The 144179-nt window shown below is 42.0% G+C and overlaps 1 protein-coding gene and 1 pseudogene across 1 annotated transcript; one reads left to right on the top strand and one right to left on the bottom strand.

Moving 5' to 3' along the window:
- The first annotated feature begins 20964 nt into the window (after positions 1-20964).
- INO80D (INO80 complex subunit D) lies at positions 20965-84013 on the top strand. The gene is made up of 11 exons (XM_028112220.2): positions 20965-21066; positions 37901-37993; positions 38099-38345; positions 43063-43820; positions 50255-50363; positions 59207-59431; positions 64996-65105; positions 66675-66808; positions 71294-71511; positions 72208-72365; positions 74463-84013. The coding sequence occupies exons 3-11, from the start codon at positions 38128-38130 to the stop codon at positions 75626-75628; spliced, it is 3096 nt and encodes a 1031-aa protein (XP_027968021.1). The 5' UTR covers positions 20965-21066; positions 37901-37993; positions 38099-38127; the 3' UTR covers positions 75629-84013.
- Positions 84014-105577: 21564 nt separating this feature from the next.
- LOC114215940 (trafficking protein particle complex subunit 2-like) lies at positions 105578-106002 on the bottom strand (annotated as a pseudogene).
- Positions 106003-144179: the final 38177 nt, after the last annotated feature.

Raw genomic sequence — 144179 nt, forward strand, 5'->3', positions numbered from 1 at the left:
GCACATGGATGCAGTTAGTGACCAAAAAGATACCAGAGCTCAATTTCGTATAGGGCCCATAATTCTTTTCCTGATCGCACTCACAAAGCTAATGCATCACACTCCATGGGCTCCAAAGCCTTTCACCTTCCTTCCCCAAAACCCCCAAATGCTTTTTCTACCAGAGTTCAAAGAATTTGCTCTTTGTTCTTCAATATATATGCACCAAGTTTAGCCGAGTTAAGTTTAGCCAAATTTTTTCTTGGGCATTGGAGGGAGGGAGACAAACTGGGTTGGCAGAGATTGCTTTCTGGTTAAATACGGTAAGTACCTAGAGCGCTCTATTTAAAATAGTTGCCTAGTGTTCCACTTACCTCTACCAACATTTATCCCAATTCCCTATCAATAATGGTAACTAGGGGCGCCTGGGTGGCTCAGTTGTTAAGCGTCTGCCTTCGGCTCAGGTCATGATCCCAGGGCCCTGGGATCGGGCCCTGCATCGGGCTCCCTGCTCCGCGGGAAGCCTGCTTCTCCCTCTCCCACTCCCCCTGCTTGTGTTCCCTCTCTCACTGTGTCTCTCTCTGTCAAATAAATAAATAAAATCTTTAAAAAAAATAATGATAACTAAACTGTACTGAGCATATACTATGGATTAGGCACAGTTCTAAATATCATAGCCCAATGAAATAAATTCTATTATTAGCTCCACTTTACAGGTGGGTAAACCAAAAGCACAGGAAAGTAGTTTGTTCATGGTCACACAGCTAGTAAATTGTCGAGATGGGATTTGAATCCAGGCAATTCTTGTTTGTTTTTTTTGTTAAAGATTTTATTTTTTTGAGAGAGAGCGAGCATGAGCAGGGACAGGGGCAGAGGCAGAGGGAGAAGCAGACTCCCTGAGGAGCAGGGAGCTGGCCGTGGGACTCCATCCCAGGACCCTGGGATCACAATCTGAGCCCAAGGCAGACGCTTAACCAACTGAGCCACCCAAGCACCCCGAATCCAGGCAATTCTTAACCACAATGCTGTACTGCTTCCCTATTGATGGGCTATAAAGGCCTTTCTCTAGATTCCTCTAGATTTTTTTTTTATTACAGATAATGCAGTAATGAATACCCTTGTACATAAATATCTGCATACTTTTCTAAGTATATCAATAAGGACAAATTCTTTGATAAGACATTATGGGGTCAAAGAGCAGCACATTTTTATTCGAACAGAAAAAAGTTTCTTCTCCAAATTTATCATTTGTTTTGGGGAGGCAGCATTTTATCAGAGGCAACAAGCCGTCCTCTTGCTATATTTAGAATTTTAGTAGCAAAAGTACTAGAAAGTCATCTTAGTCCTTTTCCTGAGGGAGTAATTAACTCAGTGGTCCTTTCCTCACATCCTTTCTGATATTTGATTAAGAGTGCAGACAGGTAAACTGCAAGGCAAAGAGCCCTAGACTAGGGCCTGGATCATGGTAGTTCAATGATTGAATTAAATGACTAGGTCTTAGTTTTTTTTTTTTTTTTTTAATCTGTAAAAGGAGGCTATTACTACCTACTTTATCTACCACCTGTAGGTTTAGAGACACAACTATGAATGTATACATTGTTCGTATGTATCATTAGGAACACTTGTAGGGGCACCTGGGTGGCTCAGTCAGTTAATCGTCTGCCTTTGACTCAGGTCATGATCCCAGGCTCCTCGCTCCTCACTGGGCTCCCTCCTCAGCGGGGAGCCTGCTTCTCCCTCTCCTCCCTTTCTCTCTCTCAAATAAATAAATAAAATCTAAAAAAAAAAACCAAAACAACAAAAAAAACCACAAACCACTTGTAATAGAGGGATACCCATTTAGGAACCAGGGAAAGAACTAGGGGGCCCAATAGGGAATTGAGATCTGGTATCTTTTGGTCACTAAATACGTACATGTGCTTTACTCATACATGTGCATCAGAAACTCTGGTTGAGACAATAATTTGTCAAGCACTTATTGTGTGTGACCATCTGTATAAGTCTTAGTATACTTTCAACAGGTAGCCTCAATATAAATATTTTATGAATAAATTGATGAACAAAGTTTTCAAGGCTGCTCATCAGTTTTCCAAAGCTAAGATTAATATCCTCTCTCTCAAAAAAAAAGATAATTTTTGGCACTTTGTCTTTCCCCTAAATAATGAATATCTATGTCTTCTTTAGAATTACGTACATAATATGGCTTAAGGTCTTAAAATTTGATTTTGGGTAAACTAAAAGCAAATCAGCCAGAGCAGAGTGTGAAGTTATCTAGTTTGTCAAATGCTGAGTAACTGCCTCTCTATTAATTTGGAAAATACAGAAATGTAGAAAAATAATCCATTTATTGATTAGTAACCCTTATGCTGTGTAATTTATTGGTCCTTCCAGATATTATCTTCTATTTCTTTAAAGTTATTGATAGACACTGTTATTTGTTTTTTTTTAAGATTTTATTTATTTATTCATGAGTGACGGGGGGGGGGGAGAGAGAGAGAGAGAGAGAAGCAGGTTCCCAAGGAGCAGGGAGCCCAAAGCAGGACTTGATCCCAGGACCCTGGGATCATGACCTGAGCCAAAGGCAGACGCTTAACCATCTGAGTCACCCAGGTGCCCGACACTGTTATTTGTGAATCACTTCCAAGTGATTAGCAATTTAGTAGAAATTAGTCATATGTAGTCATATATATGCTGACAAAAACTTTCAAATTATATTTTAGATGATGTAGTATTTTATTGGACTATATGTCACATTTCATAAATTTTATCTATTTATTCCAAAACTTTCAATTATCTTGAATAATGCCCCTTCTTGTTGAATATACCCATATTTCTTTTTTTTTAAAGATTTTATTTATTTATTCATGACAGACAGAGAGAGAGAGAGAGAGAAGCAGAGGGAGAAGCAGGCTCCCAAGGAGCAGGGAGCCCAATGCGGGACTCGAGCCCAGGACCCTGGGATCATGACCTGAGCCGAAGGCAGACGCTTAACCATCTGAGCCACCCAGGCACCCGAGTATACCCATATTTCAAAGACTTACACAAATGTGGCTATAAATTGAATCCATTTTCCCCCTTTCCAACACATATACATATTTATGTGTGTGTTAGAAAAAATATATATATAACATATATATGTTAGAAAAAATATATATATATATTTTAAGTAATCTCTATGCCCAAATGGGGCTCGAACTCATGACCCTGAGATCAAGAGCCACATGCTCTACTGACTGAGCCAGTCAGATGCCCCTAGATTCATATATTTTTTAAACTTGGTTGGGAAATATCTACAAACTTCAACATGAAAATATTTTAGTCTTGGGTATCCTGGAATAGAAAAACATTCTATGAATGACACATGTACATACTCAAATGTAGAAATAAACATGAAAAACATTCCTTCTGATTAGATGTGAATAGAATATATATATATATTTTTTTAGATTTTATTTATTTATTTATTTATTTGAGAGAGAGAGAGAGAGAGAATGAGATAGAAAGCACGAGAGGGAAGAGGGTCAGAGGGAGAAGCAGACTCCCTGCTGAGCAGGGAGCCCGATGTGGGACTCGATCCTGGGACTCCAGGATCATGACCTGAGCCGAAGGCAGTCGCTTAACCAACTGAGCCACCCAGGCGCCCCGAATAGAATATATTTTTAAGAATCTATCACTAGGCAGCCAAAATTTATCTACTGACGAGTTTCCCTTCAGGATTTTTCCAAGAACTGGGAAAATCCTGCTGTTTTAGTCCGTTTGGGTTGCTATAACAAAACACCACAAACCAGGCAGCTTATATGCGCCTTTATTTTTGACAGCTCCAGAGCCTGGAACTCCACCATCAGGGTGCCGTCGTGGTCAAGGAACTCCACCATCAGGGTGCCGCCGTGGTCAAGGAACTCCACCATCAGGGTGCCGTCGTGGTCAAGGAACTCCACCATCAGGGTGCCGTCGTGGTCAAGGAACTCCACCATCAGGGTGCCGTCGTGGTCAGCTTCTGGCGGAGGCCCTTTCCAGGTTGTACGCTGCCATCTCTTACTGTGCCTCACAAGATAGAAGGGAGTAGGCAGCTCCTGCGGTCCCTTTCATAAAAGCGCTAATCCCATTCATGAAAGCCCCATCCTCATGACCTAAGCACCTCCCAAAGCTCCTACCTCCTAAAATCATCACACTGGGCATGAGGATGTCAACATATGAATTTTGAAGGGACACAGACATTCAAATCATAACAAATACCTCAATCGACAGCAGTCCTCCTCAGTTATGGGAAAGTAATTGCCGATGGCAAAACAGATACTAGTGTATAGTTCTGCCTTATTCTGAGTCATGCTATCAAAGAGACAATGAACTCAATGATGAACCTAAGTTGGCCAGGTCCCAGGTTCTAGTTGATGAATGTGCACCTTTACTAAGTCTTTGCAGTACTGAGGCTGTTCCTAAAATTTCTGTTCATTGTGCACATCACAATCCATTGAGATAATTTTTTTAAAAGATTTTATTTATTTATTTGACAGAGAGAGACAGCGAGAGCAGGAACACAAGCAGGGGGAGTGGGAGAGGGAGAAGCAGGCTTCCCGCGGAGCAGGGAGCCCGATGTGGGACTCGATCCCAGGACCCGGGGATCATGACCTGAGCCGAAGGCAGACACTTGACGACTGAGCCACCCAGGCGCCCGAGATTGTAATTTTTTAACTTTATTCCAAATTTGGGAAAAATGATCAAGTTATGAGAAGGATTTGGGGCAATCATTATATCCAACACTACTTACTGAGTGGCAACACCATGTGATAATGTACACACTGACTTGTGTGTTAAGGGAGAAAGTTCTGGAATCAATTCTCCAGATTTAAATCCTGGCTCTATCACTTACCAGCTATGTCATCTCATTACTATTACCAGTTGAAATGGGGATAATGATAATAACACCTGCCTCTTAGAGTTCACTAAATATGTGTAAAGCCCTAAGCATGAATAAGTGCTTTGTTATTTTCTCCTTTAAAAAGAAAGATTGAAAATGTCCATACGTATTAGGCTAAATATATTCATGTGGTAGATTGAATAATAGCCCCCAAATATGTCCATGTCTTAATTCCCTGAACATGTGAATATGGTACCCTACATGGCAAAACAGATTTTGTAGATATGATTAAGTTAAGGGTCTTGAGTTGGGGAGAGTATTCTGGATTATCTGGGTGGGGACAATGTAATCAGAAGGACTGCAATAAGGGTGAGGCAGGAGGGCAAGGATCAGAGATTAGAAGACACTGTGCTGCTGGTCTTAAAGATGTAGGAGGGGATCATGAGTCAAGGAATACAGGTAGTAGCTTCTAGAAGCTGGAAAAGGCAAGGGAACAACCTATCCCCTGGAGCCTCCAGAGGAATGCAACCCTGCGGATAGCTTAATTTCAGCCCAGTAGAACCCATTTCAGACTTCTGACTTGTGGAACTCTAAGATAATAAACTGTGTTAAGTCACTAAATTTGTGGCACTTTGTTAGGACAGCAAGTTCCTATTAATACCTGCACCTAACCTATGGAGACACTAATTTGAAGTCAATACAAACAGAACTTTACTTCTAGTTCTCTTGGATTACAACTGGAGTTATCCTTGGAAAAGTGATTTATTCTAGGTTTGGAGTAGGAAAAAAGATAAGATGAATCCAGGGCATCTTTTGATATCAGAAAGTGAAGAGGTGCTCAAAATGGATTGGGGGTATATCAAAAGGGTATAGACGCTAACCTGAAAAGGCTACCAATGGCTAAAGTTGGAACAAGTTGAACAACAAAATAATGATGGATTATAACTCCCCAAATAAAATATGTATTCTCGAGTCCACAATGAAATAAATAAATACATAAATACATACATACTTGGAGAATGGACAATTCCACTGAAGAATGTTAAAATTAATATGGGAAAGGGGTGCCTGGGTGGCTCAGTTGGTAAAGCGTCTGCCTTTAGCTCAGGTCATGACCTCGGGGTCCTGGGATGGAGCCCCAGTCTGGGTCCCTGCTCAGCAGGGAGTCTGCTTCTCTTTCTCCCTCTGCCTCTCCCCACGATTCATGTTCTCTCTCTCTTTCTCAAATAAATAAAATCATTAAAAAAATTAATATGGGAAATTTTGAGGAGAAGCAGACTATTTGCATAGTTCAAAGTATGTCTCCCACGATACTTTGTAATTACAAGTGGAAATACAGTAACTCTGCAGTGGAGAAACCCAGAAGACACCAGCTTAACCAAGTAATCAAGATTAATAATCACTAGCGTGGCAAGCAGAATTCTAAGATGCCTGCTTACTCCCTTTGTCCTCTTTACCTTTGTTTTTTGTTTTTTTTCAAAAAATATTTTATTTATTTATGTGACAGAGAGAGAAGGAGAGCACAAGCAGGGGCAGTGGCAGAGGGAGAAGCAGGCTCCCCACTGAGCAAGGAGCCCGAGGCAGGGCTCGATCCCAGCACTCTGGGATCATGACCTGAGCCGAAGGCAGACACTTAACCGACTGAGCCACCCAGGCGTCCCATAAGAACCTTCTACACCTGGGCCTAGAAGTCACAGACTCGAGGTGTGAGAGGGATTGTCTGGGAGGTTTTCCTGCTGCCCTTATAGATGGATGTGCCATCAATTAGAACTGGAGAGGGGCCTCTTGGAAGTGAGAGTGATCCCTGGCTGCCAAACGGCCAGAAAACAGTTCAGTCCTATAACTGAGAAACTGAATTCTGCCAACAGGCTGAGTGAGCTGGCAAGAGGACTACAAGTTCCAAATGCAAATGCAGCCCAGCAACACCTTGATTTCACCCTTGTGAGACCCTGAGCAGAGAGCCAGCCATACTTTGCCTGGACTTCTCACCTCTAGAAACCAAGAGATAATAAATGGGTGGTGTTATGGTGCTGGCTCTGCGGTGATTTACTCCAGCAGCAGAAGAAAACTATACAACTAGCCCTAACACATCTCAACATCATGCCCCCTGATAGGATGCCCTGAAAAGGATACATCCCGTCTGAGATTTTCTTGCCAAAACTACATTACCTCATCTAATCATGAGAAAACATAAGAGAAACCCAAATTGGGAGACATTCTACAAAATGACTAACCAGTACTCTTCATAAAGGTTGAGGTCATGAAAGAGAAGGAGAGACTTGAGTGTCGGCAGTGGGAAAAGGACATTAGCGGTAAGCAGATGAAATCTGAATAAAGTCTGAAGTTTAGTTAACGACAACGAAAAATACAACAAAACACTTGGAGCTATTTCCCTCTAGAATTGGGCTAGTCTATGGAACTGTAAGCAATTTACTTGCCTAGAACTTGGTTTTTCTAATTATTAGGTAACACGAAAAGCACATTCTATTTTCCTTTAAGATAGCTCAATTTTGGAAGAGTTGGTATGTTTTGGAAGACTTAGTATGCTTTGGTATTATAATGATTTTGATGCAGTGTTACAGATTAATGAAAGAATTTTTTTTTTTAGGAGAGAGGGTGCATGCACAGGAGTGGTGGGGGAAGGGCAGAGGGAGAGGGAGAGAATCTTAGGCAGGTTCCATGCTCAGCACAGAACCCGACATGGGGCTGTTATCTCACACCTTGAGATCATGACCTGAGCCGAAATCAAGAGTTGGACGCTTAACCAACTGAGCCACCCAGGTGCCCCTAAACCAAATACTATTAATGGATATCATCCAAAAATGAAAATCTGGACAACTTGGTACATTGTGGAGGCTTTTTGTAGTTGCTGCTTTGCTGTTTGCTTTTTTCTTTTACTTCAAATTAAGGAGCTGGCCTAAACAACAAATACACAAAATCCCCTTTTGTAGTTTAAAAGAATGAACATTTCAGAAATTTTCTGGACTCAAGTCAGGATAAAGAGAGGGAAGCAAAAGAGAATTCAGTAACACACCGTTCAAACAGTTTGATTTAGAAAAGATAGAACCCCTCTTCCAATAGAAGAAAAAAAAACGGACAAAAGGCCCGCATGGAGTATTTACATGAGCTTTCTAAGAATGGTACCATGAGTTTCTTTCCCTATAATTTTTTTGTTAGCTTTATTTCAGAGAGATGGACATATATGGTAGGGAATGAATGATAATTTATCACATCATCAGTGATTACTGTATAACATTCTCTAACTTTGCTGCTCATACATTTTAGGTAAATAATTCTTTCCTCCTTCCTCCACAGACAGAAACATAATGCTTACCATTTCGAGCTCAAGACTGGCTTAACGGCCTCTGAGGTTAATGTTAACATCATTCTGGACAGAGTAACAGGAAGCATCTGGGTATCTTACCACAAACTGAGATGATCCATTCTTTCGCCATATGAAGTATAAATTCTGTTGGTATTAAATTACTTAATTGCTTCTGCTTTATACATTAATATCTTAAAACATTCAGATATGTAGAACATCATAAAACCTCTGGGAAAACGAAAATGATTTATGACTATGTAAATATTTACTTTGTTCTTCCCAGTTGGTCAATATTTATTCTTTTTTCCCCATTTACTTATTTTTATTTTTATTTTATTTATTTATTTATTTTTTTAAAGATTTTATTTATTTATTTGAGAGAGAGAGAATGAGAGATAGAGAGCACGAGAGGGAGGAGGGTCAGAGGGAGAAGCAGACTCCCTGCCGAGCAGGAAGCCCGACGTGGGACTCGATCCCGGGACTCCAGGATCATGACCTGAGCTGAAGGCAGTCGCCCAACCGACTGAGCCACCCAGGCGCCCCTCCATTTATTTATTTTTAAAGTTTTTATTTTAATTCCAGTTAGTTAACATACAGTGTAATATTAGTCTCAGGTGTGCAATGTAGTGATCCGTCACTTCCGTACGACACCCAGTGCTCATCACAAGTGCCCTCCCTAATACCCATCACCTGTTTCACCCATTCCCCTCATCACCCTCCCCATGAAAGCTATTCTTGCGAATCTTTTGTTTTTATGTTCTAGAACCATCTATGGCTACAGCAAAACTCAGGGAATAATGTCAATTAACAGCTGCCAAGTTACCTAGAGGAGCAGATGGTATAATTGATTATGTCCTACAAAATGGGGGAAAGGAATACTTAAAGGTATTTCCTCAAATATGCCACAGAGTTTCCACACAAAAGGCTGTAACAAAAACCATATTTTTCTCCTCTTGTATGTTTGTTTTTACTTCAGGTGATTCTCTTATATTGTATTTTTTACTTTTTAACCTGTAGAGTTTTCTTTTTTAAGAGAGAAAATATTTATTTGAGAGAGCGAGAGAGAGTGAGGGAGAGAGGGCAAGCATGAGTGGGGAGCGGGGTGCAGAGGGAGAGGGAGAAGAAGACTCCCTGCTGAGCAAGGAGCCCAACATGGGGCTCGATCCCAGGACTCTGGGATCACGACCTGAGCCTAAAGCAGATGCTTAACCAACTGTGCCATGCAGGTGCCCCCGTAGTCATTTAAAAATAGAGTGTGCATACACTTTAAGTGATTTTAGCAATAAAGAATGTACAACAGAAATAAGCTAAGAGAAAAAAGTAGCATACTTAGCACCACTCCCAGATTTTTTAGCTAGACTATAATATGGACAATTGGAATATAATCCTCAAGAGACTGGCATAGTTAGAATTGTACAGATATTATTTTATTAATCACCTTGGACTCTTAGTGAGATTGACAGAAAGTCCACATTTGCTTCCTCAGAACCCTTCTCATTTAACCCATAGAATAGCCATATCTTTTTTTTTTAAAGATTTTATTTATTTATTTGAGAGAGAGTGAAAGAGAGAGATCACAGAGAGGGAGAAGCAGACTCGCCGCAGAGTGGAGAGCCCCATGTGGGGCTTGATCCCAGGACCCCGAGATCATGACCTGAGCTGGAGGCAGACGGTTAACCCACTGAGCCACCCAAGTGCCCCAAATAGCTGTATCTTAATTATACAATTGTCTCAAAGACATTGAACTGGTTAAGAATTCAAAATCTCAAATATTCATTAAAATAATAAATATGGTGCATTTATTATGGCAGGCACTGTTCTAGATGCTTAGTGAACAAAATAGGTTTTAAAAAAAGAAAAGGAGGGGCGCCTGGTTGGCTCAGTTGGTAAACCATCTGACTCTTGATATCAAGGTCATGAGTTTAAGCCCCATGTTGGGTGTGGAATCTAGTTCAAAAAAAAATTAAAATTAAAAATATTTTTTTGAAATTTTTTAAAAAGGAAAAAATCCTAGCTTTCACGGAATATATATATATATATATATTATTTAAGTAGGCTCCATGCCCAGTGTGGAGCCCAGTATAGGGCTTGAGCCACCCAGGCGCTACAGAACTTACATTTTTTAAAGTGGGATCTGTATAAAATAAAACATCTCTAAAACAATAATTCTTGGGCGCCTGGGTGGCTCAGTTGGTTAAGCAACTGCCTTCAGCTCAGGTCATGATCCTGGAGTCCCGGAATCGAGTCCCGCATCGGGCTCCCTGCTCTGCGGGGAGTCTGCTTCTCCCTCTGACCCTCTTCCCTCTCGTGCTCTCTATCTCTCATTCTCTCTCTCTCTCAAATAAATAATAAAATAAAATCTTTAAAAAAAAATAAAAAAAAATAAAACAATAATTCTTTTCTCTCTTGCCAGATGGAAGCCACTTGAGGGCAGGGGTTACTGTTTCCCCAATATCCTAACTGCAATGCCTGGCACACTGTAAGTGATTCATAGGTATTCCTTGAATAATTAAATAGCGGAAGACCCTTTTTGCTTAAGTACAAATAATGGTTTTTTTATTGCCTGTTTTATCTGTTCGAACTTTTCAGCTTGGTTTTCAAAGTTCTCTTAATTGGGCCCTACCCTACTTCTTTATTTTCCACTATTTTTCAGCATACACCTTGTCATACTACAGAGAAGACATACTCCTGCTTTACCTCATGCCACTTCCTTTGCCCCAGATAAGTAAAAACCTTCTCCATATAGAGTCAACAAACACTGATCTAGGATCTTCTATGTGCCAGGACTGTGCTAGAGGTTTCCATGTATCTTCTTGACTCTACACGAGCACTTCTCACAGGTTCTTGGAAGGAGCTAAAGAGGCTCTGAGTTCCGAGAGCAGCCCAGGGTCACTCAGCAATCCAGGTGGGCCTGGACAACAACCCAAAGCAGCTTAACTCCTTGCTCTGCCCCTTCAGTTCCCTACTATGAGCCCTTGCTTGTCCTCCAGGGTTTCCCTGACCTTACTTACAGCTAGACTGTAAGCTCCCTGTGCTCAACTGGGTACTATATTTTACTTCCCCACAGAGCCTGAGTGCCATGCCCAGCAAGCACTCAATAAATACTTCTTTATTTTTTTTTAAAGATTTTATTTATTTATTTGAAAGAGCGAGAATGAGTGAGTGAGTGAGTGACAGAGAGAGAGAGAGAGAGAGAGAAAGCGCACATGAGAGGGGGGGAGGGTCAGAGGGAGAAGCAGACTCCCTGCTGAGCAGGGAGCCCGATGCGGGACTCGAGCCCGGGACTCCAGGATCATGACCTGAGCCGAAGGCAGTTGCTTAACCAACTGAGCCACCCAGGCGCCCTCAATAAATACTTCTAATTGAAGGAAGGCAACCAATTTGGGCTGAGGCTCCTATTTTCAACTGTTACGAGTTAATCTTTGCAATAAATTCCATCTTTTTTTTCTTTTAAAGATTTTATTTCTAAGTAATCTGTACATCCAAGGTAGAACTTGAACTCCCAACCCTGAGATCATGAGTCACATGCTCTACTGACCGAGCCGGCCAGGTGCCCCACAAATTCCATCTTCTGAATTAAGTTTTATACTGTCAGAACTTGCTGTTGTGAAAAAATACTTTTAGTCTTAAAACACCTCACCTGAGATTTTAGTATCTTTGACATACTGGTAAACAATTTAATGTTCAGCTGATCTACTTCCTTCATTGCCTTTAATCACAACCCTGTTCAGTCTATTTTCCAAGCACAGGAGTCCTAGCGTTTCCAGGTTTTCTTTCATTCTTTGACCACACAATGGCCTCTTCACATCTTTGAGGTATGACAAGGTAAACTTGCGTTTTCATGAGATAACCTATCCAGCATCATGTGTTCTCATGAGCCAACAGATTTGCCCTCAACACGTTTAGCTTGGCCAGCAGTTGAGAAAAAAGTAAGAAACTTAGTATTTTTAAGCCCAGCGGTCTCAAGTTCCTCTCGGGCTCCACCTCTCCCTACTGCCTTCAACCAGGCCAGTTCAGACCTTTATCCTATGCCTCAACTGTAAAGCCAAAGAGAGGACAGGGCCTGTCTGGTTTACTCCTTTACCACCGCAGGACCCTACAAATTTCAGCCTGATAATATGTAGTAGGAGCTCTTCAACTTCTTGTCCCGATCCACCATAAAGATACATACATGTGTTTGTAAACGAAGAGAACTGTTTCATGAAATAAACTTTGACCACAATGACTCTGGTTATTTTCTCTTTTATAGTGTTCTATTCTTTTTCGTAGGTCATTAGCTGCTGAGTTGATGTCTTTTTTTTTTAAAGATTTTATTCATTTATTCATGAGAGACAGAGAGAGAGAGAGAGAGAGAGAGGCAGAGGCAGAAGGGAGAAGCAGGCTCCCCGCGGAGCTGGGAGCCCAATGTGGGACTCGATCCCAGGACCCTGGGATCATGACCTGAGCCGAAGGCAGACACTTAACCGACTGAACCACCCAGGTGTCCCTGCTGAGTTGATGTCTTAAGTTCCCTGTTTCAAACACAAAATGCCACAGAACTGAGGTCAGTTCTCTGGGCAGGGTATCACCTAGTACCCTGTACAAGAAGACCCCTGTGATCATTAGAGCCAAGTGCTAGGGAAATGCCTAGCTAGCAGTCTGGCACATAGCAGAGTGAATACATTGAATACACGCTCGTGGTTTTGTGTTGGCTGAGGCTGTTCTTACAGTGAAAATATATAGTTTGATCACATGTTTTAAAATTAATTTTCATTTAATCAGAAGTACTAATAACTTCAATCAGAGAAATCTCACACAAATCTTCCAAGGAAATTGTAAATAGGTAAATAGGGTTTTAATTAATATGGTATTTGTTCAATACTTTGGAAATCGATTCTAGAGCAAGGCCCCTCTTCAGTTTTCTAATTAAAGTCCGACTTTGATTCCAGTCACTTTCTATGAATTCAAAGAAAAGAAATAGAAATGTTCAGTTATGGAGTGGCTGTTAAGTTTCAGATAGTATACCATATATGGTCCTATAAATCATCTTATTCAAGCAGTGGTCTTAAGAATGAGGGCATTGAGGCTTGAAGAGTCTAGGGAACTTGCCCATTTGTATAGCTAGTAAATATTAGCTATAGGATTCACACATGGTTTTCTAAACCCCACTTTAACCTAACACTGTATTTGCATTTTAAAACAATTAACTAATACCTGTCTGATAAAACAGTTGGAAATGTTATACATGTCAAACATTTCTTTTGTGGGATGGCTCTTTTTGAAGATATTTCATAATCTGGGGCATCTGGGTGGTGCAGTTGATTGGGCTTCCGACTCTTGGTTTCAGCTCAGGTTGTGATCTCATGGGTTGTGAGACTGAGCCCTGCATTGGACTCCAGGCTCAGCGTGGAGTCGGCCGAAGAGTCTCTCTCCCGCTCCCTGTCCCTGCCCGCCAAGGGCTCTCTCTCAAATAAAATAAATAAATCTTAAAAAAAAAATCATAATCATTCTTATGCTTCCTTGTCAGAAAAATCTTTCTTCAATACCTCATACTGAAACTTAAATGCATTTCTCATTCTTTAGAATGGCTAATGAAAGAGGGCTTAACTGGTCACAATATTCTCCTGCTGTGCATTCTGTGTGTACTCTTCCTGTACCCCATTTTATGTTTAACACCTTAATTGAGTCTGAAGGACACCAAAATCTCAGCTAAACTTAATATTCTTTATTGCAGACTGTCAACTATCTGGATATTCAAAACTACCTGAAGGGGCGCCCATCTGGCTCAGTCGGTAAAGCATGCAACTCTTGATCTTGGGGTTGTAAATTCAAGCTCCATGATGGGTGTAGAGATTCCTTAAAAATAAAATCTTAAAAAAAAAAAAAACTATCTGGAAAAAATTAATGGACTGTTTCTGTTTTAATGTAGATATTTGGTATGCCATAATCTTAATCTCCTTTCATCTTTTTCTGTGTTGAGGTCAATTTGTGACTAGTGCTGCTAAGCCCACTGTCTTGGTAGTGTTTCAAAACAAAACAAAAACAAAACAGTCCTCCCTGACCTTGAGCCATACTGCCTGTAAGGTGTTTATTGGCAAGCAACCAAAAAGGGCAGCTTTACATAGCACTTACTATGTGCTGGAGACCCTGACTTGGGCCTTTCCTGCACTATGCCACTTAATCCTTACAACAATACAGTAAGCTAGGTACTATTATTACTCTCATTTTGACAAATGAGGAAACAGAGGTTAAAGAGCTTGCCAGGATCACACTACCAAGGAAAGTAGTAAAGCCAAGTTCCTAAACCAGATGGCCTTGACTGGAGATCAAGCTCCTAATCACTTCACGTTCTTTTGCACAAGAGGAACACATGCGGAAACAAACAAACAAACAAAACCCCCCAAAAACCTAGAAAACAACTCAGGGCATTAAAGTAAGAATAAGGTCACCGTAGACTCAGGCTGGCACCGCAAAGCTTCAGGGACAAGATTTTGAGCAAGGCATCAAAGCAGAGTGGGAATGAGGGCATCAAGACAAAAAAATGGTAGGGCGCCTGGGTGGCTCAGTTGTTAAGCGTCTGCCTTCGGCTCAGGTCATGATCCCAGGGTCCTGGGATCGAGCCCTACATCGGGCTCCCTGCTCGGCGGGAAGCCTGCTTCTCCCTCTCCCACTCTCCCTGCTTATGTTCCTTCTCTCGCTGTGTCCCTCTCTGTCAAATAAATAAATAAAATCTTAAAAAAAAAAAAAAGACAAAAATGGCCATGACTTGCTGTGTGGGGCGAAAAACAGCATCAGCCTAATAGAAGAATGAAGTTGGATCATTTTTAGTAGAATCTTATTGACTTCTATCCCCTCATTTCTTTCTCTTTCTGGTTTTCCTTAATAAAACAAAATGCAAATACCTACTTGTAAGCTCACATAAGCACCCAGACATGTGTAAAACAGAAACACCAATGCATAGAGTTAAGGTAAAAAGTATAATTTTTGGTTACTGAGGTCTTCCCTCCTGGTGTACAACTGGCCTTGCCCTTTTATAATTTGATAATCTTCCTCACCTGAATTTGAATCAAACTATTTGAATTTTTTTTTAAGATTTTATTTATTTGACGGAGACAGTGACAAAGGGAACACAAGCAGGGGGAGTGGGAGAGGGAGAAGCAGGCTTCCCACTCTGAGCAGGGAGTCTGATGCGGGGCTCATGACTGAGCCACCCAGGCACCCCTATTTGATTTACGTTAATGGTAACTCCTTACTGGGGCGCCTTGGGTGGCGCAGTCGAAGTGACTGACTCTTGGTTTCTGCTCAGGTTGTGATCTCATGGGTGGTGAGATGGAGCCCTGCGTGGGGCCCTGCACTCAGCAGGGAGTCTGCTTCAGATTCTCTCCCCTGCTGTCCCCCCCCCAACTTGCTCTCGCTCTAAAATAAATAAATGTTTTTAAGACAACAGTAACTCCTTACTTTAACTGAATGAATTTCCTCCTTTTTCCCACACTCACTACTGAATTCTGGCTGCCTATAACAAATATATGGCAAAGACGTTACAGTACAAGAAGTCCAAGCTTATTAATGAACATGTTCTGGAACATCACTGTTGATTAGCTGTTTGGAACCTGGAATTTATTTTCCCATGGAAATAGTGGTTAAGTTCCCAGTGGGTCTACAAAAAGCTCGTTGCACCAGGAATGTAGCAGAAATGAACACTGTGATCTTTGTGTTGGCCTTTGCCTGTTATTCTGAGGGCTCTATGGATTTCTCTTCCTACTACAATGTTTTAGCTAAACCACCACTTTTGGGACAGTTTTTCATTACAAATTATAGAAAAGGCTGACAATCACTTATAATTCTACTTAAATCCAATCATTAATACTGCTTTTGGGTGTTTCTTTTTATTAATCATTACTTAAACTACAACTTCGGTTAGACAGTTGTTTTCCTTACTGTAGGTTTGTAGCCCACAGAACATCCAGAAGGCCGACAGCCGAAGCTAGGTTACATTCTTCTGCCGAAAGCATGATAAGGCAGTTAAATGGCACTAGGGACACGTCTCATCCCTGCTGCTGCCAGTGACCAACGGGTTCCTGGAGGATATCTTTTGGCCCTTATGGGGATTTAAAAAAAAAGAAAAGAAAAGAAGAAGACTTTCTTGGTTTCTGGCATGGCATCAGGTAGGAATTCCCAGGTCTCAGTGTCCCTGGGTTAGGTATTAGAATGCGTAGACGCCCTGATCATGTGTGTTTTGACTACAGCTGAATCTATATTACAGAAATTTCATACTCAAATAATCTAAAACCATGACCTGGATGTCTGCCAAATACGCTTGTCTCAGAAACATTTTCTTGCAGGGCATGGTAACCACGATAAAAACCGAATCCTTGTTTTAGATAGAAACATTACCAACAAATGTTTCCAAAATAGAAATGCATAAAGTGAAAAAAAATTGTGTCTATGGCCATCATAATAGTGTGGTTTTTAAAACTTTCAGGCTCTGTACACACAGCCTACTTCTACCTTTTCACCTCCTTGGGAGTTTTTACACTGGCTAGGGACTCCTAATATGACTTTAGAGTCTGTCTTTGGAAATGTATAATTAGGGAAGGTTTATACCCATACCTTTATCCCCCCTAGAAAACCCCATGTATAATCTGTATAACCATGTCTGCCGTCAGTGTCTTTTTTAAACACTCAATTCTGTCAGCAAACATTTGCCAACAAAGGCATGGGTTTATTGCTTAAAGACATCAAATATATTAAACACACATAAATCTTTCATTTTAAATCCACACAATCAATGAGTGAGACCTTTTAATGATATAGGTGGTATTTTCTTAATAACGTCACGTTAAGTGTTCATAATGAGATAGTTAATTTTTACAAAGTTAAAATAACACCAAAATACAGATCGATTAAAGATTCTAATATAGCAAAAATATTAAATCAAACACTTCCTATTTCAACTAAAGGCCAAACTGCTTGTGAAATTAAGGCACAGTAACAGAATAAGACACCACTGCTTCCCAAGTATCATTTTGGTAAAACTCTGGCATTCATGGCTGCAGGTCACTGTCATCCATTAACTAGATCTTTATAAAATAGCGTAACTTTTCAACCATAGGTAGCATTTCTAATTATGCTAGTACTTTACAACATACACTGTTCATTTTTTTCTCTCTCAATCACAGTGCTATTTCATTGACAACTTTCATTCCTCAAAATAACAGATAGACTTAGTTACTAGATCTCACAAAGGTGAAATAGGCCACTCACTGGTTGTCACCAATGAAGAGGGCTCCAATTGCTGGCCACTCAAAATTTGGTTTTGGCAGAGCATATGGCAGGGATCTAGCATTTCCAGATACAGAACATAGATAGAGCTGTGGTGGGCACCTCAGAAATTCTAGAGCACAAGGAGAATTTGAAATCTTTTTAGAAAGTTTTAAGGCCAAGAAGGTCTACACCCCTTGAAAGCATAGACAGTTATCCTAACTGTATTTAAATAAAGGAGAAAGAGAAGGAAGAGAGAAAGGAAGGAAAAAAAACCCTGTTTGGAGCTTTTGGGGGTATTACATGACAGCACATATATAGTGTCCAGCAAGGTTACCAAAATGCAGTAGAGGCTCAATATTAGCCAAATTTGAGTTTTGGGAATTTTGGGGGGCAAAAAGAGGGTTATTTAAGATTAATTATGTCAGTTTGTTGTTTTTTAAAAAAAAAGATTTTAGGGGCACCCGGGTGGCTCAGTCGTTAAGCGTCTGCCTTCGGCCCGGGTCATGATCCCAGGGTCCTGGGATTGAGCCCCGCATTGGGCTCCCGCTCAGCAGGAAACCTGCTTTTCCCTCTCCCACTCCCTCTGCTTGCGTTCCCTCTCTCACTGTGTCTCTTTCTGTCAAATAAATAAAATCTTTAAAAAAAAAAAAAAGGGAAGTCTGAAGCGGGCTGGATCCCAGGACCTTGAGATCATGACCTGAGCCAAAGGCAGACACTTAACTGACTGAGCCACCCAGGCGCCCCAATTATGTCAGTAGTTTTGTTACCACCTGCAGCTTCTAGGAATTATGGAGACACAGCACCTAATATGAGTTCAATTATCAACCTAAATAGTGACCAATCAAATTCACCAATATTGCAAACGTAGTGAGAGTTCTTTCTTGGTTAGGCTGTAATTCCCCGTCTGGGTTATTTAGCTCAGCTGGTGGTTAAACATCTTGGATTATAGCCACGTACAAGTAAGTCAAGCTTTATAAAGAGAAAGACATTGAAATACTAAGACTATGCATCATATCCCATATCCCTAGCATGCAAATAAGTTTGCAGGACACAAGAGGGATTGCATAAAAGGGTGCAGTCAGCTTAAAGTGAACACATCTTAATTTCTTGAAAAATGCAAAGCATACCTATAAGGTCATATCATATATAAGAACAAGTTCAAAACACGTTTTTCAAGTCCACTTGGGTTCCATGTTAAGGGAAGTAATTTCCTTGTTATGACCAATGTGTTTGATCTCCCAAAGTTTTTTAAAAACTTGTAAATAGAACACAATTTCACAGTTGAGGTTTCCAAGATGATCAGAATCAGTTAATTTTACTTTAATTACTTTATTTTTTTTTAAGATTTTATTTATTTGAGAGTTAGAGGGCAAGTGAGAGAATATAAGCAGGGGGGAGCAGCAGAGGGAGAGGGTACTGTATTCAAATTTAGATAATAAAGATGGGGGTCAACATGAAAATATTAAGTATCTGATATATGCATTATCGGAACTCACGTTAACAGTATGGGAATTTCTAAATTTGGAAGCTCAAAGAAAGAGACATTTTTAAGTGGAGTCCTCAGTTATTTCTAAGTGCTCTGCAATACATTTTAAATTAAAGAAATTAAATATTGGGACACCTGGGTGGCTCAGTTGGTTAAGCGACTGCCTTCGGCTCAGGTCATGATCCTGGAGTCCCAGGATCGAGTCCCGCATTGGGCTCTCTGCTCAGCAGGGAGTCTGCTTCTCCCTCTGCCCCTCCCCCCTCTCATCTCGCTCTCTCAAATAAATAAATAAAATCTTAAAAAAAAAGAAATTAAATATTCTGCTGATTCAAGGCACTAATATTACAAATCCATTCCCACTAGGTTGGCCAACATATGCCAGAAAAATAACTTTTTAGTTCAAGATTCAATTCATCATTCCCTGTAGAACATACAAAAAGATCCCCTGGTCATTTTCTGGTATTCTCCTCTTCGCAAAAATAGAAAAACATCTCTGTAATTTACTCTCCTCCAATAAGCGTTCTGTGGGAATTGCTGCAAGGGGGGTGGCACGCTTCTCTCACCTCTGTGCTTCCTCAGCTTTGTGTAACTTTGATCCCACTCATCTAGTAAGCTTTGCTCATTAAAAAAAGTAGACCCGTGACATCCACTGCAACATATTAAAAGTAATTTACAGAGGCGGGCAGCACATTGGAAGTTATGAACTAACAACACAGCAACTCTAACAAAAACACACATTTTTCCATTCTGTGACACAGAAAGTGGGCAGCAACACGTGAAAGGCACCAAAGAGCTAAAGCATCTAATTAGAAAAGCCAGTTATCTGGGTATAATAAGCAAAGTTTCTTAATAAGCAGTTTTAAAGAAAATCTAAAGCTGTCTTTCAAATCTCTTTCCAGTTTTACAGTAACCTTTCTTCCTGGGGAGACCCTAACAGATTTCCAGGAATCTGGTCAGTTATACCTAAGTTGTATTTAACCTCCCAGGGATCTCTGCCTTTATTTGCACTGTGAAAAATAAACAGCTGTATCATGCCTTTCTGGACAGTCAATAGGTTTTATTTACATTGCTTTGAGAAAAAGAGACAAAAGACATCCCTTTACAATTGTCTTTCAGCAATCTCACTTTTGAGGGCAATATATAATCCCCATTTTTACATAGAGGGCACCCTGTAAATACACCTGTAAAAACATATAAATAGACAAATGGACATAAAGTGGCTATGAAGTCTCTTGAAGTACAAATTTATAAACTGACCACCAGACACAGAACTTGGACCTGCAATGGTGAAAAACCATGATTAAACTGAAGGAAAAAAAAAGAAAAAAGAAAAGAAAATACCACTGCCCCCGACATGGGAAAAAAAAAATTAAATAGAAAATAGAAAACAATAATCACCGGAAAACCTGTGTCTTGTAAAGATTTCTTTCCATCAGAAGATGCAGAAACATTTTTCCCCGTGGAGCAACTGAAAACGTTTCTCAAGCGCCCCCAGTTTCTTCCCTGCTTTTTTCCCCCAGGCGCCGGTGTAGACGGCCGGTGTGGACTTTTTTCCAGAGATGAGAAGTAGAAGTGTGTACTTTATCGGGAGCGGGTGCACTTTTCCCCCCGGCCCCCCTTTCCTCTGCCTCCAAGATGGTAGGAAAGTTGTCGTTTCGGAGGGCAGAGGAGCGGCTCTCTGGTGTTATGTCCTCGCAGTGCCTGTAGTGGTGCTATAGGAGGCTGCTGCCTCTTCTTGTGCAGCCCCGGCAGCCCTGCCTTCTTGGCTGGAGAGTATATTCAGGGATTTCCCCTTAATAATCACCGACCCTGGGAGCACTTTTTAGTTTCCAAAATAAAAATATGATCCTCACCCCTCTTGCTTGACAGGGAAAGGCTCTCGCCGGAGCCCAGGGGGGAGCAGTAACAGCGGCAGCCGAGCTTCCGAGTCCATTGCCAGCGCCTCTCACTCTGATCTGTCAGCCCGGCCGAGGGAAAAGGGGGGAAGGAGGAAAAAAAAAAAAAAAAAAAAAAAGCAGCTGAAAGGTAAGCAGAGGCGGCCCCAGGCCCGGCCCACATCCCCGGGCTCCCGTAGGGCGGCGGGCAGGGCCGCGCAGGCAGGGCGGGCGGCGAGCGCGCTTACGTGAGGCCGGGGATTCGCCGGCCCGCGTCAGGCCCCGGGCAGAGAATGAAAGGGTGAGAGGGGCCGGCGCCGGGGTGGCGGGGGCTGGGGGCCGCGGGGCCTGGGGGCGCCCACGGGCGGCGGCGGCGTGCGGGCGGGCAGGCGGGCGGGCAGGCGGGGGTCCAGCCGGGGCTCGAGCCGGGCGAGCGGCGCGGCCTGCGCGGGCCGGGGTGGGGGTGTGGGCCGGGGCGGGGGGTGGGGGGGAGCCGGCTAGGCCTCGGGCCGGCGGGCCCCGCGGTGGCCGCGCCCTGCCCCGGCACCCCGGGCCTCCCCGCGCCCCTCCGCCTACCCCGGGGCCTCCGGGCGGGACGGCGGCGCTGCGGGGCCGAATCGTGCGCCGGCCGGGAGGCCCCCCCGCGGGGCGGCAGGCCCGGGTTGCCGGGACAGGGGCGTCAGGGCCTAGGAGTGGGGAATGGGCACCCGCCCGCCCCTTCCCCCTGGTCTCTCGCAGACGCCCCCCACCTCCCTCGATTCCGGTAATCGTTGAATTTATTTATCCCCCTCTGCGCTCCGGGCGGCCAGGCCGGGGCGGGGCGGGCGGCCTGGCGGGCGTGGGGTGGGGTGGAGGGGCGGTGAGGAGTCAGGTGCAGCCGCGGCCCGGAAAGTTTCCTTTTAGGCCCGAATTGGGGGTTGCCCTCCTTTCGGGGAGCCCTGGTCCTAGCGCCCGCGACCCCCGAGGGCGTGGGGGAGAGCACTCGGCTATTTTGCAACTCTTTGCCAGTTCCTGTCCATTGAAGGTACTCCGCCCCTGTACCCCTCGCCCGCGCCCCACCCCACTCCCCGGCGAGCCCTTCCTGGGCTGCAAACTCCAGCCGGTTCCCCCCGGAGCCCCCACAGGCTGGGAGAGGGCCTTCTCTGCCCGTTTGGAAAAGTTTTCCAGGGATTTTTCTTAGCTTATTAGTTAGTGACTGGGCTCTTGCTGTGAGAAAGGAGGAGGTAAATTCAGGTGGTATTTCTACCGGGTAGACTTTCCTAATCGCCTTTTTAGCCCTTACTCCAGAAACCGGGGGTGTTCATTTCAGATTAAGCACTCCCCTCCTTTCCTCCCGGACTCCTTTGGGTCTCAAGCCCCCCTTTTCTGGACGGTCCCCGCAGAGGGAAAGACGTAGGGAGACTGTCATTAGAGGGGGCTGGATTTCTGGAGCAGCCCCCAGACGTAGGAGTTTCCTGCCCTATTTGGTCAGTGTCTGGTAAATCAGACACATGAACAGAACCCAAGGGGGAGACCCTACTTGTCAGAACGCTTGGAAGCATTAAAAATTAGTAGGAGGAGGGAGTGGAGGTAGGCAGGGCAGCTCCTGAAACAAGGTATGCAGTTTAAGGACGAGTAGTTTATTTATTTCCGACGGTAACTATTTGGATTTATGTGATATTCTTACGTTCGACCCTGGAGATAGAAAAATGGGGATTTTAAGGAAACTTGTTATTGCCACAACTCGGAAGGGTCGGTGGAAGAGCCCTCAGGGAACTGAACATAGCTGACACAGTGTGGTTTTGGTAATTTTTTTTTTCTATGTTTAAACGGATTTAATTTTAGCTTTATTTTGGTGCCATGAGCTTTGAAAGTTGCAAAAGAAAAAAAAAAGTCAGAAACTTAAATTTCCAAATCTAGATTTCCTGGTTTTCAGGGATGGGATGTTTCCTGTGGTTACACTTAACCTCCTTCTGGTTGTTCTTTGGTATGGAAGTGGAAATGTTAATGTCCCCTGCCCCCCACGACCAGCCCCTGGTGTGGGCAAGGTTGGAGGTTATTTTTCCTCTTTCGATTGTTCCTCCCCCTCCCCTTCTTTTTTTAGTGGACCTCGGGCATTATGTGCTGTGTATGTGCGCGTGTCCTGCCTGGTATCAGGCTGTAGTTCACTGGCAGAGGTGTTCCACATTCTGACCACACACCCCTCCCCAGAGCACTGTTACCTAGTGAAAGGCTACCACTTGCAGAGCAGTAGATAACCCATGACTTACTTGGTCTGACTTCTGTCAGGCGTGGAAGTGAGACTCCTTCTGTGATTCTTACTAAGTGTGGCTTCTTTTCCTTTTGTCTGCCTAAAATAAAACTCCTTCTGTTTCTCCACAATGATAGATACCCAGCCAGCTAGCATTTTACTTAAGGAAAGCTTGATATTTGAGGTTGTATGGATTTCATACAAAAATGCAAATTGCATTTAATGGTTGTTTAACTTTATTGATGAATTGAAATTGCGTATTGACTCAGATATTTTCATAGACTTGTGTAGCCAGAATTGTTACTTCTATTATAGCTTGCCCTTATTTTTAGAGCATGTTGGATGGAAGAAATCATTCAGTGAGTCTCTTTTCCTAGAACATATTAGGATTTAAAAAGATCTCTTTGCCCCGTAATTTGATATCTTTAAGGTATATTGTCGACTTTACATATTTCTAAGCTTTCAAAAGCCTTATATGTACAAATCCTTAAAGTTTTCTACTTTTCCCCTTCTTGTCCCAAACCTACATAAATTTCCTAATCTAATCACCTCGTGGGCTACTTTATTATTCCCGAGGGAATGGAGGCTTTGATATTTTTCAAAGTTATATTTTATTTGAAACTAATAAGACTTTCAGGGCAAATAATTGAATTAACTTTAAATTGCGAAGGTAATGTATTTTTCACTATTAAATATTTACTTTCAAAAGTAGATGTTTATTTTAATTTGTTAAGTCTGCAGTAATCACATTTCCTCTGAAACATTATATAAGGAAATTTGTATACTCCCACCCCAGCTATTTTCCTCAGCAAATCATTTTAGAGAAACAAAATACTATTTTAGAGAAATGAAATTTTAGTTTATATGGATTTTAAAATTTCAAAGTCAGAGCACTGAAAATTAAACATGACATTTCAAAAATGCTGATCCATTCATTCTTACCTGAGATATTCCCCAAGGGTTCACAGCTCTCACTATCCAGGTTTGGAACAGTAGTTATGAATAATGAGAGGTCATTTATATCTGAATACAGTTAGCAATATTGTCAGACACGTAACACCCCATTTCTCCCCCCACACACCTGGTGACTTGTAAACAATAGATGAATAGGTGATACTGGGTTGGAGGCAGCCAATTGTGCCCAAAGCAGATACTCTGCTGCTTATACAATGGAGTCACATTTAAGTCCTTGTATCTTATGCTAATGCCATCCTGCTTTGCAAAACAAACAGCAGTGGAGTCTCCTTCCCACTCCCTTCAGGTATGGGTCTGTCCCAGAGTCCTCACAGTCCTGGCTGATTTTAGAGATAATGCTTCTGGCTCTTTTTGAGACACTTGCAGAGATAACTATTGACTAAAGCTTAAAGTTAAAAACCGTAGGCCTCTATCTTTTCCCACCTTCACTTACTATGCCAGGCTTCTTAGTTCTGATTCTTTCCCAGAATGTGGTTTGTTTTTGAACAGCTTCTCGGTTAAATTTTACTTGTCGCGTGGTATCCTGCAGTCAGACACATTTGGACTGGGCTTTGGGTTCCGATCCCAGCTCTTCCACGGGGTGGGTTCCTTAATCATTGGTTTCTTTATCTGTAAAATGGAAATACAACATTTTGTGATGTAAGGATTAGATGAGATAGCCCCTGTGCTTGGCTCTTAGTCGGTCCCCATCTATTCCCCTAACCCACCTTAACCTTTTTTTTATTAAAACCATTTAAATACCACCTCTCTTATTGGCTTGTTTGCTTTTTTTCTGACTAAAAGTTATACGTGCTCGTTTTCATCCCACTCAGACCTATTTTTCACACTCAGGAGGTAACTAACCGCTGTTAACATTTTTTGTTGTGTTTTCTCTCCTTGTGTGATTGCGTGTACATGGAACTTAATCTTAGGATCTTCCATTTAACAGCGTTGTGTAGTTTTGTGTTGGCTAAGCACTTGCGCTCTGACGTCAAACTGGCCTCGAATCTCATGTGACTGGGACGCATTGTGTAATTTCATTAAGTCTCAGTTTCTTCATCTGTGGAAAGGGTGATAATAATACCTTTTCCATAGGGTTGCCGTGGCCATTAAATGAGGAATCGCATATAGTTTCTAGAATGGTGCCTGGTGCATGACTTTTATATAATATTTTCCTCTAAAGATTTTTACTATTCTGGATGTGAGATTTTTTTCAATGTGAATAAGTTCTTGGCTCTGCAGATATTACTAGTACTAGTAAGTATTTGAGTACAGATAGAATAGTATAATTACCTTCATGGGGCAAATAACTGTTTTTGTGCCAGTAAAAAGTTGGCAGTGTGTTCTAGAAGTCTCAGCAGCTCGATGGTGGTCTAGCTGTTGAATTCTGTGAGTTGGCAGATGTAAAGGATTGGTAAGTGCACCAGCGGGCGAAGAAAGTGGGTTTACTTCTAGTTGCTCCTTTGAGGCTCTTGCAGTTCTCGGCCTGCTTGGGTGGGTGCTGCAGAGCTTTGAGGAAGGCCTAGTCTGATTTTGGTGGGCTTACCTTGGGAGGGTGGGATGTTTACCTGAGGCATGATGGGAGTTGCCAGAACCAGTGTCGTTTCATTCACTTTACCGGATTAGCTTCCTCTTGGTCACTGTGGCCTCGTTATACAAAGAAACATTCTCTGCCCTTGAGGAGTTTTTAGTCTAGTGGGGGGAAAAAAAAAAGGCTGACATTCACCACATTGAATGATAAGAGAGAGATTAGCCTGGAGGAAGAAAACCTATTTATTCTGGCCTTGGGGTAAGCCTTAAAGAGAAGAAGGACTTTCCAGGATTTCTAGACTTTAAGGGTTTCTGCCCTAAGCGAATGGGAGGAGTTAGAAAGGCATTCCAAGAGGTGGGACCTGCTTCTATGAATAAATGCCTGAGGACAAAAGAGTATTCTGTGTTGCAAATTGTAGGAGTAGTAGGAATAGGAATAAATAGTGGGAGGGGGAGCGGTCTTCCTGGCCCGGTCCTAAGGAGTTTACGTGGTGGGCTTGGGAGTTTGGATTCCTTTTCCGTTCCTACGCAGACCCTGAAGGCCTTTGGCCAAGTAAATTATTTACGTTTTAGAGGATCCGAGTTGTACAGAGTGGAGTGAAGGAGGGCAAGACTGGAACAGGCCAGTGAGGCAGCTGCAAAGAAGAGATGGAAGGTTGGAACTGAGGCCTTGGCATTGACAGTGGAGATGGAGAGAAGTCAGTGGAGAGACTGCTCACCGAGGTAAAGTGGTCCGCATAGGCGGGCCCGACGTAGATTGGGGGGGTCATCCGCACGGGGATGACAGCTGAGGCTGTAGAAGCAGAAACATTTGGCTTAGTCTGGTTCTTAATCTTCTGGGGGAATCTGATGAACTCTGTGGATTCTTCTCCCAGAAGAATGCATTTATGCATGTTTACAGTTCGTGCATGTGGCTTGAAACTTGGGATCATAACCTGTAGTCTGGGAGGAGATGTAGAGAGGAAGGTCAAATGAAAGGCTGTAGAAATGTTTTGTTTGATTCATTTTTTGTGTGTTTGTGACTTTTTCACTGCCATTTCATAGATGAGGAAATAGATTTACTTGCTCAAGTTGAGTCAGGCATCTTTATTTTACATTTTAATGGGCTACTAACATTTTGTGGGAAAACCTGGATTTCTACCTTTTGAAAAGTCGCTAAGATTTAGAAACCTTGGGTCTGCATTTTTTTTCCCTTTTTTCATTTTTTTCATTTTTTTTTTTTTTTTAATCACGACAACTTGCTGGAGCTGGTTTGAGTGAGCCCCTTTTAGATGAGCAAAGTTTGCCCGTTTGTCCCTGGCCCGCCCGTGTGGCGCATTTAGGCATTTCATCTTGCATCCCTACAAACTAAGAAGAAAATCTTGGGGAATATTGACATTTAAGTGTGGGACCAAGAAAAAGGAAGCCACTGAGCTGCCAGAAAGGAGAGATTTTCAAGAAGAAGTGGTCAACGGTGTCAAATGCTGCAGAGAGGTTAGATAAGGATGGAAAAGTGTATGTGAAATTTAGCAACAAAGAGACCCTTCGTTTCAGATTCGTAGAACAAAAGAACTTTGAGGACTATAGCTGGAACTTTGAGGACTAGAGTTATAACTGAGTTTTTCTAATGGTCCTACAATATAGGGTTTCTGTAACGATCGAGAGTGAGCGTGGCATGGATAGGAACGCAGCATTTGTTGTAAAGGATTGCTACATGGAACTCATAAGTGCTGTAACCAGATCAAGCACTGCTCCTTAGTATTTTCCATCACAAGAATATCAGTATATAGATGCTGTATAGAAGGTAAAACATATTTTTAACATTGGATTCTTAATATAGATTATAGGAAACAATTCTTAGTGGATTCTGTTACCCTAGCCCCAAGAAGGTGGGAGGGCCTGACTTAATGAAGAATTACCCTGTACCATTCAGAAAAGCACTAGCAGCTGCAGAGTGCATTTTAGCCCTGCAGATTCTAGATTAAAATGATAATACCAATAAACTACTACTTACTGCTTCTAATAGTAGTTAAGATTAAGTGATTACTATGTGCTGGGTACCGTGCTAAGTACGGTTCATGAAATACCTAATTTAATTCTCCTAAACGACTCAGTGAGGTACATGGCTGTTATAGCCCTCTCTTTACATATGAGAAAACTGGAACCTAAATAATTTGCCCAAGGTCACACACCTAGTAATTAGCAGAACCAGATTGGAGCACCATCTCTGATACCCGCTAGAGCCAGAGTGCTCTCAACTGCTACATAAACTATCCTTAAATGAATCAGCTAAGGAACTCAACTAGTGTAAAGGCCATTTTTAATTTAAATTCATTATGCAGACTTATTTGTGCAGTGCTGTTTAAGCATAGATATTCAGTAACCACTTATTTGGTTTAAAATATTTTCTTTTGAACTTTAATTATGCTGAGTATTATTTATGTTTTGAGATGATAGACAATTTTTCCCCCTGATCTTTTTCTTCAGATCACATCAGTGGGCAGATTTTCATCACTTCCGAGTCTAATTTTACCACTTTTCACATTGATATGTGGGATGTTAGTTTTTTGTTTTTGTTTTTTAGTGAGTACACGCAACTGTTTAGTATCTCATTACCTTTTTTGGCTCCATGAAGTTGAATTAAAACTTCAACAAAAGCTTAAAATGGGGAGAAAAGATTTTTAAAACCTGAAAGTATATGACTCTGGGATAAGGAAATGTTTTTTTCATTGTATTAAATATATTAGAAAGCTAACATTCTGGGAATTTAGGTGCTGATTTAAAAAAATTGTAAGGTATGTTGTTGGTCTAGCTCTTAAAAGGGGGTAGAATATAAAATTACAGATAGCAATTAGGGGAAAATGCTGTGGCAGTGAAATGAACATGCTTCTGAAACACGAGACTCGAAAGAACAGTAATGACATACAGAGTTTCCACATGGATGTGGTACATGGCAGTCCCAAAGAGAATAATGTTCATATTTTGGTCAGATTGGTTTATGTGTTGCTGTGGGGAGACTGAAAGGGCCATAGGTTGCTTTTGTCAAAAGCTTGTCTTTTCTCCCTGCTAATGTCTTATTCCTCTATATTTGTAAAGAAGAAACTATGGAAAGAAAACATTTTATTTTCTAATTAAGCTCAGCATAGAGTATGAAGGAAGGTTGTTTTTTTTTTTAAGATTTTATTCACTCATTTGAGAGAGAGAGCATAAGCAGGAGGAGAGGGAGAAGCAGGCTTCCCGCTGGGCAGGCGCCCTTAAGAAGGTGTTTTTAAGATTTTACACCTAACCATTATTTCCTGCTCTTGAATTCCAGTATATGGATATGTTTGCCATGAAAATATTCATTCTGTGAGACTGTTCTCAGTAATGATTACTTTTGCCTTTTGGTAATAAATAAGGGTGTATATTCTGCTGCTCTAAGAAGTGCTTAATTACTTGCATTCTCTTCTTTAAGGGAGCATAGATCCACTTGTATTCCAAAAAAGTTATTTCCACAGCTGAAGATAATATCTACAGTTGATGTTAATAAATTGAGTATGGTTGGGATTTTTTTCTTATTTTTTGAAGCGATACTGATCATGTGTTAAAAAAGTAGAGCTTAGGGTATAGCTTTTCTTCATGGATTAGACCATGCAATAGTGTATTAATATTAGGGTCTGTAAGAATTTGATTAAGATCATGTGAACTTTATATATCTTTTTATTTTATTTATTAAAAGATTTTATTTATTTGAGAGGGAGAGAGAGCAAGCGAAAGCAAAGAGCAGGGGGAGGGAGAAGCGGAATCCCTGCTGAGCAGGGATCCAGATTTGGCGATTCGGGGCTCCATCCCAGGATGCTGGGATCATGACCTGAGCCTTTTTTTTTTTTTTAAAGATTTTATTTATTTATTTGACAGAGAGAGAGAGACAGCGAGAGCAGGAACACAAGCAGGGGGAGTGGGAGAGGGAGAAGCAGGCTTCCTGCAGAGCAGGGAGCCCGATGTGGGACTCGATCCCAGGACCCTGGGATCATGACCTGAGCCGAAGGCAGACGCTTAACGACTGAGCCACCCAGGCGCCCATGACCTGAGCCTAAAGGAGCCGCTTAACTGACTGAGCCACCCAGGCACCCCAATATATCTTTTTTTTTTTTAAGATTTTATTTATCTGAGAAAAGAGAATGAGCAGGGGGAGGGGCAGAGGGAGAGGGAGAAGCAGACTCCCCACTGAGTGGGTAGCCCAACATGGGACTCGATCCCAGGACCCTGAGATCATGACCTGAGAGGAAAGTGGACACTTAACCAACTGAGCCACCCAGGTGCCCCTCCTCTTTATATCTTACAACAAATGTTAAGGAGTGAGGGCTATGTGAACTTCACCTTTGGAGTTGGGGTAAAGAACTTCAGTTGTAGGCGGCTGCATGTAAAAAATGAAAAAAAGAAGGCTTTTTTTCCTGAGATCTGCCGTATGCTTTTGTTAATGATTTCTTTAGTTAAAAAGAAAAACCTACAAATGTAGAGAAGACCAGATGAATAGTTGTTTCCAGTTCATAGACGAAGTGATTTTGATATTAAATAATACTCATTTAGTAGGAAGTTCAATTTTGAAGCATGAGGGCCGTTTTCCTTCAGCATTTGTTTTTTAATGGCATACAAAGTGAGTCTGAATACATTAGAGGATTGGAAATACTAAGTATGAAGATTAAATTGAGCCTTTTTTTTTTTTTTTAGAGAGAGAGAGAGTTTTTTTTTTTTGAGAGAGAGAGAGAGAACACGAGGGGGGCAGAGGGAAAAGGAGAGAGAGAATCTTAAGCAGGCTCCACGCCTAGCACAGAGCCCTATGCGGGGCTTGATCTCAACAACTCTGAGATCATGACCGAGCTGAAATCAAGAGTCAGCCACTAAACTGACTGAGCCACCAGGCACCCCTAAATTGAGCATTTAAAAGAGGGATTTGAAAATGAAGTGTTGATTGTTCAAAAGGAAGATGGAAAGCATGATACACAGTTGGCTTTTAGTAGGATTTTAAAATACCAAAAATCAAAGAAATGGGAAGAAAAAATTAATCACAGGTAGATAGAAAAAAATTAAGGTTCAGTAGAAGTTGTTTATAAGATGTTGAAATTAAACCTCTTTTTATAATGTCATAGAGGTGATTAGTGAGAATTTTGGCGCCTTGTGGCAAATACTGAAGGAGGGCAGTTGGGTAGATTAATGAATTCTTCGAGTTAGAAAGAAGTTGAATAGGCAGATTTTAATGCATTCTTTTATTTAAGATTTTATTTATTTATTTATTAGCAAAGAGAGAGAGGGAGAGAGAGCGCGGGAGCATGGTGGGGCGGGGCGGAGGGATAAGCGCACTTGCTGAGCAGGAAGCTGGCTGGATGCCCCAGGATCAGGACCTGACCTAAAGGCAATTGCTTAACCAACTGAGCCACCCAGGCGCCCCTGCATTCTTGAGTATTTTTTAAACATTATTTGCCGAATAGACATTGGGTGCAACATTATATGACATCTATTTGATGTTCATGAGATGTTCTGGAATATTCAAAAACCTTCATGTTTCTAAATCACACTTTCTCTTGCTGAATGACTGTGGCTATTAGAAATTATTGTATAGACTATCTGAAGTCCCGATTTAGTGATTTTTAAAAAAATTATTTAATGATCCCTGGGTGAATCTTTGTTTTAGGTAGACCACCAGGAATTAAGAGTTACTGTCACAGAAGCTGTTGATGTAAGTGGCTGTATTTGTTGAGCACCTGTTAACTTCTGGGCACTGTGCTAGGCCCTGGGATGTAGTGATGAACAGAAAATTGTTCGTCCCTTTGGGAACTTTATTTTTTAGGTGGGAAGACAACAGAAGAATAAGCAGTTATAGAATGTGATGATTGCCAAAACAGGGAAATGCATGGAGCACGTAACTAACTCAGCCTTTGGGAATCTGCATGTGGCCATGACTAAGCTGGGTCCTGAAGCATTGGCCTCCAGCTGGCCAGAGGTGGGGGGGCACACAGAGAGGGAAGATGTCTACTGCTCTGGGCAGAGGGAGCAGCCTTTAGATCTGATGAGACTAGAGGAGCCTGGGTGCTCAGAGCTGTGGGTGAGGTCCTCCAGCTGTGCACTTCCTTTTGAACGCATCTCATCTTAGAGACTGTATCTTCTAAGGTGAAAATTGTCTTTTTTTTTAATTTAAGTTTTTATTTTAATTCCAATTAACACAAAGTGTTATATTAGTTAAAAATTGTGTCTTTTGCCGTTATATTTTCCACAGCTTCTGAGAAAATGATGGGCTTTTCACAAGTGTTTAATAAATACTTGCCATTAAAGCTAGAGTCATGTGGATTTCACATAGTGAAATGAATTGAGTCAAGTTTATTAGCTTTTTTAATAGCATATTGATTCTTTAAAAATAGATTACAAAAGTAATGTGTTTATTATGAAAAATCATATTTTGGTTTTATTTTGGTATATTTTATTATACAGAATTTTAAAATATATTTTGGGTTAATGACAGTGGAGTACTGACATCTTCTCTCTAAACCAACTAGAAATAATAAGGAGCATGAGAAACAGAAAAGCAGCTCATTCTTTGATAACTAACAAAATCTTGTAACCAGAATTTGTGAATTAGTGCCGGTAAGTGCAGTGAAAATTGAACCAAAGCAGAAGGATGACAGGAGAGCATGAACTCAGGCAAAGTGAGGGCGCAGCCTTCTGCCAAGTGGCTGACCACCATGGGAACAAAACCAATAAGCTGCATATGTGGAATGACAAAGTTGGTATGTACATTGGGCTCCCTGAGTGGCAAGAGGTGAGGCTGAATTACGGACTGTGCAGTCATACTATTTTTTTCAAGAAGTTTAGAGTGGAGGAGAAACCGGCGGCAAGCAGCCTTACAGCTGCCGATCTTGGTCAACTGAAGAGGAATAAAGCCTACATTATCATCCCCTGAAAATCTATGGCATGTGGGCCTCTGTGAGTTGGGGAGGCGAGTTCAGCATTGAGTTGAGCTTCAAGGGAAGAGTGTTAGTGATAATCATTTTCAGAAACAGCACAGCAGGTGAAAATTATGAACAGAGTTCCCTATGGCGGGAGGTGGCATGTGAAGTTGAGGGTGAGATATAGCTCCTCTGAGGCAGGAGTCTAAAGATGAGACACAAAAGCTCAAGAAATCAATGAGACGACAACAGGAAGAGATAAGAGTGACCTGATGGAACCAGGTTACAAAATAAAAGATTCTAGTCGTTATGGAAATGAAGGTCACTTTCAAAGCAGCAGATATACACTCTAGCTGGGAATCCTGGAGGTAAGCTTGAGAGATATGAACAATCCAAAATGGAAAAGAGTAAAAATTTAGAAAGACTAGAGAGTAGTAGATATGAAACATAGTGAATTTAGCATACCAGTAATTGATATCCCTGCCATATAGAATCATTGAAGCAGAAAGAATTTGTCAAGACGTTAAGAGTTTCCCACAATAAAAGACCTGACATTTTAGAATGGTTTCTAGTCTTTAAATGTAAAGACTATTATTGGGTCAAAATGGAAAAAAAAAGAAAAATCAAGCCCCCTATAAAATAAGAGGCTGGCCTTACAGGCTTTTCCATTCTGTCACACATGGAAAAACACAGTCACTAGATAAAAAAATATGACCCACGAATTTTACGTCCAGGAAAGCTATAGTTTAATATCAATTGACACATGTTTCCAAACAGAAAAACTAGGGGGCTTAGTTCTCATTAAGTCAGCCGTGCAGGTCAGGGGAGGGTGGGGGACAGGGCTGGAGAAGGGAGGATATTATAAACTTTTGAATCAAGAGATGAGTTGAAACCTGAGTTAAAAGGATTAGTGATTAGCATTAAATAAATTTAAATGTAGAACTAATATTAATATTGTGGCAATGTAGAAATACAAGGGAAAAATTCAGAGTTGGGGATTGGGTAGATGGTTACAAAAATGAAAATTTTTCTCATCATTCATAACATGAGATCAATCATAATAATGCCAAGTGCAGCTGACCCTTGAACAACGTGGTTTGAACTGTGCAGGTCCAAGCTGGATTTTTTTTCTATAAATACAGTACTGTAAATGTATTTTCCTTATGATTTTCTTAAGCTTACTTTATTATAAGAATATAGTATGTAAGACGTATACATGAGAAATATGTATTAATCAACTCTTTATATTATCAGTAAAGCTTCTCGTCAACAGTAGGCTCTTAGTAGGTAAGTAAGATCAAAAGTTATACTTGGTTTTTTGACCAAGTAGGGTGTTGGTGCACCGAATTCCTGCATTGTTCAAGGGTCAACTATATACTAATTTTCTTAATGTGGAGTAAAGAGATGTTATCTAAAGGACATAGACTATAAATCTTCCAAGAAAACAGACTATATAGTGAAATATGTAATAAAAAGTAAAAGGATTAAAAAGATAAAATTATGACAAACTGTCATATAAACAAATACAAAATTATAAATTGGGTAAACTAATTTATTAGAAGAAAGTGACAGATTGGAGCAAAAAAGTTAAATCCATTAAGAGAGGCATCTGAAAAGGGACCAGCAAGTAATATTTTAGTTAAGTTTATTGTATATTTACTTACTTAGTGAATTTTTTAGGTGTGGTGACCATCCAGTCTCTTTTGCAAGTACTCCGCTCTACTGACAACTGTGTGAAAGCAGCCATAGATAACATGTAAATGAATGAACAGGACAGTCTTCCAATAAAACTATTTACAAAAACAGGTAGTGGACCACATTTGTCCTGAAAGCCAGTTTGCTGACCCATGATCAGAAGACTTTTAAAGTAAAAGGTTGGGGCGCCTGGGCGGTTCAGTCGTTCAGCGTCTGCCTTGGCTCAGGTCATGATCCCAGGGTCCTGGGATCGAGCCCCGCATCGGACTCTCTGCTTGGCGGGAAGTCTTGCTTCTCCTTCTCCCACTCCCCCTGCTTGTGTTCCCTCTCTCGCTGTGTCTCTCTCTGTCAAATGAATAAAATCTTTAAAAAAAAAAATGAAAAAGTAAAAAAAGTAAAAGGTTAATAGCATGATACATGGAATAACAACATACCCTGGAAACATTGTTTTTCAAGCATACCTATTAGACCCCAAAGAAAGTATCAGTCAAATCCAAAAAGCAGAGATAGATGCAGATTATGCTCTATTCTTAACTAGAACTAAAGCGAAAGAAAGTATAAAACTTTGCCGTCTGAGAAAATTAACCCTTGGGCCAAAGGAAAAATTGAAAACTCAAGTCCAGATTAACTAGAAAGTACTGATAATCAAAATTCTGTGTTAGTACCTCTGGGATATGACTAAAGCAGTACTCCGAGGAAGATTTATAGATAAAAGTAAACTACTAAGCAAGAAAAGAATGAGATAGTAAAATAGTCCAGCCCAAGAAGTTACTAAAAAAAAAAAAAAACCCACAAAAAATGGAAAGAAAGTAGAAAGAAGATACTAGCAAATATAAAAGCAGAAATTGATGAATTTAGAAAACATACATGGAGGTACTAATAAATCCAAGAGATTTGGCTTTTTTACTTACTTGTATTTTTGAAGATGTTGGTAATAATATTAAGCAGACAAACTGTTGAGCCTAATCATGAACAAAAGGAGAACTTAGAAATGTCACCTGTGTATGAACGCACACAGAATATGAGAATGAATCACAGGTATTTAGGAAATTAAATGTAAGTGGACATATTGCTAAATTGTGTGCAGGTAAATTTCAAAACCGGGTGTACAAAAAAGCACTGTGAGGCCCAGGCAACCTTCTAAGGAACATTATAACTGCAGTGCTTTTTAACTTGTTCCAGAATATAGAAAAAGGGAAAGGTTTTCTAAGTTATTTTTTGAAATATTATTTTGATACCAGATTCTGAAAAAATATTAAAAACCCTAAGCTCTAGACCATTTTCAAATTACAAAAATCCCAAAAAATTAGCAAATGTAATTTAGCAAAGAGAATAATACACAATGACCAAGTTCTCATTATGAAGTATCAGGAAATACTAAATACATCAGTATTGGGAAATACTAAATGCCTTGTTTTTAACAGTACAAAAGAGAAACATGATTTTCTCTCAAGCCGAAAAAGAATTTGGTAAAATTAACCATCAACTCTGAGTTGTTCTTGTTTTTTTAAGAAACAACTCTTAATAAAACAGGAATTACTTGATATTTAACATAACAGGAAATAAATTTTATGGTAAAAGCTTGCGTTATTCCTACCATTGACTGTAAGCAATTCTCATTTAACAGGAATAACAGTGGTCCCCATTATTATTAACATTATTCCAGCAGTTCTGGCCAATTCAAATAGGGGGAAAAATGATGTATAAAAATTGGAAAGCAGTCATCAGTCTAGATACATCACATGTGATTGTAGATCCAGAATATGTCTTAAAAGTGAAGGTTGTCCTTCATGTCCCTCCCGTTCCTGCCCCCAGTCTTTCTATGACTTATAAAATATTCTCATACACATAGATATATTGGCTACTTTTTTCACTTACATCCAGTGTATTTTTTTCATACAGAAGTTCATACAGGTTTACTTGAACTAGTTTACGAAATATTTAATATTGACCAGGTGGATGAGCAAGCCAAAGAGAGTATAAAAATGAAACAGCATGGGGCGTCAGGGTGGCTCAGTCGGTTAAGTGTCCGACTCTTGATTTTGGCTCAGGTCATGATCTCTCAGGGTTGTGAGATCCGAGTCCCATGTCAGGCTCTGTGCTGGGCATGGAGCTCCCCCCCCTTAAGATTCTCCCCCTTCCCCTCTCTCTCCGTCTCTAAAAAAAAGAACAAAGAAAAAAAAAGGAAGCGTGGGTTTGCTTTGAAATACTTCCTGTCCTTGAACATCTAGACCTTTAGGGCAGTTGAATTTTTAATACAACTTTTTCTCCTTGTATCCTAATAAAGTAAAAAGGGAAAGCTCTTATTTTTGTGTTTTGTAAGATTTTATTTATTTGTCAGAGAGAGCACAAGCAGGGGGAGCGGCAGGCAGATGGAGAAGCAGGCTCCCTGTTGAGCAAGGGGCCCAAATGCAGGACTCCATTCCAGGACCCTAGGATCATGACCTGAGCCGAAGGCAGACGCTTAACCGACTGAACCACTCAGCCGTCCTGAAAGCTCTTATTTTTGATTTACATTGATTATCTAATTAGGTTTACTCAGTAATGAATGTGATTTTTATTAACTAAGCTAATACTTCAGTTTTTTCTGCTACAGTGAAGTACTCAAGGACAATAGAAATTCTGTATCACCAACAGGTAGAATGTAAGTAATAAGAAGCATTGACGTTTTTTAATAACCTCATTTGTTCGGTGCTTAACATGCACTAGGCAAGGTAGTTGGTGTGTTGCATGCTTTGTATCACTGGATCCTTAGAGCAACCTGATGATAACATAGCTACTGTCATTAGCCCCACTTTACAGATGATAAAACTGAGGCTGTATTATTTATTCAAGGTAACACTAAGTGACAGATGGCAAACGTGTCTTCTGACTCCTTTAAGCAGATACGTGTCTTGACGTTGATGGGTGTGAGGAATTTCATACCCAGTTTGGTAAAGAAGAGCGTATTCTGGAGTTTGTCTGTAATTAGTATCCAAGCTATTCTGTCAGCCCATCTGGATGAGTTGTAGATTCTGGAGAAAGTGGGTTAAACCACAGGGTCCCACTACACCCTGACTTGACACATCTAGCTTTCACTGTAGACTGTCTGATGTTATACTATGGAAATGTTACTGCTGGCCATTCTGTGTGCAGAGAAGTAGTGGGTGTTACGTGGTTTCTTCCTTCCATTTGTTACTAAAACTCCAAACATTTCTTAAGTCCTGATTCTTACCCTCTTTAGGGTAATTGGCTGCAGCATGTGGTATATAGCCGTGCCCTGGATGCTGGAAGTGTAGTTAGGTGACTAGTCTTTGGGCTCAAGAAGTTTACATTGGGTGGGATAAATGTGGGGAAATAATTACAGGGAAAATGACTTCTAGAACAGGAATTTGCCCCCCCTTTTGTATTTCATAGAAACATTTGTTGCAAATGGCCAAATATTTTGTCAACATATCAAAATGTCAAATTTCTGAGGGACGTTTTAAGTCTGTAAGTTCATTCCATTGGTATTGTGAAGAGATTTGCGTTCTGAAAATAGATGTAGCATTCAACCACCAGTAATGACATACAAAGACCTGCCGCCTTACATTTGTTTGAAAGAGCCCCGCTGCTTTGAGGCACTTAAAAGAACTTTCCCAGAGTAAAAGTTACTTCGTTCAATTTGGAGGGGGGAGGTAACTTGGTGTTTTATAATGTCTCTTACTATTTTAATTTCATATTGGGATGATGGATTACAAAGGAGAATCCATCCTGTTAGGAAGGGTGATATCCTAGTGTTTGACTTCCCAGGTAAGCAAGCTTTTCTCGTTTCTATTTGTTAACTAGGCCTTTTGATATTTTTGTAGACAATCTGCTTCATCTTGATTCTGCAGCATTCCAAACTGTGGTATCCTTGGGGTTCTCTTAACATTGCAATGGTGCAGAAGATTTAAAATCAGGTATGGCTGTGGGGCCAGAAGTCCCTCAGTGAAATTCTCAACTTAAATCTGCCTTATACTCTCTGATTTATCATTTGGGTTTCTTTTTTTGTGGTGGTCTTTTAGCTGATGTTCACAAGGAATAGAGTCACGTGATGTATGAAGGGAAACATATACACTTCTCTGAGGTTGACAATAAGCCCTTGTGCTCATATAGCCCCAAACTGTGCAAGCAGCGGCGACTCAACGGGTACGCTTTCTGTATCAGACACGTTCTGGAGGACAAGACTGCCCCCTTCAAGCAATGTGAATATGTGGCCAAGTATAACAGCCAACGCTGCACCAACCCCATCCCCAAATCAGAGGATCGTAGGTAAGAGCTAATTATGGGAATCCATCTTTGATTTCATTCGTAGACCTGGAATTTTCTTTTTCTTCTTCTTTTTTTCTTTTTTTAAGTGCGGTGAGTTTAAGCATTGAGTTCTGGGATAATCTAAGTAAACCTTGGAATCTATTCTAAAGACAAGAGATGGCAGTTTTTAGAAAATTCCCCAGAAGTGGGGAATTATTTGAAAAGTGTGTTTGGTTTTTTTTTTTTTTTATTGGTTTAATAGACTTTAAAAGAAATTTTTCCTCAAAATCGTCGCTTGTGTTTGGTTTGCAGTGTTTTATAAAGTAGTTCCTGATTATGATAGAAATCTGCTTAAACAAGAGAAATTATAGGAACTATTTAGGTGTTGTAATTAATGGTAATGATTTTGGAAATTTTTAATCTGTGCTTGAAAGGTAGCAAAGGGTATGTACTTAATGAAAATGAAGTATTCAAAAGAATGATTACTTGAATTATTGAGAAGATGTACTTTGTCTCAGACTTCTAAGCAGTGTTTGGCATTGTTCTGTAATCTTGCCTTTTGGTTAAAAGAGTTCCATATAAAGTATGGTTAACATAATTGAGAAATGGTATGTTTACAGTAAGAGTAGGCTTTATCACTAGGATTATGAATTTTTACTTGGCTGAATTAAAAAACATGGAGGTGTTTTTAGAGAAAGAGTCTTATGATAGTTACTCATCTTTCATAGTCTCAGGAAAATTCAGACTATTTCATATATAATCTCTTTTTCATTTTTTTCTTCGGTTCTCCAGAAACCATGTGGGCATTGTTGGATATTACAGAGAGATGCATAATTATTCCCCAAAAGTTTCAAATACTGTTATCTTTAGGTAGAAAATGTGAACTTTTTACTTTAATCTTTAAAATATGTATATACAGCCTTCATCCTTGTACCTGTGCATAAACAGATGTCACCTGCATAAATTGGTTGAAAAGATGTCATGTTTTGTGTATGTCATGGTGAGCAATTTTACACTTTTATGGTGAAATAAATAATTTGTGTTGATAGAGCTCCCACCAAAATGAGTATAGCATCATGTGGTGATTTGGGAATACTTCCTTGGAATTTCTAATGCGCACTTAAAGCTTCACATTACAATACCTGAAAGAAGCAGCTGCTCAGTGAGGCAAGGAATAAAATTTTAATCTCAGTTGAGAAAGGGACCACTCACTGTACCTGACTAAAAATATCTGTCCAGCTTCTAGCAGACTTACCATGCCCGTTTCTTAACCCCTGGCCTTCTTTAACTTGAAGAATTGATGAACTTGGGTTCATTTTTTTACTCCAAGCTCCACTATAAACACATCTATAATTTGTCCTTTTTTTTTGAAGTTCATTTATTTTATTTTTAAAGATTTTATTTATTCATTCGAGACACAGAGATAGCATGAGCAGGGGGAGAGGCAGAGGGAGAGGGAGAAGCAGGCTCCCTGCTGAGCCAGGAGCCAGACGTGGGGCTCGATCCCAGGCTGGGATCACGACCTGAGCTAAAGGCAGACGGTTAACCATCTGAGCCACCCAGGCGCCCTAAAGTTTGTTTATTTAAGTAATCTCTACACCCAACATGGGGCTCAAATTCATGATCCTGAGATCAACAGTCGCATGCTCCTCCGTCTGAGCCAGCCAGGCACCCCTGTAATTTTGTCTTAAATTCAGTTTACCACATTTGCAATTGTCCACCTTGGATTTTTTTTTTTTCCATTTCAGCGGAAGCAAGTACTATGTTAATAGCTAGCAGCGAGAAGTAAAACAAGAATTGCTCTGCATTTCTCCAGAATATTAATTCTCTGAATCATAGGTCTTCACCTTGATATTCAAAGTAGTTTCCTCTTTTTAGAACAAGAAAAGAAGGGGAAGGACTTGTGTGGCTGTATCAAAAGAAACTACGCTTAAGTACTAAGTTACATAAATCTTTCCAAATTGGTTCAAACCAATGCAAATGGTAATATTTTTATTATTTGTAGGGTTGCTTGGAGATAGATTAAGTAGACATCAGTAGGAGGTAATATTCTTATGTTGCCTCAAGAAATCCAGGTTGAATTGATATAAGGTCTAAGGGGTATATAAATATTGATAGTTAATAACTACACTATATGACATAATATAGAAAAGATTGATATTCTTTTGAAAATAAGCTTTCATTATTGTTAATGCAGTTATTCTTTGGACACTTAGGAATTTGAGATGGTTTTATGTATTATAGAAAACAAACTCCCAATGACTTTTAATTGATAAAATTATCTGATTGGTGGTCAGCTGAAGGAAGCTTCTTAGTATCTGGTGTCTAACTTCTGGTATGTATTAAAAATGCTAACTTAAGGGATTCTTACCTCTTTGAAATAGAATAGTGTTATGTTCAGTAGGAATACTGGTATAATTAAAAAGTAAAGTTCATTTTCTAATGTACTTGTACAGTGGGAGGCTAAGGCTTATTACTGTAGCCTTGGTTTCTCAGAGATAAGTGGTTTTATTAAATTGGTTATTTTATATAATTTAAATTTGTTCTAATTTTATATATTTTTTAGTAGTGATTTGTCAAGAAGTTTTTTGTTTCCTGTATGTTTACCATTTTCCTAGACAGCTTAATTAAGATATAATTCACATCTGATACAGTTCTCTCATTTGAAGTGTATAATTCTGTATTTTTTAGTACAACTTTCATCACAGTTTAATTTACAACATTTTCGTCCCTTCAAAAGAACCCATTAGCGGTCACTCCCCTATATAGTTATTCAATTCATATTTGCATACTTCTTTTAAACACTGATCATAATGAAGTAAGCTGTTGTAATTCTAGCTATGAAAATTCTTCCCTTCTAGAAGAGGAAGTGTTTTACAAGTTCAGACTCTGTGTGGTAATGCTGACAGAGTAGCTGGAGCAGGAGTTGAGGGTGAGGTTGAAGGAGGGCTGGACGTGCAGATTAGCCTCTGCCCTGTTACGTGAGGTGGCACGGGGCAGGCTCAGTTACCTGTTCAGGCTGCTCATGTGTAATGAGCAGAAAAATTTCATTTCCAAATTTAAAAACTATCTCACCTCATTTCTACCCTGCTAATCCTTTTGATAATTTAAAAATGACTTGAAAACAACAACAAAAATCATGCAGTTATCCCTGAAACTTTTTCCATTTTGGCCACAGCTTTATAAATCTATTCTGTTTAAGGTCTGTGTGAGACCTAACCTAAACCTGTTAGGTGTGTATGTGCAAGTGTGTGTGTGTGCGCGCGCTCACACACACACACACACACACACACACACACAGTGTAGATTCTCTTTACTGTCCAGAAAGCTTTTTCTTAATAGTCCTATTAAAATGGAGGCGTGTCTTTGAGAGATTTATTTCTCAGACAAACCAACAAAACCATGTCTCTTGATGATTTGGTGAATCTGTATTTTTAACAATTACTTAAAAATTTGTCTGATACGGCCCAGTGAGTTTCAAGATTGACATTAATTACTTTATTGCCATTTTTACCTAAACTGTGTTCTCCACAAGTTCGCTACAATAAAAATAGATGCCCTTTTCAAGTAAGTTTGGGAAACCCTGCCAGATGGGTACATTGCCACCTTGAAGCGCAATGTACGTTATCATACAAAATGCTTTGAGAAGTTGTTCAGCAGAAACAAACAACAAAATCATTGTCTAATTCTGTTGAAGCCAGCATTTTTCAAATTTATTTAAGCATGGAGTACTCTTTTTTTTTTTTTATGGCATACTTGCTAACCTTCTGAACTGCATGAGGAATCCCAGTCTGGGAAACACTACTTTACTACTGGTTAAAAGCCTCTGTAGGTTTTCAGTGTGGTTTCTGGGAACAACATGTATTCTTCTTTCTTACTGAGTAGAAGGATGCTGTCCTTTTTAGTATTTTTTAAAATACCATTTACATTACAAAAGTAACCTCATTGCTGAAGACTATGGAGAGTCTCCTGAGCTTAGATTCTTCGTTGGAGTCTCAGCTCTATCAGTTTCCAGAGTGGGGGGGGGGGGTTGGGGCAAGTTATTTAATTTTTATCAAGTTTAGCTTCCTCATCTGTATAAAGGGCATTATTTTAGTACCTACTGCAGGTATAAATGTACTTCTCTGGCTGTTGAGGAACTCATTTCATCTGTAATCCCTCTAACTGTTAGTTTTATTATTTTACTTTCTCCTTCCCTTCTGTATTCTTTATTTCTCTCTCTCTCGATCTGTGTGTGTATGTGTGTGTAGAATACACTGTAGACACTTGGTATTTTTAGGGATTATGTCATAAGATCTTTGTGAATCTACGAATACTTGAATGACATTGGAATATATATAGATAAATAGATACGATTTTTTTTTCCTCTCCATAACAGTTTTTAGAGATCCTTTAGACTTGATGAGTTCTTTTTGTGCTGTGAATACAAAATAACAAAGCAGAGTGAGAAGCCATAGCTGGATGGTCATCCAGGGCCACTCAGTGTTGGAATGACTCACTTCTCTCTGGCAGCCTCTGCACACACACAACTCACCTATTTGCTTCAGGAAAATTGCAGACTTTGAGGCGTGCTTGAGAGTAGTAGAGGTTGTTTATGTTAAATCCATGAATGCCAAGAGTTCCTATAGTCATGCATTTTTAATATATTAGGTAGGATTCACATTTTATACTATGTAGTTTTATATTCAACTTCTCTTAGTGTATATCATAATCATTTCCCCGTGTGTGTTTTTTAAAGGTACTGCAACAGCCACTTGCAGGTACTTGGCTTTATCCCGAAAAAAGAGAGGAAGAAAAAGAATGATCCTATAGATGAGGTGAAGGTCAGGCACCAGATGGATACCATGGCCTTTAGCCTGACGGTGCCCCCGTTGGCCTTGAAGATGCCCAACGGGCTGGATGGAATGTCCCTCTCTCCACCTGGGGCTAGGGTCCCTCTCCACTACCTGGAAACCGAGTTGGAAGACCCATTCGCTTTCAACGAGGAAGATGATGACCTAAAGAAAGGGGCAACTGTGAGAAAGAAGTTGCAGAGCAAGTTGGCCCAGAATCGGCAGCGCCAGAGAGAGACGGAGATTTTAAAAGTCCGACAAGAGCACTTTAGTCCCCCTCCTGCGCCTTCACAGCAGCAGGCCCCGCCACAGCTCTCCCACCTGTCACCTTTAGCCTCGTCCTTGAAACCTCCAGCTCCACCGCCACCGCCACCGCAGGGTGTAGTCTGCAAGTCCCCTCCACCTCCGAGCACCAGCCTACCAATGCAGGGAGTGGCCCCCACCACACACACTATAGCACAAGCGAGGCAGTTGCCCCACAAGAGGCCGCTGCCCCTCCTGCCATCCAGTAGGGCTCCAGCCACGGACCCGCCCAGGACTGACCGGGTCCTGATGAAAGCCACAGCCTTCTCTCCACACTTCTCCTGTATAAGTCGCCTGCACAGACTGGTGAAACTGTGCACCCAGAAACATCAGTTGGACACTGATCTGTTTCCCCATTTAGGTGAGTTCTCTCATTTCCCGGACTGTAACACAGCGTGCCCTTGCAGGGGAGGCTCAGTGTTCAGACCTGCTGCATCTGTGATGCTGGTGGCAGGGCCCTGGGACGCGGGGGGTTCAGTGCAAGACTGTGTGTTTAGGGGGGCCTTCGTCAAGGAAATAGGCTAGTGGAGGGGATGATCCTTGGTAGACAGGATATGGAAGTAGGAGTCGGCAAATTTGGAATGGCAGTCACAGTTTCTCGTTTGTGGTAGCAACAGTGGTATCGAAAGGCAGTTGTGTTGGGTTCTCTGCCCCTGTGAGCTCAGCACCTGTGTCTGATGAAGTTTTCGACATGTCTTATCGTAGGACTTTGGAATAATGATAGCATTGTTAATATCTGCTGACAGTTAAAAAAAAAAAGCAAAAAACCTTGTAAAAAAAAATTCCCATAGTGATGCCTGTTCATGATTTAAAAGTGAAAAACTACAGGTGAAACTTGAATGTAGTGAAATGTCTTTCCTTCATTGCTTCTGAATTTTCTTGCTCAAGAAAATCTCTCTGATCCCAAGTTCATACAGGTGTTTTATATATTCTTATTGATAATTCGATTGTTCTGTGTTTGATTATTTAAAACCTTTAATTCATTTGGAATATATTCTTAAATATGGTGTGAGCTGTGATTCTAACTTGAGGAAAAATCATTTGCATGATGTGATAGTAATAGAAGGATAGGAAAAGGATGGGACCCAGAGGAAGAAGAAATACAAGTGGTTAGTAAACCAGTGAAAACCTCAGTCCCCATAGCAGGTGTGGAAATGCAAATCAAAGTAACAGTTTCTGTCAGATTGGCAAAAACTATATCCACTGTTGATGAGGCTTCTACATTGCTGGTGAATAATGTGACCGTGTTTACAAATTAAAAGAGTGTATATATAGCCAGCAAACTCACTTTTGGGACTCTATTCCTATGGGTGAAAAAAATATCAGAATGTTAGGATATGTGTTCAAGGATGTTTATTGCAGTGTTGCTTGCAGTATTAAAAATCCTCAAACAGGGGCGCCTGGGTGGCGCAGTCGGTTAAGGGACTGCCTTCGGCTCAGGTCATGACCCTGGAGTCCCGGGATCGAGTCCCGCATCGGGCTCCCTGCTCAGCGGGGAGTCTGCTTCTCCCTCTGACCCTCTCCCCTCTCATGTGCTCGCTCGCTCTCTCTCTCTCTCATTCTCACTCTCTCAGATAAATAAATCTTTAAAAAAAAAAAATCCTCAAACAACCTTTATAACTAGATGTGCCTATTTTATATTAGCAAGTAGAAAAAAATCTGGGGGTATTGTATTACCCCATTTGTAAAAATAAAGTAAATAAACAAGGGGCATCAGTGTATCTGTTGATTAAGCATATGGACAGATAGATGTTTGCCTATTGAGGTATAAGCATGGGTCTTTAATGTGTGAATGGTTATATACTACCAGGCTGTTAACACTGTCAAGGGGAGGACAGAATTGGATAGGATGTGTTTTTACGGAGATGGGAATGGCATCTCTTCTTATATTAGAGTTTTATATTGTTTCACCTGTTACTAAGCCATGTATGACTTTTGGTAATTAAAACAACTAATAATACTTAAAGAAAAGATATATAAAAAAAATAAATTAAAACACCCAAACCTTATTAATACCCATTTGTTAATGCCTTGGTATATTTCAGATCTGTAAAATTGGGTTCCTGCTGTACATACAGTTTTATAACCTGTTTTAAAATTTTTCACAAGGTACTATGAAGGTAGTAATTTTTCATATACCATATAATTTGTCACAGCTGAATTCTTTCTCTAATTTAGGTTGTTTCCAGTTTATATTATTATAAAGTGTAGCTGTATATCCTCATAGTAAAATAATTACTGTCACATCTCTAATTTTTCCTTCAGATTCCTAGAAGCAGAATTGCTGATTCCAAGCTTTTGCATTTTTTTTAAAAAGCTTTTTGATACATGTCATTTTCCTTCAGAACTATTTTGTTACATTGCCCTTCTTTCAGCAGGGTATGAGATGACAGTTTCTCTCCATCTTTACAGTACTGGATATTGGTTATTATTGTGCCTTTGCAAATTTGATAGAAAATTTGCTTTAATTTGCGTAACTTAGATCAGTGTTTCTCAAATTTTAGGCCTTAAGAATCCCTTTACACCTAAAAATGATTGAGGACACTGTAGAGCCTTTATGTATGTGAGTCACATTTGTTGATATTTACTGAATTAGAAGTTAAAACTGAGAAATTTTTAAAATGTTAATGCATTTTTAAAGATAACACCACATGTTAACATGTTCTTTTTATGAAATAGCTATGTTTTCCCAAAAGAAAAGAAATATAATGAGAAGAGCAGCATTATTTTACATTGTTTTGTAAATCTTAATGTGTAGTTTGCTGGAAGACAGATTCTCCTGTCTGCTTCTGCATTCAGTCATGATATGTGGTTTTGATTAATATGTGAAAATATGGCTTACACATTTGGAGTTGGAAAAGGGAAGAATATTTTACTAGCTTTTTAAAAATAATTGCGGATATTCTTATTTGATCCTATACCAAAAATTGACAAATGGTAGTTTCTTAAAGATTAGTTGCAGTGTGAAACCTGAAACCATATCAAGGAATTTTGCAAACCATTACATTAAAATCCATTGATCTGCTTTGCACTTTGAAGGGATCTTTTTACCCATGCGTGATTTTGTAACATCTATATTGGTCGTTTGGAAAATATTGGTTTACCTAGTTAAACATATATCCCAAATGTGGACATATTTCATTATACCAAATTTAAAAATAATACTCTCGTGGGATGCCGGAGTGGCTCAATCAGTTAAACATCCAACTCTTGATCTCATCTTAAGTCTTGATCCCAGGGTCGTGAGCTCAAGCCCCGTGTTGGGCTCCACACTAGGTGTCCAGCCTACTTCAAAACAAAACAAAAATCACATTCTTTAATATTACCACCAATCTGGTCAGAAAAGTCTGTTAGAAAGTTGTCATAGACTCAGTGATGACTTCAAGTTTAAAAAAAAAAAATCAAGCTTTCAAGGGAAAACCTGAATTTCATTGTTGGCAACAAGCCCTGTCCATTGTTTTCCTTGAGGTGACAGTTTTCACTGTGTTGATTTTAGAAAAAAATGACTGTCAGATATCCAAGTCTTAGTAACCACAGTTTGTTGGTCACTCCTTCAAATAAAAATGGTGTCGAGTGAAAAAAAAAAAGCAGCTCGTTGAGGTCACAGTTAACACCAGGTGCTGCAAGGGCTTTTCCTCAAGACAGCCACCATACGTTTACGGTGTGCAGCGCAGGGGCTTTCTGACTCTACGTGGAGTCGCAGACACTGGTGTAAAGACGCATAGTCAAGAACTAAGATTTAATAAACAGTCTTTACTATACCTATACCGGGCTTTGTCACAGATATTCTTTTTTTTTTTTTTTAAGATTTTATTTTGATAAAATCTTCATTTGTCGGAGAGAGGGAAGGAATGTGCACGCACAAGCGGGGGGAAGCGGCAGGCATAGGGAGAAGCAGGCTCCCCACTGAAGCACGGGACTTGATCCCAGCATACTGGGATCGGGCCTCGAGCCGAAGGCAGACGCTTAACTATTAAGCCACCCAGGCGCCCCAGGGATATTCTCAAAACTGTTATTTATTTATTTATTTAACTGCACATTGTGGTGTGAAACACAGGATGACTGCTCGTATAGTTTGGTCCCACCACTCTGATTGATGCTGAGGCGCCAGCAGATTGACCCACCATGGTTTGTTTTTTGTTTTTTATCATCAGTGCAAATGCCAACACGGTGAAAAAAGCAAATAATGTCTTCTTATTTTGAAGATAGTGTTGACCTAAGGAACTCCCTAAGGAGGGTTTCAGGGACCCCTGGGGATCTATGGACCATTCTCTAAGTGAGAACTGCTGTTTTGAGATAGTAATTGTAGCTTTGAGTATTTGTTCATATGCTTTTTGGATGTTTGTATTTCTTATTTACGTTTTGAATTTTTTCACTCATTTTTGTTGAAGGGCTTCTTTTTTTTATTGATTTGGTATGATCTTTTTATACATATTTCATGTTTGTTGCAAAGCCTCTCCCATTTGTTATTTGCTTTTAAATATCTATGATATAATTATTTTGGAATTTAGGAGTTAAAATTGTTGATGTGTTCTATTTTTTTAGAATTTTTTTCCTTTTGAATCAGGCTTTTTGTTTTGCTTTATTTTGTTTCTTACTTGTTTGGGCTCTAAGAGTATGTAATATATTCACCCATATTTTCTTTTGGTCCTTTTATTGTTTGATTTATTTACATTGTAGTCCTCTGTTTGGAATTCATTAGGTATTAGTTTCAAGGCAAAATCTAACTTTATTTCTTCCCAAATGTTTGCCTCTTATTCCACAATGTACCTGTGCCATCTACTAAATATTTATTTATACTTTTTTGTATTTATGGATGCTGGTAATTTTTTTAGCTTTTGAAACAAACTATGTTGTGTTAGAGGCTGGTTTTTTGTCATTTTGCACAGAATGAGACTTTACAGAAAAAGTATTGTCCTTTTTTTTTAACGATTTTTATTTATTCATTTGAGAGAGAGGGAGAGAGCGAGTAAGAGCACAAGCAGGGCAGAAGGTTAGAGGGAGAGGAAGAAGCAGGCTCCCCGCTGAGCAGGGTGCCCCACGCAGGGCTCCATCCCAGGACCCCATCCCAGGGCCCTGGGATCATGACCTGAGTCGAAGGCAGACACTTAACCAACTAAATGACCCATGCACCCCCTCCCTTTTATTTTTTTTATTTTTTTTAAATCAAGCATATTAGGGTCCTAGGTTTTCAAAACAAAGGTTACTTTGGAGAAGCCAGAAATTGTAATGCACTGTTATGACCAAGTATAGTCTGCATTCATATCAGCAAAGAATAAGAAAAATGCAATCTTGTAATCAGCTTTTACAGTCTCGTCTGGCCTGGTTATCTCAGTTAGTTATATTAAAACTAGTGATAATGAAGCCAAGATCAAAGGTTTGCTTTATTGGACAGTTAATTTCACAAGAGAAACACCTCCATCTTAGTTTTTACAACTTAGATCTTGACTTTTTCAGAGAAGATATAGGTGACTTAGTAGAAATTATTATGAATTATACAAAAACAATAAAAGATAATTCATGTCCTCACTTTGAAGATACCTTAAGTGTCACTTTGTGTTTGAAAGACTTCGCCTTTCAGTATCCTATCCTGAAGCTAATGCTATTGTGATTACTTGTTTTTTACTTTTTTTAATCACTAATTATTTTAACTTTTTTTTTTTTAAGTAACTTACTTTTTAAGGTGACCTAACATTTGGATAGTCATCTTGGAACTAAATTTGAGGTTTCTTTATGCCAGTGGTGATGTGTTACTTAATTTTAAGCATTTATAATTTGCATTTCGATTAACCTTTTCTTAATTTCCCTATTTGGCACATGTAAACTTACTTAAATTATAGAAGCAACCTCTGAGGTCCTTTCTAACATAACTGTCTAATGAAGATGGTCTTCTGAGTTTTGAGGGTCTCAAGAAGGAAGACCTAATACTAGTTATCAAGGTACCCAATTCAAGTCTCATAGCGGTATGAGTATATTTAAAGTTATGCATGTTAGACTGTGCAACGTCAGTATTTATCGAGACCTTTCCAAGATACAAAACTTCTAAAAAGGTAAAACCTTTATGTTGGAAGCTAATAATTATCCAGTCATTAAAATTAGTGGTGTTTAACAAAATAAGTAAGCATTGTTCATCCTGTATTTCTCTATTGTCCCCTCTAAACTTGTTTTTCAGAATGCCACAGAATGTGGCAGCTATTGTTTAAAAGAATTAAAAGAAAGCCCAAGCTGCATTAGAAATAGAATATTGCCCTCTTACCCTTTCCTCTTCCTGCAGAGGGTTAAGAGCCAGGGCCAGGGCTCTGCCTGGTGGATGGAGTCCTTTTCCTCCGGAGGGGTTGGGAAAGGGGATGAAGTGTCTGCCTTTGACAGTTTGTCCTAGGGCCCTTCTTTGTGGAAGTGTAGAGTGAATCCACCAGTGCATTTTGACTTCTTTCTTACCTGAACATACATTAGCCTTGTTTTATGTTTTTCTGACGTGATGTATGATGTTTAATGTATGACGTTTTGGTGGGGGGAAGGACTGGAACTCTCTGCTTATGTTTCTGGTCCATTTGTGAAGTGTGACGAAGAAGTTCATCCTTGGAATATAGTTTTTTTTTGTTACAGTGTCATTATTTTAAACCTGAGTGTATGTCATACGTCATTATTAATACTTTTGTCGGAATAGAGAGGCATTTATTCATACAGTGATAGTATGTGCTATAGGTTTTGGGTTATGCATTTTTGGTAGCTTTTTTTCTAAATTTTAAATAAAACATTTTTTTTTAACGTGCTGTATCTTCTCACATGTCCCAGGTTTGGACTGGTCCGAAGAGAGCGGGGAGGAGCTAGAGGACTCAGAGCAGGCCTCGCCATACCAGGTGGCATGGTCCATCCGAGAAACGCTCAGATATGAAAGACACACGTAAGTCTTCCTTTTTGTTTTGATTCTTCAGTTACCCCTGTAATGGCCTGATGTTTCACTCTGTATGCTAATGTTCTTTTATCTCATTGGATCTAGTTTTATTGTAATGGAGGTAAAAGAGATTCCACTTGGGAGGAAATGTACTATATAAAGCTTTTCAGTTTTCTTGGTAAATTTGTTTCTGTACCCTTCCCATTTATCACTGAAGGAACCACTTGGAATAGAATTCAGAATGAAAACGAACCTTCGAGATTACCTAGTCCCATCCCCTCTTTTTACAGAAGAGGAGACCAAGGCCCAGGCAGGCTAAGGAACTGGCCTGAGGTCCCAGGGCTTCTCAGAGTCCTGCTGCCTGACTTCTGGATCCTCTTTGGCCTGATCCCTACAGAAGCTGGGAACAGCTTATTTCAGCTCTGTCTTCTACAAGATTGATCCATTTTTAATCTTCCTTAAGCACTGAGTATTTCTAATGTGCTAAAATGGTTTTCAAGGTAATCTCATTAGGGGTTCTTGGTATCTGCCTTATCAGAAAGCTGTAGATTGATGAATGCACAGGACAGTGAGAAAGCTCTTTCTGTTTCAGGGGACTGCTTTAGGGATTCACTTAGTACAGTGGGGCCATTCCGAGATAGATCCCTGTCTGTGGAGCCAAAAGATGGCTCTCAGACTCAGCTAATTTTTTTCTTTTTTTTTAAGTATTGTGGTTTGAATAGATATTTGACAAAATAGAGGGGAGACCAGCTATCTGCCCCAGGCCAACTCCTAGACTCTCACAGTAGCATTGTATGGACATATATTCTCTAGAACCTGGTTTTTTGGTTTATAGGCTTAAAATATGATTTGTTAGTGTACCCAGAGGTGATTAGGCTCAGGGAACTGATTCTCTAGAGAGTAATGTATAAACCAAAATGCCAGTTTATTTTTTATTTTTTTTTAAAGATTTTATTTATTTGAGTGAGAGAGAATGAGAGAGAGAGCACGAGAGGGAAGAGGGTCAGAGGGAGAAGCAGACTCCCTGCCATGCAGGGAGCCCGATGCAGGACTCGATCCCGGGACCCTGGGATCATGACCTGAGCCAAAGGCAGTCGCTTAACCAACTGAACCACCCAGGCGCCCACCAAAATGCCAGTTTAAAGTGAGAAATAATCATTGGGTGCCTGGGTGGCTCAGTTGGTTAAGCGACTGCCTTCAGCTCAGGTCATGATCCTGGAGTCCCGGGATCGAGTCCCGCATCGGGCTCCCTGCATGGCAGGGAGTCTGCTTCTCCCTCTGACCCTACCCCCCCTTGGGCTCTCTTTCTCTCACTCTCTCTCTTCTCTCAAATAAATAAAATAAAATCTTTAAAAAAAAAATAAAGTGAGAAATAATCATTAAATAGTACAAATGTTCACTAAGCAAAACTACATGGGGAGCTTATTTGGGCCTGGAAGGAGAGTTAGTTGGATTTATTAATGGCCAGTTGTCCTGGCCTCCCCAATCTCCTAGATAGGATTGGAGAATGCTATAGTTTTCTTCTCTCTCCAAGGTTCCATTTTATGTATCATTCAAGACTGCTTCCTTACCATTAGCATATTCTTTTCTTCAGATAAAGTACAGTTGAACTTAACACTCTGACAGGAATGGATAGTATCAGTCATGCTTTCTCAGGTGGATGTTCATGTCAGCTTAACTTGATTTGGGATATTTTGAGGTAATTTTACAAATTGCTGTAAATGAGGTAGCATAAGTAAATGCTTAAGCACAATACCTGGTACCTGGGCAATGAATGATAAATGATAGTGAAGATTCCTGTTAGAATTCTCAGATTCTTTTGGAAGAAAAACTGGTAGTAGTCTGATCATCATTCTGTGCTGCCCATCCACCTGCTTTCCCACAAACCTGCGTTTCATGAGTTTTCTTGCTAAACCAGGATTATGCTTGAAGAAATTTTAGGGAGAAAGTTTGGCCTTTTTTTTTTTTTTTTTTTTTTTTTAAGTAAGCTTTATGCCCTGCAAGGGACTTGAATTCACGACTCAGAGATCAAGAGTCACATATTCTACTGACTGAGCCACCCAGGTACCCCTGGCCTTGTTTTGGGAAAGATTTCTTTGTTACTTAGTTTAGCTGTACATGCATGTGCTGAAGGAGATCTCGCAGGCTCTTACTTATATCTCAAGAGCAGAAATAAGTTGGTATCTTAAATGTATTTTTTTCTTAAGATTTTATTTATTCATGAGAGACAGAGAGGCAGAGGGAAAAGCATGCTCCCCGTGGAGCAGGGAGCCAGATGCAGGGCTTGATCCCAGGACCCCAGGACCACGACCCAAGCCAAAGGCAGATGCCCAACCTACTGAGTCACCCAGGCGCCCCTTAAATGTATTATTAACAGTAATTACTCCTAGTAACTCCTTTTCATATTCTTTCTTTTTTTTTTTTTTTAAGATTTTATTTATTTATTTGACAGAGAGAGACAGAGAGAGACACAAGCAGGGGGAGCGGGAGAGGGAGAAGCAGGCTTCCCAAGGAGCAGGGAGCCCCATGTGGGGCCCGATCCCACTGGGATCATGACCTGAGCTGAAGGCAGACACTTAACTGACTGAGCCACCCAGGCGCCCCCCCAGTTCTTAATTTTAATAAGTACAATTTATTGCTCTTTTTCTTTATGGGTAATGTATTTGTGACCCATTTAAGAAATCATTACCCCACAGCTTCACAGTCATGAAGTTATCCTCTAATACTATTTTCTAGGAGCTTTATTGTTTTCCTGACAATCTTTGTGGAAATTTATTTTTGTATAATTTGTATATAATGTGAGGTGCAGTGTTAAGGATCATTTTTTTGTGTGGATCTTCTGTTTAACCAACACTATTGAAAACACTGTTGATCTTGCATTGGAACCCTTGGCATGTATGTGTATGTCTCTTTGTTCATTTTCAGTTCTTTTTCATTGGTCTTTTTCAAGAACAAGCTTTTAGTTTCATTGATTCTCTTTTAGCTTTATTTCATTGCTTTCTGTTCTTATCTCTATTATTTCCTTCTATTATGTTCTTCTATTCTTTCCCTCTTTGTTTTGGATACCATTTGTTTGTCTTTTTCAGGTTTTTAAGGTGATAGCTTAAACCTTGTTTTCTGACAGACACTTGATGCTATACATTTCCCTCTATGTATGTTATAATCCCTGTAATACATTGCTATTGTTTAAGCAGTTATCTTTTAAGGCGATTTAAAAGAAAAATAATCTTTTGTATTTACCCACATGATTTCTAGGGTTTTTTTCTTTGAATAGTTCCATATTTCCATCTGATGTTATTTTCTTTCTGTATGAATGGTTCACTTTAACATTTCTTATAGTGCCGCTCTTCTGATGATGAATTCTTTTAGCTTTTATGTCTGAAGAATTTTATCGAGGTATAACTGACTATGCCTTTTTGGCTTGCGAGGGGGAGGAGTGCAGAGGAAGAGGGAGCCTGGTGTGGAGACTCGATCTCACAACCCTGAGATTATGACCTGAGCTGAAATCAACGGTTGGATGCTTAACTGACTGAGCCACCCAGGCACCCCATGCCTTTTTTTTTTTTAATTGAAGTATAATCAACACACAATGTTGCATTAGTTTCAGGTATATAACACAGTGATTTGGCAAGTCTGTATGTTATGCTCTGTTCACCAGAAGTGTAGCTCCCATCTGTCACCATACAACCCTAATACCATTGACTATATTCGCTATGCTGTACCTTTTATTCCCATGACTTACTGCTTAACTGGAAGTCTGTACCCTCTGTCTCTACCCCATTTTGCCCATCTCTCTACCCCCAACCCCTCTGGCAACCGCCAGTTTGTCCTCTGTGTTTATGGGTCTGTTTCTGCTTTGTTTTGTTTTTTTTTTGATTCCACATATAAGTGAAATCATATGGTATTTATCTTCTCTGACTTACTTCCCTTAGTATAATACCCTCTAGGTCCATCCGTGTTTCAAGGATGTATGCCTTCATTTTTGAAAGATATTTTTGCTGGCATAAAATCCTAGGTTGGCAGTTTTTCTTTGCGTACTTAAGGATGTTGCTCACATGTCTTGCATTATTTCCAATGAGAAGTCAGCCGTCCTTCACATAATTGGTCCAAGGAACATGATGTATCTTTTTTTTTCTCTGTTAAGATTTTCCTCTTTATCAGTAGTTTTAAACCGTTTGTGTAGTTCATTTTCTTTATGTTTCTTGTGCTTGGGGTTCGTTGACTTTTTGGATCTGTAAGTTTATAATTTTCCTGAAATTTAGAAAAAATTTGCCCTAGTTTTCTTCAATTATTTTTCTTCCCCCTTCTATTTGAGAGACTTAGTTTACACATATTTTAGGCTGCTTGAAATTATCCCACAGCTTATTGATGTTCCATTCACTTTTTTTCCTCTCTGTGTTTCAGTTTGGAAAGTTCCTATTGCTGTCTTCAGGTTACTTAATCTTTTGTGGCATGTAACCAGCCATCAATCCCATTCAGTCTGTTTTTCATGTTAGATATTGTATTTTTCATCTCTCGAAGTTTGTTTTGGGTCTTCTAAATTATTGTCCATGTCTCTCCTTGACGTGATCATGATTACCTTCTCAAAAATGTGAAATATGGTTGTAATAACTGTTCTTTGATTCTTGGTTTACTAATTATGTCATCTGTATCATTTCTAGATCTGTTTCTATTGATTTTTTTCTCCTTATGGGTCCTAGTTTCCTGTTTCTTTGAATGTCTGATAATTTTTTATTAGATGCCAGGCTTGGTTAATTTTACTTACCTTGATTCTCGTATTTTGTCTTCCTTTAAGAGCTTTGTCTGGGGACAGTGTTACTTAGAAACAGCTTTTGAGGCTTGCTTTTTAAACTTCGTGAAATGGGGCCATGGCAGCCTTTAATTGAGGGCTCACTTTACCCCCATTAGTGAGGCAGTCTGCTCCTGAGTGGTCGGTCTACCCAGTGCCCCGCAGATTGCACGTTTTTCCCCTTGGGTGGTAGGAACACAAACTACGCCTGCCCTGTGTGAGCTGCTGGAACTTGTTTGGCCTTCTCTTTTCAGATTCTTTTTGGGTATTCTTGCACACCCTTGCACTGATCAGTACTCAAGTGAAAAACTGAGAGGAACCCTCTGTAGATCTTCAGAGTGCTTCTGTCTGTGCACCTCTCTGCTCCCCAGTACTCTGTCCTAATTCCAGCATTTCTGGGTTAGTTATATGTGGATGAGCACGCCAAATAAATATCTTGTCTCTGCAATATAATTGTGAGGTATGGGCTAGAGAACAGACTTGTATCTTCATTATTTAAGTGATGTTGAAGTTATGAAAATGAAGGAGAATTTTCATACATGATGTGAGGATTGGGAAGAGAAAGAAGAAAGAAGAAAATGAGGAAAATAACAGGAGGAAGCAAGGGAATAGAAAGTTTGAAGATGAAAGGAAAAGACGAATAAAGTGGTTTTTTGCAGAAGAGAGGTCTAGTAAGATCAGATTGAAAAATAATTGTTGCATTCCTACATTAATTAACCCAGATTGGATATTTCTTTTTTATATGCTGCTAGATTCAACTTACTAATATTTTTTGCCTCTGAGATCATTAATAAGATTTTCCTATAATTTTCCTTTTGTCATATTGTCCTTGTTAATAAGTTTTTGGTATCAAATTTAGGTTAGCTTTATTAAAAGAATATTCCCTTAGGGCACCTGGGTGGCTCAGTCGGTTAATTGTCAGACTTTTGATTACGGCTCAAGTCATGATCTTGGGGTCGTGGGATTGAGCCCTGCCTTGGGCTCCATGCTCAGTGTGGAGTCAGCTGGAGATTCTCCCTTTGCCCCTCCCCCTGCTTGTGTGCTTGATCTCTCTCTAAAATAAATAAATAAAATCTTAAAAAAAAAAAGAGAATATTCTCCTCTTTCCTGATATCTGGAATATTTTGTGTGTGATTGGAATTATTATTATTATTATTATTATTTATTATTGCTAGAGCTCATGGTAAAACTGTTTAGGCCAGGAGTTTTTTGCATGTGTGTATTTAATAAGTGATTTAATTTTAGTTAATGGATATAGGTTACTAGATGGATATAGGTTATTATCTAATAATAATACCTGTACTTATATTGTGATTTCAGATAGGTCATTTCTTTTCATTCCCTTCACAACTTTGGTTGCTGGGTGAGCCAGCTCTTTGATTTCACAGGTGAGGAAAGCCACATACTGAGAATGCAGAAGGTGGCAGGCCTGTCTCTGCTGGTAAATGATGGCCGCTGGCCTTTCTGTTCCCGGAATGACACTCTTCCTCCCTCCACAGCCAGGTGTGAAACAAGGGTTAGAACATCTTGGAAGTGGGAGGCATGTTGGAGATTTTCTGGTTAAGGACCATGCTGGGGATGGCCTGTGGACCTGTGCAGGTCTTGCAAACTACTTGTTAACTGGCCCACAACAAGATTAGCATGAAACTTCTGATAAGCTTTGAAAATTTTTAACGTAATGATGGAGCATGCCTCAACATCCAGGTGCATCTGTCCATTCATTGTCAACTTGAGAACTGCTGAGCTGCTCTGTCCTCCCGCCATAATAGTCTTTTCAGATAACAGCTTTGGCAAGTGATTATCTACCTGAGCTTCACTCTCCCTTTAAGACTTGCAGTTTCTCCTCTCTTTCTTTTTTCTATTAATAGCCCTTGCATACTCCTCGTTATGCAAGTTCAAAGTCATTGAGTCATTATTGACTTTCTTATCCTTCATATCCAGTCACCAAATTGAGTTAATTCTTTTGTGATAATGGCCCTTACAGGTCTCGTTCTATTATCTCCGTGGCCTTTTACTTACAGGCCCTCCCCTGTCCTTCAGTTGCTAGTTGTTGGCTATGAAATCTGTATTCCTTCTCTCGCTGTGCTCCTGCTTATCGTTTCCAACAGTTTTTCCCACTGCTGCCTTTGATACCTCATCTGTACTTTACATTCTTTACGTCTGAAATGGAATTTATTTCCTGCCCCAGATCTGCTTGTGTTCCTCTTCCCTGGTCTTCGCTGTTGGAAGGGGGCCGCGTGACTGTTGTCGCTCGCATCCTCCCATCCCAGTTGACAGAGGTCTGCCTTTTATGCGTGCAGGATGCCTTTCCTTTCCTGCAGTCCCGCTGCCGCCGTCCTGGTGTGGGTTCTTGTTACCTGTTACCTGGAGTGTTTTAATAATTTCCTCCCTGCCCTCTGCCCTGCCTCTTCCCATTTCTGCCTACCGACGGTGTAACCTTTCTCATGCACAGCTCTATTATTGTTGCCTATTTTCTTCAAACTCTACAAGGTTCTTCACTGCCAGTAGAATCTAGTCTTTAGGTTTAGAAAGTTGGCCTTACCCACCGTACTCCCCTGTGTATGCCACGTCTTCGCCAAAGTGAGCTACTTAGTACTTGCTGTTCTCTTTCCTGTTCCTCTCTGAAGCCTGACTTGTATTCCTTTATCCTTGTGAGGAACCCTTTTTTTTTTTCTCTTCAAATTCTACCCTTTCTTCACGGTTCAGTTCTGTTGGCATCTCTTCTGTGAAGCCTCTCATCCAGCAATCTTGCTAGTGAACTTTAATAGCACTTTAGCCATATCTAGACCTCTCTATGTTCTCTGCCTCACATTGAAGATATTTATAGTACCTACCAGCTCGACTAGAACTCCCGAATGAAAACCTGCTATGGGACTTCAGAGAACAAATCAAAATAAAGATTCCTGGGCCCCATTCCATGGAAATTCTGGTTCAGTAGAGCTAGGGTAGGTCTTGGGATCTCAAATTGTGAAAAACTCCTAGATTCTTCTAATTGAAGGCCAGATACTTGAATCATTGATCAGCCTGCCCCAAGGTTTTAGTTACTGATTTGATTGTCTTTTGAGTTGTTTAACTTTGGGGATGTGTTTATCTTGTCTAAACTGCATTGCAAACTGCTTAAATTATTTTCTCCTTTGTAGGACTCAACGTAATAGACATAGCAAATGTTGAATGTTAAATAAATGAAGAAATTGAAGTAAGATCCTTCAGTTGGTGATAATGGCCTACTATAGTAGCTAGTATTTGTAGTAGCTACTATACTGAAGAGAACATGTTTCTTAGGAATTATTTCTTAGACCAGAAATTTGCAAAGTAGAGATTCCTGGCTGGCTAAGTCTGTTAAAGTGTCTGCCTTTGGCTCAGGTCATGATCCTGGAGTCCTGGGATCAAGCTCAGTGGGGAGTATGCTTCTCCCTCTCCCTCTGCCCTTCCCCCCCTACTCGTGTTCTCTCTCGCTTGCTCTGCTTTCTCTCTCGAATTTTTTTAAAAACCTTTTTAAAAAAAGGATATCTCCTGTGTTAAAAGAAAATAGTAAAAAATACTGTAGAATGATTGTGACCCCTACAATTAACATTCTGTAAGTGCTTAGCGAGGGGAGTGAAAACCAGTACATCTAAAAGGGCAGGTCTTTGATAAGGCACTGTTGGAATTCACTGCTCTATTTCTGGTATGACCTATCTTTTATGAAATTATGCTTAGTGTTTCCTCATAACTGCCATGTCATTTACTCAGTCGTTTTAGTTAAGCAAAGGTAAAGAAACCGTTTTCTTCCCGAGAACCTCTAGTCACTTAAAATTTAGAAGACCCAGATGCATTGTGTCTAACTCTGACATGCTGAGAAGGTGAAGCATCTGAAAGCACTGGGTGGCGTCTGCTGCCTTATTTATTGTCGAAATATTGTACTTACTTTCAGCTCTACTGGAATTCTCTAATTTTGTGAAGTATATGCTCACCTGCCCCAAATGTGGACCCTTGTGCATCCGAGTAGCTCCTTGACCCACTTTGCCCACTCTCTAAACCGAGCCTAACGTTTAATCAGCTTCTCCCTTTGTGCACTTTCCAGGTCAGACGACGATGATACGGAGAGTAGGAGCTCCAGGGTGACCCAACTTTGCACTTACTTTCAGCAGAAATATAAGCACCTCTGCCGCCTGGAGCGGGCAGAATCTCGTCAAAAGAAATGCCGGCACACGTTTAGGAAAGCTTTGCTGCAGGCGGCCAGTCGAGAACCGGAGTGTGCTGGTCAGTTGATGCAGGAACTGCAGAGAGCTGCCTGCAGCCGAAGCAGGTGAGAGCCCCGGGCAGCCACCTGGTCCTCAGCCACCTGTCTCTCTTTTGTCTGTGTTTTGACAGGATAGTTGTGGCACAGTGGGCAGTGGGCATTTAAGCCTGAAATATTTAAGCGTTGCATTGTGCTTTTGTTGCTCAGATAAAGTTTTGCATCGCCACGAGCTGTCTAAAAGCATTGCTGTTGGTTTGCCAGAGCTTGACTAGAATTTACACCGTGAAGTATTTGAGAATGCTACCTGCCTTAAAAAAAAAAAAAACAAAAACCAGTGCTTAGAAATTTCATGTATTTAAAAGTGATATTTACCATTTTTTTTACTACAGAAATAGTATTTTACATTTTTTACTTAATATTTTTGTAAAAATTTTCTTTCCAAAGTATTTTCTGTTGATATTTCCATTATCCCGCATATTAGGTCTTCAGAATACTTTATTACATTGCATTTCTTTGGGGGGAAAAAATCTTTTCTTTTTATATTATAGTCCAGGTATTTGCTTATTGTAAATTTGAAAAACATAGGAAAGGGCGGGGGGGATTTCCATAATATCACCATGCACAGAACAGAGAATGAGCACTATGAACATTCTCATTGTCCTTGTAGTCTATTTGCTTTGTGTGGTGTGCGTGTGCACACGTGTGTGCGTATGAAATCTCCCCTGAGCCATGTATTTGTATTAAAGCAAAATTGAGATCATCCCATATGTATATTTTATTTCCTACTTTTTTTCTGTGGAACATTGGATTATGACCATTTTCTCATGACACTAATTCTTTAAAACATGGCTTTTAATGACTTTGTAAATGGATGTCAGTCCTTGGACTTTTTCTGGTTTTTGTATGTATTTAAGTAAAACTGGGTCTATATTTAAGAGCTATGTGTCCAATTTTTTTCCCTTAAAAATACATCGTTGCCATTCCCCTATGTTCTTAAAAATTGTTTTGAAATTATGGTTTATAATGTGTACGTACTGTTTTATTGACGGAAAGTCCATAAATTGGACATGTAGAAGTTACCTGATATTTCAGTGAAGAAATTGTGGTGTTATTATCATTTCCGAAATTAGTTTAGATGGTGAAAACTTACCATAATTACTTATTTAGGTTATATACCTTTTAAAAATACTAGCTTAAGTGGCGCCTGGGTGGCTCAGTTGGTTAAGCGTCTGCCTTTGGCTCAGATCATAATCCCAGGATCCTGGGATCGAGCCCCACGTTGGGCTCTCTGCTCAGCAGGGCATCTGCTTCTCCCTCTGCCCCTCCTCTGCTTGTGCACTCTCTCTCTCTCTCTCAAATAAATAAGATCTTTTCTAGCTTAATTGAATTAAAATTTTCCAAAATAATCTTCATATTTAATAAAGGAAATAAGTTTCAAATTTAGAAGGCATAGTTTTTTTTTGCTTGTTTTTAAGATTTTATTTATTTGAGAGAGAGAGAGAGAGTGAGAGGACAAACGGAGACGAGGGGCAGAGGGAGAGGGAGAAGCAGGCTCTCTGCTGAGCAGGGAGTCCAATGCAGGGCTGGATCCCAGGACCCCGAGATCATGACCTGAGCCAAAGGCCGGTGCTTAACTGGCAGAAACACCCAGGTGCCCCGGAAGGCATAGTTTTTTATGGAGTTTATTATTTCACAATTTTTAGTTACTATTTTTTTCAGATAACAACATTGAAATACACACACATTTTTATAAGTTTATATAACAAAATATTAGCAGTGGCTATCTCTAGAGGATGGGATTATTGATAAATTAAGGTTTAAAAAAATTCGTATTATGTATATTCTATTTTTTCTATAGTGATCATGAGTCACTGAGGAAAAAAGGAGTTTAAAATAAAACTAAAAAAAAAAAAAACAAAAACTTTTTGGGCGCCTGGGTGGCTCAGTTGGTTAAGCGACTGCCTTCGGCTCAGGTCATGATCCTGGAGTTCCGGGTTCGAGTCCCACATGGGGCTCCCTGCTCAGCAGGGAGTCTGCTTCTCCCTCTGACCCTCTTCCCTCTCGTGCTCTCTCATTCTCTCTCTCTCAAATAAATAAATAAAATCTTTAAAAAAAAATAACCTTTTGCTTTATAGCCTGATCATATTTTTTTGCATACCCATGTATTTTTTGAAATTTCATTTTACTTAATATATTTTGGTTTTTGTTATATTTGTTATTAAAAAAATAACCAATTTTTCAATTGCATATAACAGAAAGATAGTGTGCCCATGAGAATTTTCTGCTGCTTGGGATATTTAGAGTTGTTTGAAACTTTGTATGTGTGTCTAATACACCCACATTAATGACTGCTGCCTGCAGCATATTACCTCACTCTTAGAGCCCCGACTCCTGTGTAGGGGGGAAGGTAGGGTCTGTTCTAGAACATCCTTTAAGTCTTACTTACTCAGAGACTTAACTTTTCTCAGAGAAACATTCCCAGGTTCCACTGTTAGGTCCCCCGATTATGTATGTGTATTGTGCTCCATACTCTGCTTCATTGTGGAATTGTATACTAATATTTCTGTCAGGCTAGAAAGTCTCTCTCTCTTTTTTTTTTTTAAGATTTTATTTATTTATTTATTTATTTATTTATTTATTTTTTTAAAAGATTTTATTTATTTATTCATGAGAGACAGACAGAGAGAGGGGGGGGGGGGCAGAGGGAGAAGCAGGCTCCCAAGGAGCAGGGAGCCCGATGCGGGACTCGATCCCAGGACCCTGGGATCATGACCTGAGCCGAAGGCAGACGCTTAACCATCTGAGCCACCCAGGCGCCCTAAGATTTTATTTATTTTGAGGGGCACCTGGGTGACTCAGTTGGTTAAGCGACTGCCTTCGGCTCAGGTCATGATCCTGGAGTCTTGGGATCGAGTCCCGCATCGGGCTCCCTGCTCAGCAGGGAGTCTGCTTCTCCCTCTGACCCTCCTCCCTCTCATGTGCTCTCTATCTCTCATTCTCCCTCTCTCTCTCAAATAAATAAATAAAAATCTTTAAAAAAAAAGATTTTATTTATTTTGAGATCCAGAGCACAAGCAGGTGGGGTTGGGCAGAGGGAGGAGAAGCAGACTTCCTGCTGAGCAGGGAGCCTGACACAGGGTTGGATCCCAGGACCCTGAGATCATGACCTGAGGCAAAGGCAGACACTTAACCGATAGATCCACCCAGGCGCCCCAAGCTAGACATTTTTATGAGGGCAGGAACAATGTACATTTTGTTCATAAATCTCCGGTATTGATGAACGAATGGATAGAATTAAACAAGTGAAGAGACGTCTGTTCTCTATTTGTTGAAAGAATTCACTTGGTTTGACATAGGTTTTAAAATAATGATATCTAACATTTACATTAGATAATGCTTTCAAGTGTACAATTTCAATGGAGACTTTAGTTTTGTCCAGCAATGAAGCAATCTATATGTGTAGAGTGTTATATACATTGAATCTAGTATATTATTATGACCTTGTCAAAGATGTAAGGATTGTACTCTGACAATTCGGTATTTGTGTAGAAAACTGTATTTATCTATGATTTTTAACTGGCAGAATCAACCCCCACCTTTTTTTTTCAAAACATTTCCCAAACCACCATTAGTGATTTTTTTTTAATTTCATGATAATTAAATACTACTAAACAAATACCAAGATGAACTTTAATATACAGTCCTCATTTATTTGATGTCATTTGTTTATGTCACTCATGATGAGTAAAAAGTTTATTGCTCAGTGCCTCACTGATAATCATTTAACAATGAGCCATAATCAGTTGTTGGTGATTGGTAGTTTACTACTTTACATTATATTTTAGGCTCACAAAAATCAGCTGTCATTTGGATAATGCCCACTATTTGATGTTTTTGCTTTCAAAGACTAGTTCCACAAGAAACATTTAAAAAGTTGCTTTTAAATGTTTCAGAGGTTAAAACTTCAATGGCTGCCTTTTAATATAGGTATCCTTTAACATATAGTTTGGATCTAAACTGAGTAACATTATTCTTTCTCATCTAATAGCTTTGTCATATATATTGGTGAATATATGGAATAAACCACTGAAATAGCTTAACTATGTAGACTTAAGTATCTTGTAGCCGACAATCCTACAGAGACTAGTGTTTGTATAGAAACTTTATTGTAAAAGGGGGATCTAATAATACAAAACGGAAGCTTGTAGTAGGTGTTTTCACATTAAAAACATCAAAATGTTTTGGTAATTCTCCGTTTGTTTTGTTGGGATTATTCGGATAATACAAATCTAACATCAGGCATTTTTACCTTAATTATCCAGGGACGTATTGAAATTTTGACTTTGAATTTATTTTACTGTTTAAGAGATAGATGGATGAGTTGGAACGTATCAGCAATTTTACAAAATGAAACCGGGCCCTTCGAAGTCTAGGATAAAGGAAAACGAGGGAATGTGTGGGACTCGAGGCTTGGTAAATGGCTGAGCAGATTCTCGGAGTGTTCCACAAAAATAATCCATTCAGTAGAGAGAATTGCTTTCTATTTAAATTTAGACCAACAGAATTACGGTAAGCTGCCGAAATAGTACAGCTTCATTGATTTGAAATTGTCTATCCTTTTTACAGACCTAAGTTAATGGCCCGCTTCTCCACTCTTGTGATTCTGACACATCTTGCAGCACCTTAATTAAAGCAGCTTCGATGGCAACACCTGGTTCTCTATTTGCATGGACTGTTTATAGGAAAGTTAGAGTAGAAATTTTACTGAGATTTTCTGTAAATTCATATGTAATTTGGGTTCTGTATGATCTTCTAATTAGTATAAATCATTCTATTGAAGTCCTTAGACTTAGAAACAATTTAAAAGAGATTTTATTTTTAATCCGTGATGTGTGATTCAGTATATTATGTAGATTCTTTTTCTACTCTCAGATAGGTGTAAAGTCCTACCAGTTTGTGATGCTTCAGAGAAGCAAATTACACAGGACAGTTTTTGTACTTCTAAGAACTTGAATATTATTTATTTTTACTTTTTAATGTTTGTTTAAAACTATGGAAACATCCACAAAATAATAAAATGAATACTTATAGAGAGAGTGGGAAGTGGCAAATTGGGATAAGGGTAGGTAGAAAGGAGACTCTTTTAAATTTTACTTATTTATTTTAAATCTCTTTCTTTGTTTTGGGTTTTTTTTTTTTTAAAGATTTTATTTATTTATTTGTGTGTGTGTGTGAGAGAGAGAGAGCACAAGCAGAGGGAGAAGCAGACTCCCCGCCAATCCAGGAGTCCAGTGCAGGAGGGACTTGATCCCAGGACTCTGGGATCATGACCTGAGCTGAAGGCAGACGCTTAACCCACTGAGCCACCCAGGTGTCCCAAAAGGAACCAAAATATCACTTAAAAAGAAAAAACAGGCATAGTTGAAATCAATTATAATACAATTACTTGTTTTGGCAGTAGATTGTGGAAATACTGGAACTGGTCATTGTACCTGATCGTTACCTTTTATTTAAAGAATGTAGAAAGGTGAAATGTTGGTGTTACAACCTGCCAGCCTAGTGTTGAAAAGTTGCCCTGGATCTTTAAAACATTTTTTATAGAAATTAATGTTGTCTCTTTGCTTTCTTAGCATAAGCCGGACCAAGTTGAGGGAGGCGGAGCCAGCAGCGTGCAGTGGAACCGTGAAGGGTGAACGGTGCCCTAACAAAGCCCTTCCATTCACCAGACATTGTTTCCAGCGTATCCTCTTAACTGAATTGAGTGTGCATCGAAAAGTATTAACTCATTCGGGGCTAGTATTTCATTCTTAAGTCAAGTGGATGACTTTTGAAATCCTAACTATTTCATGTTTATAATTTTTATATAACTTCATTTTCATGATGTCTTCTAAATAATTTTTTTTCCGCTTCTATCATCGTGATTGTCTATTCAAGAATTATATCAGAATCTGCAAAATTGATAGCAAGTAGCAGATTCTTCTGGTGGCCGTGACTTAATTAAAAGAAATCTGGTTCTTGCGTGGTTGTGCGTAGCTTCTAGGAAGCAACTGTAACACTCATTGATGGAGAAGTCAGATCATATTATTCAAAAACTGATTTTGGTTAAGAGTTTTACAGTGTGCCTTTTGCTCTGGGAATAATTTGCTATTTGTATCGAGCATAGTGCTGATTTGAAATGAAAGAAAGATAAACATCACTGACTAGGAAAGAAGATACATTAAGACAGAATATACTTGAGGAAAACCTGGGTAAAGGGCTTCAGGCTGGTTATGAAATCTTATTACTCTCACTTTTATTAAACATTTAAAATTGAGTAGCATTTAAAAAATTAATACAGTAGCAATTACTTGCTCTTCTTTATTATCTTTGACTTTTTGCCCTCCTTTCTATTCCTGGCATTAAATTTCCACAACTTTTTCAGCAGCACTTTCTATGCAGTAAAGGTTTTATAAATAGCTTTAACTATTAAGAGTATAAAGGAAAAACAGAAAGGTACTTCCTTGATAGGTATGAAGTACGAGTTCAGGAAATGTCGCTAGGGGCTAAAAGTTTGGACATTTAAAAATGTTGCTGAAATAAAGCTGATGTTCCACGTTTAATGGTACAGTTTTGATCAAAAAGTAATTCTTCATAAGTTCTAAGTGAGAGTTTTGTGTTGGAAATGGGAAATGAAAAATCAAATTTGGATAGATGAGTTTTTATAATTATATCTTAAAATTTTTATTCTTCTTGATGTGGATTATATGTGAAAATTTTCCTAAAAGAAAGTGCTTTTTTCTAACCATTGTAGTGGGACTTCTAGGAGTTTTAGTGTGTTAAGAAGGAAACGACCCTGCTTTTTCTAAATAACAAAAATCAGAATGTCCATAAAGGAGACTTATATTGGGAGACCTTTAGCAAAATAGACTCCTTTAGAAGTATCTTCTGATAAATTCAGCAATTATCATTTCCCATTATCAGTATTTGGCTTGGTTTTTCAGCTTTTATAGATAAGAAAATTTATTAGTAAATAAGGGAAGAAGCAGATTTTTTTTCTTAAAGACTAATGTATTTAGAGAGAGTGCATGCGTGCATGTGGTGAGGGAGGGGGCGAAGGAGAGAGAATCTCAAGCAGACTCCCCACTGAGCATAGATCCCCATACGGGGCTTGATCCCATGACCCTGAGACCACAACCTGAGCCGAAACCAAGAGTTGGGCCCTTAACCAACTGTGCCCCCAAGGCGGTCTAGAAGCAGACTTCATATAAAAATTGAAAACTTAAATAATTTGAGTTTCAGTGCATTATATTCCTAACTTTGAAAACTACAGATATCCTCTTGAATCGCTCTCAGCAGCTTTTCTCAAGTTGCACGGCCAAGTTTGCAGACGGACAGCAGTGCTCTGTGCCCGTGTTCGACATTACACACCAGACCCCTCTGTGTGAAGAACATGCCAAAAAAATGGTGAGTTCACATTTTATTTTCTGCAGCAGAGACTTTCAAACGGACACCAATCCACAGTAGAAAGTATCTGTTGACTTAGTACAAACTATATGTGTGTGTAAATATATAAATATGCATATAAATATTAATATTAATATATATAGATATATGTGCTGGTCATGATCCACAATTAATTTCATAGCTAATTTAAAAAAAACTATTCTAGAAGGTATTTAGTAGTTACTCACATATGGTTATTTTGTTTATTATCTACCCCTATTCTATACCTCCCTTCTCCTTAAGGTACATTTTCTTGTACTTAACAGATTTTTCAAGCTTTCTTTGCCCCATTTCTTTAGATTTTTGCTTTTTTATATACAATTCTGTGAATGTCTTAGATATTTGATGAAATTTTAGCCACGAGCCAATTTTTTCTGTAATTAAGTGCATTTTTATTGTTTTTACCCAGATACTTGGCTGAGTTCAGCTCTTTGCTAGGTAGTATGCAAGGTATATGTATTAAAAAGCTGAATAAGACCAATCTTTCCCTCTGTAAGCATTTTGTGGTTCTAAGGGTGCACCAGGGTAACGGCACGGCCATTGGACCAGGACTTAATAGTATAAGGCTGTGATCCTGGTGTTACCACCAGCAAAATGTGTAACAAGGACTGTTTTAAGTAAAAAATCCCAGCTGAGTACAGCAAACATTTGTAGCCATCAGTCCACAGTGAGAGGCTCACACTGGATGAGAAAAACCGTACAAATCTCTTGGCTCTATGTTCAGACGTTCTTGAATCCAAGCGTGTAGTACCAGCTTGGCTGCTACCATTCTAGCCTCCGTTGTTCTCACCTTTGCCTGGATGACTCTAATAGTCTCCTAATTGGTCCCCCTTCCTCTAGCCGTTCCCCCTGCCCCCAGACGTATTGTTCACATAGCAGCTAGAGTAGGCTGTGTGGGCTCCACTCCCTTTGAGTTCATGTGCTGTAAAATTCACTCCTTTTGCTCCTGACAATACACCCAGTCCTGTAACCACCGACGTAATCAAGATACGCCATTAACCCCCCACATTCTCTTGTGTTATCCCCGCCCCCCCGCAGTCTACCCCTCCCTCTGTCTCCACTGAAGTCTTCCTGCCCCTACAATTTTACATTTTCCAGAATGTCTTATAATTGGAATCCTACAGTATGTGGCCATGAGAGCAGGCCTTTGAGAATATACATGTGATCGTTTTAGTTTCCTGGTCAGAACCTTCCAGTGGCTTTCCATCACATCCTGAATCAAATCCAAGATTCTCACCCTGGCCTATGAGACTTGCTGATCTGGTCTTTGCAGTCTCTCTAGCTGCACATAACATAGTACCCCCTTCACTTTCGGAGTTCTAGCAGCATCAGCCTTCTTGCTGCTGCTTCAGCACTTGGAAACTTGCTCCCACCTCATGGGCTTTGTGATTGTCCCTTTTCCTCCATTTCTGCATGCCTCACTCCTTCATTCAGGTTTCCGATCAGATGTCACTTCATCAAAGAAATCTTCCACCTCCTCTCCACCCCTGTCATTTTTTATCCTCATACTCTACCTGGTTTTTCTTCCTAACAGTGATATCAGCCTAATGCTATATTATCTATTAATTAGTTTGTTTATTGCCAGTATCCCTCTACTAGAATGTCAATTTGACAAAGGCAGGAACATTTTTTTGTTCATTGCTATATCCCCAGTGCTTAGAACAAAAATGCTCAGTAAGTCATTGTTGAATAACAGTTGGGCACATGGCTGGGAAAGTTGAAATTTGGAATTAGGTTCAACCACTGGACAGAACAGCCATTGGTAGAAGCAACTCAAGCTACAGGAAGTCCAGGCTGATGCACAGAACTTGGTATTCGATGAGTATCAACCCATACGACAGATGGTAAGTTAGTAAATGCAGTGTCCTGGCACGTAAGTAGAAGGAGACAGCGAGCAAGTTGGGAGTGAATAGTGTAGGCAATGGACAGATGGCATGAGGAAAGCCTCTAGGGCCTGGAGGCACCAGTGCTCTGGAGGAGCGCTGTGGGGGACTATCAAGAGCCTGCAGGGCCTCAGGCGGGGGGCAGTTCTGTGTGGAGTACCTGGCACATGACCAACAACATTGTTGGGCTACAAGGCATAAGCTTAGGAGGACAAGACACACACCTAGAACCAGAAGTAGGTGGTACCAGAGTGTCTTACAAGTAGGACATGTAGATCTTGGGCTAGATAAACTTTCTCCTGCCTAACATCCACACTAGTCCTAGGGGGAGAGTCTGGGATGGCTGCCCAGCACCCTGGTAGGTACTGGTGGTTGCTCACTGTTTGTTGAATTAAATAGCTGATAATAATAAAAGTAGACCTCAAGTATTGAGCCAAAGAACTACAGACGCTGGGAAGCAGCCTTTCTTTTTTTGCTTGTTTGTTTCATGAATTTGTACATTTGTGACTTGAGTCTGTAATATAGATCCAAGTATTCGGCTAGTATTAAACTTCTTTTGAATCTCCCGAATTGATAATTTAATTTTATTCTTTCTTGTCTTGAATTTGTTTGCTAGTATTAATAACTAGTTTTAGTTATTAGTTTTCAAATATTTTGTACTCATTTTATGTACTTAGTTATGAGTTATTAATGAATTCACTAAAAGGTGACATCAGTTGTAAAAACCACGATTGTTTTATATACCAGCAAGAAATTTAAAAAATGGGGCACAGTGCATTTCTTACCACTTACAGTTTCTGTTTTATATTTATCAAAATAGCTTCTTTAGACTTAATCAGGCATAGATTTTTATCTTTTCTGATGCTCCTGGTTTCCGCTGAATTACTTGATGCAGGAAAGGCAGTGTTTTCTATGTACATCAACTGTAACACAGTTTCGTCTACTTTGTGGTTGTGTTCCTTTCTCATTTGGTGGTTGCTTTACAAAAAAGAAAGGAATTGTGGTCAGATCTTTAATAATGAGTATTTGCTTCACTAATGACAGTTGGATACGCTGCTTCTCTTTGTGCTTCCGCACACTCAGCTTTTCCTCTTCATGTAAAACCAATAATGCACATCCCTCGACTCAAAACAGCAACAGTACCAAGAACATATGCACATATATAGGCAGCGCCAACTATCGTGACCATCACCGGGCCAACAGCAATTGTAAGATGCCATTATTGTAAAATGGACCTCAGTTACAGAGACACTACAATGTGTGTCTTGGAACTAATGAAACGCAGTATTCAGATTGAAGGGTGGCCGCTGAAGAAGGCTGGTTATTACTTGGTCAATTTCTTGTTCTTCCTGGCTGGTTCTTCCTCTCTCTGCTCACGTGATTAGAACAGTTTTATAACACTGAAGTCCCATGGTCTCTCTTTACCTGTCTCCCTGGCCTGTGTCAATGACTGGACAGACTTTTACTGTATCATGATTTCTGAGGCTACATCTCCACCCCATTCTTTATCCCTTATACCGTTTTCTCCTATCTCCTGGGACATCTTCGTACCTCAAATTGTGAGCCAAACTGAATTCCTTAACTTTTCTTCTGAATCCTTACTCTGCTCTGTACCAACTAATGATATCATCTAACAGCCAACCCTAGAAACCCTAGAAGCGTCTTCGACTGCTCTCTTACCTTCATCCTCACCACATCCAAGGAGCTGTCAAATCTTGAGAATTCTGTCCCTACAGGGCCTTGCTTTTCCATTCCCACTCACATCGCCTTAGTCGTTTGCCTTGTATTGACTGTTGGAGTGGCCCTCTGATTGGAAATAATGCCTCCCTCCACTTACCTTTTGTCTGTCCCTTTACCTTGCTACCAGCCTAGTTACTCCTTTCAAAACATGTCAAATTGTGTTAATCCTTTCATCAAAAATCATTTCACATTGCCTATAAGATGAAGTTGAAAATCCTTAACAGGGTATTCGAAGTCATATATGATCTGGTCCTAAACTTTACAGCTTACTTTCACATTCCATCCTCCATACGCCACACCCCAAGCACCAGTCATACCTGGTTTTTTGCTGTTCTTTTTGTCTTGTTTGTGCCATTTCCTTTTAATCATGCAAAACTACAAATAATTGGTTTTCCTTTCGTACACCCATAGAAGGTCACTATTACCCCCTTTTTTCTGTACTGTATTTATGTACACTTGTATTCATGGTTTTCCTATGGAAGAGTAAGTTTGAGAGTGCGATTACATTTCATTCATTATATTTTTACACTACAGCACCTATCCCAATGTCTTTTTTTACCCCTCCCCATCCCTTCTACCCACCTGCACCTCCCCCTTGGCCTGCCATGGTCTCACAGTGTGGGATGAACTGTGTGTATATATTGAATTGATTTGAATTAAATTAAAAAATGAATTGTTTATTCGTTTATTGCTATGCATAGTTGGAGGTATGCAGTATGCTTTAGGCATTCCATAGAATGTTACGAGATACATTTTTTTCAGGTAGCTGTTAGGTTTTTCCTAAACAGTCTAGTTTAAAAGTACCCATTTATTCATTCCGAAGGATAATTTCTTGAGAGGAGATAGCTCCCGTAAAGTTCAGCACCAGCAGCAGAGGAAACCCAGGAAAAAAACCAAGCCTCCTGCACTTACCAAAAAACACAAGAAGAAGAGAAGGCGTGGACCTCGTCGACCCCAAAAACCCATTCCCCCTGCAGTACCCCAAGGGAACCTCAGCATGCCCACCAGCGTCTCACTGCCAGTGGAGGCTGCTCAGATCCGGTCAGTGACGGTGCCAAAGCTTACATTTCCTTTCTGTGTTCGATGGTTCTCACAACATCTAGCTTACGTTCTTCTCTAGCATTGTGGCTGGCCTCCAGAAGCCATTTTGATAAATTAGCCTAGGCTTTGTAGATTTCAGTGTAATTTTTACTAAATATTTGACTGAGTGAGATCTGAAATAAAGCTTTTGGTAATAACACAGAAAGCAGATGCCGAAATTGAGAATTTGTCTACTCAGATTTTTCTGTTTCAACAGAAATATTCCGTCAGAATTCTAATGCATTACTAATTTTGGCAGGGGTTAGCATTTTCACCAGATAAATGAGGCTTCTGTTTCAGCTAAGCATCTCTATTTTATCTGTTTATGTCATTTTTAAAAATTATTATTTCGACTAGATTTGAAATTTACTAAAAAGTATGAAGACATAGTGCACAAAACTAATTCATTCTACTAATTTGAAGTTAGAAGTACCATCTCAAAATGGTTGCCTTCATTAATACCTGGTTAAAAGCTGCAGAAATGTGTGACTGGATGGCGAGGTCTTCCTTTTGCTTTCACATTTCCTTCTCTGAAAGTAGGAAAAGGAGACAGTTTGAGTTAGGATTTCCCATCTTCCTGTTTGATGAACTTGTCTTGGGGACACTGGTGTGAAGGGAAAAGGGGAGTGGTGGGGCCAACCATGTCTTCTTCCCTAGGAGCCCGTCCACGCCGGAGCTGAGTGCTGATGAGTTGCCGGATGACATTGCCAATGAGATCACTGACATTCCACATGACTTGGAATTGAACCAGGAGGACTTTTCAGACGTCCTGCCACGGCTACCTGATGACTTACAAGATTTTGATTTTTTTGAAGGTGTGGTCAACATTTTGATTCAAGACTGTTTTTTTTTTAATGAGTTTTTAAAAAGGGAAATTGTGTTTTTGAGATGTGTTTGAAGTACCCCTCCTCACAGATAGAAAATGCAGCACCGCTATAGCTATTTTCCCGTTCCAGAAGGCAAGGGCTGTGTGGTTTTTCTCACCATACTGTAGGCTTAGTAGATTGATCATTCAGTTGTTAGGTTTTTAACTTTGTTGCTTCAAAAATGAGTCATTTTACTTCATTTTTCAACAAAAACTTTTTTTTTTAAGATTTTATTTATTTGTCAGAGAAAGAGCACGCACAACCAGGGGGAGCAGGAGGCAGAGGGAGAAGCAGGCCTCCCGCTGAGCAGGGAGCCCGATGCGGGGCTCGATCCCAGAACCTTGGGATCATGACCTGAGCCAAAGGCAGACGCTTAACGACTGGGCCAACCAGGTGTCCCAACAGAAACATTTTAAACTTGAGTTAATTGGAGCCTTTTAGAACTTGTCCTAATCTTAATACCTGTACGTCAGTTGAAGTGCATTTTTCCAAAACTAAGTTTGCTTAATCCCACCAGTTCTCTGGTGCTTTCAGGGGAAAGCTTTTATATTCTTAGAATGTTTCTTTCCCCATTAAAAACTGGGTATTTTTGTGGTGATTAGTCAAGTTCCCCACTATAGAGTTTTTTTTTTTTTTTAAGATTTTATTTATTTGACAGCGCAAGCAGGCAGAGCAGCGGGCAGAAGGAGAAGCAGCCTCTCTGCAGAGCAAGGAGCCCGATGCAGGACTTGAACCCAGGACCCTGGGATCATGACCTGAACCACCCAGGCATCCCTAGATTTTTTATATTGGAAATGAAATCAGCAGCGACCCATGGGCTTCCATCTTACGAAAATTAGTTAGAACGAGAGGAGCAGGATTAGCAGGTCACACAAAAGCATTTTAAAAGATAACGTCTGAGTGGAGGGGAGTGCGGGGTGCTCACATGCAAGCACGAGTCGCTCTATTCCAGTCTTCTGCAGCCGCCCTCCAGCTGGAGGAAGGAGTTCAAGAGCAGAAGAACCAAGGGGGGACTCCTACACAGCTTTTTGTCTGCAGTCTGCACCAATATGATATGTTTCCTATTTTAATGATTTTAACATAAGTTTACGCAAAACCATACGTGTAGTTAGACTGGTCACCATGCTTTTTAAGTTGGTATTGCTTAGAATCCTTAAGAATTTAATGCTCTGATGAGTTGGGTTTAGGGAGTGCTGTGAATAAACTGAAGATGTGATGCAGGTTCCAGGACAGCTCGACCTCTCTATGGATTCATATTCACTCTTTCGTTCCAATCCAGTCCTTGGAAGATTCTCTATTTCATAGGGATTCTCTTTAAATAGAATATTCGTTTGGTTTGGTTTTAAAGATTTACTTATTTATTAGCGAGCACTCACGTGTGGGGGAGGGGCAGAGGGAGAGAATCTCAGACTCCCCGCTGAGCGTGAAGCCCCACCTGGGGCTTGATCCCACGACCCTGAGATGATAACCGGAACTGAAATCAAGAGTCTGACGCTTAACCAACTGAGCCACACAGGCGCCCGTGGTTTGTTGTTGTTGTTGTTGTTGTTGTTTTGTTTGTTGTTTTTTTTTTAAGGTTTTATTTATTTGAGAGGGAGAGAGTGCATGCCCATGGGTGAGGGAGAGGGAGAAGCAGATTATTTGCCGAGCAGGGAGACTGACGTGGGACTCGATCCCAGACCCTGGGATCATGAGCAGAGCTGAAGGCAGATGCTTAACTGACTGAGCCACCCAGGCGCCCATTTTTTTTTTTTTAAAGATTTATTTATTTATTTGAGAGAGAGAGCGTGTGTGGGGGGGGGAGGGGCAGAGGGAGAGAGAAACTTTTAAGAAGACTTGGACACTCAGCATGGAGCCCGACTTGGGGCTCTATCTCACGAACCTGAGATCATGACCTGAGCTAAATCAAGAGTCAGAGCTCAACTGACTGAGCCACCCAGGTGCCCCTTTAATAGAATATTGTTAAAAAGTAATTCAGATGTATGGTTCTGTGGTATGGCACCAGTAAAAGCTCTGCTGATTCTTGATGGCTTTTGTTTTCCTCAGGAAAGAATGGAGACCTCCTTCCAACTACCGAAGAGGCCGAGGAACTTGAACGGGCCTTGCAGGCTGTAACTTCTCTTGAGTGCCTGAGTACCATTGGGGTACTTACCCAGTCAGATGGTGTGCCAGTCCAGGAGTTGTCAGATAGAGGAATAGGGGTGTTCTCCACAGGTACTGGAGCTTCAGGAATTCAGTCCTTGAGCCGAGAAGTTAACACGGACCTAGGGGAGCTATTGAATGGGCGCATAGTACATGATAATTTTTCTAGTCTAGAGCTGGATGAGAACCTGCTCCGTTCTGCTACCTTGTCTAACCCACCTACACCCCTGGCAGGGCAGATCCAGGGGCAGTTCTCTGCCCCAGCCAACGTTGGCCTTACTTCTGCCACTCTGATCAGCCAGAGTGCACTTGGGGAGAGAGCCTTCCCAGGACAGTTTCATGGACTACATGATGGCAGCCATGCCTCCCAGAGGCCACATCCTGCCCAGCTGCTGAGCAAGGCAGATGACCTAATCACCTCACGACAGCAATACAGCAGTGATCATTCACACTCCTCGCCCCATGGAAGCCATTATGATAGTGAGCACGTGCCGTCTCCCTATAGTGACCATATCACCTCTCCCCACACAACATCTTATTCTGGTGATAATATGGCAGCTACCTTTTCAGCAGAGATGCCCATCATGGCGCAGCACTTGCTCCCAACCCAACTCGAGGTGCCACTTGGAGGAGTCGTAAACCCCAGAACTCACTGGGGCAATCTCCCTGTCAACCTTGGAGATCCCTCTCCATTTAGCAACCTTCTCGGCGCAGATGGACATCTTCTTTCCACTTCCCTATCCACACCACCCACCACGTCGAACTCAGAGACCACACAGCCTGCCTTCGCCACCGTGACCCCCAGCAGCTCCAGTGTGCTTCCGGGGTTACCGCAGACCAGCTTCAGTGGCATGGGGCCTTCTGCTGAACTCATGGCCTCCACCTCTCCCAAGCAGCAACTCCCTCAGTTCAGCGCAGCCTTCGGCCACCAGCTGAGTTCTCACAGTGGCATTCCTAAGGACCTGCAGCCCAGCCACAGCTCGATAGCCCCTCCTACAGGCTTCACAGTAACAGGTGCCACAGCTACAAGTACCAATAATGCATCTTCTCCCTTTACCTCCCCTAACTGAGCGTGTCTGTGTGTTTGCAGGCAGGTGGGGAACCTGGTGTTTTCTATCTTTGTTTCCTGTTTAGCATCCCTTTCCCCCTTTTCCTAAAGATTTTAAAAATAACAGATGGGGACTAAAGGGGAACTCCCTTTCCCAGTTCAGCAAGCAAGCCTGCGGCGGACCTTGCTTCAGTGTTCACGCGTGCTCCTTCGCACTGGTGCTCATTCCCTCCTGGCGGGTTCTCTCTACCCCGATGGTTTCCTTAGTGGCTCAGCACAGTGACTGGCTAGAGTTGATTTTTAGCAGCAAGTCCTAGAAGTGGAAGATACCTCAGATTACCAGTGCCCTTTACTATTTCCTAGTGTTCAGATCAATGCTTTCCATTCTATGACCAGGTCTTTATGGAGGTGGTTCTAGATAGAATGGTCCTATTCATTGAGTTCCTGTGTAAGTGGTAGCAGGTGGTGCATAGCGGGCAGATCGAGGCTCTGCCTTAGCACCAACTGCTAGACACCACATGAGGCCAGGATTCCATCCCTAATTGTGATCATGTTCAATTAAAAAGAAAAAAATTAGTCTTTTGACCGCCTTTGTGTATGTGTACACCCATGTGTGTGTGTGTGTGTGCAGGGCAGGAAGCAGCTGTCCCGTTGCTGTTGTTGTTGTTGTTGTTGTTTTACTATTTTTTTTCTCCTAACTAGTTTAAGGCTCTGACTTCTCCTTTCCCACATCTCAGAACCCTCATCAGGTTGGTCATTCTTTCCCCCTGAATTAGCGAAGTCTCCCGCGCACAGAGGGTGGTGGGCTGATGATGCGAATTGCACAAGCCCGTTTTGCTCGGTGATCCAAGAACGCAGAAAGCCGAATTCACGTCAGGGCCATGGGGACGCCACAGAAAGCTTGCGTGGAGTGACTGCAGGGTTCCTGAGATTCTGAGGTCCAGTGGTTACTTTGCCTTTTTAGACGTGCATTTTGTTTCTGCATCCCTCTCATGGAATACGTTCACGAGATGTAATTATAAAAAGACCATATTTTGATGTGAAAAGCAGGATAGGTCAGCTAGATTTGGAAAGATGGGATCTCTGAACTCCTTGATCCGTCTTTTACTTTTGACTTTTTCATGTTTACAGTAGTGATTCTTCGGTAAGATTTGTAAAATGTTGAAGACACTTGTAGAATCAATGTACCAGTTGTGAAGTGATATGTAATATCTGAAGGATACACATTTTAAAGTTTCTTTCAAAGCAGAATATGGAAATTAGACATAAATTGTACCCACCCTTTGGTACTTTTAAAATAATTGAAGTACTTAGGTTTAAGTTTGGGGAAATTTTTTTTTTTTTTTAAAGTACCAGGATTTTAGGGTTAAAAATCATATTGGGTAGTTTAGTGAGTTGGTGACTATGAAATAAATCTATGAGGTTTCTTTTTACCTGCCTTCTCCCCGGCCCCCTCCCCAAGGGTGGAACTAGATTCTAAAGGCATCTGTGCTCTGCTTTTGCTGAGAAGTTTCACTGTCCCCTGAGATACCATTGGCTATTTATACCTGAGTCTAGTCTAATTTACATATATATATTTTAAAAGATGAGTAGAAAGAACATATCTATTAATGATGTGATATAATTCATTTGTCAGGGAATATTTGATCTTAATTCCTTTTCAGTAGGTAAAGATTTGGATGTATTTTCCTACTTCCTATATGTATTCTCTTTATGCCATGCTAATTCTAACCAGTCCCTTCTTTTGAAAGCTTTTCTTTCTCTGCTTTTTAAAGGAATGATGGTGATCAGCAGGCATTATGCAGATACACGTGCCTGAGATTATGGAGGGGAAATGTCACATGACTGTATGAAATCATTATATGCCCTATTTTGTATTTATTGAAGTTTTCTTTTTGTGGGCCAAAAATACATTTGTAATATATTTAGGTTTTTTTTTAATCATGATAATTGATTGGAAGATTTATTTTTTAATAGCTTTGCCTTTTTTGCAGATTGAGAAATTTCTAAATTATAAATTGTGTCACAAAGCAAAATTATATTTGGTATCACCATAAATTTCTATTCTGAATGGTGAGGACAGATCATTTGAGCATCTCTCACCTGTGAACCTATGTTAGGAAGCTTTTTTATTTTAATGTACTGTAATGAAATGATGATGAGTAGTTACCTCTGCTCAAAAGTATCACTTCATTTGTTCTGCTCTTTCACTTCCCCTTCTAATTACCCCTAGATAACTGTCTGTTCCCAGCAGTCGCTCTAGTCTCCATCGTGTGCTCATCCCAGGTTGTAGCAGCACACCAGCTGTCTTATCTACCAGCCCCCTCTGACAGCAAAGGGAAAGTCCTGGGCAGTCGGTTTGAACTTCTCTGGCTCTTCATCCCTCGTGGTAGCTGCTTAAAATTCTTCAGTTATCAAAACTGAGTTTGCAGTAAGTTGCACATTTTCTTGTTTGCAATTTTCTGTTTTACGTGCATTGAAAAGCCCTTTCCTGCTTTCTAGTAAGGAGGCATAAAATGATCAGGAATGTTGCCAGTTTCAGCTTCACACCAAAAACTTTGAGTCAGTTCATTTTTGTTTAGATGCCCACAGGGATAGCTGAAAAAGGGGCGCCCGTAGGAAGTACCAGTGTAGGTTTGAGGAATTAGCAAACAAAAACAAAACAAAACAAAAAACCAACAAATTTGTCCTCTCATTTCGTCTCCTTCAAAACCAACATCCAAGCTTGCAGTTTGCTTTGCTCTTGTGGCTTCTTGTGAGTCCCTTTTCGGAAGAGAGAAGAACATCTGTGAACCCAGAGATAACCCGGTAGGTTTTTCTTTTAGCTAATGCAGAGCAATTCTAGTCTGTTAGTAGTAGGTTTGCTGTTCATGTGTAGAGAAAGGAACGAAGTGTCTTTTACTCCAGAAATACGAAAATTTGTGTCATTCAAATAGCACTTACGCTATCAGAAGGCAATACTGGAATCAAAAGCAAATTTTATGTAAGGTCCTAATTAGGTGGAAACCAGCTTTTTTTTTTTTTTTTTTTGGAAACTCATGAGAAATGGTGGCAGAGAAGTTCACTCTATTTCTGCAGTTCTTTGGGACCATTTATAAAGGCCAGTTAGATTGTGTTAATGTGATTTATTTACAAAGTTGCTGCAGTTCATGGATACATTCTGTACTGGGAGAATCTGAATTCCATTCTAAGGAATGATACTCACTGGCTGTGATCTTATAGCATCGAAGAAAAGATGTGTTTTCTCTCCTTTACTCTCTCTACGTAAGTGTTAATATTATTTTAATTAAAGTACTTAAGACATTGTTTTTTCCTCTGTAAAAATGGCTTAGTAATTTGCACATCTGCGTAGGTTATGTAGTTAGTAAACAATTCACAATAGTAAATAGCAATTACACTTAACCCACCAAATGACAGACTATGCAATGGAAAAATTTTGTAATTATCGTCACATAGCTTATACGGTGAAGGATTTTTTTTTCCCCTCTCTAGTAACCTACCATGTGAGATAGAACTGCTTTATAAATGACTTCCTGAGCAATTTCATGCTGGCAGGCACTGCGGTGTGTCTGAGGACCCTCCACGAAAAGATTATAATTTAATGAGAAGCAAATAGTAGGTATGGAGATAAAGTTGGAAAATGTGGGGTGTTTTTTCCCCCCTTTTCCTTAAAATTGTAGTTACCGTCTTGAGTGGCGTCAGGCTAAAGAAAGCTAATACTTTATCTTTGCCAAATAATTATTTATAAGATTTATTTCTTCAACAAGCCCAGTCTCTCAACTGCAAGCTAAGAATCCTCACTTTCTGTGACTAACACTAAAGCTTTTCCTTATCAGAGCTCATTTGTAGTCCTTCATCACAACCCAGAGGCAAAGACAGTGCTTTGATTTGGAAGGAAACAGTGTCTGTGATCCATGCCCAATCTGTAAGCTTTCTTCTTATGTGAAAGAATTTATATTTCTGTTGACCTGTACCATTCAGTTTTGTTTTGTTTTGTTTTAAGTAGGCTCCACACCCAGTGTGGGGCTTGAACTCACAACCCTGAGATCAAGAGTCACATGCTCTACCGACTGAGCCAGTCACATACCCCTGTACCATTCGGGGTTTTTATCAGTTGGCCCTAGACTTTTGAGTCTATGTAGGTAACTCCCGCGCCATCAGCTCATGTTACTTGCCTGCAGTCCTTCCTGCGCCCTTGCATCATGGGGGTGGTGATGGTGGTCGTAGGCTGCATCAGCAATGTTTGTGTGAGGCGATCGCCTTCTCTCCAAGTCAGTTCCGTAGGTGGTTGTGGATTGGTATTGCAAAAAGATGAGGATATTCATAACACTAAACTCATGATTTAATAGATTTGGAATTCATTTAAAAAATTTTTTTAGGTATCTAGTTTTCAGATTCTTCAGCCTCTTTCATTTTAGCCTTTTAACATTCTACTAAATTCTGTTTTTAATCTGGTATATATAGATTAATATAATACAGTGGTCTTCTGCATGGTCAACAGAACTCTGCAGGTCAATGAGGCAATTTCAAGGATTCCTTAGAAGAAAATGTAGTCGTACTGAATAGTCTTCATCTGTATCTCTTTCATCACCAACACCTACGTCGTTCCAAGGATTTTTTTCTGATGAGAAATACATTTCTTGGGGGTGAGGTAGGAGGTGGAAATATAGAACATAGATTTTTTTTTTTTTTTCCTCTCACAATACATTGGAAATACGGAATCTTCACTGGCATTCTGTAGAAGGGTTAAACAATGACTTCCTAATATCTGGAGCCTTATGAGCTCTCCAATATCCTGTTCTGGAGGGAACTAGAATCCATGCTTAGTAGATTAAAGTAACACTTTAAATGCTATCTTTCAAAAGATTTGAAATAAAATACCAGTGAAGAACATATTTGGGTATCTTATCTGTTAAGCATTTCCCCCTGACCAGTGAGTTGGGAAAGAAAACCTAAAATACAAGTGAATAATTATGTCTCCTAATAGTCAGTGTCATTAATGCAAAAACTGTGGGGCCGACTTGGAGAGCCTCATTTCTGAATAGCAAAAACACTCTTTCCCTTCAGCTCTAATTTCTGTTAGCTTCCCTTTCTCTGCACTGTGATACAGAGCCAATAAAGGACGGGTGGCATTTCGGAGAGAGCAAATTTGGTATGACTTTCTTTACCGGAAACTAGGTTCCCACATCTTGGGAATGTTTGACTACTTTGAGTGGCAGAGTTTTGGGGGATCTAAAGTTGAGTCTGAAAAACAGTGTTGTAAGAGAAAAGCTGTCTGTTAGTAAGCCCTGTTTGGGCAGCCCAGCTCTCCTTCCCTTTTCCCTCCTGCCTGCTGGCCTCCACAACCCCCCCACCCCAGGTCCTCAAGTCTACCCACGCACCCCTGATCTGCCCTGATCCTGACCTAAGAGTAATAAAAGCCGCCTCTTCCATTTGGTTTTGTTTTGTTTTGTTTTTGTTTGTTTTCTTTTTTTGAGCTGGGGACCACTGAAGTAAGCTCTGTATGCACCCAAAGTTCCCCTTGGAAAAATGTTCAACATGCAGTGCTGCGAAATGCCACACCATTGCTTTTGCTTGGGGAATAGACTGATTTGCCCTGAACTGACTCCACCCTGCGTCAAGGCCCCGTTGGCTCCAGCAGATGAGTGTGCAAGTGATGGGAAGTTGGATGCTTGTGACATTGTCTTCATCTGCTCGGAAGGGTTGAAATCAGTCCCTCTTCACAGTGATTATTCTTTTCACTGTATAGTGTTGAGTATGTCTCAGGGATTCCTTGTGGAAATTAGGGCAGTTTTTAAAGTAAGAAAATAGTTTTAAAAGAAACTAAAGGTGACTCATCATTAAAGAGAGCGCAAGAAAGAGAAAACGTTCGGTTTCGTAGCCCACCATGTCTTGAGTAGGACTTTTTTCCTTTCTCCTTCAGGCTCTCATCTCTGCTTCAGCAAACAGAATCCTTTCCCATCACGCACAGCTTTAAAAGTTTTATTTAAAAATTTCCTTCCCCAATGAGCTTTCAGAATACTTATTGTAGATTTTAAGAGAAAACGTATATTAATTTATACTATTAACATCACCTCATAAATTATAAGTTTTATACTAAAGCTGTATTGAGTGTAATGAATTATGTTGCCTATGTGTTTTAATAGCTTAAAAAATTATATATGAGCTTTTTTTTTTTTTTTTTTGACAAAAACTAGTGAAGCACCTTTTTACACTGGATCTCTGCCGTGTCAAGGTGTATAGCTGTCCTTTGCTACCTTGCAGATATATAAAATAAAAGGCTATCCTGGGGCCTCAAAATGTAGAACACCTTTAGACCATTTATTACTGCTCATTAGAACTGTTGGGAATTGTGTTTCTTTAGTAAATGATCTGTGGTTTACACTTAAGATGGCTAGAAGCTTAGTTACAGGGTAAATAGAAATACATAGATCAAGCAAAACTCCCAACTACTGTAGCTGGAATTTGTAAACTAAGTTTTTAAGACCTCTTTTATTTCCTATGGATTTATTCTTTAATTTACAGTTTATTCTGTAAGTTGGGAAGTAAAATAGAGAAAATAATAAATCTAGATGTTCTCAGTGTCTTATTCAGGAACTTTTTATCCCTCCTCACTAAGGAATTCCCACTGTGACTTAAAAATATAATTAAATTACTTGTGTGCATGTCTCTGTGGTTTTACACACATGCAAAAATATACATTGGGGGCACGTGTGTGAGAGAGATGAATGTGTGCTTAGGTGAAAATAGAGGAAGGTAACAGAATGTATTGTAGAAATATGATTTATTTAGATGAGGCTAGCAGAGTTTTCTCATTGTCTCTAGTATAAATACACCAAATTCTTCATTATGCTATCTTCTGTTAAAAGGCTAGCTCTGATATCATGTGCATTTTATCTTAACCTTTGATTGACTTATATTATGCTATGTTTTTAAAATGACATGAGAAACAGGTTCTAAGACCAGCCTCTCAACTTTTGAGCATAAAAATATGAGAGAGAGAGAGAGAGACAAACCAGACATGAGCTGTGTTTATCTACTGGGGTGATGGGACCAGATCAGTTGAAACAACCTTTTTTATGTTAATAATACATTTCTTCTTATTCTGAGTTAGAAAATCTTATTGGTCATCTTTTCTTGGTGAAGTTAAGAAAATTACAGGCTTTTTATAAAGAATGCTGTTTTTTGAAGGGACTGCTTTGTTGAAAGAGTTGGGGGATCATTTCACCATGAATATTTCAAAGCTGGGATGATTTCAGTTACTTCTAAAAATTAAAAAAAAATTACTCAGTTGTGCTATTATTTATGAAGTTAGCGTGCCCCCGACCTCTGTATTTTGGTTATAAGAACAATTGTGCTACTCTTGACTTTTACCTGATTCATATGGAATTAAAAAAAGATACATTCCTATATTTTGAGTTTTGTCATTTTGCTATACATTCATTACTGGAGTATCTGGTGGTCTAACATAGCCAAAACTAGAGTTGTCATTAAATGCTCCGATCACATTTATTTTTAATATCAAAATATCATGTACTTTGATATATGTCAAAACAACTTCTGAGAATACACCAGACTTTGTAGTTCTCTTTGAAGCCTCATTCATCTTAGGTATAGCCAAGACCTAGGAAAGCTCTGCAGGTCGTTCCTTTTATAGTTGTATTTCTGCATCTCCCAGTTTCATTCACTCTTGCTTTACGGATTTTTTAAAAATCTGCATATTTCTTGTACATATGCATGCAAATGAAAGAAGGGAGTTTGTATTGGTGCCATTCCTCCCTTCAGTTACTGGTTAATGGGATTTGCTAGAATAAATTCCCCCTGATCGAAGGGTGAAAATAGACCCTTTTGTGTATATCTGTACAGAGATGTGTATATGGGATGTGGTGGCACTTTGCTGAATGTGAACTTGCCTTGTCAATGGAAAGATGGAAGAGTACTATGTTTATTTATACCTTTGTATAAATCTATATATACACGTATGTATATGTGTGTGTATAGATAAAGCTTATATACATATATTTCCCTAAAAAATGTGTGTGTACAATAGATAAAACAGCCTTTGTTAAGCAAGATTATACGTCTATGGAAACTCAGTTATTCTGTAAGCAAGAGGAGGTGACGGTCTGGAGTCCGTCATCAGTGCGTACCAAGATGGAAGTCCTTTGGATTATAGTCTTGTTTATGGCTATGGTTATAAGTGAATTCCTGCTAGAACTCTTCTTACTTGCCAGTTCCACGATTCTTCATCTGCACTGCCTTCTCAGTCTCCCATCACACTTCATTGTATTTTTTCCCCTTTATGATGTTGTAGCCAGAAGCATTTGGCTCAAGCATAGTTCATTAACTTCTCAGTCGTTTCTTTTAAAGATCTTTTAAAGATTGGGTAATATTTTGTATAGTAATTTTAAGGATTGGGCATTCACCTTTGTCTCAAAACCAAACAGAAACCAACATTCAAACAAGACTAATTGGAAAGTTTTACCTAGATGATTTGGGGACATTTTCCTCACATTGGAAAACATGATGATTTTAGTATTGATAACAGTGTCAATTATTGTCACCAATCTGTCATTTAAAAATGTGGTTTACTTTGTGTCTTAATCATAAATTTACCACTCATTTTAATGGAAAGCATACTAAGTCACACATAGGCCTCTTGAATTCTAGAACTAACTCATTTTACTCATGATGACACTGCTTCAACGAATACTTACGTAATGAATTTTGCTATATTTCCTTTTTTTTCACATTTGTGACATTGTGTTTTACCTTTGCTGCAGCTCTCTAGAAAACTTGCATCCCTATATATTGTGCCTTTAAAGCTCTTATGCACACACAGACAAAAGTGTATATATACATGTTGGAGCATGTGTACATACACTTTCGTATAGGCTCACACAGTATGTCTCGTATATATTGTGCGAGTGAATATATAGATATTCAAAGGCAATGGAATGTTGCTTTCTAGATATATATGTATATAAATAGTGTTGATGTACTGTATATACACATGTATATGTGTGGGTTTTAAATGGCAATCTTCTACATTGAGCAAAATGCTGCCCCTACTGGAATATTGTCACTGCAATGGCAGTTGTATGTAATGATTTTTAAAAATACATTATCGAAAATTATTTAAAGAACATTTAAAATTCTCATCTAAAGACATCCACACATTATTTATTTATCTTCCTTTTCCTTTTTATTGTTACATTTTGTTTTAACTGAAAGGGAGACTGTCACTTTTAAAAAAAAAATGCCATCTGTCCCATGGGAGAAAGAGAGAGAGCTGGGGATTCACTTGAGGAACCCTGTGCATTTTTCCTCTCTCCGAAATGGAGATGTACCACAAACCAGCCAGTTTATTTCAGTTATAAAGCAATCCTAACATTTCCACTAGTGTATGTCAACCACCATCTTACTAGATCAACTTAATTCACCAATCTGCCTCTTCCTTTCATTAATAAATTATGATCATTGAGATCATTTTGCCTGGGGGAAGTTAACTACTCTCTAGCTGCAGGGAAATATATCACCTAATTGTTATTCTGCCTTGTTCAAAATTCAACTTTGAGAGAAGGCAGCTCTCATGAAGCTGTCTTAAGCATGTTTTGCATTTATTTAGTTAAAGGTCTTCCCAGACTTTTTTTTCTTTTTAAAAGAACTCTAAGTCTGCATGCGCTTGCCATAGATTTAATTCTTAGTCCCCACAGCTTCAGGTGTTTTCATTAGTACATCAGTTTGACACACTGAAGGAAAGACTCTGAAGGAAAAAAATGAGATATTTTATTTTGTGATGAGTTGGCAGCAGATTACATTTCAAGACCTTACAGAGAAAGGAACATAGATGGACAATCCTAAATTTTTAAGATGTTACCAAAAAAAACAGTGAAGGAAGAGTATCCCCCCTGAAGACCAGAAGGGAGAGGTTGGGGTCTGAGTGATTTCACAGAGTAGTTGAGCTGGAACTTGATATCAGAAGCAGCCTTTAACAAAGCCTCTTGGCAGTTGTATGGTACTAACCTGGAGTACTGAGGTGTAAATCGAAACCAAGTTGCAGTGGGAAATCAAAGGTGAGGTGGTAGCTTCTTTGGATCCGGTAAGGGACAGACGCATTGCACAGTTTTAAAATCTCTTCTTACAAAGTAACTGCACGGTAGCAAGGACTAGCAGTTCTCAAAGCCCTTCTTTTTCAGTGTTCTCATTCACCTTGGCACACAAGTATGTTTAACAGGCCATACGTTAAAAATATTTACAAAAAAAAAAAAGCTGCTTAAAGGGAACTTACAAACCGAGAATCTTGTCTATTTTTACGTGAATAGTGGCTAGAAGTGGCTAGAAGCTTAGTTGTATGCACAAAAGCTAAGGGGCCACCCGTTTCTGCACAGACTATAGCAGTAAGGTGAGGAGGTTGGCAGATTTGGTTAAGAGCCCCCCAGTTGTGACGTGACGGAAAGGCGTGTCTGACATTGAGTGTGGTGTTGCTTGGGGGGGGGGGACCACATTTTGGGAGGCGATGGGCTGTTGGTTTGTAATTTCCCTTTAAACATGAAGAGATGGCTCATATTTTCCATATATATCTCAATGAATGTACTGTATTACTGTTTTAAAAAATTTGATGAAATAATAATGGATTGGTCTCCTTTTATTATCTGGTCCTTGTTTAATTTGTTTAAGGGTTTTTGTATACAAAAGTTTACATTTTTATGTATATTTTTCTTGTGTAAAAACTGATGTAATATGTGTATAAAACACTGTATGTATTATCTGTATATAGTGTGACAAAATGATTTTTCTTTCTTTCTTTTGGATGTATTAATAAATCTTGCTGTGAAGTAGCCTTGTTTTGGGTATAATTTCCTCTGCCTGGATATAGATCAAAGCTGCAAATCCATTTCCCCCCTTTGTTATTTAAATAGAGTAATTTTTAAAAATCTTACATTTTATTAAGAACTCTAGGGAGATATATTCATGGTTCTTTACGGTGAGACCAACAACAATATTTGTAGTAGCTGTGGATCGATTAAATGCTAGGTGAGCTTAATGTGGTGTCTAGAACCTTGAAATCCAACCAGAAGTTGCATTTGAAATTGTTACATGTCATAATGGAGGTCTTACAAGCCATTTTCTATTTGATTTAATCAGAAGCTGCTTCTCTTTTCGTTTTCATAGCTTCCCAAGTATAAGAAGAACTTCATGCTGTATAGCCGAAAGTTAAAAAAAAAAAAAAAACACCTCAAAGAAACGTTCTTCTCCTTTAAAGCATTGCCAGGTGTCTTCCTTGTATCTCCTTGGAATTGAGTTGTTACTTTATTTTTTAATATGCAGATTGGAAGTTTTCATTTCCTGTGCTGTCTTGTTGCCAAAGGATTTTGTGGTACGCATGGAGGCTAGGATAAAATTCATAAAGAAGAGTCAGTAATCTAATCACACATTCCTTTTGTTAGGAGATTTACTATTCATTTTTTGTGGAGCATTTAGACTGGTTTTGCCTCTTGAAAAGAAGTTAACATTTTGAGACTAGAAGCAGATGTCCACCCACAGTACTAGTAAAACGGCCTGCGGTGACAACTGCCTCCATCCCCCGGCTCTGAAATTGGTAATGTATGAAATTGATAATGTATGAAGAATAATGCTGGAAATTGATAAGTCCATTTCTTCAGCTATATGATAGTTGATTTAAACTCTTGTTCATGTTTATTAAGGATGCTCCTTTTCTAAATATCTGCACAAATCACAAACTTTTGAGATTGTGCTGGCTCAGTTCTTGATTTTTTTGGAGGGGCGGAGGTGGGGAGCAAGAGAGAATCTCAAGCAGGCTCCACCCTCAGCATGGAGCCCCATGTGGGGCTCCATCTCCCCACCCTGAGATCATGACCTGAGCTGAAAATAAGAGGCGCTTAACCAACTGAGCCCCCCCCCCCCCCAGGCGCCAATGATTGTTTTTTAAAAACAGCATTTGGGAGGCAAGCGTATGAGTAAAATGTTTGGGTTGAGGCCACATCTTTATAAGAGCTTGGTGTTGAGAGCCTATGGTCACCAAGTGAAAGCAAAAAATACAGTTTAGAAGGGAATCTCTTTTCTTTACTCCTTGTTGGCATGTCTTCACCTCCTTGTTCTTTCCTGTTTCATTTTACGTATATATATATATTTTTTTTTTTTTTTAGTAAGCTCCATGCCCAACATAGGGATTGAACTCATGATCAAGAGTTGCATGCTTTACTGACTGAGCCAGCCGGCGCCCCATCAACAATAATTCTTGGCAGGGGGAGCTTATATTTAAAAATCTGCTTACCTGCATTAATTTGTACCTTTCCACAATGTGTGGATCTATCTGAATGTTAAGGTGGTATATTTTGTTCCTTTCCCTTAACTGGCTTCCTGGAAAATTCTTTAACTGACATGTTGTGACTGTAGTCAGTTATTTTTCCTCCTTGAAATCCCTGTGATGGAGAGATGTCTACTGCTTAGCGCTCAGCTTTCAATCAAGCCCATGGTAGCGTGTGAGTGCTGTTCCTGTTCTAGCATCTTTTCAATCTTCGTTCAGGTCTTCCGTTTGTTTTCTTTCTTTCTTTTTTAAGATTTATTTATTTGACAGAGACACAGCAAGAGAGGGAGAAGCAGGCTTCCCGCTGAGTGGGGAGCCCAATGCGGGGCTCGATCCCAGGACTCTGGGATCATGACCTGAGCTGAAGGCAGACGCTTAACCGACTGAGCCACCCAGGCGCCCCTTCCGTTCGTTTTCTTATTCACTTATTTATATTTTTGAGCACTTGGTGTTAGAGACAGTGGGACACCTAAAAATGAATCACACCCGGATTCTACACCTGAAGGCTTTGCCATGTAGTGGAAGAGAGAAGATGCGTCACTATACAAACAAGATAGAAATTGCCAAGTGCTTAGAAGAGTGATAAAATGCTTTCTAAGTTCATGTCAGAAAGAGATGATTTCCAACGAAAGGAAAGAAAAATGTGTAGAGCACAGTGCCTGTGCGCATTCAAGGACAGGCAGTGTTGGGATATTGAGAAATGGAGAGAGTGTTCCAGATGGAGAAGCAGTATAAGCAGTGTGTGGGAGAGCAGGTTGCAGCTGAACTTGACAGGTGTGAAACGCATGAAGGAGAGTGGTGAGGAATGGAGGAGAGAAGCCAATGGCTATTGCCTAGGGAGCACGGAAGGCAGAACAGGTGGGAGCGCAAGACCGGTGGCCAGCTGTGATTGGGAAGACTCATGGCGGAGAGGTGAGGAATGGTTAGGCTACTTGATGAGGCAGGAGCTAGTCGTGGCAGTAAAAATATAAAGGAGGGAGGAATTCGAAGACTCGGAAAGAGACTGATGAGATGGCGGGGCAACGGAGCAGGGACAATCGAAAGAGGCTTCACCCAGGCTTCTGGAAGAGCGCTGCTGGTAGTGGCAGAAGTGGGCGGCACCGCTCAAGACCAAGGGTTTTGAAAGAGCCAATGAGGTTATACGTATATATATTTTGGGGGGGGCGGAGGGGAAGAGAGAGAATCTCAAGCAGGCCTCGCGCCCAGCGCGGAGCCCGACCTCACAGCCCTGAGATCATGACCTGCGCCGAAGTCAAGAGTTGGACCCTGGACCGACTGAGCCCCTCAGGCGCCCTGAGCCAGTGAGTTTTAAATTTATGAGGTCAGAGTTGGAAGCAGGGGCACCCAGTGGGCATGGGCAACCAGCAGTGCAGTTAGGGCTCAGAAGAGAGGCTCAAGCTGGAGATAGAGATTCTGCTATGGGCATAGAGTTCCTTGTGGAAGCCAGATGTAAATGATCAAGGAAGAAAGTGAAGGACAGGTTTTGGAGAGCAGCTCCATGCCATCTATTACTTACTGTATTTTATTTACGGCCCAGAAAGAGCTCAAACACTTTCCCTAGAGTTTCCCACCCAGGGAACATAGAGCTGGTATTCACAGGCTTCCCATTCCCCTAGGAGCCATGGTATTGAGGAACATCATCCCCACCCCCCGATCCCAGCCTGCGGGTGTGCACTCACCCCCACACTCCATTTGTACCATTGACTTCTTGTTTGCCTCCCTGTCTAGACAGTATGCTCCAGTGTCTACCTTGTTAGCTCTTGAAACGCCAGCCCCAAGCACAGCGTGCTTACCCACAATCTCGTAGTACATGTTACTGAATGAAGTCAGTGATCTCAGGACGTTTGTGAATAGAAGGAATGCAGATTTCAGGAGACTTAGAGCATCTGGTGAGAGGCAATGCCGCGACTGGTTACAGCTGTGGACTTTGGACAAGACTTCTTTGGTTCTAACGTTGCTCCATTATTTAAGAACTGTGTGATCTCAGGTAAGTCACTTACCCTCTCCCTGCTTCAGTTTCCTTCTCCGTAAAATGCACCCAGAGGATGGGACACAGCCTGGGGAGAGCACTGAGAATAGTCCCTGGCACTTACTAAGCACTTGGTAAATTTTAGTTATGCTCATTTTATAACTAGAGAGAATGATTGAAGATACAAACAACATAGGCCCCTTCCTAAAATAAGTGTCTAGGGGAAAATGAATAAATGAAAAAAGATTAGGGGGAGGTTGGGGATAGATAAGGAGCTAAGGCAAAAAGTTTCTGATGAGGGAGTGCTGATTTTTGTAATACAGGAGGACATAAATAACCAACAGAGAGGTTTACTTTCACTCAATCACATTCCAAAATATTCTAGGGTGTAATCAGTTACTAAAATCCAGTTAGCTGAAATACAACTTTGCCTTCTGCTTTGTAACTTTAAAAAAATTCTGTTTCTGGGGCGCCTGGATGGCTCAGATGGTTAAGCATCTGCCTTCGGCTCAGGTGGTGATCTTCTGGGCCTGGGATTGAGGCTCAGGTCGAGCCCCACGTTGGGCTCCCAGCTCAGCAGGGAGTCTGCTTCTCCCTCTGCCTCTCCCCCCTGCTTGTGCTCTCTCTCTCTCTGTCTCTTTCTGTCTCTCAAATGAATAAATAAAAGCTTAAAAAAAAAAAAACACTTGGGAAAAAAAACTCCTATGTTTCATCTTTACATAGTGAAGCATTTAATGGGACAAAATGTATCATTGTATCCTGACTTGGAGAATATGTGTTGGGTTAAAAAGTATCTAAGAAAAGAAAAGTATAAAGAATTAGTAGGGGATGCCTGGGTGGCTCAGTCGTTAAGCGTCTGCCTTCAGCTCAGGTCATGATCCCAGGGTCCTGGGATCGAGTCCCACATCAGGCTCCTTGCTCAGCAGGAAGACTGCTTCTCCCTCTGTCTCCCTCTACTTGTGCTCTCTGTCAAATAAATAAAATCTTAAAAAAAAAAAAAAAATCAGAAGGGGCACCTGGGTGGCTCAGATGGTTAAGCGTCTGCCTTCGGCTCAGGTCATGATCCCAGGGTCCTAGGATCAAGTCCCATGTGGGGCTCCCTGCTCAGCGAGGAGTCTGCTTCTCCCTTTCTCTCTGCCTCTGCTTGTGCTCTTTCTCAGACAAATAAATAAAATCTTTAAAAAAAGAATTAGTAGAAGATCATTTTTCAAAAACTGTGCATGTCCCCTGCTTAACTAAAAAATTGAAATCAAATTTAAAGAGCTAGACCATATACCACCTTCATGGTCTGTAGAGACCGGACATGGTGCCCACAGTACTTAGCCTCTTACCATGGATATTTCTTTAAGACTAAAATCTTACCTCTACTTTCTTTTCCCTTCAACTGCTGTCATTTCTTTTTACTGCTAAACATTATACTTGCTCTTTCCACAATTACTCCTTGTTCCACTGCAATTTAGCTTTCACCTGGTCATTTTCCTGAAGCCATTCTTGCCGAGGCCACCAGTGACCTTTGCTGTCCTTCTCTGTAAGCTCTCTGAACCAGTCAGCACTGACAACCTGCCGTTGTCCCGTTCTCCACTTAATTCTCACATGTCTTTTCTGGGTTCTTTGTTAGTTCCAGCTCTCTTTCTTCTCCCTCAGTTTGAACATGCCTCAAACCCATTCTTCAGCCTTTCCTGTTCTTCTTGCTCTGCACACAAGCTCCCATGGCCAGATCCTTCCACTCCCGGGGTTTAAATACTGACTCCCTGGAGATGAACTCCACACCTGTGTCTGTAGCTCTGATGCTCTCAAACTTCAGCCTCACATCTCCCGCTGCTTCCTGAGGACCTCCACCTTCATCGTTGACCATCATAATGAATTTAATTTGTCTAAATCCAAACTTATCTTTCCTTTTTTCTAAAGTTTTTATTTAAATTTCAGTTGGTTAACATATAGGGTAATATTAGTTTCAGGTGTAAATATAGTGATTCAACATTTCCATACATTACCCGTGCTCATCACAAGTGCCCTCCTTCATCCCCATTACCTATTTCACCCATCACCCCACCACCACCTTCTTTCTGGTAACCATCAGTTTGTTCTCTGTAGTTAAGAGTCTGTTTCTTGGTTTGCCTCTCTCTCTCTCTTTTTTTTCACCTTTGCTTGCTTGTTTTGTTTCTTAAATTCCACGTATGAGTGAAATTATATGATGTTTGTCTTTCTCTGACTGACTTATTTCACTTAGCATAATAACTCTCTAGCTCCATCCATGTTCTTGCAAATGGAAAGATTTCATTCTTTTTTATGGCTGAGTGATATTCCATATATATATATATACACCACATCTTCTTTATCCACTCATCAGTTGATGGACACTTGGGCTGTTCCTATAATTTGACTATTGTAGATAATGCTGTGGGACTCAGGACTCTGAGATCATGATCTGAGCCAAAGGCAGATGCTCAACTGACTGAGCCACCCAGGCGCCCCTTATCTTTCCCTATTAAGCCAGTTCTCACCTTGAATTTTTGCCCTTGTTCATTCGTTCACTTAGTCGTTCAGCAAACATAAAGACTCCAAGTTACCCACACTAGAATCTCCAGTCATCTTGATTTCTGCCAGTGTCTCCCAGCTTTCCATCACTTGGTGACTAAACTAGCATAGTGGTTTTCTAGCTGGTATCTTCTCCTCCCTTCCATCAGCCTTTTACATACACCCTGCCAGACTGATCTTCCCAGGACACTCCACAATTGGCCAGGACTAATTTATGATTTCAGATCTGAACCTCCTTCAATCTCCTTCCATCCCCTATCGGAAGGCCCCAACATGGGTTGATTTTCAGGGCTCCTCATAATGTTTTTTATAACGTGCTTGAACCACATTTTGTTGTGTGATCATCAATAGCAAATGTATTTCCCTTCACATCCCCTCTTCCAGCCAAACTTCTCTGCACACACTTCTGTGCACACCTACACCCCTGTGTAGACAGTCTCTTTGCTCAATAAGTTGTTGCTCATTACGATGCCCATGGAAGCTAAATAATACGTCTGATTTCTTTGGGTAGGGGGAAAACAAGGAACCTTCAAATGTCTCTTTACATTTAAAATTGGTGATCTTGTCTCTAACAGTAATTTGTAGCAGTGTATGCTAGATTGTCAGCATTTCACTTATCCATGTCCTATCTCCCTCAAAACATGTGCAGAGTCCGGTGCCTGGGTGACTCAGTTGGTTAAGCATCTGCCTTCTTTGGCTCAGGTCATCCCGGGGTCCTGGGATCAAACCCAGTGTTAGGCTCCCTGCTCAGAGGGGAGTCGGCTTCTCCCTCTTCTTCTGCCCCTCCCCCCCATGCTTTCTCCCTCTCTCTCACTTACACATACTCTCTCTCAAATGAATAAATAAAATCTTTTAAAAAATATGTGCAGAGTAGTAATCATTTAAAAACCATATCATATTTTTTTTGTTTGATTTTTATATACTGATGTAGTAGTGCCAAACTGTATTTGAATTTTGATATTTAAAGTATAACATCTTTGGGGCGCCTGGCTGGTTCAGTCAGCGGAGCATGCAGCTTTTGGTCTCAGGGTCGTGAGTTCAAGCTCCACGTTAGGCATGGAGCCTGCTTTAAATAAATAAATAAATAAATAAATAAATAAATAAATAAAGTATAACATCTTTTTCCATTCCTGGCTCTTACCTACAACATTTCTTTCTGAAAATGGTAAGAAACTTGGGGCTATCATTTGTTTGTATTATTATCATTTGTTTCTCTTATCGTACTTCTGTTTAATTAATAGACTACTTGACAAAATAAATTTATTCCTGAAAAGTTGGCAGTAAATCTGATCTATATTAATTAATCATATTTTCTTGTTGACATAAATTACCAAATTGGAGATGCTCTCCTTTGGGAAGTATTTTGGGTCTAAGACTAAATAAAAACCTTGCTAGAAGACGCAATGAAACATTAAAATCACATACAGGCGTACCATGGAGATAGTCCCAGTTCAGTTCCAGACCACTGCAATAAAGTGAATATTGCAATTAAATGAGTCAAATGTAATTTTTGGCTTCCCAGTGCATATAAAGGTTATGTTTATACTGTAGTGAAATCTATTAAGTGTGCGATAGCCTTATGTCTAAGAAGATGATGTACAGACCTTAATTAAAATATGCTTTATTGCAAAAAAAAACAGTGCTAACCATCTTCAGAGCTTTCAGTGAGTCGTAATCTTTTTGCTGGCGGAGGGTCTTGCCTTGATGTTGATGGCTGCTGACTGATCGGGGTGGTGGTTGCTGAAGGTGGGGGTGGCTGTGGCAATTTCTTAAAATAAGACAACAGTGAAGTTTGCCACATTGACTGAGTCTTTCACACATGATTTCTCTGTAGCGTGTGATGCTGCTCCGTAGCATTTTACTCACAGTAGAACTGTAGAACTTCTTTCAAAATTGGAGTCCATCCTCTCAAACCCTGCTGCTGCTTTATCAAGTGAGTTTCTGTACTATTCTAAATCCTCTGTGGCCATTGCAGTGATCTTCACAGCCTCTTCACCAGGAGTAGATTCTGTCTCCAGAAACCACTTTCTTTGCTGAGCAAACAGCACTGTCCTGGGAGGGAGTCCTCAGGGGTCCGAGCTTCTCTTAACTAGAAGTTTAACCTTGAGAAAATAAACTCAGCCTCAGTGTCCCCGTCCATAGACAGGGAACTCGGCTAGATGAATGGTTGCTAAACTTTGCTCTGTGAGGTCCTCGAGGCCCCTCAGAGTGGTGGGTGCGACAGCAAACTGGAGTGGGACGGACGGTCGAGGCTCCGTGCTCCCTCTCCTTTTTTCATGGGCTTTTGTGTGACCAGTGAGTTCTGGAGCTAGAAATTTTAAATGTTTGAAAAATCTTCAGATTATACAATCTCCGAGATTCCTTCCAAATCTGAAATTCTAAGAACTTTTATTTTTTGTTTTTGAAAATAATGTCTTTCCTGTGAAGTACAGATATGCTAAGCTAACTGTTTTGGATTCTTTTTTAAAAAATCATACTTTCCCCTCTTTATGCCACCAGATTCTAGCTTTGTAGGGTCTTGAAGATTAGGAAGCTCCAAATTCTAACCAAGTCTGTTGAGTCCGGTAATCAGGGATCATCATGCCCTGATGGAAACTCTTCAAATGCATGTTCATGTACCATAACATGATAGTATTCTCAAAATATTTTGTTATTTTGTTGGTTAGCCTTGAAAAATTCCTTGTTCTGAAAAACTTAAACCCTTCTGCTTTTGGTTTTATTGATCTAAAATCGTGTTTCCGGATCCCCCTGCTGGGGATGCTATGGCCTCCCCTGTTACATTGTGTCCAATGGGTTTTCCCTTAACTCGTTAGGCAGACCCCACCTTATCGAACCAATCCAGCCACTGCGAGCCCTTTCCCTTGCTGCCTAATCAGTGCCCCGGCTTCCTCATCAGAGCCCTTTTGGCTCTTTTTACTGATGTCTGCATCCCTCTCTTTCCTAATCTTTCCCAAGAGACTCTTTAAACCCACCATGGTGCAGGGGAATGGCTCCACCTGATACCCCAGCGACCCAGGTACATTTCCACGTAGGTCCCACGATTGTCCCAGAACACGAGAGCCGAGTGCAGAGATGCTATAGGGTCATTCCCCACTTGCCTCCCGGTCTTCCCAGGAAGTCATCATGCGAGTTTCTCGCTTCCTGGCTTCGCATGTCGTGTGAGGTCTTGTCCCCACCTTTTGAGCTGCAGGCTATGTTACTGGCTCCTCAGCAAAAAAAAGTCCAGCCATCCATGCTGTAGGTTCTCTGGCCCCTTCTGTCTTAGTATTGCCCTGAGGGACAAAGGACGTAGGGGTGCTGGCACCTGTGCTCATTTTTCTTTTGCTGTCTATATAAACCAACAAACTGAATCTAACAGGACTGCTGCTTTCTCTACTGGCCGCCTCTGTTGGCCTTGCTTGACACATGGCAGCTACATCTGTGGACACCTTGTATCTGTCCTTGCTTAGTCACTCAATTCTTTCCCAAATATGCTGTAGAAGAATTTAAAAAGCACAAACGTGCTGTGGCAAAACTAGATTGGAGAATGTTTTTTTCCAGATAGGATTTTAAAGGCAACTTCTCTGCTGTGGCAATTCCCATTTGTTGGAATAGCAATGTATGCATCATTTCTAAACAGTGTTTCCTTTGGAGCAAACTTATAATCCATTCACTGGTTGACATTGGGAAGATGTTTGGATTAGTTTTAGTGCGATTAAGAATGTTTGTTGGAGTAATAGCCTTAAAGCCTAAGTTCATCAGTTATTCAAGGACTAATTATCTGCTCTGTTTATTATCCAAGCTCCTGAGGTCTCCCTACTCTTCCTCCGGCTACTTGTCTTATAAACATTTTGTGCTGTAAAAGCACGTGTGCCACAGTGTGGGTAGGGGAAGAAGGAACTTCAGTTAGTTCTGATACTTCAAGAGCTGTAATTGAAGAATTTAGGGGAGGAGACTTTTTTTTTAAAAGATTTTATTTATGTATTTATTTAGAGAGCGTGCAAGTGGGGCGAGGGGCAGGGGGAGAAGGAGGGAGAGAATCTCCAACAGGCTCCTCACTAAGCGTGGAGCAGAATGCGGGGCTCTATCTGATGACCCTGAGATCATGACCTGATCGGAAACCAAGTTGGATGCTCGACTGACTGAGCCGCCCAGGCACCTCGGGAAGAGGCTTTTTAAGTGGGCTGTGGGCCTTAGTTATTAGTAGTCCCAACGCTGCCCCTGATATTCTTTTTTTCATAGCCTGTGCACAATATTCTTTTTTTTTTTTTTAAGATTTTATTTATTTGAGAGAGAGAGCAGAGAGAGAGAGAGAAAGAGCACGAGTTGTGGTGGTGGGGGGAATGGCAGAGGGAGAGGGAGAAGTAGACTCCCCGCTGAGTGGGGAGCCTGACGGAGGGCTCCATCCCAGGACCCTGGGATCATGACCTGAGCCGAAGGCAGACACATAACGGACTGAGCCACCCAGGTGCCCCTTTGCTCAATATTCTTGAAGACTCCTTTTGAAGTGTAGAATATCAGAAGTGGAAGGGTAATTTAGACTAACTCCTTAATATAGAAACCACTCTTCACTACACTTAAAAGATGTCTTCCCCCTCTACTCCTTCTTGGGCAACCCATCCTATTATTGTGCATCTCTTGTAAGACAGTTTCATACTTAGTTGAACCCTATACATTCCAGCCATTGGTGTGTCTTCTGTACTTGGGGGACATGCCTATCAAGTTTTCATTTTCTCCCCCACAATAAATATATGGGTTCTGCCACTAACCTCTTTAGGGACCTTGTTTAGCAAAAGTCCTAACTTCCTTGGTCTTCTATTTCCTTCTCTATGAAAGAAAGAAGTTGAATGATAGTATTTTTTTTTAAGATTTTATTTATTTATTTGAGAGAGAGAGAATGAGAGAGAGCACATGAGAGGGGTTAGGGTCAGAGGGAGAAGCAGACTCCCTGCTGAGCAGGGAGCCCGATGCGGGACTTGATCAAGGGACTCCAGGATCATGACCTGAGCTGAAGGCAGTCGCCCAACCAACTGAGCCACCCAGGCGCCCTCGAATGATAGTATTTTAAAGTAGCTTCCAATTCAGAAAGTCTAGGATATTCTGATTTTAGTAGTGAAAGTCAATATTTTCATTTATTGATTCCTAGTCATTCTTAAAAATGCAATCATAAATAGTAGGTCTCAAACATGATTTATGATCACTAAATTCAAACGTACCCTTAATGTTGCCTAGCAAACAAGTATTCCCTTTACTCTTCTCCTTTTCCTAAGAGTCCAAGTTCATACTTTCTCCTCTGTCCTTGAACCCCACCTCATACTTCATTGTCACCTTGAGCAGATATCCTTGCTTCCTGTTTCACTAAGAAAAGTAAAGCAATCAAAGACAAGTCCTACCTGCTCCTGGGACACTTCTCCTCACTGGTAGATGTCTCTGTTCCCATTTACTTCCCCTTCTTTCTTGGTACTGTAGATGATGTGTCTGTGCTCTCAGCAAGGACTTCCCCTCCATTTGGGCTTGGATCCATCCCCTTTCATTTACCCAGAGACATTGCTCCAGTAACTTACCCTTCTCTTCCCTATTGTTTCCTCATCTACTGGACCATTTCCACTTATACACAAACATGCTGTATGTTTCACATCTTAAAAGAAAAAAAAAAAAAAACAAAGAGCCTCTCTTGCTTCCTCATCTCTAGTTATTATTCCATTTTTCTTCTATCCTTTGGAGCAGATCTTGAATCTATCCTTGACTATGTCCTTGAAGTCTCCAGTTTCTCTTCTCCCATTCTCTCTCGAAGCTACTCCCGTGAGACCGTCACCACTGACTCCTGCCCCCATGGGCCACAGAACTGTCCTTTCAAGGTCATTGACACTCTGTGTTGTTAAATCAGCCCCTGCTCCTTACTTTACTTAGCCTAGCATAGCACTAGGCACAGCTGACCACACCCTCCATCTTAAAACTCTTTTTACATTTATCTCTACTTACATTTAGGACACTAGATTCTCTTGGGCTTTTTTCCTCACTTGGTGCTTCTGTCTCTCTCTGGATCCTCCTCTTCTTCCTGCTCCTGTAACATGGGGTGCCTCAGGGCTCAGACCTTGCAGCTCTTCTCTCCACACTCACGATCTGGTGACCTAGCCAATGTCTTGGCTTTAAGTTCCATCTATTTGATAGCTCCTGATTTATATCTGGTAAAAAAAACAAGACAGCAGGCCCTGAATGGAGTTGCTTATGCTAAGCCCATATCACCAAAGTGAGATTTAATTTAATTACAGTTTTGGCTCTCTCAGAAATGGTATCTTAATTAGGAGTTGCCTGATCAGTATGAGTTAGGTCATCTGCCTGCTAGGTCCCTTCTCTTCCCTATAAGGAAAGTAACCTTCCAATAACTAATTCACTGTTTTGCCTAGTATAACTCCCTTGTTTCTGCCTCCTCCTGCCTATAAAATCTTTCATTTTGTACAGCTCCTTGGAGCTCCTTTCTACCTGCTAGATTGGATGCTGCCCAATTCATGAGTCATTGAATAAAGCCAGTAAGATCTTTAAGATTTATTCGGTTGGATTTTTTAACATCTCTATCCAGTACCTTTCTTCTGATTTCCAGACATATATACCTGTGTTTTTGACACCTGCATTTGATTGTCCAAGAGGTTTTCAAATTCAGTGTTCAAAACTGAGCTTCTGTTGTCTGCCCCATCGGACCCTCCCACAGTCTTCCTCACTGTCCAGTTCCTCCCACCTAAAGCCTTGGTATCATCCTTACTCCCCTCTTTCTCTTATCCCCTATGTCTAGTTCATGGGCAAATCCTGAGGGCCCTGCTCGCACAATATACTCTGGCCACTTTGAGTGGTCCCTTTGATTCGCCATCTCCACCGGTTACCACACTGGTCCAAGCGACCGCCAACTCTTGCCCATGCTTTTGCCCTTGTCCCACTTCAGTCTGTTCTCAACATAGCAACCAGAGTGATTTCTATTTAGACCCTGAGCGGGATCCTGTAAGTCCTCTGCTCAGAAACCTGTGTGGCTGCCTGTCTTAGGCTAATGCGAGGCCCTACTGGTCTGGCCAACACCTTGACCTTGTACCCTCCCCCAACCCCCTCCACCCTGGCCGTGCTAGATTCTCTGGTACTTCTTGAATGTGGGCCATGCTCCCGTCTTAGGGTCTTTGTAATAAATCTCTTTTTGACTTGGAACCCTTTATCCACAGATACCTAGATATAGCTCATCCCTGTACCTACTTTAGGTCTTTACTCAAATGGCACCTTCTTGTGAGACTTTCCCAGACAATCTTATCTAAAATTTCAATCTCCCTCAACACTTGCTACGTTTTCCCTGCCTAGATTTTTTCTCCTTACCACTTGTCACTACTAATATACTATGTATTGTAGTAATTTATTTCTTAACATCTGTCTCCTTCATTGGAATGTAAGTTCCAGAGAGCGGGGATTTTGGTCCGTCTTGTACCTACAACTGCACCTAAAACAGTGTCTGACATATAGTGAGTATTCATTCATTGAGGGAACAAATGAATGATTTGTCATTGCTCCCTATCTGCTATGAAGACTGGTTATAATTTATATTTATCTGTACAAAACATTATTTAACGGTATTATAAAGTGCCACGTGCTCGCATAGAAGAATTAGAAAATGTGGTTAAGCAAAGTGTCATGCCTTCCTTCTTAAATAACCTCTGTGACATTTTAGTGTGTATTCTTCTAGACTTTTCTCTCTGTAAAACTATACTTACAGATTAAAAAAAATAGGATTCTACTATACATATGGTTTTCTAGCCTGCCTTTTAATTATTTAACATATGGTAAAAGTCTTCCAGTGTCAATAAATCTACATCTCCATTATCGTTTTTAAATGGCTGCATAATAATTCATTGTGTGGATGTACTGCTGTTTATTTAACTAATCCTCTTTCTGGACAATTACCCTATACATATCGGTCCCGAATTGATGTAAAGGTGTTGGCAGATTTGAACAGCAAGAGATCTAGGACAAGCAAGCCAGAGCAGCTGTCTCCAATTATTTAAAGAATAAGGATGGCAAGCGGTTTGTGTAGTTTTGGAACTAGGACTTGGATTAGTGGATTAGGTTTATTTATTTTTTATTTTTTAAAATTAATTATTATTATTTTTTTTTTAGTGGATGAACTTTAAATGAAGGTAAACTTCAGCTTGATAGAAACGACTTTGTAAGACTTCTTAAAAATGGAAAAGGCTGTCTTCTTGAGCTAGTAAACCCTTTGTGGAAGTTTCAAGGACAGGCTGGCTGTCCTGGTTTCTGAAGTAATTCCTGCTTTGAAGGGAGTTGGGAGTCAACGGTCCTCCAGTTCTGTGACTTCCACAAGCAGAATCTATAGAAGAGTCAAGAGTGAGCCTCCCGTGCTGGGTTATGGGACTAAACACTGTGGCTTCAGGGCTCCTCCTGTCTCCAGGCGAAGGCAGGACAACCCAGTTCCAAAATTTATCTTTCTGTGCATAGCCTGGGAGCTAAGAGTGAGAAATCCAGTAGGGGTAAAGGGTTTAGAAGAGTTTTTCTTTTTCTTGGAATTCTTTTATGTCCTGCTAACCTCACTTTCCATTTAAAGATTTACTCATTTATTCTAGAAGTGGGGGTGGGTAGGGACAGAGGAAGAGAGAGAGAGAGAGAGAGAATCTCAAGCAGACGCCCCACTGAGCACAGAGCCTGACACGGGGCTCGATCTCACAGCCCTGAGATCATGACCTGAGCCCAAACCAAGAGTTGGCCGCTCAACCAACTGAGCCACCCAGGCGCCCCACTTCACCTTCCGTTTTTATCTTTTTTAATCTTTACTTTATCCTTTAAATATTTTTTTCCTTTCCCTCTTTGACTTCATTTTTGATACTAAATGATACTAAATGCAAGCCACGGGGTTGGTGAGCTTGGCCACAGGGTCCAGGATGGATGGTGAGGGGTCAGGGACAGAGCAAGCAGCCGAGGAACCCTGGGGCCTCTCATTTGCCCTGCCTCTCACCCATCAGAATCGGCCTCCCCCAGCTTCCCACTGTGCTGGCTACACTCCCTGTGGGAAGGCTCCTTATTGCAAATGCCCTTCTTCCTCTCTTGCAATCGTGCCCCTTCCTGTTTTTGATAAGTAGACCTCAAAAGACTAGACATTTCTTGTCTCCATTTCTCAGTCGGCAAGACTCCTTAGTGGATTTCCCACCAGAAAAGAATAGAGTAGAATGAGAATAATCTCCCTCAGTGTTGGCTGCTTGTGGTGTGCCTGTCTAGGCAATCCAGAGCCACTTGAGGGGGGCCCTGGAGCTGTGTCGTCCTACCCAGTAGCCACTGGTCACACGGGGCTTCCGAGCCCTTGAAACCTGCCCAGTTGGAATTGCGATGTGCCGGGAGTCCAAAATACGTACCAGACTTTGAATGCTGAGTACGAACAAAAGAATGTCGAACATCTCGTAAATAAATTCTCCTCTTAGTTACATATTGAAACGGTATTTTGAATTATTGGGTTAAATAAAAATATATTGTTAAAATTAATTTTATCTACTTCTTTTCACTTTTGTAATGTAGCTACCAGAAAATTTAAAGTCACGTATGTGGCTCGCATTTTTGCAGCAGCTGACATTTCTACGGAACGGAGCCGCCCTAGACCTTTGCTACTTAAAGGTGGTCCCGGTCCTACCTAGCAGCATCAGCGTTTCCTGAGAGCTTGTTAGAAATGCAGAATCTCAGAGCTTACTCGAGACCTAAGACTGGTAAGACTGCATTTTATTCAGGTCCACGGGTGAGTCAGGTGCACATTCAAGTCTGAGAAGCACCTCCCCCAGGCTTTCCTGTAGGCTTAGTGGCCCTCTCTGCTACCAGGAATGCATTCGAGACTTGCATTGTGGCTGCTAAATACGGAAAAGGCTTTCTGAATGTTGCTACCCAAATTTTGTTGTCTTTTTCTTTCTTTTTTTTTTTTAGTCCCCCAGCATGGACTGTTTGGGTTGAGTTGGACTTCCACAGTGAGGCTGTCTGTCCTCTGATAACACGGAGCGCCGTGGGCTGGGAGGTGGGCTGGGGAAATGCAGGTGTGTCAGAGTCGGGGAGGGAGGCATCAAAGATCCTTGTTTGGCTTCCAGGTAATGGTTAACTTACTATGGAGGAAGAAGCAATTGAGACCGTGGACTTTAGTTTCTGGTTCTTTTTCTACAAACTTCCGTGGCCTTGGTTTAATCATCTTCCCGTCTTGGAGCACTGCAAACACTAGCAATAGGCTGGGCCCTTTTATTTCCAAGTCTTATGAATGAGGGGATTGAGCCAAGAAGGACAAGGTCTGGGCTTTTCATTCAGAGACAGGTTTTCTCCCTGTCTCTGAATGAGTCAGACAAGTCAGTTAGCTTCGTGGAACCTCGGTGAGATCTCCCACCAATAAATTACGGATTAGGGTTTTGAAAATAATAATAAATGAATGACTCAAGTTGATTTTTTTTTAACAGCTTTATTGAATATCTCAGTTGATTTGGGATTCTATCACAAAGTACCATAGACTGGGCGGCTTATAAACAACAGACATTTATTTCTCACAGTTCTGGAGGCTGGAAGCCCGAGATGAGGGTGCTGGCAGGGTCAGAGTTCCGGGGAAGGCTCTCTCGCGGATGCCCACCCTCTCGAGCCCTCCTGGGGCAGAGAGCAGAGGGAAGCAAGGTCTCTCTTCCCTCTCCTTAGGGCACTCATCCCATTCATGAACACGCTGCCCCCAGGGGCTCATCTAACCCTTATTAGCTCCCAAAGCCCACATTCAGGGGGCAGGGGTTCAACCGGTGAATTTTGGGCAAACACCAACATTCAGTCCATAACACTGAGACATAATTTACATGCCATAAAATTCACCCATTTTAAGTGTATGATCTGAGTAGAATTTTTATTAGAACTAAGAAGAAAAATAATGACACTTTTCTGAGTCCTCCTTCATTAGATTCAGTCATACAAAATTGCAGATGTTTAACTGTTTTTGACCTACAATGTGATTCAAACTTACCTCTGAAATGCTGTTTGTCAAAATTCTCTTGGAACAGGAGAATATTTTCCCAGAGAAATTTTCGGTTAGTGTGATGTTATTCCATATTTTAAACCTCTCTTCACAGTAAATTGCAGTAGAAGTTATTTTACCCAAAACTAGATTTGATATTTCTATTTTTTACAAGTAACTCTTTTCATACTATAATTCATTCTACACTTGGAAAATGGATTTTTTAATCCAATAAGCAAATCTAATCAACTTTTTCTGATAAAGGTATTTTTTAATATTCAGAAAAAAAGAATTAAGAGACCTGAGGGAGAACTAAAATGGATATTTTGCTGTGTGTAGTAGTTATGATTTTCATAAAGAAAATAAATATACATGCAATAAAAAGCAGAGATGTAAAAGAGAAATGACTAACCAGCACACAGTAAATAGCAGACCCAGGCTGGCTCACGCCCAATGAGCTCCCCAGGCTGAAAATGAAATGTGAATATTAACACTCTATTTTATCTCCTACTCTCACTTTCCTCATAACATAATTGAGAAATACATGTTTGAGGGGTACAAATACCCATTCCATTTATATGTATCTGTGTATATTTTTTTCTTGGCTAGAAAGAAATGTCTTATCCCAGCCTTCAGGGTTTTTTTTTTTTCTTTCTCTTTTTATTTCCTGAAGTATTTTAATATTTTAAATTCATTTTTACCTTTTAACCAAAATTATAAATGGACATGGTTTAAAATTTCAGGTATTTCAATAAGGCTTATTATGAAAAAAGAGCAGGCCTCGCTGACTCTCCATTTTCTCTTTCCAGACACAGATTTTATTAGGTTGTCCCATTTTACAGGTGAGAAAACAGAGGCGTGGAGAGGACCCCATTGATGCACCCAAGTTCATGAGGGTAGGAAGTGATAAAACCAGGGTAAGAACTCAAATTCGTTTGACCCCAGAGCTGGAACCCTGAACTATAGTGCTTCTCAGCTACAAAATGTACGGGACTCTGTTGTTTCTGACAGGACTTTCATGAGGTGTCTTTCTCACACACACACAAGCCATCAGGCAGAAAGGAAAGGGAGAAATACATGGTTAGTGAAATTGAGCCTCGCATGGCTCCAGGTGGCTGAAGTCTGCTGTCGATTCCAGAAGCGCCAGGCGGAACCGGGTCCCCGGCTGTGGATGTTCCTGTCCTCCACTGGGGAGTCGGGGCTTTGCCCTCCTCCACCACCCCATCCAACGCACATTCCTTTCCTAGGCCTTGGTATTGCTAAGCTTGGGCACCTGGTACCCGAGGCTGCCACTCAGGCAGGTGCACCACGAAGGTATTTGGAGAGTGGCTGGAATGAACTTTTTGCCTTCAGCATGGAGTGTATGGTGGGGGAGGGGGGAAGCTTTAAAAATAGGTGTCTAGTAGAAAAAAGTCTTTACAAAAACGGGAAGAAGGAACCCCCCCCCTTGAGATCTTGGGGGACAGCTTGACACTGTGTGCCTGGCCTCAGTGGGGAAGCACCACGGGAGCGCCGGACTGCCGCCCCTGCTTTTGTCTGTCATCTGGGTCCAACGCTTCCTTCCTTCCACCCATCTGACCTCTTCCCTTCCCCCCCACCCCCAGAGCTGCTCTGAATGAAGTGTTGCCTTCGCATTTCATCAGCTTTGGGGGGAGGATCACTCCATAAAAGAGGAAGAGACCTGTAGAGGGAAGTCAGACTGTTGCCCTGGGAGATTTTGCAGATTTTTAGTCCTCACTTTTCACAAATACCAAGGATTAATTCATTTCCCCTTTTATTTCCCATGAATCAGGCTCCTTACCACCCGATGTTTACCAGTCTGAGTCAAAGAGATTTGATCTGTGGCTTTTGTGAGTCTTCCCCAAGAACCCCTCCAAGCTTCATTTCCACTGAAATCACGAAGGGTGTGTGTAATTATGGTAAAGTCTGGACAGGGACGAAGCTTTCCTTGGCACACTCACACTCAATATGGTATGTCCTGCTGTGCCTTCAGCTTTAATGGCTTTATACCATTCCCCCCTCCCTCCCTCCCTCCCTTCCTTCCTTCCTTCCTTCTTTCACTTTTCCAGGCTATTTAATCAAGCTACTTACAATGTACTCATTCCTGAGAATTCCCCATTGTAGTGACATTGTTTATTCCATTTTTTTTCTGCATTCAACCTAAAAGGTGTTTCTTCCCAAGAAACTGAACTTTTCTGTTAAATGTGCTTGATCCCATAGGAGAATTGGGTTCATAAAATGGATTCATTGCAAACTTTATGTATAAATCATAGACATCAGTAAAGAAATTCTTTATTCCGTGTTCTTGCCTTCTGTCATGAAGCCTAATAAATCTCACATGACCTACAGGAACAAATGCTGAAACAAACCCCTCATTGAACTTGTCCGCAGTTTTCAAGTGCATGTTGTTCGACAAGCCACATATTCTCATCTACGAGGTCAAGAGCAGCATGAACTACGGGACTGGTTCGGATGACGATGATCATCTTTGGACTCTGCTTTTCCTGCTGGCAAAAACTCCCTTTCAAAAACTGGATTTTCATGGTGGCAAACAACTACAAAATAGAAGCTTCCAGACATCATCCTCAATATCTAGCTCCTGCAGGGAGACACCGACTGCGGAAACAGCCAGTCAGGTCCCACCGCAGAACCTAGCTCCTGGGGGAGGCTGTTCTGGTTATTGATGGAAAGAAACTGTGGCCGGAAGGGAAGGCAGCGGGTGGAGAATTCAGGATTCGGTTTCTCTTTTCAGGTTGATTTTGGGCAGGTTGGTGTTTTTCTGAAATTGGTAGTAAATTTTCATTTTAGTATTTGAAACCATTATTGAGTACTAATCCCCTTAGAATTTTTTTTAAAAAGATTGATTTATTTTAGAGAGAGAGAGAGAGAGAGTGTGCGTGAGTGGGGGGAGGGGAGGTGCAGAAGGAGAGGGACCAGCAGACTCCGTGCTGAGTGGGGAGCCAGCAACGGGGCTCAAACCCACAACCCATGAGATCATGACCTGAGCCGAAACCAAGAGTCAGATGCCCAACTGACTCTGTCACCCAGGTGCCCCCCCCCGCCCTTAGAATTTAATATCCGCAGTTGTGGTGACTCCAGGTTTGTTCTTTTTCCAGTTTTAGTATTTTCATGCTTGCCCCTCCTCACCTGTGAGTGCACGTGTGTGCGTAGACTTTCCTAATCACATAGAAGATAACTCCTGTGCTGGGATGACCAGCTCTTCCCTCCGTTGTGCCCTCGGGCTCCCGTTCCACTTCTCTCCACCACTTCCAACTGCATCCTCGGAGTGATTTCCCTCCTAGGCCTGCCCTGCCACAAGCTCAGTGTTGGGCCCCAACGGCCGGGATCCGAGCCCCTGCCTCCACACCTACCATGTGGCCTCATGCAAGTCACTCATCTTCTCGGAACTTCCGTGTCCTTTCGACTTGCACCGAGGTGGCCAGGGGGTCTGAATTTGGCTCACAGATACAGATGCATTTTATTTGTCCTGCACAACGTAGTAAGGATATTTAAAATTAAGAAAAAATATTTTTAAAAATATAGAAATATATAATGGTATGAATGTGTGCACATATGTATATATCCATACATGTATATATGTGCGAGTGTATATAATACACTCCGTGTTTTCCTGGCTTCTCTGAAAAATCCCTGAATTGGGCTGCTCTAATTTTACAGCATGGCAAGCTGAGTAGGGGCTGTCCCCATTAGATGACATGCTCTTTGTTACCACCCCTGCCCCATGCCAATTTTTTAATTTCTAATGATTGGCTCACCGGAGTCAATCTGATGGCTCTTGGAGCCCGGCTGTTTCCTGGCCGCCTTCTGAACTGCATGCTTGGGTCCCTGGTAGAGGATGGAAGTGCTGGGAGACACGAGCCATATCACTGAGGAGGACGGCGTTTGCTACATGCCTCTCTTGCCAGTGTGGTGTTTTCATGTCCAGGACCTTTGCTCATACTACCCTGAACCTCGCCTGTACTTCATCATCAGTTCTTTACCAAAGAAAGCATCTCTTTCTTCAGGGCCCCGCCTAAAGGGTGCAGCTCATTCCCTTGAGCCTTCTCCTATTCTCTCTCAGCCCTCAGAGTGAGTCCCTTCTTTGCTTGGTGTCTGCTGAGCTGACAGGTCTCAGTCACTGACAGGTCTGTCTTCCCTGCCCTATTTCTGTGTCTCCAAGGCAGGGGTCCCATCCAACTCACCATAGATCCCATCCCCCTGTCTTGCTCTCCAGCCTTCTCACCCTGAACACACTGTCTGGCCCCACATTGAGGACCAGGTGGATGTTTGTGGAGCTGAAGTCCTTAGGAAAATTCAGTTTTCTATTTTCACATTCCTGATCAAAACTTACCCAAGAGGAAAAGGGCTGATTCCCTGAAATGAGCTGCTGGGTGCATCTGACTTTCTCACTCATTGTTTTCACTATGCCTGATACATCAGGGGAGTCCAGTCGGCAGCAAGTAAAGGGAAGAAGAGGGCTTTATGGTAAAGGCTGGAACCCGAGTCTCTTTATCTTGACCCGTATGATGGACATTCAACCAAATTGCATTCTGCATTGCATATGAATTGGCATTCTCAAGAATGTCCTCACTGTTCTCTCTCTGATTAATTAGGGTGCTGTCTAAAAAAAGAAGTACCCAGAGAAATGTTGCTCTTCCCATCCCTCACCATAGGAACTTCTTGTAGGATTCAGATATTGGGGTTTTCTCCATTTGGCCCAGCCCACGCTGAGTGGTGGGAAGGATGTGGGAAGTCTCTAATAATGAAATCAATAGATTACTCTGTCTTTCCCAGGCGGTTTGATGCAGAATATCTGCTCTCTTTGCCTTACTTCTTAGACCTTTGTTCAGAGAAATCTTCACATCCATCTTCCCTAATTCAAACTTGCTCTCCAAAAATGAGCTCAGCTTTTATTCAAATGCTATTCCAAGGGAAGAGGTTCACACACTGGTTAGTGGCAGGTACCAAAAGACCATTTTCCCCTGCCCTGCTGCATTTCTACCTTGTAATTGGATGGTACATGCATCTGAAAGAGTGACTTTAAAGTTGAAGTCAAGTGTTAGGGGGAAAAAAAGAGAATTCTCATTATAAAAATTCCCTTACCATACTCCTCCTTTTTCCTAGTTGATTCTGCATCATATGTGCTGGTTTCTCAAGTCCTGGAGGAAAGTGGAACTTCTCACTTAGTGGGGATGGTGTGGCAGGTTGGCCCTGCCCAGGGAAGTATTTTTAATATCTTTAGGATCGGAGCATTTGTAGTTAGTTCCAGGAAGATGTTTGCTTCCTGTTATGAGTTGAATTGTGCCCCCCTGCCGAACCCTGGCATTCATATAGTGAAGTCCTAATTCCCTTTACCTCAAAATATGACCTTATCTGGAATTCGGGTCATTGCAGATGTAATTAGTTAAGGTGAGGTCATATTGGAGTATGGCCTCCAACCCAATATGATTGTGTCCTTATAAAAAGGGGAAATTTGGAGACAGACATGCATACTGCCAGAACAGCTGTGAATAAGAAGATGGAGATCGGGGTGGTGTGTCTATCCACCAAAGACAGCAGGCAAGGTGCCCGAAGCTAGACAAGAGACACGGAACCGATTCTCCCTCAGGGCCAGCAGAAGGAATGAACCCTGCCCACGCCTTGACCTTGGACTTCCAGCCTCCAGAGCTGTGAGACGATATGTTTCTGTTGTTTAAGCCCCCCAGTGGGTGGAGCTTTGTTTTGGCAGCCCTAGCAAACTCACACTTCCCTTTTCACTTCTCTTCCAAAAAAAAAAAAAAAAAGGGTTGTAGAGTTGAGGTGCTTAGTTGAAGGCCTGGCAGGAAGATTCATGAGGGAAAGAAAATTCTAACTTCCCTCTTCCCAGTGTCAGTTCTATATCCTTTGCTAGCTGCAGGGCACAGCGGTTAAGGGGGAGGGCACTTGAGCTGGACTTGAATCTCGGCACCCCCCAGACTTACTACCTTCCTCGTGCTTTGATTTCCTGATACATAGAAATAGGGGATATGAGTAGACAACCTCTGTAGGCTTGTTTTGTGGTATAGATGAGATAAATTACAAAGCACATAGAGTGTGCTCAGCACATTGTAAGTGCACAAGAAATCAGTTAGCTCCTATTAGTATTCTACTACTAGGGTTTTTTTGTTTTGTTTTGTTTTGTTTTAAGTAGGCTCCACACCCAGCATGCAGCCCAATGTGGGGCTTGAACTCAGGACTCTGAGATCAATACCTGAGCTAAGGGGCACCTGGGTGGCGCAGTCAGTCGGGTGGACGACGCTTGGTTTCGGCTCAGGTTGTGACCTCAGGGTCTTGGGATCAAGCTCCGTGTAGGGCTCCCTGCTTAGCACATAAACATGATATTCTCTCCCTCTCCCTCTGTGCACCCCTCCCCTGGGCTCTCTCTCTCTCTCTTTCTAAAATAAATAAATAAATCTAAAAAAAAAAAAGAAAGACCTGAGCTGAGATCGAGTTGGATGCTCAACCCACGGAGCCACCCAGGTGCCCCTACTTGTGTTTCTTAATGGACTCTCTCCCGTTTCTCTCCAGCCAGCCTGTTTGATGCTGGCCCTTTCCTTTTAGCCCTCCTTGTGTAGCTTCACAGGGCCCATCTGCTCACGTGACCTGGGAAACCAGGTGAGGCAGTTTATCTAGGGAGGTGGCCCTCCGCAGTATCTGTTATCAGTATCATCCGGGGACTTACTAGAAATGCAGATTAGACTCCACCCAGACTTACTACACGGGAAACGCTGGGGCGGGACCCGGAATCTGTTCCAGGTGATTCCGGTATGTTTAAGCTTGGGAGCCACTGACGCCAGATGGCCTTCCTGCTTCTCCGTGTGGCAGCAGCTTCTCCAGATGTGCCTTCCTTCTCCCCTTCCCGGATGCCCCCTCTCCAGGCCCGTCCAGTAATACCTGCTCACAAAATAGGAGGCGGCAACACAGTTTACACCCCCCAGCCCCAAGCTGGTTCTCTGAATGAATGCTGCCCCCTGAGTTAGAAGGACAATGGCCTTCTCTGGCAAGGACCACAGGAGGATCATCTTCTGCTTTCTTTTTTTTTTTTTTTAAAGATTTTATTTATTTATTTGAGAGAGCGAGAATGAGAGAGAGAGCACATGAGAGGGGGGAGGGTCAGAGGGAGAAGCAGACTCCCTGCTGAGCAGGGAGCCCGAGGTGGGACTCGATCCTGGGACTCCAGGATCATGACCTGAGCCCAAGGCAGTCGCTTAACCAACTGAGCCACCCAGGCGCCCTTCTGCTTTCTTTTTGACTCTGGATGTGATTCTGTCCACACCGCATGCAGGGACTAGGAGTCAATCTCTGCATGAGCTCAGCGTTGGCGGCTATGGTCCTGTGCCAGGTAGACCTTCCGTGGTGGTGACTGACAGGAGGAAGGAATGGCAATCCATTGATTACTGACAGATTTCTTTGTGCAGACCCTTCTCTTGGGGCAAGTGAGGGCTGGCGGTGGTACTTAACATCATTTGTGTTCAGTTTGTGCGGAACCAACCCATACTCAGCTCCCCGAGGCAGGGGGAGACTCGGGCTTACCGCGCTGGCGCTGCACTGTGGCTCATGCTCTGTCCCCGATCCTTAGTGACCTCTTCTTCTTTCCTGGCGTGAAGCCACCCGGGCCCTGCCTTGCCACCTTGGCTTGTGACACCGTGCCTCCCAATTTCTTTCACATCCTATCCTGTTCTATTGTAAACCTACTAGAGGTCTTTTCCAATCTGTACCCTAGGCCCATCCTGATGTGGGTGGCTGCACTGTCACCTCCCGGAGTGAGGTGTGGTGAAGGGGGGCTTGGGACCTCAGCGTGGGATGCGGAGGCTTGTCTCTGCCATGCCCTACCTTCACCTCCCATGATGCGCTGAAAAGCCCCACACTTTCCCATGCTCCATGGCCTCCTGTCTCTGTCCCATATCCATCCTGCCCCTGCTCTCACCTGCCATCAGTCTCTTTGGAGTCAGGCCCACGGCCGCTGTCACAACCCCCTCCCCCTGCCCCCGTGGCTGTGGGCTCAGCTGAGTCTCAGCTTTTTTTTGCAATACCTGTGCTGACACATTTGAACGCAGGGGGCCAGCAGCTTCTCCTGCAAGATTGCCTTCCACCTTCAGGAGAGAGTGCTAGAACTTCTAGAACTCTCCTGAAAGTCTTTGCATGCTAACAGGAGGCTCTTGATTATCAAAAGCCTTCACGTGTCAAAGGAATAAATAGTTTGAATAGGATTCACTAAGCCAGGCAGTGGGGAAAGTAGTTTGGGGGCAGGCCTACCAAACTTACCTTCCTACCAGAGGCCCTTGCTCCGGGCTGACCACTAGCCCTGAGCCCTGCTTTCTTGCCTACTCACTCTGTTAATTCATCATTCTGTCTTAAATAACAGCTTGTTTATTTTTTAAACTTTTTGGTAACAGTTTTATTGAGATGTAATTCATAAACCATAAAATACCTTTTTTTAAGTTTATTTATTTTTAGTTATCTCTACACCCAGTGTGGCTTGAACCCACAACCCTGAGATCAAGAGTCATACACTCTTCCAACTGAGTCACCCAGGCACCCTAAAGTCTACTCTTCTAATTAAAAAAAAAAAAAAAGATTTATTTATTTAAGAGAGACTGTGCAAGAGGTGGGGGAGTGGGAGGGGAAGGGAGGGGAGAGGCAGAGGCAGAGGCAGAGGGAGAGAGAGAATCTCAGGCAGACTCCCCACCAAGCCCAGAGCCTGATGTGGGGGCTCGATCCCAGGACACTGAGATCATGACCTGAGCTGAAACCAAGAGTCAGACACCCAACTGACTGAACTGTCCTGGTGCCCCCGAAGTCTACTCTTTTAAAGTGTATAATTCAACATGGTTTTCTCTTTTGAATGTTCATAGACTTATGTAACCATCACTACTACTACTGTCTGATTTTAGAACATTTTCATCAGCTTCTAAAAAACTTCACACCCATCAGCAATCACTCCCCATTGCCCCTTCCCCTCAGCTCCTGGCAACGCTAATCTACTTCCTGTCTCTATAGATTTACCTACTCTGGACATTTCACAGAAATGGAATCATACAATATGTGACCTTCTGTATCTGGCTTCTTTCATGTAGCATGTTTTCAAGGTTCATCCATGGTGTAGCATATATCGGTACTTCATTCCTTTGTATTGAAGAATAATATTCCATTCTATAGATAAGCCATCCAGTCATCAGCTGATGCACATTTGGGTGTGTGTTTGGTTTTGTTCCCTCATTAGGTGACCCAACTGTTTGAGTTAAACCCAATCTGCAGAGGAGAAAACCCCACTCTGTTAGGCACCGTTCACCTCTCTTGGACGTATATCTCCTTTTCATGGACCCATGCACACTCAGCAAGAATAAGTTTACTATTTTCCATAGTTTGTTATTCATTCTGACATTCCTTTGGTGTATCACCCCTGGCTTTTATTTTCTGCATTCTGATGCTTTGCTATTTGGGGCCTTCAAGACCCTGGAGGGATTGCCTCTCCCAGTGTTAGCCAATTTCTAGAAATAATAACTGGCTTGCTCTCTAGTGTGCTTTTCAACACATGCCAACTAATCCAGAGCCCACAACAACAACCACCTCCTTTGTTGGGCTCCTCTCCACCTACCCTGATCACCCTGGGGCCAGGGACCAGATAACAAGGAACCGCCCCCATGCCCAGAGCCTGCTGAAATTATCTGAACGAGCCAATCCTAAACCTGGTTAGATTAGCCTGCCTACTCTGTCTTCATCCATTCTTTCCCACAGACTCTCGCTCATGTCCTCCCTTCTGCCTCCTACCTGATTCTGGGGCTTCCCCACGTGGCCGTGGGTGTAATGGCATGTACTTCTTCTTGGGAATAGTCATCTCCTGATCGGTTGGCCTTGATATATCCACACCTAACAAAATACCTTATTCCCTAGCATATTGCCGGAACTTTCCTTTCTGGTGTGAATGTTGCCATTGTATATAATGTCCGTTCATTCCAACAAATGTCATGCTGATATCTTGAACTTGCCTCACAGCATCTAACATTCTTCTTAATGCTAGGAAACTAACACCTCTTACTTTATTTTTAGCGTTGGACATCACTCGTCAAATTGTTTTTCTCACTAGTTTTGTATACAGATTTTATTTTTTACCATCTCCAGCTTCCCCTGGGACATAAGACTTAAAAAACAAAAAAGCATGTCATGCAAACCGCCTTTTATGAGATGTCCGTGAGTGCTAAGGAGAGATGGTAATAGTGTGTGTTTTGATCTTCTTTGGGAAGGATTGACTGGTGTTCTTGCAAATGCACCTGTCTATAAATGGTCCCAACTTGTGCACATGGCCTGGAACACATTCCATCAAGCTGAGTATTTATAGATAATAGAGGCAAAAGAAGAAAACAGCTACTCTTTTTAGCTCATTTGAATTATCGTATCATGGTTTCTAGCACATGGCTTGTCAGTCTGGGCACTATTAACATTTTGGGTCAGATAATACTTTATTGGAGTGGGTAGGGGAGCTGTCCTGTGTATGGTAGGATATTTAGAGCATTCCTGGCTTCTATCTACTAGACGCCGATGGCATCCCACCACCAGCACACAGTTGTAGCAAGCAAAAATGTCTCCAAACATTGTTAAATGTCTCACGGGGGGAGGTGGGTGGGCAAAATTGCTTTAGGCAGTCACCACACTGGGGTTTTGAGGGATTTGGAAATCCAGCCTCCCAGCTGTGGGAAGCCTGCTGTGCCATCCCCTAGGGGTTGGGGGTGACTGATGCTCAAACACCTCCAGTGGTGCTGGGACCCCTGCAGCCTGAGGGAATTTGCTTCACCACGGTCACTTTTCTGCAGTTGAATTTACCAGCTGCTGCTGCCCTCTCTTGTCACTCTTGTCACTGTGGTCACAAGAGTGTCCCCAGACGTTGTGGAGGGAGGAACTGTTGGCAGGGACTGAGAGGTACGGGGACCAGATGGGGAGAGCACCCCCCTGCGGAGCGGGGTCCTGGAGCAGTGGTTCCCACATCACCTGAGAGTGTGCTTGCAGATGCACAACCCCGCACCCAGCCTGCACCTGCTGGGGCGCCGGCAGCGCCGAGGTGTGGGCACAAACATGTGCCTGCACACATCAGAAAATGGTTCAGCCTAGAAAGACACTAAACTTCCAATCCGTCGTATATGTATCACGTACTGCATAACTTAGGAAATTAAAAGAACATTTCCTGGCTTAGATTTCATATATTTTGAATTATAGGAGGAGTGGAGTGCTGTGGCACTTCTGGTATATTTAGGGCATCTATAAAAGTCCAGACTCCCAGCGGGCGAGGCCTGGGCTTCTACATTTTAAGTTTCTCCCCAGGTAATTTCAGTGCATAGCAACATCGTGGGACTATCACTTTGGCATAAATATTGGCAGCACGTTCTTTTAAGTGTTTATTGGAACTTTCCCATTGCAAATGTATTACAGTCTTATTATTGAAAATCTGGAAAATCTGAAAAAGAAGAAGGCAAAACAATGTCCAGGATCTTGCCATCCAGGACTGCCACAACCCTTCCTCTGTTTTTTCTTATATTCCAGTCAATTCCCTGTCTTTTCTGTGCGTGTATGTATTTATATCAAAGACATACATGTGCATAGCTGAAAAACCAAGGAGTATCAAAGGGCTTATAAAGAAAAACATTAATTTCCTTCTCATTTCTCTCTACTCTGCATAGGTCCCCATTGAGGACTCTATGGTTCTTCTGTATTTACTCCATCTACCTAAATAATATGCTTATCTTATGACATGTTAGTTATCCATTTTGGACATGATCTCTTGGCTTCCTGGCAGTGGAGGATTCAGCTCACTTACCTTTCTCCTTCCTCTCTGCCTTTCTCTCGCCCATCTTCCAACATGGTGACCTCACAATTGGGGGTTAGATTGGTAGCTGTGTCTTTTTACTGCTGGGTTAAATTGTATAATGTTTTGATTTCCTTGGAGTTAATCATTACCTTAATTTTTTAGTTTTGTAGTTTGCTATGGATCTACCACTATATACACTAAATTTTCTTCTAAATACTTCAACAGAAATTTCCAACAAAATGTTTGATAAAGCCTTCTCCAAATGCTCAAACAAATCACGCAATGCATCCATCAGTCCTGCATTTCCCTTGGGCCCCCGCCCTCTGTCGTTTGCGGCAGTTGGTGGGGTGTTCCCTGGTTTGGTGCGCACACGGCTTCCTGTGATTTCCTTGTGCTGCTCAGCTATGTTCCATTTTCTCTGTTCTTATTTTATCTGCATCTCATAGTAGATGTGAGCCCTCCTTGATCAGTCCCCGAATTTTCTCCCCCTCCCCCTCATTTTCCATCTCATTTTCTTTTGATTCAGCTTTCTGAAAGATTTATTAGTCAGTTTTATCTAATAAGCCTTCTATTGGACTTTTTATTTCAGTGACTCCATGTTTATTTTGTACAAGCTCTTTCTTATTCTGTTTATTCTTATTTGCCCCGCTACCCCAGTAGCTTCCAGTTCTTCTTATGTGGATGCTCCATATCTCTCTGCAGATATTAATTAACACCTGTTGAAGTTTCATTCTGTTCTTTGCATTGATTGCATTTTCCTCTGTTTTTTTTCCCCCGATTGTTTTATTCATTTACTTATTCATCAAATATTTATTGAGTGCCTCTTATGTGCTAAGTGTTGTTCTACGTGTTGGGGATATAGTGGTTAATAAGATAAAGTCCCCTGACCTTATGAAGATTATATTCTAGCAAGGGAGAATAATAAACAAATGAATGACATTATGGCTGTGAGTAAAAATAAAGCAGGATCAGAGTGTCATTTTAGATAGAGTAGCCCAGGAAAGCTTCTCTGACTGGGGTGTCTTTGCTCTCCTGTCTGCCACGTGGCCTGGGATGACTCAAAGCCTCAGCTCAGCTGGGCTTGTGGACCAGAGTGCCTACATGGTGTTACTTCATGTGGTTTGGGCTTCCTCGCAGCATGGCTGCTGGGATCCAAGAGAGAATGTTTTGGGAGATGGCTCTCCAAGAGGCCAAAGGCACAGCACAAGATTTCTGTTGGTTACAGGGAAGTCATTAAGGCAAGCCCAGATGCAAGGAGGAGGGAAACTAGACTATGCCTCTTGATGGAAGAGTGGCGAGGTCACACTGCGAAGAACCCGTGAGATAGGAAATGGGTGGTTGTCCGGGGAAAATACAATCTGCTGCACGTTAGGATATAAGCGATGGCTTCAGATAATCCACAGTGTAGATTGCTGAAAGTTGATTGCGGCTGGGGAACGGTGGTAGAGCTTAGAGATGGCGGAAGTAAAATGTTTTCTATTCTCTTCCTTTTCCGCTTGGGGTTTCCATCTGAGGAAAACAAGGCACACAGAAGTGAGGTGACATTCCAAAATATTGCTCGGCTAGCGGCAGAGCTGAGACTGCATTTAGACTTGAGTTTCTCAAATTCTCTGGGTCATATTAAAAACAATAATTTTTAAAAAGGATCCTCAAACAAAAACCTAACTAGAAAAACCCCCAAATAAACAACAACAAATAAAATATATTCAGAGGTCCCAGAAACTTAGACTATTCTAAGTTAAGCAAGTTAGACAAATGTTCTGCGGGACTTCTCTGAGGTTTTCCCATATTAAAGTACGTTATGAATCACCAAGGAGGGAGAAATGACAGATGTGCTGGAGAGGGGGGCTGGGGGGCCCATTTTCCAAATTTCTGTGACCAGTTTTGTAAGTTGTCTCCAGGACTGGTGTTTCATAGACCAGCTCATGCAGACAGTAACTATTTAAATGCATTCACAGGTGGCTCTCAGAATATCCCAGGTCCCACTTCCCGTATCACCCAAACGAGCTACTTGTTTCTCCATTTGACGACCACCAGAGGTGTGCACAGCACAGATGGTCGAAGTACACACATGACCAAAGGGGTTTGCAGACGTAATAAGCACTATTTTTCTGCACCTCTGTTTGGTAACTAGACAGGCTCAGCTAAGCAAGCGATTTAAGAGCATTTAATTCATACCTGTGAGGCTTAGAGAAGAAGATTCTTCCACATCCAATTTGTTTTTTGGGGATCCCAGTTTTCCCTGCTCGTTGGTGTTGGGCTTGAGAAAACCATTTTGTTCATGATTGCTGTGGCTCACAGGATTCATCTGTTCTGTCTTTTGGCCGAACATTCAGGGTCATTTCACTGATGACCACCAGATGGCAGCACACTGCTGTGCTATGATGCTTGGACTTCCCTGCGGCAGGTCTATGCGGCCAACCTGGAGAAGAGTAGCTGTGGACGGGTGCCTTTGAGGAACAGTTGTATTTCTGGAACACCTTGGACATTAAGTTCTAACTTGTTTTAATGATGCCTGGATCTTTTCCTGACTATGCTGGTACTTAGAATAATTGAGCCGTAAACAGGACTTTTATAAAAAGTGCTTCGTTTTTTCCTAGTGATTGGTCCGCTCCCACAATTTACTTGCTGGCATCCGTTGTTTCAAGGTCGCTTTTCAGAAGGCTCCAGCAACTACATTTTTTTTTTTTAAATTGGAGAAGTAAATTAAGAAATTTGTCAAATTTTAAAACTCCTCCAGAGTCTGGACCTTATAAAGAGGGCCAGAAGGACCCGAAATCACCTCCACTTTTTTTTTTTTTAATTTGGCTCTCAGGAACAAAGATGCTGTTATAGATTTTTATGGGTGCAGAATAGTTTCTGCTTTTCGAGTCAGAGACAAAATTAACTTTTTCAAAGGAGATGAGGATTAAGATACACACAAAATTCAGGAGAGATCCCTGCACAGACAGCCCTGAACCGCTGGGCTGGAATACTTATGCTTATGGGGACCATGACGAGGGAGGGAGTTCTGAAGAGGCCTTGAACCTTATGAAATGAGGGCAAATTATCGCTATATTTGCAACCAATGCGCCAGACATTCACCTTAACTGGGCCCTCCTGCCGGTGGCCCTGGTATTGGTGTGTGTGGATGTGGGTAGCTGAAGGCAGGACTTCATTTCCTCCCCTCCCCTGCCCTGCATCTTTCTGTGCGGCACCCAGATTTGGGCACCACGGCCCTGCGGTTCTCCGTCGGCGCATCCGGAGATGCCAGTGCCCTGCGGTGCCTGGAGCGCTCTGTCACGGCGGCCGGCAGCGGGGAGGTGAGGTGAGGAGATCTTCAGCGTCTCAGGCCACATCCTCTCTCAGCAGCTGATTAACAGCCCACGAAGAAGCCCTGGCTTGGGCTCCAAGAGGCATGTCCCGTGGAATGTGTCCTCCAGGAAAGAACAGGGAGCCAGGGCTACCCATGGCGTCCTGCTGGTTTGTCTCACTGCCACGCTGCGCAGCAGTGAGACAAACTTGGTGGTCAGAGCGGTCTTCTCCTGCCAGGACAGGGCCTTGGGGCCCCACTGCTGCCTTCTGCACGGCCCCAACAGCCATCGGCCACCAGCTGCTGCCCTTCAGCTTCTCCATCTCACCGGGAGTGCTCTGGAGCTCACTGTACCCCTTGATGTTGGCAACGAGGAGGCATGTCCCCTAACGCACGGGCTGCACCCGTGTCCTCCCCAGGAACACAGCAGTCCGCAAGGTGGTCCGAGGCCACACGCCGATGAGCACATCTCCTTGAGTCTGAGCTCTGGGTGAGAAGCTGGAAGGAGAATCAGGATGCCCTTCCCCAAGGCCTCTCCCTCCCTATAATTCTAAGTTTCCATTGTGTTTTGAGACCCTTGAATTGTTGAGGTCAAGAGAGTGAAGAGCATTATGATTATTTATTGTCACAATTGCCATCTGTCTGATTCTCTGCTGACACCCAGGCCCCTCATCAATCTCTATGAACATCAGATTACCACTGCTTATGAAAAAAAAGTGCTTGCAGGAAAGATTCATAGAAAGATGCAGTTCATGGGGACCACCTCCTTGGTACCTAAAACCATCAAGAGGACAGACAAAAAAGCAAGTTATCCCAAAGCATGTGGGGACGAGGAGGGTGAAGCTGGAAAGTGGTTCTTGTGGCGGGCAGGGGGGGTTTGTTTGGGGCTGGGATTGTCTTTGTGCAGACGCGCCGGCTTTCTTTCCTGACATCTTGTCTCCTCCTGTAAGATGCGTTGGTTATACTTCTCCCAACATCAGAGACTTTCTTAAGGCCTGGCTGAAAAGAATCATAATAAAAATCTATAAGCATTGGCTTTTATGTATTTCACTTTTATTGAATTCCTTTTAGTATAAAAGTAGCCTATATTGTAGCGTTCAGTACGATGTCCATCTACAGAGAGAATGCGCTGAGTGGGAGCTGAGAGGCAGAGGCAGATAAGGGGGAGGCAAGGCAAGCCTGGTGGAGGGGAGAGATTATTTCATGCCGAGCTAGGGCCACTCCTGCATCTCTCAGTTCCTCTTCTGTTCCCTTTGGGTGTTTGTGGTTTTCTATAGGTTATGGTGATTTTCTGATAGGGCTGAAGGGTATCTTCTAAGTTTCATTTTTGTTGTTGTTTGAATCACCTCTGTTAATCAAATAAGTGACCAAAAATGGCACAAGAATGAACATAGCATCAAGGCAGCTTTGTTTGTTTTTTTTTTTCTGGATAAAACCTTCATTTCCTCATAGTTTTCTCAGAAATCCAGGGATGGAATCAAACTGTGAACGCATGTCAGATGATGACTTATTTCAAGTTTAATTTCTGGGCGCCTGGGTGGCTCAGTCGTTAAGCGTCTGCCTTCAGCTCGGGTCATGATCCCGGGGTCCTGGGATCGAGCCCCGCATCGGGCTCCCTGCTCGGCGGGAAGCCTGCTTCTCCCTCTCCCTCTGCTGCTCCCCCTGCTTGTGCTCTCTCTCTCTCTGTCTCCTTCTCGCTCTCTCTCAAATAAATAAATAAAAAATCTTAAAAAAAAAAAGTTTAACTTCATGTCCTCTTTATCTCCCAGGCCTGGGTTTTCAGAGTCTCTCGTTGTCCTCTTTCCAAGCCCTTTCTCCCCTGCTGACAGAGCCACGGCTTTACCACAAGTGCTGGGAGGCATTTCACCAGATCGCTTGGTGGTGGTGACAGGCGTGACAGCAGTGCTCACGGGCATCCCCAAGTCGCTACGCAGGCTGAGTGCGGACTTCCCCCTCCACGGAGGCCAATCCCAGCGCCGTGTGCATCATCCTGAGGGAGGAGGGCGGAAGTGCACGGGGACCTGGGACCCGGCAGGACGTCTGATCCTCCCTCAAAGCACCCCAGACCTGGGCCCACTGATCACATCCTAGCTGCTTCTCCCCCTTTTATTTTTGACTGGTTTCTGCCCCGTGAGTGCTCCCAGGCTAGTTTGTCTGCGTGTGAGAAGCCAGCTCTCACAGAAGATGGGGTTTGACAATACGCAGAGAATGTGAGTTGATGGGTAGGAAGGGGCTACCAAGGCACCTGGCATGGTGGGGAGCACAGGGCAGTGATTTCTGGCCCTAACGGCCTGCTCCCAGAGGGCCTGGCTTGAATGACTCTGCTCTACAGATGGAGAAATGGACACAGGGTTTTCCTTGAGGTCAAAGGGTCTGCCCAGCCCACACTGGACCTCAAACACAGAGCTGGGCCTCCAGATGAAATCTGTGAACCTCATGGATGTGGGAGAAATCAGTGGCTGTTCTTGTGTGGCTCTGCTGGGGGCTGGCCTTAGTGGAGCCACACCTCCGGGGGCTCAGGAAAGAGCAATGAGGTATGTCTTCCCTGACCGCAAAGCCCCACACCCTTGGCTGCTCTTGGACAAGGGTTGGTCTGCTTTATGCCACTTGGGTCCCTTCCTGGGCTGACTCCTGGGGGCCCTTGCAGAAAGGGCAGACTGGTTATGGCAGCGGGAGTCCTGCTGCAGGCTTTGGCCTCCTTCGGGAGGGGACAACAGCGGTATGACCTCTAAGGAGCCTGGCTTTGCAGGCTTGGGATGCCATTCCCACTACGGGAACACATGCGTCAGACTGCCTCTTGGGGATCTCCCTAAATTCGATATTTTGGTACAATCTGTTTCCAGTGCCGAAAAAATACATTTCTTCTCCATTAGTTCATTATCGCCTAGGAAATTACCTGTTCTCAATTATCCTGACAACTCATAAGCTCATAGTCCTAGATTTTCTTTATAAATCTCCTTCTAGTTTTTTTTTTTTTTAATTCATCAAGATGTCTGTACAATGGCTCTTTTGTCTTTTTCTTTCCGCACACCTAGTAACTTTTCAGGATGTGGTATTATCTTTCTCACACAAACTCGAACTGGCTGCAAATAGGCCCCATTGGATACTTCACTTGCTTAAGCCAGTCCCCTGTTCTCTTCAGGGAAAAACACTCTGTGAGGGGTGGCAGAGGGGAAAGACAAAACCCAAGCGGTATTACATTCTGGTGAACGCTATCAAAAAGTCTTGGTTTAAATGAACATTACAGACTTAAAACCCACCCCCTCCCATATGTCAAAATATTGCTTAAAATACTGTTAAACTGGGGTCCAAACGCTACTTAACTATTTCATCCGTAGGATGAAATTATACACGAAATATTGTATTAAGAAACTCATCACAGATGAATAAAGTTGAAACGGTCTAACATACACATCCTGATGACTCTCAGAAGAGGAAATAGAAGATCTTGCAGAGAGGTAAGAAAATGTGAGCAACTATGGAGGGGTTGTGCAAGATTAAAGGATGTCCCCAGCGCTCCACCCCCTCCCTGAATCCCGCTGAGGAATGTCACTTTATAGTGCCCCCAGTGCTGCCTCTGGGCTCAGACGCTCAGACTGGCTTGGGCCGATGGAATGGTATCGAATGTGGCACAACCAGCCGAGGGCAAAGTCTTGCTTTCTCTCTTTCGCACCTCTACCACCTCCAGGAGCGCAAGGCCAGGCCAGCCCGTGGGAGGGAAGAGACACAGAGCCCCAGGTGATCCGGTCTAGATCAGCCCACCCCACCTTGGACCTCAAACACAGAAGCTGGGCCTCCGCATGAAATCAATGAACCTCACAGATGTGTGAGAAATCAGTGGCTGTTCTTGCGTGGCTTTGAGCTTTGTGGTTGGTTGTTTCAGGGCCTGTAGTCATGTCATGGACAAAATGTTTGTGTGCCTGCCCCTCCCCACCATGGGTTGAAATCTTAACCTCCAATGTGATGGCTTTTGGAGAGGGAACATTTGGGAGGTAATTAGGATTGGGTGAGGTCATCAGGGTGGGGCCCTGGTCTGATGGGATTAGTAACCTCATAAGAAGAGACACCAGGGATTCCTGGGTGCCTCAGGCGGTAAAGTGCCCGACTCTTGACTCTTGATCTCAGGTCTCGAACTCAGTGTCGTGAGTTCAAGCCCCAGGTTGGGCTCCACGCATAAATAAATAAATAAATAGATAGATAGATAGCTAGATAGATAGATACCCTGAGCAAACACAGCTGGGCACAGCAGAGCACTCAGGGGGTGGACTAGGTAGGTCCTAGGCCGCCTCCTGGAGTTGAGCTCCTCCACATTTGATGCACACCCTCTCAGCCTTTTTGTGAATGCACCCATGAAAGTTTGGAAGTGCTTTCTTTTCTTCTCTCTCTGGGTTCTTCGTCTGGTGCCTTGTTTGTGTTTGTGGGTCCCGGTCAGGCCTCGGGGTCACCCACCTGCCATTGCGTGCTGGCCAGCCCTCCCTGCCCTCCCGAGCACGGGCCTCCTGCTTCCCAGGGAGGTGTAACAAACCCCCTAAGCTCCTCCCTTTGCCCATTTCCAATGACGACCGAAAGAGGAGGTTTGAGAGGTAGTCACAGTTTTTTCTGATTTTCTTTCTCTAATAGGGAGATACACTTTGGGGGGAAGGTCCTATTTAAACATAACTAAAACTGACGTTGGAGAAGGGAAATCATTGGATAGAAACTGCTAAAAATGATCAGAGCAAAGGACTCCCTGAGGAGCTAACTTTACACTTTAGGCATCCCCTTATTTTTTGTGTTCACTAAGCTTAGGATTTGTAAAAAGGATATGCTTCCTGTCTGAGTTTGGATAAAGAGGCCCGTTATTGAGCTAAAAAAGATATTAACCTTATTTGTAACCCATTTGAAAAAAATGGTATTCCATGTTGTACTACTCAGATTATGCATACAATCACGTGTGCTAGTAGGGAACTGTATGATTATGTTCATTTCATTATTCAGTATATCCTAAATGGTGATTTCCAATGTATGTAAAATCTAAACCATATTAAAATGTGAATGCAGTACGTGGAAGTGAGGGTAAAGAGCTGTCTTGATGCCCAGCCTTTAGGGCTATTTTAGATTTTGCTTATGGGGTTGCTCTGGAAAACAAGCTGATCAAAAGGAGAAGGTCAAACGTTTGTTAGTATTCTTTGTCGAATGTATTTATACCAACCCTTTCCCCCAAAGGACTTAAGATGGTTGATTTAGTTTTCTCTCTGGAGTTTGCGTAAGAAATGGGGACCAAGAAGAAGCAAGTTTTGTTGCCACTAAAGGTGAAAGATGGAGGCCACGAGGGGCAGGGCCTCTCTGGGACAGCTGGGCGACCCCACCCGTCCTTTGTTATTCAGACTCAGATGAAAGCACTTTCAGCTCCCCCCCTTCCTTTAATCGCTGTCATCTCCCATCCTGAGGAGGAGAGGCGGGATCTTCCCTGGGACAGAGTGGGGAGGGGTCTCCTGGAAGCGTGGGAGTAAAGTCAACAGAAAACTCTTTCATGCTCTCAGCCCACTTGAGTAGGAACGCTGGGCTCCGCCATCGATGAACCTGACCTTAGACACAGTGCAGGGCAACAGCTGTTGAAGCAGGAATATCTAAGCTGGGAGTGGGCCTGCCCGTGAAATCTGTGTATCTCCTCAAACATGAGAAATAATACAGTGATTTAGTCACACAGGGAATCCATTAGGCTTGGCAATTTAATTTCTACTTCCTTAAGATCCTTTCTTGAGGGCTTGGGGGCAGGAGTGTCTTCATAGTTAGCATAATAGAGCTGATTAGATTCCCTAGGGATTCCTGATTTGTTCTTTGGGCGATTTTAAGAAGGTGATTAAAAAAAAAAAACACGTCAGTCTTGTCTGAAAAGAAAATAGGTGATGAGCCTTGATCACTTATCATTTCAGATTAACATTGAGACGCTAGGGGTTGGAGATCTGTCAAGTGGGGCAGCAGAAAATATGGTTATTTCCAAACAGGGCAAGTGCAGATTAACAAATTTCATATCCAATAATGTTTATTGAGCGTTTGCTTTGCTAAACGGAAAATTCTCCATTCTGAGTCAACGAGTGTTCAAAGCTTCACAGAATAAATCTGTATTAAATGAAAAATAAATCAATTGTCATGGTTGTATTGCCCAGAAAATTTACAGCTGAAATAAGACAGAGAAAAGTGACCCCACCTTCCTCTTTGCCTCTGGCTCACCCGCATCACTTCACACCTATCGGCCAGTCTCCCAGGCATACCCAGTGGTTCCGCTCAGGGTTATCCAGGCGCGCAGGAAGAAGGGTGGTGTGGGCTCAGCGCTCATGCTTAATTCGTTGGTTTTGTTTTATCAGGAGCAGTTCAGATGCTGGATGTCAGGAGTGGAAACTCTCTTGCTTCATCCAGCCATGGCCTGGGTGCGTTCTCCTCGCCATGCTGCCTTTCTTTGGAAAACCTCACAAGAAAATCAAACGATAGTATTTTTTTTTTTCCCCAAGTGCTTTAATTGATTCCATTTAAAGCTTAAAAGAAGAGGTCTTGCAGGATTTTTGGCAGTAACACTCTCATTCACATTTCAAAGGGAAGAAAAGATTATTTCTGACTGTGGGGCTTGGGCTGGGTGGCATTTTATGCTAATAATCCAAAAACTGTCTTACCGGTAGCCTCTGTCTGGAGATTTTAAGGAATTTGCCAGCAAGATGTGGGAGTAGAACCCTGGCTAAAGGATTTGGACACTCTGCCCTGGACCAGGGGTGGTCCCACAGGCAGATCCACCTTTCCCCCACTTTCCTTCCCAGATGGAATCTTAGGGGTGTGTCTTTTCAAGATCCCATCTAGCTCTCCAATTTGATAAGTGGCACTGTTTCTGGAATCAAAAGCTGAGCTAGCAACTCATTCTATGGGGAAAAGTTCCTGATGGGGAGCTGTCCTATATAAGCCTGAATGCCCCAGATGCTTTTCCTTCATGGGTGCACATGCCTTCCAAGGGATGAGTCTGGAAGAATGATCCAAACTCTCAGGGTCAGAGAGCTTTCCCTGTGAAACTTTGTTCTTTCCTTTTGTATCTTGTGGGTCCCACAAGACTTCACAAATTTGAGGTCATGGTATAATCTTGTACTAGAAGACTGTGGCCCAAGAATCTTATTGCTCATTCTGTCCCCATGGCTGAGTTTTTTCAAACCAAATCAGTAGGGAAATAAGAATCGTTCAAGCCCATTGGGAGGAGTTTTGGGGGAAAAAACTAATTTTTCCCCTAATTTTTAACAGTAGTGCCAGTGAGACAGTCTAGCTGCTAGTGACATACTCATCCAAAGAACGTTATTTAAGCTCCAAACCTTGTCTCTGATAGAGACTGATCTTGTCAACTTACTGTTTGGCAGGGACACCTGGGTGGCTCCCTGCCTTTGGCTCAGGTCATGATCTCAGGGTCCTGGGATCGAGACCCGTGTCGGGCTCCCTGCTCAGCAAGGACTCTGCTTCTCCCTCTCCTTCTGTGCATGCATGCGTGCTCTCTCTCTCAAATAAGTAAAACAAATCTTTAAAAAAATTACTGTTTGGCATGCACAGCCGAAGTGTTCTTATTATTTTATAGATAACAATGGTAGTTCACCTAAAAAATTGGTTGAAGTGGGGGGAATCATAAAAATGTTACATACATGCCATAAAACATTTGTTATAACTTAAAATATATACCACATTTCACGGATGCTAAGATGCACATGTTTTTACATTAGCATCTCTGAAATCAGGATTGTTTTGTAATTGCTGTCTGCCAGGCAAAATTCAGGATGTCCTTTTCATTGCCAGCACAAACATATTAGTCTGCCATTTCTGGTGCCACCAATGGACGATGCAGATCCTCTATGTTCTGAGCCACAAACCATTTAAGGACCCTTTGAAGAAGGAACGGGAGTCCTGGCTGTTGTTGGCAAACATTCCTTTGACACCTTCTGGTAAGATCAAGGGAGGGACCGCATTGAAGTTGGCTGAATATGTGTGAATATGATGGCGTAGGGGAAGGTACTGAGTTGAAAGATACAGACTTCCTTGACTCTAGAAAGAAAATGATGTATGTATCAGGCTCTGCATGTCAAGAAGTTTAACCAATTTCTTTTCATATGTATGTATATTTTATAGGCACAAGACTGATAAATAACAAAAATCAATGTCTTCTCTGTCTAAAATAATTTTTCAAGAAGTATAAAATAAAAATTCTAAATGATAAGAAAGCTTTGGTTATAGTTTTGGCTGTATTTTTTCTTTCTTAGTAGTATGCATAAAATAAAATCAATGGTATCTTAGATTCCATGAAATACAGTGAACATAAATTTGTTCTCCAATCTTCTATTGCATGAACAATTGCCTTTGAACAGAGGTTGCTGTGCCCTATTGTCTCCCTCCCATCTTCTTCTTCTTTTCTTTTTTTTCCTTTCAAGATTTTTTTTTTTTAAGTAATCTCTATGCCCAGTGTGGGGCTCGAACCTACAACCCCGAGATTAGGAGTTGCACGCTCCACCGACTGAGCCGGCCAGGCATCGTCTTTCTTGCATCTTCTGTAGTTTGCAGTTGCAGCTTCTTTAAAGTGAAGAACCTAAAGCTGGTTAGAAAGAGCAGAATTGCAGAAATACCTAGGAGGTAAGACTGGCACTCATCTATTGACTGAATGTATGGGGTTAAAGAGAGAAGGAGACATGATGGTTCCCAGATTTCTGGTCAAAAGAGTTGACAAATTATGACCCAAGGACCAAATCTGGGGAACCACCTGTTTTTGTAAATAGAGTTTAATTGGAACACTACCACACTATTCCTTATGTACTGTCGATGGCTCTTCTCATATTACCACAGAACTGAGTTGTTGTGACAGAGACCATACGGCCTAAGACTGACAGTGTTTATTATCTGGACCCTTACAGAACAAGTTTGCCAACCCTTGGATTAGGGGAGTGGCGGTGTCCTCGAATTAAGTATAAAGGATATGAGAGGAAGAACAGATTTATAGGGAAAGGTGATGGGTTTGCTATGTTGGGTTTCTCTTCTAGATGGGTTTATAGATAAGTGAGCAATGTATTTGTTTAATGAGAAATCTCAAATTCAGTAGAACACTGAACTGAAGGCAAAGATATTTTTAATGGTCTGGAAGGAGAGCGTTAACACAGAGACAGATACTTTTGGCTCTGATTCGGAACTAGAAGCATGGGAAAAAGAAAACCTGATATCAAAGGGTTTCCTCCTCAGCCCGCTATGAGGCATAAAGTGTACCAAAAACCTGCGCAGAGCACTTTCTCCGGGAAGACTGGAGACCGATGTGAGCCCCAGTCGTGCAGATGTGGGAACTGGGAGCCTGGTCTCAGCAGCAGCAGCAGCTGGTGAGGGGGGGGTCGGTGCCAATGCTGTGCTTAATAGAGCTCTCCAATTCGACATGATCTTGTTGTATGGGATCTCATCAACACCCAGAACAGTAAATCTGAAAGTTTGTTTCATAGATACTTTATCCTCTGAAGGTGAAACCAGAAGCTGTGTTTTAGTTGGTTTTACTTGGAGCCTGGAAAAAAGTAAAGCTAAAAAAGCAATGTGGGAAAGCAATTTGTAAGAAGCAAAATGATCAGTTTAAAGGACTCCTTTGCTTTCCCGCCCCTAGGAGTTAGGGTGTAGGAGTGGATTTTATGCATAACAAAAGGTCAGTCATTTCTGGGCTCCAGAAGGATTACAGAGTTGTCTGATGACGTCAGCCTCTCTGCTTCCTGCTGATGGAGGCCTTAATATTACAGAAAGCAGAAAGCAGCCAGGTCTGGGGGAAGAGCCCGCAGACGGGTGGGGGGAGCCAAAGGGGAGTGTGGGGGTGTGTTAGGGTGGGTGTGGGTTAGAAACACCGGGTTTTAATCCTAGTTTGGAAATCGCTTGGAATGTCCGGGGAGGAGAGGCCAGTTGGAAAACTAAATAAACGGGCAATTGAAATTCATTAGACAACTTGAGTGAGTTCTGATCAAACAGAGTTGAATTACCTGCATTGTGAAAAATCAAAGAATGCCAGGAAAAAAGAAAACACAGATGAGATAAAGAGATCAACGTTAGCCCTCTTCTGGGAAGACTTGCTAGGATATTAATAACCTGCTGGAGCTTTTGATTTTTGTGACTGCCTCCGAAATGAACAATCTGTTCACTGTGGGGTAAGGATTTGCAAACCGAGTTCACCAACTCACCCCAGATAAGGAGCTCCGCATGCCTCAAGGCTCTCTGCTCCCAGGATAGGCCCTGACAGGGGAGGGTCTGGATGGACATTTCCTTGGCCAGAGCTCCCTGCAGTTTTTGGATGAGGAAGGCGGTGCTGGAGATGAGCGAGGCGTCGTGTCTGCTGGGCCTCCGGGGGGGTGGGGCTGGGGGTGGGGGTGGGGTGGGCACGAGGCGGGTCCCACACAGCTCTCCTGCATGTGTCAACGTGGCATTTCTTTCTCGGGCCTGGGCCTCGAAGACGGTCCCAAATCTTTGAAATGGGAAGGAGAGAGAAAGAAATGAAATCCTGAAGCCAGCCATCGTTGTTAGACTCACACACGGCTGGGATGGCCTCCTCCAAGGTGACCTTTGGACACAGCTTTAGGGAAGTGTGGAGAAATTCTGGGACGCCTGGCAGCCCCCGTTCTTGTGTGTATGCATGGCGTGTCGGCGGGCAATTACTGCGCGTGGGGAAAGGGATTGCATTATTAATATATGAATTATTAATTATTATAATTGCACTTGTCATTTATTGAGCAGCAACCATGCACTAGAAGCTGAGCAGACCTTAAGAGTCCCGGCCCAGTGGGGGGTGACTGAAGTAATTACATTTGAAATAGCTACAGTCACAGGCTCACCCTGGAACTTGTGCATATACAGTGTGCGAGGAGGTGTGACTCCTGTTCTTTCACTCTCTCTAGATCCACAGATGATTTTTTAGATTTGTTTATGTAAAGATGGGGGCGGAGGTATTTGTCAGGACGAAAGATGCTGCATCAGGTTATTTTAATTAGTATTTATTACGTCTTCCTACTGGCAGTGTTCCAAGTGAGAAAATTTCTGTGACAAAACCCGTACAGTGCTTTTCTTCTGACAGCCGTCCCTTGCATGAGGGCTGATGGGCAGAAGGGGAGTCCACACGAGACTGGAGGGACCGATGTGGCCCTGTTGAGGGATCCCTGCTGGGCTTGCCTAAGTCGCAAGCACCATCGTATTTGCATGGTATGGGTAGCACATTTTAATATTTAATTGTGAACACTTAATATGTAGAGTCCTAGAATGTTAAGGCTGGAGATGAATTTAGAAATCATCTTGTCGGGGGCGCCTGGGTGGCTCAGTCGGTTAAGCGTCTCACTTCGGCTCAGGTCATGATCTCAGGGTCCCGGGATCGAGTCTGCTTCTCCTTCTCCCTTTGCTGCTCCCCCTGCTTGTGCTCTCTCGCGCACTCTCTCTGTTAGATAAATAAAATCTTTTTAAAAAAATTAAAAAAAAAATCATCTTGTCCAAACTGCTCATTTTGCAGATTTAGAAAGTGAGTCTCAGGATGTCATACACTCTGCCCGAGGTTATACATTTGAGGAAGATCTGGGACTACTCGGGGGTGTATGGCAAGCCCAGGTCAGGGACCCCACTGCTAGGCCTTCTATTATTTTATTTATTTATTTATTTATTTATTTATTTATTTATTTATTATTTTTTAAAGATTTTATTTATTTATTTGGCAGAGAGAGATAGCGAGAGCAGGAACACAAGCAGGGGGAGTGGGAGAGGGAGAAGCAGGCTTCCCACGGAGCAGGGAGCCCAATGCGGGGCTCGATCCCAGGACCCTGGGATCATGACCTGAGCCGAAGGCGGACGCCCAACGACTGAGCCACCCAGGCGCCCCCTATTATTTTCTTTAAAGAAAAAGCTACTGTGGAATTGGACTCAGGAATTTGAAAGGAGAAAAAAATCAAATTCAAGTCATGAGGGTGATTGCAGGAATGTTCCAGGCGGTTCCTTCTCAGTGACTCCCTTTTCTGCTTTCACTCTGTTCACCCAGCAAAGGGCTCCACCACAGATACCATTCCTTACACACAGCGATTCTCCACCAGGGGGAGAAGATCTCCATGTCCTTCCTCAGGCAGCCTTCTCTCCAAACTCCGGAGTGGGTCCGGGAAAGGGCTGGTGAAGGTTTTTGTGCCTCTGTCCCACCCAAGTGGAATGGGTCCGTTTAGAAGAGCAGGTTTTCTGCCTGTTGTGTCGGGAAGGTGGTCAGGGCTCTGCGGTGTGACCCCTTCAGGACAGCAACTTGGGCAGTGTTCCCCAAAGGCTCAGGGAAGCCCATGGAATCCAGCCACATTTGGTCTGAACCTCTGCCAATCATTTTAGGGCCCCCGATTGCAAAATATTGCAAACTTGATGCCTTGAGCAGTGTAGATGATGTAGGAAAGATGTTAGGTTTTGGAACTGATGGCCAAGAAAGAATTCTTGAGACGTCTTTGGTGCAAGAAGGTGGTTTTTTTTTTTTTTTCCCCAAGAAGGTGGTTTTATGAATGTACGGGGACAGGACCCGGGAGGGGGGTGGGGAGTTCAGAAAGAACTGCACCGGGGTCATGAGGAGTGGCGATTATATTACTTTGGGTGGGGGTTAGGGACAGCGTAAGTCTCTAAGGAACTTTGAAGCAAGGTTTCCAGGATCCTGAGGGGGCTGGCTATTTTTAGGAAAAGGTCATTTATTACTGTCTAATAAAACCTTAGTCATGAGACCCTTCAGACGTATATCGGTGGGTCATATGCTTGGGGGATGACTGCCAACACATATCTTGTGGGATGGAGATAAAGGAAGTTTCCAAAGGCATTTTTTATATGTTAAAGTAGACTTCCAGCATCCTAGCGGTTGGGCTAAGATTGCCTTTTGCCCTTAGCAAAGTATAACAGTTAAGGCAGCTGAGTTCCTAGAGGAATGTCACTCAGCCTGTTTCAAGGGCTTGTCGATGGGCTGTAGGTAGTGATGAAATTTAATTTTTCTTTTGCCTCTGTTTCCCACATCATAGACACTCTGTATTCCCATTAGTCTTAATAAACACTCTGCTGGGGATAGTGGACATTTACATATTTCCTCTTCCTAAAGGACTATCGTGGGACCTTTTAACAAAACATATGCAGGCTTTGGTAAATGAGTTATTTATTTACGATGAAAATTATAACATGGGAATATTGCCTATAGCCCGGCTTCACCATTTATCTCTGGGAACACTTTGCATATGTTTTTGGGCTCCATCTTCCAGGTAAAGCATCTCTGCATTAAACTGCTCATGTAACCTGGAAATATTTATGCTGGAGGTTCAGATCCAAAATCAAGCCTCCAATTTCTTTGCACTTGAGTACTATTTGTTTTTCCCAAGTAGATTTTAAAATCTTAGCTTGCCTGAACACCAGGCTCATGTCTGCCATCTTAAATGTCTGCTTCTCAACACACTGTACCTTCTCACCAACACCCGCTAAAGCTCTCCTAACGCAGGTGTATAAATGACCACGTTCCTATCTATTTTTGTAAATGCTTTGGCATTCACACCACATATACCTTTTATTGAATTTCCCCGTATTATGGCTTTTCCACTGGGGATTAAGAGGCTAATTCAGAGCCCTGTGATTACAGGAAGATGTGTGAGGAAAGCAACAGGGATACCATTCTATAAGGTCCGCTGGGCCCAAACAAGGAATCCATATGTTTCCATTTCCCTAATAGGCAGAGAAAATAAAAAACAAAGAGGCCTAGAGACACGCACCTGCATAAGCACCAGAGCAGAAGTAACCTATAAACACATGAAAAGCAGCTCTCCAACAATTCCATCTGCATTTTATTGAAAGAAACCTTTGAAAAGAAGAGAGAGAAGGTACAATTTACAAGAACCGTGGTATAAATCCTGCCACAGTGCCAATTGCTAAAAGCACTGGAGCCTGGGAAGGAGGGAGAAATCCATTCATTCATTGCCCCCAGAAAATAGGCATCCAGGCTGGCGGCATACCTCATGCGCCCCGAGGGATTTACACCTCTGACTGACTGATTGCATGAATCACCTTGGATTGATTGCGTCTATATAGAATGTTCCTTTATAGCGTATATGCTTTCTCATTGCAGAACTCGACTCAATTCCATTCTGTGGAGCCTCTTTGGGACACTTTGCATGAGAGATATGGGAGAAGGGAATGTTTTGTTTGTTGGTTTCTCTGGTACATTTCAAGACTGATTTACTCTTAAGCTGGGTGCAGAGGGAAATTCCATCATTCCCACATCAAGTGAATCCCAAATCAGGCGGCCTCCTCCCTGTTGCTACGAAGGAGCCTGCATTTTTCTCGTTTGCATATTGTTGTTGCCTTTTTAAAAAAATCCTTCATGGGCACACGTATCTTTTTTCTTTCCTCTCCTCTCCCTTTTCTTTCTCTCTTTTTCCCCACAGGAAAATAATTTTGTTCATCGGATGTATCATTTAGTGCGGTTGGCATTAATGGTGTGCTCAGAGTAGCTGGGTTCCAAGGTTTACGTTTCTCTCTCTTTATCCACTTTGCCTCGCTCTTCCTGAAACGTCGGGTTTCTCTTCAGGGGCTGTTCAACGGTTTCAGTCTTTTAAGGGTTTTGATAACTCTCGCAGTAGTTATTTTGCTCGTTGTCATCCACAGTCCTGGCGAACGTGTTCAGGCCACGGGAGACGTCTTTGGGAAACCTCTTCAGATCATCTGAACTGGCCATACTGGACGTGAAGATTTGAGAGAAACCAGGGCTGGAGAATGTCCCCGGGTCTCTCCCGCAGAATACCGCCGCAGCCCCGCTTGGGTCTCCAGTCGCCCTCCTCAGGGTGTGTGTGTGTGTGTGTGTGTGAGAGTGTGTGTGTGTGTGTGAGAGTGTGTGTGTGTGTGAGTGTGTGTGTGTGCGTGTCCGTGACGTGTGTGTGTATGTGTGTGTGTGTGCGCGCCCGTGACGTGCACTAGGGGGCGCTCCAGGCTCGCGCACCGGAGGGAGGACGGCACAGCGGGCAGCTGTGCCCAGCCCCGACCCCGCCACCGTCGCTACAAGCCCCGCACTCCGTGTCTGCGTGTCTCAGTTGCTAGCTTCTTCCCACCGCCTTTTCTCGTACTCTCACCCATGCGGACCTGGCCAGGAACCCTGCAGGACTGAGGAACGCGTGGGCGGAAGCTGGCAGGAAGCATGTCAGCAAATGTAGGAGTTGCTCCGCAACTGAAGAACCCCTCTTCAGTTCCTTTATCAACGTTGTTAGTGGGGAACACTTACTCCACCTCCAATGACTTAGTTTGACAGTAAGAAGTAATTACAGTTTTTATGAATGAATGAATGAATGAATGAACAAACGAACTTAAGAGCCTGTTCTGTGGGCGGCAGCGTGCTAACCTTCTCCAAACTAGAAGCCTTGAACAGGTTGCTTAATCTCCCCGATTCTCTGAACCTCAGTTGTCTTCTCTGTAAGATGGGAACGGTGATGCTGCTGGGGAGGACAAATCAGACCCTGTGTCCTCGGTGCCTCCTTGTCTTCTTCCTTTGTTTTCATGACACCATCCTCTCCCGATTTTTTCTTTTATTTTCTTACTTTAAAAAAAAGAGAGAGCTATCATTGACATAGAACTCTCCTGATGTTTCTTCTCTTTCACAAGCTTTGAAAGTCTTCTTTGGATTTTCTCCCTTTCCATAGTGTCTTCAATATTGGTGTCTCCTGGGTTCTGTTCATACCCATTTTTTTCATTTGTGGTGGTTGTTTTAAACAATCCTGTGGGCTTTCCTTGGGTAATATCGCCCACCAGGATTTGGCTGGCCCTGTGAGTTCCTGGATCCCCAGCAACTCTTCTAGCCCGTGTCCAGGCTCCAGAGCCAGAGGTTAGCACCGCTGCACCTGTCCACACGGACCTCCGGAGGATATTCCACGTGCCCCAACCTGACTTGATGGCCACTTCCTTCTCTGACTCTTTGCCCCTGCTCCCGAATTTCCACCTTTCCAAATGACATCATTTCTACCAGGCTTCTAAGGCAGACCCTGGGAATTATGCTCCACTCCTCCTTCACTCCCATTGGCCATGGGTCACCAAGATCTGTTGATTTTCCTAACCGCTCTCCATCTGTAACCCTTCACCAGCTCCCTCCAGTCACTCAGGGTGTGACCCCTCTCCCCCTCCCCCTCACTCTCCACCTGCTTTCCCTGCCTCCAGCCTCCTTGCTCCCTGCCAGCCTTCCACCCCTTCCCCACTGCAGTCAGAAAGACCTTTCTCAACTGTGGATGCTATCCTGCTGTGATCTTTGTGAAAAAAATGAGCTACTTGCCTGGAGCACAAGTCCTGTGAACTCCAACCCCTGCTGACCTTGCCCCACCGCTCTGCAGCAGCGACCTGACTCCTCTGAGCTCAGCCCTCCTCGCTGACTCACAGTCACACACTGGCCCTCACAACTGGGCTGAGGGTCACCATCACCAGGATGCTTCCTCAACCGACCTCTGTCCCCTTCCGGGTGTGGAGAAGGGGCTCTTCTGTCACTGTATCTGTCACACTGTTTTCCAGTTTTTCTTTCTCCCGGTGTGGGTAGCGTAGGGACTCTGACATCGTTCATTCCCATGGCCTGGAACAGTGCCAGGCACACACTAGGTGTCAGAGGCTGTTGGCTGAAGGTGCAGAGAATGACTGGAGGGGAAGGACCCTGCCAACCATGAAACACAGTTCAACTGAAAGCCTACTGTTGTCAGGTGGGGTACCTGATGCGAGGGACAGAAAGATGAATTAGACATGGAACTGCCCTCAGTGGGAACACATCTCGAAAACCAACACCCAAATGCAGTGAATGGTTGACGCGGCTCTTACTCAGATTTTCAGATCCTGCTGAAGAGCTGCGTCATGGTACCTGCTTCCCTGTTTACCTCTGCTCACATCTGTTTCGTGCCTGGGAGCCACTGAGGGGCCCTTCTGTTTCTCATGGCTCAGCCTCGGCTCTCAAAGGACACAAGCGCCTCCATTTACTTGAAGTGGCCCAGATTGCTTTGCTCAGGGACACCCAACGTGGTTAGCAGATGATTCGGCAGAAAAGAGCACAAAAAGTAGAAAGGAAGCTCATTAACTCCTTGGAGATTTTGAACCTGGAGACAGGTGGGAGATATGGAGAGACTTGGACATGCACGTACCCTTTCTGTCCAGCTGTGGACTCGGGATGGAAGAGGGGCTGGCGAGTCTGCATGATTGGAGCTGCATGGCGGCCACGGGCCCCTTCCACTCTTGGACCCTTGGCTCTATGGAGGCTGATTTGTTCTTGCAAGGTCATCATGCAAAAAGGTTGGTGGGCGGTCTGGTTTCCCCACGGAGGCACATGGCCATAACATTTGTAGAACAAGAGACTAGGACCTTTTGGCTGTGTAGAACCTTCTCTTGCCCCACTCCCTAGATGCATATAGTCTCGATCACATTCTGTTCGGAGTTGATTTTCTGGCAATGTCTCCCACGTGGCCTGGTATCATCTATAGTTCAAGACTTTTCTTTATGCTCAGGTTCTTTTAATCATAGCCAAGCGTCCCCTAGTTCACCAAGATCAATATCCTGACAGGATGCAATCCATCAGCTCAGGCAGCCTGCCGAGGGAAGGGCTCTGAGCACGACAGTGGCCAGGATGGGTGGGCTTGGCTGTGCCGGGCAGAAGCCTGTGTCGCCTCACCAGGTTCAGTCAGCAGGGCCTGCCAGGCTGATGAGAAGCCGGGGATGCTGTTAAGTGATGCCCAGTCCCTGGGGCTCATGTGTGCTCGGGCTTCTTCTGTGTGCGCCTGCTGGCTGCGAGGCGTTTCTCCCCCATGCTGCTGTGTGTTGATTGTGAATGTGAACGTGAGACATGTGGCTGGCTTGCAGGTGTCAGCACTCTTGGGTCGTCTGGTCTCCCCTCCCACCGGGCAGAATATTCTCCAGAGTGTCTTTCTTCATTTCTGTCCAGCACAGTTACAGGAGTCTCATGTAACAGAGTTTCGGCCACTGTCCTTGAGGGAATAATTCCACACACATACACAGTTGGTTTCAGAAAGTCTGCAGCATTACATGATGGATGTTGTGTGGGGCAGAGAACATTCCCTGGTTGGGTAGTTTGCTCTTCAAACAAAACAAAACACAACACAACACAACAAAACAAAACACAAAAAAAACCTTAACTTCCTTTCTCTCTCTTTTAATTTTTTTCTTTCTTTTTAAAAATTAAATAAATTGAATTGCCCTGAAAAACTGCTGGTTCATTCCTAAATATCATTCCTAAATATCATAGTCCTTTCAAATCTGGTGTCTGGATTTTCCTCTAAACTGAGAGTCTTCTACAATTTTAAATCCCTTTCTAGAAGTATTTTCCTTAATTTTTTATGTGCTGCATTATGGTGAATTTAGGAAAAACAAACCCGGCGGTGGTGGGGGGGATTATTCCTTTTATCTTTACCCCAATCAATCTAAATGTACAGTTACTTGAAATTGGACCAACCTGGGTTGAAATCTGAGAACTCTTCCTTTTTACTGGCTGTGTGATCTTGAGACGCTTGCTTAACCTCCCTGAGAATTAAGTTCTTCATTTGCCATGTGGGACTGGTACTGTTCCACTGGGTGGTTGTGAGTATTTGGTGTGATACGTGCTTAGCAGAGAGCTTGGCACATTGCAAGGATACTTCTTAATATTCACTTACTATCAAAATGGTAATAATAGGCAGACCCAAGGAGGTGTTTACTTCTTACTCTGGAACCGGGCTGATGTATTCAGGGGAGAGAGAGACTCGGAAGTAAGAGTCAGGAGTCCCAGCTCTACCGCTGACTTCCCTGTCAGCTTGGCGAGTCACATCACCTCCCTCAGCCTCATGCCCTCCCCTAGAAAAATGGCCGTTGTCAGGATGAAATGAGGTGATATCCGTAGAAGCAGGTGGCTCTGTGCTTGGGACTCAGTGGTGCTCCATTTCAAAGACTGGGGGAAAGCTATGAAGCTAACTTCTTGTTCCTTCTCTTGACCCCATTCACTGCTCCCCTTTCCTGCGGATAGAGGCCCCCTAGGAGCACCACCTTCTGTGAGATTCTAACTTAGTTCTCACCACCTGGGAGGTGCTCACTATTCCGGGTTACTCCTGAGGAAAACGCCCTGGGCCTGTATGCGATAATGTCCCACAGGACATCTCCACCACATGTCACGCTCCTGAGATGCCCGGATCAGTGGATTTTGGCAGAAGAGCCTTGAGAGTTTTAAGCAGTTTGAAGCATGTGGGGAAGAAGGTCTTAAGATGGTGCTTTAGAAGGTGTCCCCCTTTTCCATGGGAGGTGTTTGGCTAAGTGAACTGGTGCCTGTAACAGGAGCAGGGTCCTGCTGAAACACGGGTCACTTGACTTAATTCTCTGAGGAAGTGGACTCAGGTCGAAGTCCAGTACGAGAATCTCCATCTATTTTCAGACTCTTTCCCTCCGCTTCCTCTCGAATGCTGGCTGAGGCCTGACCCACACTCATTCACACTGAGATACAATCGATGGTATTCATGCATAAACCTGGCCACAGGATCTTTCATTTTGACTTCCGAAGGAAGCCTCACCTTACAGGAATGTCTCTCTAATAAGTGAATCTTAGAAGTGAATTTTAGGCACTCTCCAGTGAAAGAGGTATTATTTCAGGCAATGAAACCCTAAAATCGCACCAGCAATTCTAAAGGCTGGCCTTGTAGACATGAATGCCTTTTATTCTGAAATCTTCAACGAGATGACTGGTGACAGTACGTATTGGTACTTATTGGAAAGTCCATCAAAGAGAGATTCACTCTTCGGATGGAGAAAATCAGTGGCAGGTCCCAGGTCACCATTTGCAACAGGTGAGCCCTCCTCCACTGGGCTGAGGAACAGGTCTGGGGGTGAGGGGACCTCTTCTTTTTTTTTTTTTTTCCCTCTGGGCTGTCAGTTCCAAGGTTGTGGTCAGATGGCTTGTGCCGAGTTCTACTTGGGTCCCACAGGTGGCCGCCCCTGGGGGCAGCTGGGGGGACCTCTTTTGTAGGGTCTTTTCTCTGTACACAGTTTAGTTTAGTGTTCCATGGGTTCCATGGAAGAAGTCATGGAGTTAGGAGTAGAGAAGGCACGAAGAAACAGTTCGGCTGATAAAATGGATGGAAATGGATGGTAGAATAAAAAGCAAGCATATATGGTAAATTGAATTTCCATTAAAGACAAAGAGGAAATGAAGGCGAAATCAGGAGCCCTGTGATACAACCATCAAGTAGGGCAAACCGTTGCACTCTCCAAATGTGAATAACCAGTACCCCTGATGGCAGGAGGAAATGCTGCCAAGGAGGGAACAGAGGGAAGAAAGGGGCCGTTCCAGACACACCGCAGGTGGCAGAATAATGGTGCCTCAGAGAAGTCCACGTCCTAATTCCTGGAGTCTCTGAATATACTATGTTACCTGGCAATGAGGGATTAAGGTTGCTCATCAGCCGGCCTTTCAATACGGAGATTATCCTCGATTATCCAGATGGGCCCAAGGCAATCACAAAGGTCCTTTAAGCGTGGAGGAGGGAGGCTGAAGGTCAGGGTAAGGGAGGAATTGGGAGACTCTATGCTGCTGGCTTTGAAGATGGGGGAAGGGGCCGTGAGCCAAGGAATGCAGGCAAGCTCTAGAAGTTAGAAGGCAAGGAAATGGCACGTCCTGTAGAGCCTCCAGAAGGTAATGCAGCCCTGCTGACTAGCACCTCCCTTTTAGCCCAGGGAGACCCATGTTAATCTTCTGACCTCCACAGCTGTAAGATAATAAATCCACATGTTTTGAAGCACCACTTTTGTGGCAATTTGTTACAGTGGTAAAAGGAAACGAATACACACGTACACACATGCACGTGCGCGCATGAGCATGCACACACACTTTCATGAGCTCACCGTTTTGCTCAGGCCCCTCACTGAGAATGTTGACGTCAGTCATTTACATACGCCCTCCCTGTAAAGTCCTAATTACTTCCACTGAAAAATGGGGTGGGTCCTCTGATGTTTTGAGCTTCAGTGAAATACATTAACACTAAAACAAGCCCATTGGTAATATTTCTTTGCTAATTTAGAAGGCATTGGCAGGTTCTAGATGTCCCTGGATCCCCATTAAGAGCATTGATAGCCAGTGGGGCAAGCCTGCCAGCTCACAGAAGTTTCTGTTTGAAGGGATGCCAGCCGAGCCGACACGCATGCCACTGATTCAACCTTCCACGCAAGAGTGACAAACACAGAGAGAAAGTGGCCACTGGGTCCCTTGTCTTGGAGCCCAAGCTCTGGGAAGCCAAGCTCATCATCTCCTGTGTCTCTTGAGACAAAGCCACCAAGTGGCAGAGATGCTTATTCAAGTGTTCATCAAACTTTCAAGAAGCAGATCCCTGTTTCCAAAAACAGGCCTCTGAAAGGGCTTCCCTTTCATACACATCCCTTGATTTATGGAGGAGAGAGGGGCGCATTAATTGGGGCTGGGACTGAGGGTGCCCCCCTTCCCCACCCTATGCTAATGCTGTTCCATGGGGTCACATTCAGCCCGGGGTTTTAAATACACATTTCCTCCTGTGTGAGTGCATTACTGGCTGACTTGTTAATTAGTCCTCTGGTCCTGGTAAGTCTTTTAGTTACAGGCTAGAATCTCTATTAGTACTCCCACAATGGTAGTCACTCGTTTTGCCCATTATGTTTTGCCGTGGAAGAAAAAGCATAGGTTTTTTTTTTTTTTTTTTTTTTTTTTTTGCCATTTCTTTTTAAAGCAAAGGAAAAGGAAAAAAAAGCACAAACACAAAGAGTGCAGCTCTGGGTGTCAGCTGTGGCCCATGTCCTGGAAAACTTGATTAGGTCCAGGGGATGAGCGACGTTCTCTCATGAAGTGATTGTAAAAACTTCTTTTCTTCTGCTAGAGCTTTCCCTCTGGGGACTTGTTGGCAGGGAGAATGCGGTTTCTCAGCAATAATACATTTTGAAGTTATTATGCGAGTGTAGGAAAAATACGGGGATTTGAGAGAATGTTTTTATGACAGCCCAAAGTGCTAAAAAATAACTAAACTAGTGCAATCTCCAGACACAGTCCACACTTCCGAGTTTGCTGAAAGTTGGTTGATTGCAGAATGACTTGCTTGCCTGGGTTGTATCCTAAGATAAGGGGAGTAAACGATGCACTTTCACACCCAGGGACAGAGGGGGCAGAGACAAAACCTTTCTGAGAGAATTGTGGTTCTCTACAATGTACAGAAAGTTTTGCCATGTTTGTTTCTCATTGGCACCTGCTTACTCTCTATTTTTAAGATGAGATTGTCAAAATCAGTGAATCACTGTGTTGCTGAGAGGTCAAAGTGTGGGGTTTGGGGTATTTCCTTGAGCAAAGAGAAGGACCTGGAAGAGTGGAAGGACCCTCAGTGAAGGCTCAGTAGATCAGACTCCCCAGGGATGGCATGGTTTGGAAAATGGATATGTGCGTCCATCCATAGGGTGGGAAAGCAATGGATCTGAATGATCGCCAAGCCTGAAGTAGGGGCGCTGTGTGGCAGAGCCATCCCTTTGAGGGACATCTGAAGGAAATCTCTCAGGACTTGGCTACCTGGCTGTGGAGCTGGGTCATTGACTCATTTGACCTTTTCTGGGGTCAGGATGTAAGGTTGGTTAGTTTTATTGAATAGTTCATTAGCTATTGCTGAGGACTTAATTAGTGTCAACCGAGTCAAGGCTGTGCTTAGCAAGAAGGATGAAAACACTTGAGGAGTGTGCTCCTGATTTTCTTTGGCACCAGGGAATCAAATCCTTTGTGGCCTTACACTATCGATTCATTTGCTCATCCATTCATTCATGCATGTCGGTATGCATTCATTCAACAAACATTTCCTTTTGCACTGCAAATCTTGGGTTACAGTGGCACTCAATTGCTGAGCAGTCTAAACACTTCAGAAAATGGGCTTGCCATTGAATTAGGTACAAGAGCTTAGCACAGGAGCAGGAAGAAGACATTCTGAAAGGCATGGAATTATGTGGCTGGTCTCCATTATGTAGATGCAGTGTTTCAGATGGGATTTCAATTAGAAGTGTTGTCAGTGACATTAGGCACTGAACCTTATCTTAAGCACTTTGGATGAACAAAAAAGTTATTGTGACCTAATGAATGGGAACAAGATGTTTCCCCCACCACCGGGGAATGTGATTAAACAGTCATCATCATTAATAAGGCATGCAAGGAACAGGGAATGAGCACCTTCCCTGCTAGCGGGTTAAAATACATCCATTTCCTTCAGCTCAGTATAGTTTAATTTTTCACTGCACCTGTTACCTGGTCATGTTCTAGTCTTTTTACCTAGGTTTTTTTTGGCAATGGGGGAAGGAGTGGAATGAAGGTATAGGTATATTTGTAGCAATGCATTCTCTAGGGCTAGACAACACTGAAATCTAACATTTGTGGGGTTTGTACTGGGTTCCAGAGACTGTGTGAGGTCATCAGCTGTCTTTCACCTGGGATGTGTATGCCTCTGGGAGTCCATGGAAACTTTGTAGGGGCAGGGATAGCTGTAAGGGCCTAGAATTCTGGAACCCAAGTTCCATACAGCTAACTTGGGTGCTAACCCAGCTCTACAAAGTCTGTCTGTGCTCTGCCAGATTCTTGACTTTCTTTTTCTAATCACCTTCTCCCCACATTAAAAAGAAAAGAATTCTTCTCACCAATCTTAGATTTTATGATGGTGTATTTTCCCCGGGGGATAGAATACCCCCAGGACAACCCTTAAAAGGGAAAATTTAGCAGTATATTGCTGTTGAGCGTAGGCTCTCATGAGACCAAAGCAAAAAAGAGTTTTCTTAAGAAAATATTGAAGGAGGGGCACCTGGGTGGCTCAGTCATTAAGCATCTGCCTTCAGTTCGGGTTGTGATCCCAGGATCCTGGGATCAGGCCCCACATCGGGCTCCCTGCTCAGTGGGAAGCCTGCTTCTCCCTCTCCCACTCCCCCTGCTTGTGTTCCCTCTCTTGCTGTGTCTCTCTCTGTCAAATAAATAAGTAAAATCTTTAATAAATAAATAAATAAAATCTTTAAAAAAAAGAAATATTGAAGGAATATTTGCACACCCACATTCATTTTAACATTTACAATTGCCAAGAGGTAGAAGGAACTTGAATGTTCATCAGCGGATGCATGGATAAAGAAAATGTGGTATTTACATACAATGGTATATTATTCAGTCTTAAAAAAGAAGGAAATACTGTCATAGGCTATGACATGGATGAAACTTGAGGACGCTTTGCTAAGTGAAATAAGCCAGCCACAAATCGATAAATACTGCATGATTCCACTTATATGAGGGACCTGAGGTAGTCAGACTTATAGAAAGAGTAGAATTATTGTTGTCAGAGGTAGGGGGTGGGAAAACAGGGAGTTGTTATTCGCTGGGTATAGAATTTCAGTTTTGCAAGATGAAAAATTTCTAGAGATCTGTTGTGTAACAATGTGAATGTGGTTAAGTATACAGCTATACACTTAAAAGTGGTTAAGGTGGTACAGGTCTGTGATTCAATGGTCTTACACAATTCACAGCGCTCACCATAGCACATACCCTCCCCAATGTCTATCACCCAGCCACCCCATCCCTCCCACCCCCCACCACTCCAGCAACCCTCAGTTTGTTTCCTGAGATTAAGAATTCCTCATATCACTGAGGTCATATGATACTTGTCTTTCTCTGATTGACTTATTTCGCTCAGCATAATACCCTCTAGTTCCATCCACCTCATTGCAGATGGGTATTAAAGAGGGTGCCTATTGAATGGAGCACTGGGTGTTATACGCAAACAATGAATCATGGAACACTACATCAAAAACTAATGATGTAATGTATGGTGATTAACATAACATAATAAAAAAAGTATAAAAAATGGTTAAGGTGGTAAATTTTATGTAATGTGCTGTTCACCACAATTAAAAAAAAAAGAAATATTGAGGGAGAGGACACCTTATTTCATCCAGGTGATAAACTCATGGTAGGGCTCTAATCTATTCATCTACCCACCATGCATCCATTTTGGAATTAGATCCAGAACGAAGGAAATAGTCATGGAATCCTGTATTAACACATTTGTTTGAGTTAAGGTAAAATTAGACTTTTTTCTTACAGTGAGTTTGACTTGATAATTGGTTTGACAATAAGATTTAGTTTTTCTAAACAGGTTAGGTGAGAGACATTTTCCACAAATTGGACTTAAATTCTTAGCTCCAAGATTATGATAAAAACATATTTAAAGTATGTGTCTAATATACTGGAAAACATATCCTTTACAACTTTTTAAATAATATAATTAAAATTCAAGGTATTAATTTAATGACATGAACAAGGAAAATCAAATTTAGACCATGACTTAGAGGGGAAATATATTGGTCCTTCCCATGATCTGCCTCCTCATTTAGTAATTTAGCTAAGAGTTGAGAGAATCTTCTTTAAACCTATAAGAATTTTGCAAATATTTCTAATATATTTCCAAGCATAGCAACAATGATTTGAGGTTAAAGTCCATTACTTTGATCAACAGAAAACGCTAATGAGGTAGCCCCTACTGATAATGGAAGTAAAAGATACTTGTTGTTCCATCTCCTGTCTCCCAGTCCATAGTTAACCATGTTCAGCAAGGCGACCTGTAAGCTGCTTATGTTTGTCCTCCTTAG

This window comes from Eumetopias jubatus, unplaced genomic scaffold (genome assembly GCF_037043125.1).
Source record: "Eumetopias jubatus isolate StellerSeaLion01/CBP00866 unplaced genomic scaffold, mEumJub1_p1.0 scaffold_3, whole genome shotgun sequence".
Classification (NCBI taxonomy): domain Eukaryota; kingdom Metazoa; phylum Chordata; class Mammalia; order Carnivora; family Otariidae; genus Eumetopias; species Eumetopias jubatus.

Bases quoted from the DNA above. Each gene is read 5' to 3' on its own strand.
- INO80D (XM_028112220.2), top strand. From the start codon at position 38,128: ATGTATGAAGGGAAACATATACACTTCTCTGAGGTTGACAATAAGCCC. The intron at 59,432-64,995 runs GTGAGAGCCCCG...TTGCTTTCTTAG, and splicing joins GCTGCCTGCAGCCGAAGCAG to CATAAGCCGGACCAAGTTGA. The intron at 71,512-72,207 runs GTCAGTGACGGT...CTTCTTCCCTAG, and splicing joins GTGGAGGCTGCTCAGATCCG to GAGCCCGTCCACGCCGGAGC.